The sequence below is a fragment of the Amblyomma mixtum genome, chromosome 1 (assembly GCF_055824585.1).
Source record: "Amblyomma mixtum isolate Tamu chromosome 1, ASM5582458v1, whole genome shotgun sequence".
Taxonomy (NCBI): domain Eukaryota; kingdom Metazoa; phylum Arthropoda; class Arachnida; order Ixodida; family Ixodidae; genus Amblyomma; species Amblyomma mixtum.
The window spans coordinates 195,102,917-195,247,095 of record NC_143012.1 but is presented as its reverse complement, the minus strand read 5'-3'; the positions used below and the strand labels follow the sequence as shown (position 1 = coordinate 195,247,095).

Below are 144,179 nucleotides of genomic sequence, written 5' to 3'. Positions count from 1 at the left end.
CGCAATAAAACTGGGTGTCTAGAGTCATTTTAGTGCCGATTGAGAATGCCTTCCTTTTCTTTGCGTCATTTCCCACCAATAGACGAAATATTAGCGCGAGGACCCAACAATGTTGTGATGGGGTTTTTTGAGGAAAAGAAAGGGCGCAGTCTGTCTCACTTCTTCATGGACACCTGAACCGCGCCGTAAAAGAGGGAGGAAGGTGGGAGGGAAAGAAAAAAGAGAAACAGGCGCAGTAGGGGTGGGCTCCAGAATAATTTCTACGCTCGCAGCTACCAATGGGGGTATCATAAAGAGGACGTAAAAGGCAGCAAGTTAGCCGCAGCCATAGCCGACGCAGCACTAACCACCCTCACGGACCCGCTGTACCCGACTAGAATAGGAAACAGCGTCTGTCGAGACACGTGTCCAGACCTCTCGCTAGTCCGGAACGCTAAAAATTACGAATGGCGCAATACAGAAGAAACTCTCGGCAGTGACCACTGCATCCTACAAATCGCATTAGAATCAAATAAATTACGGAAAAGGAGGGGAGAGGCTTGCCTGACAGATTGGACGAAGTTCAGGGAAGTGGAAACTTCGGCACTGGGTGTCGCCGCGGCAACCTATGAGGATTGGGCCAAAACGCTAATTGAATAAAAAAATCGCTTCACGCGCAAATTGCAGACCACCGACGGCACCCCGGCAGTAGACAACCACCTCTTGCACTTATGGGAAGCCAGGAGATCTCTAACTAGGAGATGGAAAAAACAAAAACATAACCGTAAGCTTAAAATTAGAATTGCCCAGCTAACAAAACAAGCGGAAGAGTACGCATGGTCTCTAGCCAAAACCAACTGGATATCTAAATGCGATTCCCTACAAGGCACCCTCAGCACGAAAAGTACATGGAGCTTCCTCAGGTGTCTCATTGAGCCTAATAAAACCAAAGGCGAACAGAGCAGAAATTTAAGGAGGGCACTCCACGACTTTCAAGGAACAGACGAACAATTCGCCGACAAACTGAGAGCAAGGTACTTATGTACAACTGTAGACTATGATGAGGAGATCAGGACATACTCCTACCAGCTGGGGTTCCTTAAAGGGCAACTGCATATGTTTTAGAAATCGACGAGCCTAAAAAGGTCGAATGTGTGAAACTTCCTGGTAAAGTATGCGAAGTCCTTTTGGCCTAGCATTTGAAACGGTGTCGTAATCACCAATTAAAATTTCAACGGTCTTCAAGCTTCTCCGCAGCGCACAACGCTAAGTGGGGGACGCATGATGACGTCAGCGAAAGTATCCGTACATTTCCAACGCATAAACGCCTGCTTTGAAGGAAAAAAAAAAAAACCAACGGCACCGAAGTCAAAGCCCGCCAAACGTTGTTTGGAATCGTCCAACGAGGCACGGCACGGCGTGGCTGACGGCAGCAGTAATTTGAAATCATACCTTCCGCGACAACACACTGAACTTCCCCGCACTCCTTTGTTGCTTTGAGGAGAAGTGCAAAATTGAATCGTCGATTACGTCACTATTTTAAATGGCAGTGCAAAAAACGTAGCATGCTTTACTGCTTTACCTACAGCCTATATAGATTTGAATCCTTGAGTATCGCGAAATTCTCAAAAAGTGGCGCAGTTGCCCTTTAACGTGCACTGACATCGCGCAGCACACGGTGCCTTTTGCGTTTCGCCTCCATCGAAACCTGGCCGCCGGGGCCGAGTTATGTATAGGTAGTTATGTATAGGTAGAGGAAGTAATGACCGATCGCAACATTTGTCATCTGCCATGTGGAGAGGCCGTACAGGTAAGTAAAAGCCAAGAGTGAGAAAACCGAAGGAATCAGCACTCGCGAGCATGTCCAGAAAAAAGGCAAGCACTTACTCATCTATTAAGCATAGCTGCCAGAAGGGGGTTGTTTGTGGCTTTGGAAATAAATACCTGAAACAAGTTGGTGGACAAATGGTGCATGCCAGATTAACCCCTCCTTATCACCCTATCAGGGGCGCAAAAAATTCTGTGGACGCAAAGGTTGCATTTGATAGCGCCCCAGGAAAGGTCCCAAACATTATATCACAAACAAATTTCTTACTTTACTATAGCGAGAAGCCACGATTAGCTGAGTTTTGAAGATACTGAGCTATAGGGGCTCAGGATATATAACGTGAGTCGCAAAGGCGATGTCGAATAGGTGATGTAAATAAAATATGTTTGATAAGTTCTGGATGTTAGGGAGAGCCAGTGCTCCCACGAGGCTCTCGTTGGGTGGGGGATGGGCTGTGGAGGGATTTTCGAACATTTTCTTACCATGTAGTAAAGGAGGGGGGACTGGCAAGTCAGTTTCAGTGTGACGGAAAGGTGTCTGTCTATGTATACGGGCCGATACATGACAGTTTCGTTTCTCAGTAGTACGCGGGAACGTAGAGGGCGCGTGCGGCGGCAATTTTGGGGCCCCGTAAGTACAGTGCGTACGAGAAAGTCCCAACTGACTAAAGTCTCAAGGGAGACCTATTACTCGCGCTACGGGGTCTCCAAACTGCTCAAGCAGGAGGGTCTTGTAGTTGCAAAATGTATCGGCTTTTCATCCTACACCTCATAAGGTGGATTATAGCGTATATACATAGCCGATTTTCATTAATTTCGAGTTCATATCATTTTGCGGCTCTTACCGTAAATTCGTCTTTTTGCTGCGGACCATACATAAAATGGGTAAAGTAGGAACATCTCGCATTAAACAATTTTTGCATGCTCAAGTAACGCAGTAAACTCGACAAAAGGAAGACAGAAGACGACACGAGCGCTGACTAACAACTGGTTATTTTATTCTAGGAAAAGGCGCAGGACACAGGAATCAACCCCAGAAAAACAGAAAAAAGGTTAGAACTTAAAAATCATACTGCGCATGCTCATCACAGTCGTGTCGTGACGTCTTTTTCAACGAAATTCGAAGAGTATCTTCGATAGTAGACGGCACTCACCTATCTCCTGGACCTCACACAATGCCAAGAAAGTCTGACTCCTTATCTACCAAACTGATAGATGGTGAAGCAACACACTCATCTGCTTCCCCACTTAGAAAGAGAAGTCTCCTGTTTAATCACCCTGATCGAATTTGTACGGAGATTATGGAGGCCTGTATGATCAGGAAGGATGCAGATGAGCGTGTTGCTTCACCATACATCAATTTTGCAGATAAGGAGCCAGGCTTTCTTGGCATAGTGTGAGGTCCAGGAGATAGGGGAGTGCCGTCTACTATGGAATATAGCCTTCGAATTTCATTGAAAAAGATGTCATGACTAGACTACGATGCGCATGCGTAGTATGGTTTTTTAGTTTTAATCTTCGCTCTTCTGTTTTTTGGATTGTTCAATGTGTCCTGCAACTTCATATACTTTTCCAAGAATGTAATAACCAGTTGTTAGTCAGCGTGTGTGTCGTCTCCAGACTTCCGTTTGTCCTGTTTACTGCGCTGCTTAAGCAACCGTTACCAACTAGCCCAGTTTTATGTTCTCGTAAACAAATCTTTGCATTTTTTATTTTGTATAGCAATGTGCAAGAAAAAAGAAAACGCATATCACTGAAACCCATCTACGTTCTAATTTTTTTTGTCCTGAACCCGTTTGAACCCGTTTGAACCGGTTCGAGACGGTCCGAACCGGTTCGAACCGGAACGGAATGGCCCTCTGGAGCCGAACCCGGAACTGAACCCGAAAGGCGTGAACCCGAACCCGAACCGAACCCGAAAAAATACCGGTTCGACACCCTGAGCCTAATTGACGCTTCTGTAATGTATTGCCGCGAATTATAAACACTTGTACTTCAGGTTTATGTGAAATCTTGAGTTATTACTCCTCCCTTTTACATATTTGCGTAAATCTTTAATTAAAATGTTAGGACTGCTCTAATTCAGTAAAGTACTATAGACATCAAACTTTTGCTTGCGTGCTTTCTTCTTTCAAACGATGCGTTTGACGTTGGTGTACATGGAGCACCGCGTGGTATTCACCAACACATAATAAATAATTTATGTTTGAATTTCTTCTTGACCCTGTTTCGGTTTCACCAACATAACGATGGCTGTGACGTATAGTGGAAATTAGGCCGCGTTAGGTGCTATAAAAAGGCAAAATAACTGCTGAAACGTCGTTCGTTGTAATTATAGGTCTTGAAGTCGGCTGATATAAGTGCTACAGTGAGTCAAAAGAACGTATCAGCGTTTGTATTAGTTTTACCATGCCTCACGTGACCTAATGTTGAACTGACGTAAAAGCCATCATTCGGTTGATGAAACCGAAACAGCATGGGAGAAAAAACTATTTTCTAAATTATTTAGTGGCAGTAGCCGTATACCACACGGTGATCCATGTATTCTAATATCTATGGCGTCATTTGAAAGGAGAAAACACGCAATAAAACTGGGTGTCTAGAGTCATTTTAGTGCCGATTGAGAATGCCTTCCTTTTCTTTGCGTCATTTCCCACCAATAGACGAAATATTAGCGCGAGGACCCAACAATGTTGTGATGGGGTTTTTTGAGGAAAAGAAAGGGCGCAGTCTGTCTCACTTCTTCATGGACACCTGAACCGCGCCGTAAAAGAGGGAGGAAGGTGGGAGGGAAAGAAAAAAGAGAAACAGGCGCAGTAGGGGTGGGCTCCAGAATAATTTCTACGCTCGCAGCTACCAATGGGGGTATCATAAAGAGGACGTAAAAGGCAGCAAGTTAGCCGCAGCCATAGCCGACGCAGCACTAACCACCCTCACGGACCCGCTGTACCCGACTAGAATAGGAAACAGCGTCTGTCGAGACACGTGTCCAGACCTCTCGCTAGTCCGGAACGCTAAAAATTACGAATGGCGCAATACAGAAGAAACTCTCGGCAGTGACCACTGCATCCTACAAATCGCATTAGAATCAAATAAATTACGGAAAAGGAGGGGAGAGGCTTGCCTGACAGATTGGACGAAGTTCAGGGAAGTGGAAACTTCGGCACTGGGTGTCGCCGCGGCAACCTATGAGGATTGGGCCAAAACGCTAAATGAATAAAAAAATCGCTTCACGCGCAAATTGCAGACCACCGACGGCACCCCGGCAGTAGACAACCACCTCTTGCACTTATGGGAAGCCAGGAGATCTCTAACTAGGAGATGGAAAAAACAAAAACATAACCGTAAGCTTAAAATTAGAATTGCCCAGCTAACAAAACAAGCGGAAGAGTACGCATGGTCTCTAGCCAAAACCAACTGGATATCTAAATGCGATTCCCTACAAGGCACCCTCAGCACGAAAAGTACATGGAGCTTCCTCAGGTGTCTCATTGAGCCTAATAAAACCAAAGGCGAACAGAGCAGAAATTTAAGGAGGGCACTCCACGACTTTCAAGGAACAGACGAACAATTCGCCGACAAACTGAGAGCAAGGTACTTATGTACAACTGTAGACTATGATGAGGAGATCAGGACATACTCCTACCAGCTGGGGTTCCTTAAAGGGCAACTGCATATGTTTTAGAAATCGACGAGCCTAAAAAGGTCGAATGTGTGAAACTTCCTGGTAAAGTATGCGAAGTCCTTTTGGCCTAGCATTTGAAACGGTGTCGTAATCACCAATTAAAATTTCAACGGTCTTCAAGCTTCTCCGCAGCGCACAACGCTAAGTGGGGGACGCATGATGACGTCAGCGAAAGTATCCGTACATTTCCAACGCATAAACGCCTGCTTTGAAGGAAAAAAAAAAAAACCAACGGCACCGAAGTCAAAGCCCGCCAAACGTTGTTTGGAATCGTCCAACGAGGCACGGCACGGCGTGGCTGACGGCAGCAGTAATTTGAAATCATACCTTCCGCGACAACACACTGAACTTCCCCGCACTCCTTTGTTGCTTTGAGGAGAAGTGCAAAATTGAATCGTCGATTACGTCATTATTTTAAATGGCAGTGCAAAAAACGTAGCATGCTTTACTGCTTTACCTACAGCCTATATAGATTTGAATCCTTGAGTATCGCGAAATTCTCAAAAAGTGGCGCAGTTGCCCTTTAACGTGCACTGACATCGCGCAGCACACGGTGCCTTTTGCGTTTCGCCTCCATCGAAACCTGGCCGCCGGGGCCGAGTTATGTATAGGTAGTTATGTATAGGTAGAGGAAGTAATGACCGATCGCAACATTTGTCATCTGCCATGTGGAGAGGCCGTACAGGTAAGTAAAAGCCAAGAGTGAGAAAACCGAAGGAATCAGCACTCGCGAGCATGTCCAGAAAAAAGGCAAGCACTTACTCATCTATTAAGCATAGCTGCCAGAAGGGGGTTGTTTGTGGCTTTGGAAATAAATACCTGAAACAAGTTGGTGGACAAATGGTGCATGCCAGATTAACCCCTCCTTATCACCCTATCAGGGGCGCAAAAAATTCTGTGGACGCAAAGGTTGCATTTGATAGCGCCCCAGGAAAGGTCCCAAACATTATATCACAAACAAATTTCTTACTTTACTATAGCGAGAAGCCACGATTAGCTGAGTTTTGAAGATACTGAGCTATAGGGGCTCAGGATATATAACGTGAGTCGCAAAGGCGATGTCGAATAGGTGATGTAAATAAAATATGTTTGATAAGTTCTGGATGTTAGGGAGAGCCAGTGCTCCCACGAGGCTCTCGTTGGGTGGGGGATGGGCTGTGGAGGGATTTTCGAACATTTTCTTACCATGTAGTAAAGGAGGGGGGACTGGCAAGTCAGTTTCAGTGTGACGGAAAGGTGTCTGTCTATGTATACGGGCCGATACATGACAGTTTCGTTTCTCAGTAGTACGCGGGAACGTAGAGGGCGCGTGCGGCGGCAATTTTGGGGCCCCGTAAGTACAGTGCGTACGAGAAAGTCCCAACTGACTAAAGTCTCAAGGGAGACCTATTACTCGCGCTACGGGGTCTCCAAACTGCTCAAGCAGGAGGGTCTTGTAGTTGCAAAATGTATCGGCTTTTCATCCTACACCTCATAAGGTGGATTATAGCGTATATACATAGCCGATTTTCATTAATTTCGAGTTCATATCATTTTGCGGCTCTTACCGTAAATTCGTCTTTTTGCTGCGGACCATACATAAAATGGGTAAAGTAGGAACATCTCGCATTAAACAATTTTTGCATGCTCAAGTAACGCAGTAAACTCGACAAAAGGAAGACAGAAGACGACACGAGCGCTGACTAACAACTGGTTATTTTATTCTAGGAAAAGGCGCAGGACACAGGAATCAACCCCAGAAAAACAGAAAAAAGGTTAGAACTTAAAAATCATACTGCGCATGCTCATCACAGTCGTGTCGTGACGTCTTTTTCAACGAAATTCGAAGAGTATCTTCGATAGTAGACGGCACTCACCTATCTCCTGGACCTCACACAATGCCAAGAAAGTCTGACTCCTTATCTACCAAACTGATAGATGGTGAAGCAACACACTCATCTGCTTCCCCACTTAGAAAGAGAAGTCTCCTGTTTAATCACCCTGATCGAATTTGTACGGAGATTATGGAGGCCTGTATGATCAGGAAGGATGCAGATGAGCGTGTTGCTTCACCATACATCAATTTTGCAGATAAGGAGCCAGGCTTTCTTGGCATAGTGTGAGGTCCAGGAGATAGGGGAGTGCCGTCTACTATGGAATATAGCCTTCGAATTTCATTGAAAAAGATGTCATGACTAGACTACGATGCGCATGCGTAGTATGGTTTTTTAGTTTTAATCTTCGCTCTTCTGTTTTTTGGATTGTTCAATGTGTCCTGCAACTTCATATACTTTTCCAAGAATGTAATAACCAGTTGTTAGTCAGCGTGTGTGTCGTCTCCAGACTTCCGTTTGTCCTGTTTACTGCGCTGCTTAAGCAACCGTTACCAACTAGCCCAGTTTTATGTTCTCGTAAACAAATCTTTGCATTTTTTATTTTGTATAGCAATGTGCAAGAAAAAAGAAAACGCATATCACTGAAACCCATCTACGTTCTAATTTTTTTTGTCCTGAACCCGTTTGAACCCGTTTGAACCGGTTCGAGACGGTCCGAACCGGTTCGAACCGGAACGGAATGGCCCTCTGGAGCCGAACCCGGAACTGAACCCGAAAGGCGTGAACCCGAACCCGAACCGAACCCGAAAAAATACCGGTTCGACACCCTGTCGGCCACGTACCAAGTTGGGCGGAAGTCGCCCAGCACCCTCGGCCCAAGCATGTGTCCCGAAATGAATGCCGACCACATTCGTAAGGCGTCGCAGGAAAGCGGGAGGGGTGACGTTGGCCCGGTCGTAGAGGACAAATGGGTTTAACTAAATCGAAATGGAAATTAATTAACCGTTATAATGCGCTGTTAAGTCCATCTAGTTGGACACAGGTTTACTTTGAAGGAGCAGACTACTGACGGTTAGATTAATCTGTACTACTCAAAATGTTCCACTTTGTTTCACCAAGAGGTCCCTTAGCAATAAAAAGGATGTGCTAAAGATGCATTTCGAACATATTGTATTCATTTCATATTTATTTGGCTTTTTTTGTCTCTCTGCTTAAATTGCAATACAAATGCTTTCTAAGTATATTAGGAATATTATTTTGAACGTTCTTACAAATACGAGAAAAATACATTTTTGCTCGCTTAGTATATTTATAATGTAATAAACATATACTAAAAATATACATTAAATACATTAGATCACATTAAAAATAGACTTAAATATACATTTAATACATTGAAAAATTATTCACTTTGGCTCAAAAAAGGTTTAGTAGTCGGCTTCACAGGCTAATAGTGTCGAATGCACAGCAAATTAATGACTACGCTATAAGCAATGAGTATAATGAACCCACCCCCAAGAAGACACGTATTTACCGAAGGGGAACAGTAAAGATGGGGTCAAAAGTGGACGAAAGTGACCAAAAACAGGAAATGCTCCGAAAAGCCCAATTCTTGGCTTGCCTCACATTGCCCATGCTTGGCTTGCCCCAGATTGTCGCAGAAGTGCCGTACTGGTCTCGTTCGAATCTGGGGGAGGTCTAAAACAGAACTGCTAGTCGTAACTTGCGTCAGGCACAGATCAGGAGTCGAACTGTCAACCAACAAATTCCCGGGCGTCTAAGGCAGCCGGTCGGCCTTGCTAGTGGGGTCCCTTTCGCTGGCATATTCGGGCCCGGAAGTACCCAAGCAGCCTATGCCGGTATAATGCTATCACGTTCCCCGCAAGTAATGTAAATAAGTGCATGGTGATCGGCTATCTGCTAGAAATTATCATAAACGAAAGGACGACAGGAGAGGGAAAGTTTTCACTGTTCCCCGAAACGTCATTTCGAGCCTTTGCTTGTTCTACGGTAGCTTCAAGTGTGATACAAATGTGTTTATGCGGGCTGCCCTTTTGTTAGAATTCAAGTACACTTTGGACGGATCAATTCCGTATTTATAAAAGTACACTTCAAATACATTGCCAACACGCAAATGCCCTTTCCCTAAACGCGATATCGAGCAATAGACTTTTCTACATCAGCTAGACGTGTGCTGCAAATACGTTTAAAAAGACTACCCGTTTTTGAGAAGTGAAGTATAGTGCTCATGAATTAATTTCGTATTTACGAAAGTACACTTTTAATGTATTTACATGATGCTAAAACTGCATGCATATTTTCTAATGTATTTGAAACGTGCTCGAAGTATGCATTAAGTGAAGTATTTTTGTCAAATATCAAGAATAATTTCTAATACCAAGCATGAAATTTCAGGAACCTATTTCCTACATATTTTTAGTGCATTCATGAATGAAAATTATGTTTTGAATGGAATTTAAATATCCCACCTTTTTTTTGAAACATATTAGTTTTCGCTAAGGGGTCATAAATGTCTACCATCTTTCTAGCCTTTCACTTAATGACCAGAAACAGACAATTGTGCGAAGTAGCCAAGGTGTCCTGAATAAAAGCTGACAGAAATAATGAGATTTTTTTCATTTCTTGGTCAGAGCAAACAAGCACTATCAGCATAGTTCGGGTGGCTCAAAGAGAGCTCTGTCGCGGTTACACTGAGCGTGAACTCGAAGCGAAAATCTATCGAAGCCATGGATGTAAAAAGAGTCAACGTGCGTCGAGCACACCCCGTAGTAGACCGTTCCTAAAACTGGCCCGCAAAATAATAGTGCTAGTGGTTGAGAGGTGTCAACAAGCGCTAGAAAGGTGATGATCGCTCCATCGCTGTTTTGGCTTCAAGCGCACTCACATTGAAATTACAGCAGCAAAACATACACACCAGTGACGCACACACAAACGACACGAACAACGAAGAAAATTTGAATCGCGTTCATGCACAGTGCATGGAGTGAAAAAAAAAAACAACCCTTGACAAGCAGCTCAGCACAATACAGCTAAAATCGTGCCAAAACGAAAATCACGCAAGGCGAGGAAAGCCGGTGGCAGTCCATTGCAATATGGCGAGTTACTGGCAGCCTTGCTGGAGAATCTCGTCCTTGGAAGCCTTTTGAAGCTCTTGCAATGTGCAAGGAAAAACCTATTGCGTGCTTAGCAGAACTTGCAGACGCACTTGTACGTGCAAATTCTGGAATGAATATATATATATATATATATATACCACCTGCTTCCTCCATGTTTATCATGGACGTCCCGTTCACGCTTAGGGAGCTTCAGACTGCGCTCAGTGGCCCGCGGCGCCGGTGTGCACCAGGTCCCGACGGTATCACCAACCAAATGCTACATAATCTGTTACAGACTTCAGGAAGGAGTTCCTAAACTTCATCAATCGAGTTTGGGAGACTGGCGATGTTTCTGCGTCGTGGAAAGTGGCATATGTAGTTACCGTTCTGAAGCCTAGCAAAGACATGACGCACCTAGCCTCGTATCGCCTTGTGTCATAGACATCCTGTGTAGCTAAGTTGATTGAGAAGCTGGCAAATCACCGCTTATTGTGGTGGCTGAGGACAGCAAAGCACTGCCATCATGTATGACAGGATTGCGCCGAGGTCTTAGTGCCCAAGATAGCGTCTTAGACTTGGCGAGTTACATTGAACACCAGAGAGCTTATGGGCTTTCCACCTTAGCCATATTTCTTGACGTTGCAAAAGCTTATGACAACGTGCTTCAGAGCTCAAATTCTGAACAGCTTGCGAGTCATGGGCATACAGGGCGATATGTTAAGATTCATTTCCTCGTTTATCAGCGATCGTGCGGCTCGTGTAGGGTTAGAGAGTTCCATAAGCACCGAAAGGGTTCTATCACGAGGTGTGCCTCAAGGAAATGCTCTTTTCCTCACGATCTTTAACGTCATAGTAGCTGGCCTTCCCGATTTGTTGAAAAACAAATTGCTGGCAAGTGCGTATGTCAATATATGCTGACGACATTTGTACTTGGATTACTGGCTACCAACACAGGCGATTAGGCCTGATAGCTCGACAGGCTCTACTTTCGGGTGCAAGCTTACCTTGAAGGTCTGGGATTGTCTCTATGAGTGGAAAAATTCGGCTTTATTCTGTTTCCTGGTGTAGGAAGACGTCAAGCGCGGTTGCAGATAGACCTTGGTCACTTTTGAATCCGTCAATTAAATCACACGCGTTTTCTGGGCGTCATTATTGACTCCCGTCTACAGTGGCGAAAAACTGTCGATGCGATTGTCTCTTCTCTATCTTCGCGTCTCAATGTGATCCGTAGAATTGCTAGCGAGCAATGAGAAAACCATCCTTCCTCAATGGTCAAACTTCATGAAGCGCTGGTGGTCAGTCGCGTAATGCATCAATTACCTTTAATTTCTCGCTCGGCCTCACAGCTCGAACGTCTCAAAGTCTTCTATAGAAAGGGCCTAAGAAGAGCTATTGGAGTTCCTCAGGCGGCTTCGAGCAAGGCAGTACTTCGTGAGTCACTATCGAAATGTCTTAACCTTGTCGCTTCACAAAGTCTGCTACAGCATCTTACACACCTAGGAGAGACGGTAGCTGGGCAATCCCTTTCCAGCAGCTCTGCAAGAGATATGAGTCGAAGGCCTACTTGGCACTTAGAGTCGAAGGCCTACTTGGCACTTAACACTCTCAGTTCTTTAGGCCTTATGTTCCAAAGAAAAGGAAACAGTTGAAACCACCGTGGTCTTTACCGACCCTCTACTGTAAGGTCACAATTCCCGATATGAGCGGAGAGCGCAGCTCTTCTTTACTTGAATAATTAGAAAAAGAATATGTCGGCCATCTTCAAATTTTCACCGATGGCTCTGTCGATAAGGTAAACAAGTTAGCGCAGCGGGTTTTCACATTCCTTATTTGGACGGTAAGTGGTCTGTACGCATTTCTGCTGTCGTATCTTCCACAAAGGCCGAAACTGTTGCTATTGAGGTGCTTTACAGAAGTTAGGGTCTTGTCCGGCTCAACGTGTTGTCATCCTAACTGATTCAAAATCTGCCATTCAGAGGTTAGAGCGCGGGTTCCCTACTGACACCTTGTCTATAAGCTGACTACGCTTGGTAGAAAATCTGCAAAACGGATGCTTTACTCTATATTTCCAATGGATGCCCTCTCACGTAGCAGTCAGAGGCAGTGAGGTGGCAGACAGCCTCGCCCATAAAGCACTGTCACGAAGTTCACCAAAACAAGTCCCTCCAGATGCAAAATGTTTCTTCAGAAAAAAGGTGCCCGATTATTTCAGTACCCTGTGGAATGCGCCCCACAAGCCATGTGTTACCAAGGGTCTGAGGAGATCTCAGGCCACTCTACTACATCGAATTTGAGCGGGCTCTGCTCGTACTCCTTCCTGGATGCATAAGACGAGCATGGCATCGTCTCCGCTGCGTTCTATATGTGGTGTGTGCGGAGATAGAGAACAATATATTATTTACTGCCGAGAGTACAACGCGGAAAGGTATGTGATGTTCGCTTTCTTCAAGAGGATAGGAGCCCTTCACAGTACAGTTCAGGGCATTGTCTACCCGCGTGGAGAAGAGAGGCTTCACGCCTTCTTTTAACCTTCCTGCAGGACAGTGATCTTGACTCTAAATGGTAACAGCAGGGACGATATATATTTTTCTGTGATTTAATCTGGGCGTAGATGGTGCCTTCTGGAGTCCTCTATGTTATTCTGTGAGTGAGTGTGTGCATGGATGGTGGCGCTGCAATGGGCCATGTTCTACTGTGTCTGAATATGTGTATGGATGGTGACTACTGGAGTGGATAGGGTTGTGCTGGAGTGTATGTGTGCATAGATGGTGACTGCGGGAGTGGCCTATGTTCTATTATAAGCGACTTTGTGCATAGCGGGGAGATATGACTGGTTTTAGGACATTATCAACATATAAGTGACGCTATGGTGGAGCAATTGCCGGCAAACTAAAGAAGGCTAATTCCACCTGTAGCATACAACTGAACTTAACTCCCTTGCAAGCCACCGAGCGCTTATGTTTACTGATCAGGTCCGCCTCCGAACGACTGTATAGAAACAAGATCCGGCTTTTTTACTCCGGTCTGCGATCAAGAGGGTGTGGGCTTTGCTACGGCTACTCAATGTCACTCGAAGGAGTCACGTTTGTGTCACGAGGTAGGCCATGTCACCAGACCATCGGTGATTCGGTTCGCTGGTATGAACCGCCCTTACAGCCACTGAAATGACGATGGCCCAGAAGTTTCAAGAAACATGTTAATGACGCAATAAATGAATTGAACACGCCTAGATATGTAACTGAACAAACCAACGCATGTACTCAATAATGCTTCAAAGCTCATGGGAACAGTAAGCGAAAACCATGTCCGTGTCGGGTGGCTGCACGCAAAGCGGCTCGCATAAGAGGTATTCGTGCAAATGCAGCTGAGCGGGATGCTTGCAGATAGGTTGCGGTCAGTCTAGCTTTGACAATCACTCTGTGTGTAATACATGATCATAGTCCGACACCGAAAAGGTTAAAAAATGCAGCTGTCGGTTGGCTAAGCAGCCTAATATGACCGGCGCGGCTGAAGCACATGCCATTATCTTGAATTAAAATGCAATTGATCATTCATATATTGCATATCTTTAAAACCATCGCTTCTGTCAAACATAATAGGAGGGGGATTTGCACAACTTTCATGAACGAATGTACGAAAACTAACAATGCCAGCTGTCAATAACGCAGTGGTTATGTTTTGGGAGGATACGACCGCAAGCCAAAGTCGGGGGAGCGAGAATCCCAGTTGGCTTCGCTTGGGAACAGTGAGCGCACGGTAACCAGTAGCGAGGCGTGATGTAAAACGTAAAAACCGTAGCGTAAAAACTGTGGCAGTCCCGTGTGCACCCAACCACCAGTGTCTCCCTACAAAAGCTGCAACGAGCGGCCCCCTTCGTCATACAGTCGAGCAGCGGCCGTGGCGATTGCGGGGGCCCATGTCCTCCGCCACAGAAAGAACGACAACACACGGCGCTAACTACTTCCAACAATGGTTTATTTCAGAAAGAAAAGTGGTTTTATATCGACATCACGACCAACACGCCATCAAACCATGTGCTAGTAAAGCGTATCAGCCAGATATGCGAGCTCTTTTGCCAGCAGTGATACAGAGGGGGTACTAACACAATCATCTTTCAAAAGTGACATCCATTCCGCTTCTATGATTTCTCGTGTTACCCGGTTATTGTCCACTTTTAAAACCATGCATTGTTCAAGAAGCGGTATGCAGTGACACGAACGGCAGTGGGCTGACAACCCTTTTCCACGCATATCATCTACGTCACGCCCATGCTCTCGAAGCCTATCATTCAGGCATCTGCCGGTTTGCCCTACATACTGCTTGCCACAGGAAAGAGGAATCTGATAAATGACATTTTCAATACAATTGACAAACTTTTTCCTATGTTTTTTCGTACAACCAACACCCTTTTTAGTTTTTTTGAAATGTTTCGTACACACATGACTCAACTTCTTAGGTGCCGAAAAAACCACTCTGGCTCCCTAACGTTGCGCTATTTTTTTTGAGATTATGAGAAAGCTTATGATAATAAGGCATGACGGCAACTTTTCCTTTCTTACTCATGGCTTCCTGTTTATCCTGGCCTTTTTTATTGCAGACTTTCTTCAAAACACCTTCCGCCGCAGACACTAGGACATGGGAAGGGTATCCAGCATTCTCAAGCCTCTTACACTGCTGAGAAAAACCTTCATGCATGAGTTGCGGGCAAGACTTTTTCAAGCAATTAAAGAATGAAAGGCTAGCAATAGATCTTTTTACAAGCTTAGAATGGGCTGAATGAAAATGTAACAATGGTTTTTTCGCCGCGAGGTTTGAACATCCAGCACGTCCGGTCACGATGCATTGTGATGCTGATGTCAAGGAATTGGATAACCCTGTTTTCAGGTAGTTCAAACGTTAGTTCAAGAGGACTAAAATGGTTACGAAAAAGAGTGTGAACATTAAGAAGGTCATCCATAAAGGAACTGTCATTACTCTTAAGAACAATAAGAAAATCGTGAACGTACCTAAAAATCTTGACTACATTGGTATCTTTTACAATATCAGCAAAAGACCTGTCTAAACAAGCTAAAAACAAATCGCTGAGGATGTGTGCAATGCATGAACCTATACAGATGCCATCTTTCTGAAGATAAGGTTTTTCATCCCATACTATGAACGTTGACTTGAGATGTAATTTCAAAAGTTCTAAAAATCCATTCACTGAGATGCCAGAAGCATTTTGAAAAGCAATCGGCCCTTGCTGGTCTATACATTCTTCAATACAGGATAAGAAAGCATCATGCGGAATGGAATAATACAGGTCTTTTATGTCCACACAGAAAGCGCATAGGCCTTGTCCCTCATGTGACTTGAAAAAATCCAGAACCTGCTCAGAATTACGGAGAAGAGATCCTGGATGGAAAGCAGTTTTAGTTTTTCTTGTAGGCACATGGCAACCGATTTTTGCCACGTACCATTCTCCGATACAATAACTCGGAAACGAACATCAGTTTTATGTGTTTTTGCATTGAAGAAAACATGAAGAAAGTCCTTTTTACAATCCGTAATTCTTTTCAAAACACAACCAAGGTCTAACTTTTTTCAAAGTTTCTTCGCTTCAGCTTTTTTCTTTAAAATGTTTACAGTTGGATGGCAGTTTAAAAGCGGAGGACAGAGCTTCACACGCTTTTTCATTAAACATACCGGACGGAAACACAGCCAACCCTCCTTCTTTATCCGCCGGAAGGAGGCACAATGAATGCTGCTCGAGATACGACTTAACCCGATTTACACGAAGTCTGGAAGGCTCCCACTTACATCTCAGCAAGGTATCGACGCCCGCCGAAACACACCGGTCAGCCTCTTGTTCAGGGACGATTCGGAAAATCTGGTGAACGAACGTGAGCCGCTCCGCCGAAGACGTACTTGGCTCCAGAGCAAACTTAGGACCCAACGTAGAACAGATTTCACATGGTCAGGATGATCCAGTCCTTTCGGGGTATGGATGACATACCGGGGTGAAGATGGCTTGTTGCCAAGCTGACTTCTGAGATAGCTCAGTTGTCGCTGCCAAACCAAGTCCGTAGTCTGACTGACAAGCCGCTGGCACTCTCGAAGCTTGTTCCTTGCTGTGGATTGGCTCGACGTTTGTTGAACAAGAAGATGCAGAAATTGCTTGTATAGACGAGCTTGTCAAAACGACTCAGCCTTCAGAATCTTGCACACTCTGACGCCATGTCCTCGTGAAGGGATAAACCCAGCGAAGAGGCGCTTCACCTCATCTGGAAGCAGATTGTTCCGGCAGCAAAACGAGAATGTCCTAGCGCGACTGGTTGCGACAGCAATGATAGCTATGACAGTCGAAGGATCCATAGAACACATAAAAGGGCCCGTTGTACTAGAAATATATTTCAGAAGGGTATATGCTTGGGCTTGTTGGTTCATATTTGAAAGGTAAAAACCGTAGCGCAAAGAGACGAGGACGCAGAAAGAGCGAGAACACACGGCGCTAACTACTTCCAACAATGGTTTATTTCAGAAAGAAAAGTGGTTTTATATCGACATCACGACCAACACGCCATCAAACCATGTGCTAGTATAGCGTATCAGCCAGATATGCGAGCTCTTTTGCCAGCAGTGATATAGAGGGGGTACTAACACAATCATCTTTCAAAAGTGATATCCATTCCGCTTCTATGATTTCTCATGTCAACCGGTTATTGTGCACTTTTCAAACCATGCATTGTTCAAGAAGCGGTATGCAGTGACACGAACGGCAGTGGGCTGACAACCCTTTTCCACGCTATCATCTACGTCACGCCCATGCTCTCGAAGCCTATCATTCAGGCATCTGCCGGTTAGCCCTACATACTGCTTGCCACAGGAAAGAGGAATCTGATAAATGACAGTACACAGCAAGGAACAAGCTTGGAGAGTGCCAGCGGCTTGTCAGTCAGACTACGGACTTGGTTTGGCAGAGACAACTGAGCTATCTCAGAAGTCAGCTTGGCAACAAGCCATCTTCACCCCGGTATGTCATCCATACCCCGAAAGGACTGGATCTTCCTGACCATGTGAAATCTGTTCTATCGTTGGGTCCTAAGTTTGCTCTGGAGCCAAGTACGTCTTCGGCGAAGCGGCTCACGTTCGTTCACCAGATTTCCCGAATCGTCCCTGAACAAGAGGCTGACCGGTGTGTTTCGGCGGGCGTCGATACCTTGCTGAGATGTAAGTGGGAGCCTTCCAGACTTCCTGTAATTCGGGTTAAGTCGTATCTCGAGCAGCATTCATTGTGCTTCCTTCCTGCGGATAAAGAAGGAGGGTTTGGCGTGTTTCCGTCCGGTATGTTTAATGAAAAAGCGTGTGAAGCTCTGTCCTCCGCTTTTAACTGCCATCCAACTGTAAACATTTTAAAGAAAAAAGCTGAAGCGAAGAAACTTTGCAAAAAGTTAGACCTTGGTTGTGTTTTGAAAAGAATTACGGATTGTAAAAAGGACTTTCTTCATGTTTTCTTCAATGCAAAAACACATAAAACTGATGTTCCTTTCTGAGTTATTGTATCGGAGAACGGTACGTGGCAAAAATCGGTTGCCATGTGCCTACAAGAAAAACTAAAACTGCTTTCCATTCAGGATCCCTTTCTTGACCGTAATTCTGAGCAGGTTCTGGATTTTTTCAAGTCACAGGAGGGACATGGCCAATGCGCTTTCTCTGTGGACATAAACGATCTGTATTATTCCATTCCGCATGGTGCTTTGTTATCCTGTATTGAAGAATGTATAGACCAGCAAGGGCCGATTGCTTTTTAAAATGCTTCTGGCATCTCAGTGAATTGATATTTAGAACTTTTGAAATCATATCTCAAGTCAACGTTCATAGTATGGGATGAAAAACCTTATCTCCAGAAAGATGGCATCTTTACATGTTCATGCATTGCACCCATCCTCAGCGATTTGTTTTTAGCCCGTTTGGACAGGTCTTTTGCTGATATTGTAAAAGATACCAATGTAGTCAAGATTTTTAGCTACGTTGACGATTTTCTGATTGTTCTTAAGAGTAATGACAGTTCCTTTATGGATGACGTTCTTAATGTTCTCACTTTTTTTCGTAACTATTTTAGTACTCTTGAACTAACGTTTGAACTACCTGAAAACAGGGTTATCCAATTCCTTGACATCAGCATCACAATGCATCATGACCGGACGTGCTGGATGTTCAAACCTCGCGGCGAAAAACCATTGTTACATTTTCATTCAGCCCATTCTAAGCTTGTAAAAAGATCTATTGCTAGCCTTTCATTCTTTAATTGCTTGAAAAAGTCTTGCCCGCACCTCATGCATGAAGGTTTTTCTCGGCAGTGTAAGAGGCTTGAGAATGCTGGATACCCTTCCCATGTCCTAGTGTCTGCGGCGGAAGGTGTTTTGAAGAAAGTCTGCAATAAAAAAGGCCAGGATAAACAGGAAGCCATGAGTAAGAAAGGACAAGTTGCCGTCATGCCTTATTTTCATAAGCTTTCTCATAATCTCAAAAAAAAAAATAGCGCAACGTTCGGGAGCCAGAGTGGGTTTTTCGGCACCTAAGAAGTTGAGTCATCTGTGTACGAAACATTTCAAAAAATCTAAAAAGGGTGTTGGTTGTACGAAAAAACATAGGAAAAAGTTTGGTAATTGTATTGGAAAATGTCATTTATCAGATTCCTCTTTCCTGTGGCGAGCAGTATGTAGGGCAAACCGGCAGATGCCTGAATGATAGGCTTCGAGAGCATGGGCGTGACGTAGATGATATGCGTGGAAAAGGGTTGTCAGCCCACTGCCGTTCGTGTCACTGCATACCGCTTCTTGAACAATGCATGGTGCTAAAAGTGGACAATAACCAGTAACACGAGGAATCATAGAAGCGGAATGGATGTTACTTTTGAAAGATGATTGTGTTAGTACCCCCTCTGTATCACTGCTGGCAAAAGAGCTCGCATATCTGGCTGATACGCTTTACTAGCACATGGTTTGATGGCGTGTTTGTCGTGATGTCGATATAAAACCACTTTTCTTTCTGAAATAAACCATTGTTGGAAGTAGTTAGCGCCGTGTGTTGTCGTTCTCTCTGTGTCCTCATCTCTTTACGCTACGGTTTTTACGTTTCAAATATGAACCAACAAGCCCAAGCATATACCCTTCCGTGATTTAAAGTACACACACAATCGGAGAGGCGCCGCTGTGGCGTGCAGACTTTGGACGGGTATCGCGCTTCACTCCCTGCAGCAGCGAGCGGGCGCAGTTAATGCTTTTTTGCTGCCGCCAAAGTTCCCATTTCTAATCGGGCGAAATCCGCGAGCTGCAGCATGGTAACATGAAAACGTTCATTACTTACTCAAGTAGTTGCTGTTTTACAAACATTAAATTATGATAATTTTTGCTAAGTTAGAAATCTGTGCCGATCTAGAGACTGTATGTGTCATCGTTTGTCGCTTTTGGTACTGCTTTCACTTAATATAATAATTACAGTGCGAGGCAGTGCACAAAAGAATAAAGCGTATTAGGTACGGGTTGGAGCTTAATGGAAACCCGTGATATGTGTAAAACGCGCAGTGATAGACAGTGCGAAATCTGAATCTGCAGTTTGTCTTTGCTTTCTGTTTGCCCCACCCTGTAACGATAGTGATTAGTATTGTCACCGTCACTTTTACCTGTGGCACACGGCAAACAACGGTGGTGCCATACCTGATTTATATAGCTTCATTTAGATCTGGTCGTGGGTCAGAATTCGATAACATCGCGTCGAGTCGGCTGATCAATAAACAAATATCCGCGTTAGGCTTACGAATAGCTAAGCTGCACGGATGAGTCAGCCCGACTCGACTTGGGTTGACTTGAGCCAATCGGCGGGCTGAGCAATATCGCCCCAAATGGATGGCTCAGCGGGAACATAAAGTCGAGGCATGCCAGCGTCGGCGTGCCCTTGGGGACAATTAAAGGCGCTAAAAGAGAACCGGTTTCTTCTCTCCCCAGCGCTTTATGATATTCCCGAGTCATTCCACGCCAAAAGTAGAAAAAGTTTTGCACGACCCTTGCAATTTTTTCCAGAAAATTTTCTCCTCTGATTCTTAATATCGAAAAGAATTTCCCTCAATGTTTATGGGAAAAAAGTTTTCGCTCATGTGACACCAGTTTGATTTTGGCAGGTGAATAAAAAACTCGTCTGATTCAAACTTTTAGGTTTCTTTTCGGCTTTTGGGGGCTTTTACGTCCCAGAGCGAATCAGGCTATGAGAGACACCGTAGTGAAGGGCTCCGGAAATTTCTACCACCTGGGGTTCTTTACCATGCACTGACATCGCACAGCACACGGGCCTCTAGCGTTTCGCCTCCATCGAAATGATACCGCCGGAGCCAGGATTGAACGAGCATCGTTCGGGTTAGCAGCCGAGCGTAATACCCACTGAGTCACTGAGGTGGCAAAAAAATTTAGGAAAAAGTAGTTATTTTTCAGTTCAGAAACTTTGCCTTTAGCAATGTTGAAGCACTGTGCTCTAGTATAATCCACACACACTGCTGGTATCACTGCTAGCAGAATGATATGATGCATCGTGATGGCGTGAACAAAACGTAGAAGGTGCGGTGCGAGGTAACTTCCTGTGTTATATGACTGTCAGATGATGTATTAACCTTGGCGTAGTGTGCAAACCCCGTACTGCGTTGAATAAAAATAAGTTTAAAGATAGCACATGAGGTGCCCCCTTCGTTTTCTCCTGCGCGATATAGCACTACTATTCGTCCTATTTACAATAGATTTAGTCATTGATTTTAGTCCTGAAAGCACTATTTTTCCCATTTTCCAGACAAGGGAAGCAACAGTCTTTCACAACATAAAACGCTTCATTGATGTCTGGAACATGTGTATCGCAGCAAGGAGCTTGAGTCTAATTTCATGGCAAATTTGCTTACTGTTTTCCTTAGCATTGGTTCAGGATCTGCGGAGCTTTATAGTTCTGTCGTCGCATGCCGTGTCTTTGGTTCGCTAGTGCCACTGCTCTTGTAAGCACAGCACGCGAGAAGCGCTGGCGCCGGCAACGTTCAGTGCGTGGGAGCATGAACACATAAACGTGCGAATGCAACGAAGATTGCGATTTTGAGCAGTGCCCCTGCAGTGGTGCGCAGTGCAGTGGCGTTATGGGAAAATCATCTGAGATGGCGTTGAACTTCGATTTTCTTCCCGCCTAAACCAAAAAATGTGCCCATGGAAAATATTCAGCGTAATCGCGACCTTAGTAGATATTATTCAGCCACATTTTGTGTATTTTCTTTGAAAAATTAGTAAGGAGCTCAAGGATGAATACTTGTTGGCAGATCGCACTTTTTTGCATCTTTGGGGGGTTTATTTCTTTAGCTCATTCAGTTGTCTTCCAGTTCAAATAATTCTATTCAGTAGTACGTGTCTCACACAGGTTATGAAAGAAAACAAGGGAAGGGGAATTAGGGGCTCGTTATAAATATGAAAGAAGCCAACAGCCACAGAAACCAAGGGGCACAGGTGATTTTTTTTTTCAATTTATTTATTTATTTTGTGGTGTTGATACAATTAGAATATTACTGAATATGTTATCACTTAAAGCTAATTGGTTAGAAAAGCAGAAGAAAAAACAACCACATGCCGCCGGTGGGATCCGAACCCACGGCCTCCGAATTACGCGTCCGGTGCTCTACCTCTGAGCTACGGCGAGGGCTCTCGAATCTTCTGTTTTCGGGGGTATTTATGTTTACAAGTAGCCTAACCTTGAGAGCGTTCATCAGCGCCACCCACGTTCATAAGCGGAGGACGTAGAACGTCCTGAGTTACCGCAGGTGTGACGTAGAACGTCATCGAACGGAGAGGGTGGAAGCTGCGTGAGAACCCTCTTATGCTTCCTATGGCATCAAGGCTGCCAGAACCGAGGCCCTCGCTAAGCAATTAAGCAAACAAGGGAAGGGGAATTAGGGGCTCGTTATAAATATGAAAGAAGCCAACAGCCACAGAAACCAAGGGGCACAGCTCAGAGGTCGCCGTAGCTCAGAGGTAGAGCACCGGACGCGTAATTCGGAGGCCGTGGGTTCGGATCCCACCGGCGGCATGTGGTTGTTTTTTCTTCTGCTTTTCTAACCAATTAGCTTTAAGTGATAACATATTGAGTAATATTCTAAATGGATCAACACCACAAAATAAATAAATAAATTAAAAAAAAATGGCTAAGGCTTAGCTTAGGTTAAGCCTAGTCAGATGCGAAGCATATTGTCGCCGAGTTGCATATCGAGCACGCCGCTTGGCTAGACGTTCTTCACGCTCTTCATCAGTCTCTGTAGCACGCCGCAACTTTTGCTTCTCATTCCAACGAGCAGCCCTGTCTCCAGGAGGCATCTCTATCCCGTGTACGCCTAGCAGAGGCAGGCGCACCCCCTTGTATACCGCCGCTCCAGCATCACGTGTTCACTACAGCGCACCTAGCGGCAGAAGCAGGAAACACATTGGTCGCGACGCCTCGCGCGACGGCGCGAGCTGGGGCCCCGTTTCTCCTATGTCGTTACGTCACGCATCACGTGGTCCTCCTTGGTCGCGACGCCTCGCGCGACGGTGCGAGCTGGGCCCCCGTTTCTCATCTGTTGTGACGTCACGCACCACGTGGTCATCCTTGGTCACGACGCCTCGCGCGACGGCGCGAGTTGAGCCCCCGTTTTTCATCTGCTGTGACGTCACGCATCACGTGGTATGACATGAAGGTCACGAAAGGTCAATGGTAACGACACCGCCACGCTCGAGGAGCTGGGTTGGGCTATTTTAGTATGCTTCGCATAAAAAAAATCCCCTGTGCCCCTTGGTTTCTGTGGCTGTTGGCTTCTTTCACAGGTTATGAAAGGTTTTCTATTCCTTACAAATATCGCGTGCGTTTTACGAAAAATGGTGAAATAGGTGCTTTTCCTGTCAAAATAAAGAAGTGAACCAATGCAGATGTTTCTGACGGCAGCTTATTTTCTTGAATGCTAAATTAGAATATTGCAACTTTTTTTCCATTGTTCAGTGAACTTTCGAGCGTAGAAAAAAAAGCTGAAAATATTTTTGTTAACCTTTTTTATGAGAACAAGATTTGCACTTGTCTGGGAAGTTCAACTAGGACCAGGACAAAGTTTTCTTTAACTACGAAATTTCTGAGAAAGCTGTATAGCTTTCCTTTCTAGCCGTAAGGCTGCACTTAGGTGGATGCCAATGAGAAATCACTCCATTATTTTGAATTCAAAGGGCTCTCACTTGACTCAGATATTTATTTTGCTCTCAATACTGCCGGAAATCACTTCGACAGTGCGGAAAAATGTATAACTGGAAGAAATCGGTGAGGCCAAGTGCCAATTGTGCTTAGTTTGGCATGAAATGACCCGTTTTTGAGGCGCGAAGGCCAATAGGGGTCCTTTTCTAGGATACGTGGCGAGCGACCCCCTGCTCCTGAGCAGCTAATGATGCGTCATGACCTGCTTGCATTAGCGAGTCGAAGGAATTACTGCGCTCGATGATAAAGCGCGCACTTCTGAGCTATTTCCCATTACATAAATTGCGCGTATACGTTTAACGCTATTTTTACATAACATGCGTTTTTTTTGTTTTTCAAGCCATCGGTGGCTCCGCTGTGCTTGAAACTGTGGTCGCGTCATAATCAAAATGTATATATTTTTTTCATTTTCTTATATCCTCAACTACGTCATCGATCTCTGTTTGTGTATGCGTTACACTGTGCGTGGTTTTTTCTTAACCTTCAGAGAATGTAATTTAAAAAACTGGGATAGGTACGCGGGTGCGGTCTGTTGAGCTGAATTATATAGCAAGGTGGACGTAATATTACGTACCTCATCTGGATCAATAAAAATTGAATAACCAAATCAACCTAATAAGCTATTTGATTTTCATTTTAAGGGAGAAGGCTGTATTGCGACATGGATGGTTATGAATGCAAAAGTGATCTGTGTTTCTAAATGTTTTAAATTCGTGATGTGGTCCGAAATAACAAACATTTAAAGATCATTGACTTGGCTTTTCCGCATGGTATTAATGTGGCGTCTTTCGCACTTTTTATACATTAGGTACATGGCCTGTTATGCCTGATTTCTTTGCCTGAATAGGGTATTCGGGACAGACAACTCACTAAGCTCTTAAATGCGTATTTTTGACGTTAGTTATTTAGAACCAGCTCGCCGATTGGCAATATAAGCTTGCGTCCTGAAGTCAAATATAAAAAAATTGTTAGGTGATTTGAGTTATTTAATATTCTACTCATTGACCTGCATAAGTTACATAATGTACGCCATGCTGTACAATCCAGCTCAGTAGAATGCACCGACGTATCTCCCGCCATTTTGAAAACAACAATCTAAACTTACAATTATCAACTTGTATGAGCGTAAATACTTCATATATGATATGCCAATGAAATTGAAATATTATTCAATGACTACAACCTGGCACCTACGCACTGGCCACACTGACAACCACTGCGCGAATTGCCTGAGTGAAAGCGTCTTACTGGACCACATTTAACAAGCTGGAAAAGCTCATTTGCCATGGGTAAAAATTGATAGCTGTGTTTTTTAAGGTCCATGATCGTGGCGAGTGGTCAGATTATGCCCCGCAGGAGGGCGAAATCGGGATGGCTGGCGCAAAGAGCGGAGAAGAGTGACATACATAGCTAAGCCTAAAGCTGGAAGCCGGCACGAATTGTTAGGCAGCCACAAAAGCTTAATAATTTGGAAGCTAACTGTGGCTCTTTCAATTACACAGATTTTCGTCCTTGAACAGTTATTTAAGGGAAAGACAAGTAAAACGCGCATTTCATTCTGTCTGTGTCAAAGTTTTATTGAAGCCTAGGTTTCATGTACATTGATGTCACCGTATATGAGAACACGTTGGCATGCCAAGAGGGCGCCTGTAGTGCAGCTTTTTATTTGATTCAAGTTCTGCATGGATTCATTTTTACGTTTCCGAAGAAATTTGCCATTTCTACGTGTGCCATGCAACAAATTTGAATTATGCCTTCATTTTAATCAAAAGCTGCTTGCCAACTTCGTCAAAATCATCGCGGAAGAATGGTTTCGTACTGGCGCTCTTTCATACGCTCTCGGCCTTGGAATTTCCAACCCACTCTTGACAGCGATGCTACGGAACATGGCGCCTGCAGAAAAGACTTCCAGACGGCTCTGCAAGTAAAAGCAAGGAACAGCGCGAAGAAACACGTACACACGAAGAAACGATACGTGCACGAGCGCTGGTTCTTCGAGCAGAAAGCTGGAGGAAAATACGGCTCTTCAGGATGCACTTCAACGTGATATGCACTGCTTTCCTGGACGAAACAGCATCGCGACAGATGACAAGGTACTTCATTCAACACGCCGAAGCAATGCGGCGAAAAGCTTTGGAAGGTTAACTTTGCCAGTCTTAAAAAAAAAGGGGTCGAAGAAATTTCGGTGTAACGATCACGCAGGAATCAAGCTTTCAGGACGCACGCTATCTAAGCAAGTTAGCAACATCCTAGACAAGGGACCAAAATTTGCACTTTAACCGAAGCCCGGGCCGGCTGAGTACCTTGCAAGCATTCAGGGAATAGCAGACAGATATACTGTTAAGGAAATAGCCGCATACATTATTAAAGCAGTGCTAGCCATGAGAAAGGTTAACCAGCTGAAGGCACGCGACATTACGACGAATGATACCGTCACTTTTTAGAGGAACAACCGCCTCTGCCTGATGACTTGCGGCAAGATAGGTAGGTTCCCGGTCACTCACAAAAACGTGTTTTACAGTAAGGCTTTGGAAGGACTAAGAAAGAAGGATTTTTTCCAGACTTCAGAACAGTGTTGCTTTGAAATGGGGCTCTACTGGCAATCAAAAGCTGCAGAAACGAAGCACAGACGGCAAGGCGGCCTGTCTAAATCCTGTCTTCAGAATCAAGACGCACCAAGAATGCATGCCCTTCAGGGTCATCGTTGAAGACCGAGTGACCTGGCAGCGCGGCTTATCTTAATTTCTGCGAGCAAATCTTTCGATCCCGCCGATTCTGGACTCATTCATGGTTACAAGATCGGAGGATATCACTGAATGTTTGAGATCATGCCCTCCAGTGGGGGGCCTTTCAGTTGATGTGGTATACATGTATTATAGCGTTCCACGGAGCAGCGCCTTGAAACTGTGGAAGAAAGTATTGAACACTTCTCGAAGTGTTCGATTTCGAAGCCAAAGTGAAATGAATGTGAACTGCTTTCTCGAACTGATTGAATGCTACCCGTCTTCCTTGTACGTGTAATTTGAAGGTGAATTGTTTTTCCGAAAAGGAGGCATAAGCATTGGATATTGGTTGGCGTCTGTGTTGTATGATATTTTTTTTGGCAGAGGGTAATAAAGGCACAATAAAGGATAAAGGCAGAATACTGGCTATCGAAATGTGAAAAAAATTGCCAACCATTAGCTTACTTCCTAATGCGAAATTTGAGCACAGCCCATCAGCTGTTTCAGCTTTTCGATAGATTCAGGCAAAGAAATCGACCAAGACATTGTAAAATTAAACACAACTTATTTTTCAAACATTTTCCTTCTTCAAGAAACACTGCTGGCAGCTCTTGATTGTCATGAAAGAACACTTGTGGTAGGAGAAATAGATGGATATATGCTCGACTTGCTGCACCAATGCCTCGTTCTCAAAGACGAGGTCTATGCAATTATTTCGCGAGGTTTTCACAGCCGTGGGAGGCGTTACGAGCGAGGGGAACGGGATGTTCTCCCGCATCAGTGGTAAGAAATTCCTGTTTGTCTTTATATGTATATTGAAGTCCACACCCACCCTGCCCAGATCTCTCACTCTCTCATCACCTCACGCACCTATAAGCACGATTCAGGCGTCCACGGACCCAGGGAGTCAGTTATGGGCCCTTCCTTTCCTTAAAATGTTCGGTGTGTAAAACGTTGTCAACGCCATCGCCAATAACACAATGATCGCCGACTGCTTATGGCTTGACAGCCTCGTTACGGGCACAATGTTGTCAATGCCCGCAGCCCACATCTCTCTCTCTCATCGCCCTACGTACCTAAATTGGTTGGTAAATTGGTTTTTGAGGAAAGGAAATGGCGCAGTATCTGTCTCATATATCTCGGCAGACACCTGAACCGCGCCCTAAGGGAAGGAGGGAAGGTGGGAGTGAAAGAAAAAAGAGAGAAAGAGGTGCCGTAGTGGTAGTGGAGGTCTCCGGAATAATTTCGACCACCTGAGGATCTTTAACGTGCACTGGCATCGCGCATCACACGGGCGCCTCCAACGTTTCGCCTCCATCGAAACGCGGCCGCCGCGGTCGGGTTCCAACCCGGGTACTCTGGCTCGGTAGACGAGCGCCTTACCACTGAGCCACCGCGGCGTTATAAGCACGGTTCAGGCGTCTACTGGCCCAAGGAGCCAGTTATGCGCAGTTCCTTTCCTTAAAATGGAACAACGTTGTCAGTGCCAAGACATGCAGCACACATCGGTCACTACCGCCACATAGCTTAAAGCATGATTGAGGTGCCCACTGTTACAAGAAGGAAGTTATGTGACTTTCCTTTGCTTTCCAAGCTCCCGTTCCAATGGTTTCGCAGCTTGAAGCGTGACTAAGGTGTGCACTGCTGGCTACAACGGACAACGGCGACGGCGACGCAGCGAAGCGTAGAAGCGGGCGCCAAAGAGCTGCGCTCTAAAACAGGCAGTCAAATGCAGTAATTTTGATGATGACTCATCGACAAGAATTGTTTTTCGCGGTTTCATGAACACCAAAAGTGCAGCTTTACCTATGTGCAAGAATTATCTGAACTGTTTCATTGTATACAGCTCTGAACCGCATGTCGTGGAGTGACTCCAGACGCAGGAAATAACTACATCAAAGTAAAGGTACGAAAATCTGTTTTTTGTTCACAAGAATAATGTTGCCTAACTACTCAATCCTGACTGCCTAAGTTTTTCGTAGATGGAAAGGTAAATCCGCGGGTTGGTGAGGAAACTTAGCGTCATTTTGAAGCGCAACAAGGACACAGAACGCCGCCGAAGCTACAATGCAGCTCTAAAATTAAGTTATTCTCAATAAAGACGAATAATTTTAAAAGATAAAACCAAAAGGTAAGATATTCTTCGTAGTACATGAGTGAATATTACCACAATAAAAATGCGTCCTAAGCCTTTTCTGAAGCTAACGATCTTCTAAAAGGAAAAATAGCTGAAACTGTGCGGGCATGTTTGGAACGCTCTCTGCCACAAAATTAACAAGCACGGCTAAAAACTTTTCGAATTCATTGCTCGCTCAAGGAATTGCAGCCCGTTTCTTGAAAACAATACACATTAATGCCCAATTAATTGCTTTTTATCATCCGAAGCTGATTTGCAATGAAAATTAAGGAGTAGTGGTGGCTAAGTGGTTATGGTGCTCGACTGCTGACCCGAAAGACGCGGGTTCGATCCCGGCCGCGGCGGCTGAATTTCTTTGGAGGAGAAATTCTAGAGGCCCGTGTACTGTGCGATGTCAGTGCACGTTAAAGAACCCCAGGTGGTCGAAATTTCCGGAGCCCTCCACTACGGCGTCTCTCATAGCCTTAGTCGCTTTGGGACGTTAAACCCCATAAACCAAACCATCATATAGTAAACCGATCCACCGCATGAGAGAGGAAAAAATTATGGCCCGTCTTGTCGGACAGAGGAACTTTGCGACGCTAATCTTTATATCCTATTTTTGTAAGGCGTCAGGCGATCTTTTTTTCTAGGCACGAAATGACCTCACCATTCTGTCAAGCATGCAAATGGATATACCATAATAAGACCCTCCTCCACCAGTATTTACTCGCCCGCACCTCCTTGCCCCATTTTCTCCTTCGCCAGGAGACTCGGACGGCCCGCACTGTCCCAGGCTACCGCGCCTACCATGCCACTACGGCCACACCACTTGCGTCTATTTCTCTACGCAGCGACGTGCTTGTGGAGCCACTTGACATTCCTTCCACCCTCCTTAAATATTTAGTTGATGTGGCCTATTATCACCCTTCTTCCCACATCTCTCTTTCCCTTTTGACTTTCTACAACCCCCCTGTCACCTCCTCTTTATCCTCCGCCCTGGGCAAGTTCCTTCACTCTCTTCCTTCTAACTCCCATCTCCTTTTTGGTGTTAACTTTAATGCCCCTCATACACTCTGGGGCTAACCTGAAACCCGGCCGCCTCCTCCACTGTCTGGCGCAGGAACGCCACCTCACCCTTCTTAACACTCTCGGCTCCCCTACTCGAGCGGGCACTGCCTCACAGCGCCCCATGACACCCGACCTCACTTTCTCTCGGGGTTCACTTTCCTTTCACTGGAAGGTGACCGCCGTAACTCTTCTCAGTGACCCCTTTCTCGTCCATATTACCACCTCTCTTACCCACATCCCTCGATGTCTTCTGCTCACTCACACTGACTGGCATGCCTTCCGCGCCAATCTCGCCTTCTACTCCTTTCAATCCTACGACGACTGGACGTCGGGCATCACTGCAGCGCTCATGTCCAGTAGCCGTCGCGTTCGCTCTCGTCACCCAGTCATAGACCCAGATTGTCACTTTCTCCGTTTATGACGTCGCCGTAAACTTCTTCAACGCTCCTTTCGCCTCCAACCCCACAATGCCCATCTTTCCTCCCGGATCACTGCTCTGCGGACTGAGATCGTCGCCCACTGCGCCTCGCTCGTGCACTCTCGTTGGAGTGCTCTTTGTGACCGCCTTGACTCTGCATTGCACTCGCGATCTACGTGGTCTCTCTTTAAATCTCTCCTTGGCACTAAGCCTGCTCATGCTCCCAATCTAGCTAAAGCCCTCACTCAAGGAACTCCCTCCGATGTTTTTGATCAGCTCGCCTCTCTCTATCTCCCGCCCCCTCTGGCACCCTCCTACCCGGTGTACTGCGGTGGACCTAACCCCGATCTGGACCAACTCGCCTCCCTAGACTGTGTCTCCCGCATGTACTCTTATATCCACTCAATTCTCTCTAAACGTGTGGCTCGCTTTCGAGTAGACACCCATCTGCCCGACCCCCACCACCTCACCCGTGGCACTCCTCAAGGTACTGTTCTCTCTCCTACCCTTTCCAATCTTGCTATGGCCCCTCTCGCCTCATAGCTAGCCGAAATTCCCGACCTGCATCATATATTTTACGCCGATGACATCAATCTCTGGTGTTCGTCTGGCTCTCCCGGTCACGTACAGGACACCCTACAACGTGGCCTAGATCTCATCGACTCCTTTCTCACCACCGCTGGTCTCTCTCCTGCTCCTGAAAAATGCGAACTTCTCCTTCTCAACCATTCCTCATACCAGCGCTCACACAACCATTTCGTCTCTCTCTACCTTTCTGGCTCTGCCACTCCAGTCGTCACGCAGTGCAAAGTACTGGGCTTTCCTTTGGATGCAGCCAAGAACGTGCAAGCCCTCCACTACGCTGTCACCACCTGCCACTCGGTAACTCGCCTCCTGCGGCGCGTGGTCACAAGATGATCAGGTCTCCACGATACTCATGCGTGCCGAGTTGCCCACGCGCTGGCCCTCAACAAGGTCTTGTACTTCGCACCCTACGTTTCCTTCACTCAGAGTCAACTTAATGCTCTGGAGACTGCCATTGTAGGCCTCTACAAGGCAGCTCTAAACCTCCCTATCACTACCTCTACCGCCAAGATCTTTGCCACAGGCCTATTTAATCCTCTCTGTTCTCTTCTCTCTCTCCATCGTGGCTCGCAGCTGACCCGGCTTTCTCTCACCCGCCAGGGTCAGCGGTTACTGACTCAAGCGCGGATCACGCCCATTCCTATCGCCCCGTTTACCTCTCCCATTCCCACCCCGGCTCCGAATTTTCGTATCCTCCTTCTGCCTACAAACATGTCCCCAGTCCTGCACGCCAACCGTACTCATGCGGCCGCGCAGCACCATTCCCCTCTATTTGATACCCAGGGTGTAGCCTACACGGATGCCTCCTTTGTGGCTCCTCGAGGTTCCTGCGGCTACGCCCTGTACCATCCCCACCTCCCCGCTTCTGAAACCCACACCAGCGGGTCGTATCTAGGCCCTCTGGATGCATTGTCCCTCGAGGTTCTCGCCATTGCGCATGCCCTCCAGTCATTTGTCCTCCTTTCCTCTCTTCAAGAGTACACAGTCTATTCAGACTCACAATTCGCTATACGCCACATACAGAAACGCATCCTAACCCCTTCTTTCCAACAGGAGTTCAAACAAGTGGTCACCGCATTGCAGCCTTCCATCGTTTTCCTCCGCTGGGTCCCTGGGCATTGAGAGATTGACGGCAATGAGCTGGCCCTTCAGCTCGCCCGCGATGCACTTTTCCGGGCACCGTTGATCCCCTGGCCCAAGACCTCGGAGGACGATGGGAGACTCACCCTTCGCCGCACCATAAAAGACGTCTACCTCAAGCTCCGCCTCGATAACGCCTTTATCCTCCCCCTCATTCATAACTCACGGTGCTGGAGGCTCGCCTTTTTCGACGCATCCAAATCAATGCAGTCATCACCCCGTCTCGCCCCTTTCTCTATCGCTATCGATCGGCCTCTTGTTGTCCCAACTGCCCCTGTATCTATGCAGACCTGGCCCATTGCCTCTTTTATTGCCCGGCTTCTTAGCAGTCAGGTTCTTACCCCCCGCCTTCTTTATCCATTACCACCTAGCTCGACTGGCTTCGCGTTGAAGGGGAGGAAGAACCGTGACTTCTGGTTACTCAGGCGATCGACATGCTCGGCCTGTAAATTATTGCCGAATAAAGGCCTTCTACTACTACTACTACCAGCAAGCCATTTCGGCGCAGTGGCAGTTGCTGCCAAAGCAATATGCTTCCAAGTGTTTCCAGTATATCTTAGTGAAAGACACATACTTGGTTTTCCAAGAATACCAACTCTTGCACCGACATTCGCCCATGGAACTTACATGCATTTGTAATTCTTTTAAATACACTAATAAAACTTAAAGAGGTTGCGGAATCCATCATAGCTTCTTCAACTATTCGCTCGCGCTCTGATAATTTATTGCGACAAGCAATTTACCCATCATGTGCGAGTCAATGATATATCGCTAGTGACGGCACATGGTGAGGCTATCTTTAAGCAACTCTGCTCGCCTGTGATCCGTGAGGCCGCATTATGCTCTTTTCTCATCGTAATGAGAAGAATGACAAATATATATAAATGTTTCGACTAATTCCAGGTCACCAAATTTGAAACGCCACAAAAATTTCGCAGCGTCGTCATCAAGTTTTAGAAGTGATAATTTTGTGATGTGAAGGGTATGACTGGAAAAACACAAAAACACCTCAGATTACAAGCCACTGAAGGGAATTTTCGTCCACCATATAAAACCGTGTTCAGGAAAAACGCAGATACAAGCGTCGTTTATTCTTCAGAACTAGCAAAAAAAAATATGACCTCAAAGTCATCTTGCTCATAGCGCTCAAGATATCATATTGATCGAGCAGCAGATCCATATTGATTAGTAATATATTTTGTAGGATAATACGGCTTATTCCCTCAGAACATTCGTTCACGAAATGATTTCCTTAAAAGACTGGTTAGGTTCTTTTATTTTCGTATGTACGTGTTTTCACAGCGTCGGCCGCCTGGTTTCGGAAATGCTGGCGTTATAAAAGGAAACCCGGGTCATGAACGACAAATCTCTACCATGCATCAATGTGTGTAGTCAGCGATGGTCCTCGTATTGTCTTAGCTCCATGTAGTCATGCTATGAGTGCGCCAAAATGGCAGAGAATACCAGTTGTTTCAGGGAAGCAAACGACTGATTTAAAAAACTGAGTGTTTAAGGTAAAGAAACGCTCTGTGAGGTAGTATACTACCAGTGTTTGCGGCCGGCAGAAAACACGTGAATCACATCAACTGGTGAAAAGATGAACTAAATTCTAATAAATAACATTTAACTATTTCGATAAGCACTTGATTGGAATTAGCAACTTCTGTATACTAGTAATACCCAACAGAATTTTAAATTTAAACTTTAAGTTATCCTCGCCACTGCGGCTGAAGAAACTTTGGTGACATCTCGGAATATTCGTAAATCCTGCGCCTGCCGGGAGTGCAGTGCGACGTCCATGAAGTCGCAACAATCCGTATCGCTCGTGGGACTTGGCGTAACGTGCCTCACCCGCGCTGGAGCAGCGAAGCCCCTCGAAGACGCGGGATGTTCGAACAGCGTGAGAAAAAAGCCAAAAGCGAAATTTCTTTAGCCACAGAGGGTAGGGCACTCGTGTTTTCGAAAATTTGAAAGCTGATGCGACTGTCTTGTAAGCGACTGTAACTCTTTAATCAGCGTCTTGTCGGTAACAGTTACAAAGTTGAGTAATGAGGCTAATCTTACTAATCTCGAGTCCAGACGTTGCATCTTTCGGCTCTGCCTCTTTCATAAATTTTATCACAGCCAACTTGATGTTTCAGCTATCCTGCCAGCTCATCGCTTATCAAGCCGTACCAACCATCCCAAAACAGTCTACCCTCCCCCAGCACAGACTACAGCTCATCTTCGCTCATTCTTCGTGCAAACTGCTCGAGACTGGAACGGCCTGCCATTCGACTCCGTGCACCACTCCGATCCACTGCACTTCAAGGCTGCCATCCAATCTTCCATTAGTGACACATTCAGCCCATCCCTCATGTAATACCCCATTCCTGGGGCATTTGAGGTATTGATAATAAATAAATAAATAAATAAATATTAGAATGTAGTTATTTACTTTACTAGCCAACATTATTCGCTTGATTTGTGACGTGCGCCAGCACTGTGTTATATGCTGCAGAAAGGTTCTCTACTTGAGAAGCTGTGTTGTTAAGAATTGGTGGCGGGCTACCTTGAAAATCAAGGTATAAGCTATAACGCAGTCTGATACGTAGGCTTTGAATCTAGGGTTTGAAGGCTTGCCATCTGGTAAAGTAGGGCGTAGTAGAATAAATCTTGGGTCACTAATCAAGTAAAAATATCAGGTGCCATTTTGGAAAGCGTACGGGCTCCTCGTTCACAATGAAGAACCACCGAGTAAGATGGAGCTTAAATAAATTTTCCAAGTTAAAATAATGAATTTGCATAACCAGGATGAATATTCTCCTTTGTTCTGTTGATGGTGTTCGGCATCGCATGTAATATCGGGGATTCTTTCCGTGCCAACTATTTTCACTCCATGCCGTTGTCCATGTGAGAATACGCGCAGAAAGAAAGTGGGAAATCGCTTGGGATCACGTGGAAATCAATTTTATTGAAAGAAATCTCGCAGATACCCGCACCTCCAATCGCTGATAACACAGACGCCCTTGAACACTGTTAACAAAGCAAAGAGAAATATTCACGCGGCATATGCAAGATCATCACTTTGAATAGTCATATTTACTTACGCTGCACCCTGCTGGGCCCGTGCTTCATTTTGAGCAAGGAACCCTGTGGGATCTACAGTGCGGTCTGAGACAGGACCCCTCCGCTAGCTCGGACCACAGCTGAGCCCATGAAGGACAACACACCGAAGTGTAGCCAGCAGGCAAAGGTGTTTATTGGGGAACTCCGCAAATTCGGACAGCTTCCCGCGATCGCACGTAAGGAGCAGCGCCGCAGTAGGCAGGCAGCGGCAGGCAGCAGACACAGGAAACAGTTCTGGTCACCTGGGCCGCGGAGTTGTGGCGGCCTGTGTCCGCCCCAGTCCAACGTCTCGCTCTCAACTCTCCTGCCGATCAATTCGCGCTGAGTATGAAGTATGAAGCGCCAACTAGCCCCCGCTCTTGGAGTGTTAACTCTCCTGCCGCCTGCTGCGTGCGCGGCCCGCGTGGCCGCCGAAAACCGAGAGCCCCGCCCGCACATGTGATGATGAGGAGGCTCCCTCCCCCCTGTCCGCTGCGGTCATCGCTCCGGGTTAAGCAGAGAAGGGAAGGCCAGCAGGCCTTGAAAGAGAGAAAGGGAGCGCTAGGCACCTCCGGCGGGCGAGAGGAAAGTGGTTTCTCATAACCCGCACGGGTTCCGAAACGTCAACTAACGTTTTTAATATGGTCAGTCACTCAAGGTTCAATCTAGTGTGATACGCTTGCTAGGTCTCAATAACATTAGATTTTGCACCCGAATCTAACCGCCAGCTAATTGAGTTACCCTTGTTTATACCTCTCACCATGTTCCCTTCTGTTTCCAGTGGTGAATCTACGCCTTGGCACTCGTCAGAGCTCACACAGTCTCGTTCTCCCTCAACGCGTTGCTCTCCTCCTCCTCCGTCCTCCTGACCCTTCTAAGCTGTTCTCCTGGCATTCTTAAGGCTATATCGCCCGATGACAATTCTCCTTAAAACGAGCACTTAAGAGCTGCGTCGTTAAATTATTACGAATTTAGAATATGCTAGAAAGTGCTACAGTGGGGGAGATCATGTGCTCTCTTAAAAGGATTATTGCGCCTTCCAGTCTGTTGTACAGGATGTTTCATCTAGCACTTTACACAATATTTAAAAAATCGCTTTTGGATTTAGAAGAACGATTTTTTCGGCAGAGCATTGTCAGCAATGTAGTACATTACAATACAGCAAAGGCGTGCTAGCTAGCAGGCTGGTTAACCAGTATTGAATAGCTAACTTTTCAGCTGCTAGTTTCAGGCCTCTTAATTATACTGAGAGACGTGGAGAAGGTCGTAAGTAACATCCAATCAGCCTCTTAATTACTGAGAGGCGTGTGGAAGGTCGTAAGTAATATCTACATCAGTCTTTAGTTTTTCGAATTTTCGAAAAGACAGTTACACTCAGTGGTGTGGCGCAACAAATTTTGGCTATTTCGTTGTCGTACGTACACTGGAGAGGCTGCTTTGCCTGCAAGCTTCTCGCAAAAGTTTGCATTGTGGCGCGATGTAGCCAAAATTTGTGACATCACAGCGCCGAAGGTAAACACGTTTTATATATTCTAAAAGCACATACAGGTATTGCTCGCTGTGAGCTGTGAGCGGCACGTCTCTCAATAATTAAGATGCCTAACAGTCATAGTAAAAGTTAACTATTCAATATTAGTTAACCAGCCTACTAATTAGCATGTATTAGCTGTACTCGGATGTTCTATGCAACTGACACTACTAGGCTGAAAAAAGCTCCGTTCTAAATCAAAAGCCTATTTTTTTTAATTGTGTAATGTTTAGGTGAAACGCCGAGTATACTAGACGCAACCAGGAATTCTGCTTGTTCTGGCCCATCAGGGACGTACGTCTGGCGAATCAACGTCAAGGTCCGCTACCACAAGCTTCGTTTGTTTTTGTTGATTGACTTCTATGCACAATGCCGAAGTATTTTCAAGGGCTAAGAAGGCAACGATTACCTTTGAGCAGCTTGTGATGTTCGTATTGTCATGAGAGACTTCATAAATGTATACGATCACCGCCAGCATGTATAAATAAATAAATAACTTAAGGACGCACCTAGCAACTGCAAAATATTAGCCTACAGTACTCTTATAAGACCAAAACTCGAATATGCCGCCATCGTTTGAGACCCACATGCAAAAAAAAGACATAAGAGAATTAGAAAAAATACAGAGACGCGGAGTACGTTTTATATTTAATAAGTACAACAGAACTGAATCCCCATCTTCGTTAATGGCAGCAAATGATATTAAACCTCTCCACGTCAGACGCAAGATAGCCCGCCTATCCTTCCTCCCATTTAATACATGGAAAACTAGGCATCTCTCCAGCCCCCTATGTGCAGTTTTCTGAATCGCGTAGAACTCGTCGTCGTCATAATCACACTTTAGCACCATACTTCCCGCATACCAACGCTTTTAAATTTTCTTTTTTCCCGAGAACTATTGATAAATAGAACGACCTCCCTCTACAAGTGATATCGGCTGTTGATTTTGACAACGCACTTTGTGAGCTATTTTAGATTGTATATGTGCTACACTGTTGTGTGAATGTGTTTTTCTGCCCTCCCTGCCTGGACACAAATGAGGGCCTGCAGTATTGGGAAAATAAATAAATAAAGAAATCACTCGGTCATCATCCTCATTTCATGATTCTATGGCATGGATATCTGCTTGAGAATGGCTGCTGTAACGCTACAGCTTAACAGACGAGTTGGTTATATATTTTAGGGGCTACAGCGCGAGAGATGACGAAAAAGAGGTGTAAACACAGCTCGAGTGCTCCCCAGCCGTAACGCTATCATGTAAACTACTGGCGTAGCCCGGGTACTATAAAGCTGAAGGTGGCTTGAACGATGTGGTCCTACGACTTGCAACAAAAAGAACGGGAGCAACCTGTATCTCGACCACGGAGCGTGCTATCAGGGTGCGCGAAGCGTACACAAGACAGGCCAAAATATTATATTTTGAAGAATTAGTTCCATAGTCAGCTGTGACGGTACAAGTTAGGAGCGGAAAACGTGAAAAATGTTAGGTATTGACACTCCATGTGTTAATTCATTTTTGTACTGTTCTATTCTAAGGCTTTCTTCACGATATGGAACACAAAGAGAAAGACATGCCAAAAAAATAAACTTTGTTTTATACAATATACTGAGAAAAAGGAGTCTTGTTTTACTGGAAATTGAAAACAATCAAACAAGCTGGCGTCGACGCAATACATGAATAAAAAGATTGAAAGGCACACTTACATAAAATTCATAATACAGCGACTGGCTTAGGATCAGCATGCAGACGTACTTGTTAGCGCTAATTGAGAGTTAATTCATCCATTGAGAAAAGCGATCACTGCACGTTGTCCGATATCGTCTCTAATCGATTTTGTCATTGTCTTCACGGCATCGAGCCAAATTATGAATGCCTATTGGTCTAAATGGTCTTCAGCTCTGTTTTAAGAATCCTATGTATGTCTGGCCTGGGGTGTAAAATAAAAAAAGGCGTACCATTTTACAGCAAATATTAGGTCTGATAAGTTTGCCATGCAGACAATAATAATCAGTGCCTCATTAGCTACGCCAGCATTTCTAACTGCAAGAAGCGGTTCATTAGTAAGAAGAACTCGAAAGGTGGAATCGGTAGTTCAACGTGAACTCTCGCCCAAGCAACCGTCATTGTTCTGTTAAGAATTCTGACTGCTTTCTTTCAAAAGTGGCCTGGAATATTTTCAGGTACGAGCGCAGCGGACTGTTACCAATGCTAAAGCAGTATTCAACCATGACAGAACCCTTGACGAGCTGCAGGGTTTTCGGAATCTTATACTCGGCATCGTATTAGGCTTTGTCAGATGGCCATGCTTAACAGCAGTCACTACAAAAGTTGGGAGGTTTCCTGCCCTGTACCGAAAGTCATTTACAGTGTGCGTATGTGCTCGTCGAAAGAAAAACTAACAACGATGTAAGAGGCACAGCGAGGCGTTTCAAACTCAGCCTTAGTGCATTCGAACACAGACCAAGACATCTGTGTATCTGCGAAATATTCAAGTCTTAAGATTTTTGCTTCACAGCAAGAAGAAATGAGAGTAAGTTTTGAGGTTACAGGGCCTGCTTTACGTGAACAGTACTATTGTTTTGTCCCTGACATAAATTATATTTAACAATCGTTCCAAATATGTTAGAATAGGGCGCAGTTATATCGGTCCTCTTCCGAATGCGTAATTCAAAAGCTGGAGAATGTGTAGCGCAGAGCAGCCATATACGTGTTATCAATACTTATGCGCAATAATTTTGTCAATGGAATACTAAATTCGCTACATTGAACTTCTTCAGCAGAAATTCGGCAAATGGCAAGGCTGAAATTTCATTTCGTTTCTATTCGCGAAATTCTTAATACTAACACGGGAGATCAAGAAGTTTCATATTATTTAAACAATTAGAAGGCAAGATTACATTTACGTTACCTGTGATTCCTTAAGTTGCAGAGGTATTTTTTCCTAGTACTATAACAAATCCTATTTCCTCAATAGCTGCTGTTTCAGAATCCGCATAAGCATCATTTGAAAACAAATGCATAACTAAAATCAGAAGAACAATTTGTGATTAGAAATTTTTTATTTTCCTCTCAGAATGTGTGAGCATGTTACAGTGAATCCAAAGAACGAAACATGGGTGCTAATGAAGGCTGTAAGGCACGACCCGTGTGCCCTCTTGTGTTGTTCTTTCTTGTGCTGCTTCTGCTACACAGAAGTAATACTTGGTTCTTTCGAGCCGTCATCGCCATCTGTACTCACAACCAGGCTTCAGGGTGGCTCGGGAAACAATCAATTTGCGAAAGGTTTAGGCTCTAAAAATGTTTCCAATGTACATGCAAGAAATTCCGGAGGAGGAATTTGCTGCTGCCTATGTGCTTACTCGACCGTGGCGTATCCGCACCTAAACCTACAAGTTCTCCTCAATCATGGTGCAATAACATCAGTACACCATGCCATTCGCACCACTCTCCTAACATAAATTAAAAATATATGAACAGCAACCGCAGCATAAAATGACTGGGACGTTTTTTATATATTCTAGTCGTCAACAGGGATCCCATTTTTTTACGTCCTACCTCATGCAAATTGCCTCGAGTTTGCGTAATTCCCTGCATAGTGCGAACCAAAGACGAGCTGCAAAACGAACATAATACTTCTCCAAGGAGCTGGTTTCACGATGCCCGCCTGGAAGCATCTGACTCCTTTGATTCATACACTATTGCGCTTGGTTGCGTCCCCTCTTGACAATTTTTTTCCGGGTTATGAAAATCAACAAAAAGAAATAGCGCAAATCGATGCACAGCAAGAACGAACGGTCTCGGTCATTGCTCAACTTGTGTTTAATAATAGAATAACACATCCCGGGCTAGTTGCTTTATCACAAGGCAGAACTGATCAAGCTGCACACGGACAACAAAGTAGACGAGACACACACAGCGCTGCCTTGTGATGAACTAACTAGCCCGCGATATGTTATTCAAATTCATTTATAGTAGAACAGCGCTGTGCGTGTCTCGTCTACTTTCTTGTTCGTGTGTAGCTTGCGCTGTTCTGCTTTGCTTAATAAAAGGCAAATAAAAACTCAAGCGTGCCGAAACAAACCAGATTTCTAAAAAAGTAAAAATAGTTTCTGACCTCTACCTTCTAATGCCTTTTTTACCAGCGAAAAGTATTCGAAAGAAAACGCAGCAGTGCACTCTACGCTTTCAAGTTGAGGCGAAATACTTCGTGATGAAAAAATTCACGGAGACACTTATGCTCCGCCTATACTGTGTAACGCGATAGCGTAAATGGGTTAATGCCCAGACATGCGGAATCAGTTATTCTCGACTTTGCATTCATAGGTAACAGGCGGTCCTCAGACCACTCCTGGCGCAGTGGCGCAGCGGTTAAGCGATGCGCCACTGCCCTGGGATGGTAGGTGCTGCCACCGGTGGGGCTTGTGCGACCCGGGTTGCTCTTCTCGAGCAACAAATCATTGATTTAACGGCCCCCTGCCACGCTGGTTCTTTTTGCTCATAATTTGATGGGCAGGTTGGGATGACACCACATGCTCACCTGACCTATCTGGCCCACCCAGCTTGCTTGTTCGGAAAGGTACTGCTCACAATGTCGACGACATCAGTAACGACCAGAACGCCAGATTTTCTGACAAACAGGGGCCTCGACCTATCTCGTTAATAAGTAATGATGAAGATTGTGCACTCATTATAGGTGACATAAATCCAGCGAAAACCAGCTTTTCTATTACCTACTCGCAACTGACTGAAAAACAATCTTTGTTAAACGCCCACTCATGCTCTTTCCTCGAGGCATCTGTGCGGGTATGTCGGCCCACAGTTAGCACGATGGCCCAGGCGGGTGCTTATTAGGTCACCGCCGACTCCCGTAAAGCTTAGTGCTAAGCCCTTAAGCCACCAATTCCTCGACTTATGCCCATAATAGAGTGACGACTGTGCTGTTGTGGATTACTGGCCGGACCCAATGCTGAACGTGTACAAGCGGAGAGCAATAGTTCTCAAGAAAAAAATAGCGGAAGGACGCAGACAAGCACAGGGACACAGGACGACGCTGGGCTCTCTGTCTGCGTCCTTCTGCAGGCTTTTCCTTTAGAACTATGCACTAAATGGCCCTCCTCTCTACGCTACGGAGAACAGTAGGATGTTGAGTGCGTTTTCTTCCACGAAGCTGCAAATTTTCATGGCGTTCCAAAACGATGTAGGTGGTGGGTTCCGGACAATGTCACTGACGACAAACCCGTTCTTAGGGGTCATTATTGCAAAAGCTCTGTCCAAAAGACAGGGTTAGCACAGTGTTGGTAGCCAAGCGGTAGACTATAGTCTCCGCGTCCTTCAGTAGTTCCTCCGGCATCGGATGAAAAGCGCATGCCTTTTACTCTCTGCGTTTCTCTCGTTCTCCGCAGAAATGCTGGAGGGCTTTGCGGCGTCGCTTCTTCAAAATTTTTTTGAAGGCTGAGGATCCGGATTCAAAGAAAGGTATGTGCTCCAGCTAATGTGGTAAGAGTGTTCAGCGCAGACGCTATCCTGTGTGCTGCTGCTTGCATCTCACTGTCGGCTCACTCATTGCCTTCGATGCCTGCATGTGCAGGCACCCAGGAAATCGCCGCTGTACTGATTAGTTTGAGGTTCAGTTCATTAAATGTCGGTAATTAAAGTTGAGGGCCTCCGTAACCCCATTCATGACGAAGAAAATGCGAGAGCACTTTGGTTGTCTGCTAAGGTGTTTACAATAAGTCTGTGTTCTTTTGTGTTTTCACTACAACTCAGCTACGATCCCCGGCAATTCCTTGACCACACGCTACAACAACAGGCCTCGGACGTGGTAGCATGACACTTCTGAGAATTGGTGGGATGAGTACCCACCACATGCACAATGTTCTTGTCCATGACAAATTCTTTACTTGTTTAACGAAGAATTCGGAGAAACATCCAGTGGTACTTGTCAGATGCGCTATCTACCGCTGCCGCTTCAACTCATTCTTTCTTGTGACGACTCATCGTTCACGGCGCATTGTGCACGCTAGGCATCCGCTATGGCCTGTCAGTGGCCCTCAGCCTGTCTGTTGCTTTTTGCTCAGTTAATGCGTCCGCTGCCACAACGCGGGCCTTCTCCGCAGTGGACATGGCTGCACGTCGGGCACGCTGCCGCCCCGTAGCGATGGGGACTTCATCGTGGCTTCATGAGCACTGCCCTGAACGTTTCATTCTGCTCGTGTCTGGCACCTCGTCTTCTTTTCAAGCGCCAGCCCATGTCATGGGCCACAATTCCGGCCAGAACTTCGGTTGGAACCGTTCCATTGCTCTTACATTGTATGCACAAGTCGCGTCCTTTTACAATGTTCGAGGAACTTCCACTGATTTATGATATGGGATTATACTAATACGATCCACTAATACACATCAATCTACCCAGTAATCCCCACTAATTCACCCTTATTTATTTTCAGCTACTTCTGTTTGGGTTTTGGGCCGATTTTCACACTTCTGGTCTCAAATTTTCATATTTTGCGGTGCCATTAATGGTCCCGTGGTGTTAATAACATCGCGATCGTGTTAATAGCATTCATAGTTCGCAGGGAGTCCTTATACCACTACTGGCGCAGTTGTCCAGCGGTTAAGCGAAGCGCCACTGCCCGTCAGCAAGCTGTTTCAGAAACAGCCAACGGTGAGGATTCTGACACCAAGGTTGCCCTTCCCAAGCTCCCTAAGACTCATGTGCAGTGCAACAGGGGGTAGGCCACTCACAATCCGGTGGGCAGGTTTTAAACTGCCAAGGTAGTGATGACGTCACAAGGTTACGTGGTCTCTCTCAACCACTCAAGGATTTACGTGAGAGATAAGCCAGAAATATTTGTATGAGGGCAACCTAAACAATATTGCATCAAAATCACTAACAAATTCATTTACACGCAATACAACATTAAAATATGAATAGAAACGCACTGATTCCGGTAAATAGCGCACTTAATCTATCCACATTAGTCTATTTATCACGGTTGCGTGCTAATTATTCCCACCTCCAAGACGCTAACGTGTTGGACTAAGACGGTCGCGTGACTTCTGCCACTAGCCAGCGTGAACGTGTCTCATGAGCGGGGAATTCAGTGCACGCCTGAGGTGCACGTGTGCCATACTCTCCTACGCCGTACCCCATACTCCCTGCATACGTGCGGAAGAGCTAAACAAAAGGACCACGTTAAAACTAGCACTTATGTCCGAATTAATGCTACGGTTGGGTGTACCGTAGAGCTGGCTTGCCCGCGCTGCTAACTAATCTGCTTTTAGTGCGAGAGCGTTACTTCACGAGGTCCAACCGACTCATCTAGCTTGTGTGAAGCTTGACCCTTCTCGCGCTGCGCTTTGCAGCACACTGTCGTTATCGTCTTCCATCCGCGGCGTGAACAGCTGCAAAAAAAGCAAAGCTCGTCATAACGGAAAGCGAGCCGGGTATGTCTAGCTCATCGGAGGAGGAGTTGCGCTGACTACTCGGCATTGATGCGCAGCCAGAAAGAAGGCGGTTGCAGCGTGAGTCTACATATCGCGAGGACGTGGCTAAACGCAATAAGAGCTTGCAAATGATAGACAGAAGGGTCAGGTCACGCTAGCGGCCGTTATACAGGAACAGCAAGCCGTTCGCCTCTAGGCACAGCGAAATCGAAAACAGGGAATACAACACTTACTGAGTGATGAGTACCTCCAACGTTTTAGCGCGGAACTGAACGAACGGCAGGTAAACTTTAAAATGTGGTTGACCGTTGCCTTGTCTATTACCACCAAGTTTCAGGTAGAGTTTGTGCAAAATGAGTTCGGTTATCTCCGCCACGTATGTGATCGACTGTGACATCAGAAAGATTAGGCAAGGTATGCGAGCCCATGCATCCGACATTGCTGCTCACTTTCCACGAGATAGATATAGCCAGTATGAAGGTGCGAAGCGTCGTGTAAACGTGTAAAGCCTCGCTACGTAAACAGAAGACACCGCTGTGTAGCGTGAGTTACGGCTACAAGTATCCGCCGACACCCACCGATTTGCCTCTACTAAATGACACGGCGGAACGTATGCTTTCCCCACGTATACACTTTACGAAGATACGTCGATTGGCGTACTCTAGCCGTGGGCAGATCAGAACAAAGAGACCAATCGTCAACGTGCTGATGGACACTACCCTCCTACTACTGCTACGACTGTGCTGTCAAGCAATCGTTCGTGCCTAGCAATGCTAAACTGCCCACCGAATTTTTATTTTCGCAGTCATTTAGCATTTTTCTGCGCAACCACCGCAGGAACACACCCCCTTGACAGCAATGTCACCAGTAGGGACTGAGTAACCCATGTTGATCTTCTCGAGCAACCTCTCACACAGCTGCAGCAATGTACCTCCGAACTCGTGTGAGCTCGTGCAGCAACTCAGATTACTAGGCAGCGGCACAAGGCCAAAAGAACGTACGTAAGTACGTTGATAAGATTTTTGACCGATATTGGTAAGCTGATGTGTGCTTTCGCAGTAAAAGGTGAAATGGATTGGACTCGTCCCTGGCCCCAGAGCCGCGCTGCGCCAAAGTGACCCAAGCTGCCGCCCTCCAAACCTCACCCACCGGCATCTGCAAAATAAATCCGCGCAAACCTAGAGAAAGCGCATTCGCACCTGAGGTGAGGTGTATATGCGGTAAAGGTTTTTTAATTGTCATTTAAATGCAATGGCTTAAGTCACTGATAGTGACATTGCAAACTTTGAAAAGAGCATGACCTAATCTTCGTAACAAAGGCTCCGTGAACGCTATGAAATAATTGCGAAAGAGCGTGCTGGTTCTTAAAAAATCTAAATAGCAACAGCCGCTTCGCTTCCACATGGGTGGCGTTGAAATGAGTTCCCAAATGTATATTGTCACCTACGGGACAACTTCGGCCATTTAAGGTTTTATAGCCATTGAAGCAGTTGAACACTGACAATGAAGAAACGAGCGGAACGAAGAAGCAGTACAAGACATACAGGGATTATTTTTTGTGTTCTGTGAACTTTTTTCTTAGGGTGTCTCGACTGTGCTTATCACTTCATTGTCTGCTATGAACTAAATCACCCAGTACCTCACATTGCTCGTACGCTAGGCCCGCCGTAGAAAGCGCCACGACGCCGTCTTCCCAGGCAGAAAAGGCCGCCATGCCTGGATGGGTGGTTTCCTTGGAACTTCCCGTAGTGAATGTACTCTTGTGCGCGACACCGCCTTACTCATAAAATGATGCAATAACTCCTTCAAAAAGGTCGTTGAGTTTAGCTTGTGTAAGACTGCATGGCCAGACGTATTCTCCTACAGTCGCTGTAGCAGAGGCATCGGCATTGAAGACCTCTTCACTTCAATACACTTTACGTGAATACCGCTTATACGCTACTGAAAAAATGCCCAGTGACACTGGGAAATGCGAACAGCATGGAGAAGCAGTGCGCCGCTTCGGGCTCGGTGCCGACCGTTATAAAGTCGTTTCTGCACCATCGATCTGGAGAGTCCAATAGGAGCGCTTAATGCTATCAACAAACATTATCTTACAAGTAATATCTAGTCATAACTTTTTTCTTTGGAACGACGGTAGTAACCAGAGGCAGTCATTACTACCTTCTTTTATTCAGTGTAAAACTGAAACCAGCACTACTGGTCTTTTCTTCTGCCATGTGTTCTGTATGCCTGTCACTCGATGCACCGTTTCCTGAAAGCAGAGCAGACAATCGTCAGCGATTCAACGAAACGTTAATCTATTAGATAAAAAGAGGGGGAAGTTGGAAGCAGTATCTGTTAGATCAAAAGCGAGTGAAATTGGAAGCAGTCTCTGGCAGGAAAGGTGCCAAGACAGACCTCCTCTTATAAGAGAGACAGGCATCACAGGGTGTATTGTTTTTCGTGTGTCTGCCGTAGAAACTGGTCGGCAGTCTTCTTAGGTGTGTATGCTCTATTATGAATCTCCCTATTCATTCCATGGCAAGTAACGCTGGCTATGCGCAATGTTCGCCTTCGCCACACACACTTTATGGACCACTAGTTTTACCTTCTAGAGCTGAAGCAACCACTAGTTATATCCTGTGCCTGCGGTTCTTCACCAGACTTAACAGTGGTTTTTAGATCGTGCGCACTCCTAAGAACTAAGTGCTAGTAGAGAATAGGCATCATCAAAAGTAAGTTAGCCAAAGTAGGTAGCCGCGCAGGCTTACGCTTACAAGACGCTATGCTGCTACGGGTTCCTGAAAACTTGTCTGTGCTGTGTTCAGTTTAGCTATTAGCAAAGCTAAATTTAGCGGACTTTGACCGCACCAAGAGCGCGAGCTTCAGCACTTCCTAAAGTTAGCATTCCGCTAATTTAACCGAGCTTCCCAACAGTCGCAGTAGCTGTGTCGTTAGAGCTCGGGATATATCAGCAACCTGCCGTTGTCTAATCGGCATGCAAAAAGATACAAATTTTGTTGTTGAGCAGCACAGCCTTTGCTGGAAAGCTATTACTTTGTAATAAATCTCAATACAATTGAGCCCACATATAAAGAACCTGAAGGTCACGGGGATCTCTTTCTTTGTATTCGAGTTTCATAGTAAATAGACTTTCCCTATGAAAGTGAAAAATGCATTCGGGCAGAAGGGGCTTTATTTCATGCTGGTCTCTTATGCACGTCTGCTTCTTCATGCAGGCCCTTAACACCTCTTTCCAAGCTGACCACAGTGGTCTTGTGCTTCTCGCCAAAAGAATTTCCGCCAAATCGCAGCTTTAGGGACGTGATAATACATACCACAAGATCGTTCACGGCTCTTAGTATTGGATCAGCCTGCACTTCACCGACTATCGTCAAAGCTATACGCGTACAGCGACGAAGCTAAGCAACGCACTTGGGCTCGGAACATATCAATTGCACTCTCTGCTGCATGCATGCTGCTTCCGCTCCGCAGCAGCCAAGTTGGAGAACCGATTGGAGAATGTACATTACGGGACCGGTTGGGCCAGCAAGGTATACCATGTGAGTGGAAGTCACAATTCTCAAACAGCTGAAATAGGTTAATCACCGATAACGTCCTATTTTCAGCGCTCTCCCTCTGTCGCGCGCACCACGCTTCCGACTTTACTTCCATTTTAGACCAACTGGCACACGGGCATGCAGCGACTACACGCCAACCCACCAGTGCGCTCTTGGCCGGTGGTTTCAATGCCACCGCGAAACGATCAGAGCCGCGAAACGAGCCGCGAAACGATTGCGCACTGATTCTGCGCATGCTGAGCACAGACTGTGTGAAGCATCATACTGCCATGCCATCCGGAAGGCCAAACATAAATTTTTATCACAGGACTTTCAATCGCTCACAAAAATAACCCCGCAAAATTTTGGAAAACAATTTCCCCGTCACGCACGTCGGACACCATTTCATTGCTTGAAGAAAACAAATGTCCAATACCCCAAGAGAACTGTCCAGGCACGTTTAATGACTACTTCACATCAGTATTCACTACCGAAGACTATTCCAACCTACCTCAACCCCAAGAACTCAATTACCCATTCATGACTACAATAGATATAACAGCAGAAGGCGTAGCATCTCTAATTAACAGTCTTAAGGTATCAACTTCCTCAGGGGTAGACGAAATAAATACAAAAATTCTCAAACACACCATACATCCCTCTAGTATCATTCTGTGTCATATTTTCAGGCAATCTTTAGCAACCGGCGAAATTCCTTATGACTGGAAGATAGGCAAAAAAATCCCTGTTTACAAATCTAGCGACAAAAACACAGTTAGTAACTACCGCCCCATATCGCTAACGAGTATTCCATGTAAGTTACTTGAACACATCGTTGCATCTAACATCGCGCGCCATCTCGAGAACAATGATTTCTTTTTTCCCACGCCAGCACGGATTCAGAAAAGGGTTTTCATGTGATACACAACTAATTGAACTTACCAGTTATTTATTCAAGAACATGGATGAAAACTACCAGACTGACTGCATATTCATTGACTTTTCCAGAGCGTTTGACCGTGTTGTCCATTGCCGCCTTATAGCTAAAATATCGTCGCTTAATTTAGACTCGCTAACTGTCTCCTGGATCCGGAACTTCATATCTTTTCGTAAGCAGTTCACGGTAACAAACAACTTTTCATCACCCCTTAGTGACGTCACTTCTGGCGTCCCTCAGGGAAGTGTTCTCGGTCCCTTATTATTTTCAATTTTCATAAATGACCTGCCATCGCACCTTACATCATCAGTCCGACTGTTCGCCGATGACTGCATAATTTATCGCCAAATCCGCTCAACCACTGACCATGCAATTCTTCAGCAGGACCTTGAATGTGTAACTAACTGGTGCACATCATGACAAATGACACTTAATACTGACAAATGTAAAATCATGACAGTTAGCCGGAAGCATTCAAACTCGCTATTCACTTATTCCCTTAACAGTGTCACACTATCCCGCACGTCTTCCTATAAATACCTTGGCGTTTATCTGACTTCTAATCTTTCTTGGGCGGAACATATTCAATGCATAACTGCCAAAGCATCGCGCGCGCTTGGCTACCTGAAAAGAAATCTTCATAGCGCACCTGTTTCTACCCGCAAGCTAGCATACTTAACATTTGTCCGTCCCCAACTAGAATATGCATCAGCCATCTGGTCACCACATCAGGCTTATTTAATTCATTCCCTCGAAACAATTCAGAACCGTGCAGCGCGTTTTATTTCTCACGACTACAACCGTCATTCAAGCGTAACAAGCATCAAGTTATCTTTATCGCTAACAAGTTTACAGACACGTAGGGATATCGCACTTCTTTGCTTACTACAGAAACTAATATACAGTCGTCATGCGTCCACACTGCCACTTACACGCCCAATGCGCACTTCACGTCGCCTACAAATAATCTTAGCTTCCAACGTCTATTCGGCCGAACACTCGCGTTTAATTCTTCTGCTTTGCCACGTGCTATCAAGTGTTGGAATGGCCTTCCGGATTGCATTGCTACCATACGTGACCCATTAATCTTCAAAAACGAATTGACCACCTTCATGCATCCATGATATTGTACATAAATTGTGTTCGTATGTGTTGTCAAATCCATGCAGTGCAGCTATTTGTTTGCTGTTTTTTCCTCTGTGTCAATATATTACGTTTTTTTTTCAAGTACGGTGTAATAATTGTTTGCTGTCCAATGTATTTAATATTGTTTACTTTTGTTCTTTCCACTTTGTACCATATTTTGTCTGCTAAATATTGTAACCCCTCCCCTCACACAATGCTCCAAGTGTGGAACCTGTGAGGTATTTGTAAAAATAAATAAATAAATAAATAAATAAATAAATAAATAAATAAATAAATAAATAAATAAATAAATAAACTTTTTATTCCTTTCTTGGGGGTCACCACGTTGTTTTGGAAGTGAGCTGGGTGAGTCACACAAGCTAGGAGACGCTTTTGGTCTCCTTTTCGGTGCGCGTTTTTTGACTGCAGGGCCGTATTTACGGCGACCTCTCTTTCACTGTAACCGAGAATAGCTGTCACGGTTGTTCGTTGTATCCGAGACGAAGTGACATTGCTGTAATACGTATCTTTACGGTAACAAAACCGTCGGTCGTAGTAAGCGTGCGTTCGTTATAAGTGCGGCCGTTATAAGTGGGCTCGACCCTACTACTTATCTTCACGGTGGCTCAATGTTTATTGTGTAAATCAGTGATTGGATTATGTATTTATCTTGCCAAGTATACATGAGGCGTATGAAATATGTAATAGGCTCGCAATCGACGAATCGCGTCGCGCTTAGATGGAAGGTAGTAAAGAGGTCCAATGCACTGCAATGCATGCACTTCAATAACGCAGCCTGTTTCCCACGAGGTGTGCCTCATATAAACAAAACGGGCTCATAGAACAGGAGAACTAGAAGTTTTTCTCTATCCTAATAAAAGATCTTAAGTAGCGGTCATGCTCCGCATGCCGTTATTTTGTTGTCGAAAGTGATTGCGAGACAGAAAAGAGACCTGCTCACTATATTCTTTCTACTCACATGTTTCGTCATTAAAGGTGTCGTACTCGGCATTCGGCAGCAACCGCACAGCCCTAAAACAAAATAAAAAGTAACGGCAACTTCATGCAAGTACTGTCCACCGCAAAAAATTGAATCCTTGGCTCTTTCTGGTATGTTGAGGTTTCTTCAGTATTAAAAGGCGAGTTATTAGCTATAAAATTCAATTTAAAATAATCCTGCTAGAGGACTACAACTCTTGACATCTATACCGAAAACTACTGGTTTCCGCCCCTTCTGAGTGAATGACAATGTAGCGTAGTCTCTGGGAACTGCCTGTTGGGATCGTAGTGAACACGCGCATTTTACTTGCGAGGTCGGTCGGTGATGGGAACCACTGTACTTCATTTTATGCTGTTCATTATTTTATAATGCCTTGGTTTTCCGATTACAGTAGTCTCTTTGTTAGAACAGAGCGATACCGTATCGATACATGCCAAGTTAAGCTTGTCCTCAATGGCCCCTTAATGGGATAATTGTGCCGCCATTAACTTTTCTATAAAATGAAGGCATGGGAGAGTTGGCAAACAATTCAGTTGTCGCCATTACCTCTTCTTAGTATGTTCCTTCTGTTTTGATTGTCGACATGTTTTCATTTGTTCATTGAGCCGGTCGTATATATTGCACCGGAAATGAAAATCTTCAACTGTGAGTCAGCGCTCCTCCTAGTGTGTCTTCTTTCATCCAAGTGTCAGTTAGGGTGGTTTCTACCTACTAACCTAACTGTTTCCTTACCGCGGGGAAACAGGTGGTCTCGGTGCGGTGTGAGTAAAAAATTTACTCGCTTCCAAGTTGTGAGAAAAGGAGTGCTTCTTGCGGCACGTAAAGAAGGTGTGGAGCAGGCATTCGTGTCTGAACTTAAATCAGGTGAATGCACGCAATCTTCTCGTAAAGATTTGTCGTTTAGGCCTAAAAGGTCAAGTTTGGATGCAGCGGAAACGTGGCCACACCGCCAGTACTTAGCAGGGACGGTGCAAAGAGTGGACAGCAGCTTGTACGCCACTCTCGCCATTAAAACTCCGCACAGGCGCGTTTCGCTGCGCTCACTAACAAACAGAAGCGATCCTTAGTACCTTTAGGACCATTTTCGGCATAGTGGATTATCTTTCTTCTCCAGAACCGAGCCATATCACGCGGAATGGGAAATTTGGCGCCAGCGTTTACTCTGAAAGATTTGAATACACGTGGTGATGGAAGACTTGAAGGGGCTCTGAAACACCTTTTCAGTAAGGACATAAACTCGCTCAGTCATTACATTCTGTCGTCATTAGCAGCTGAGCCGAATTATAGGCCTCTACAGTCAGGTCAGAACCCACAATTGCGCGCGATAGTTGGCGAGCCCTTTCCAACCACTTGTTCATCACTGCACCCTCCTCTGCCGCATGCACCTGCATAATCTTGTTCAGAAATGGCTATTGGAGAGATGGCTTCAGGTGTCACGTAGCTACGGTGGCCGCGGCCGCTCAGGAGCGTCGCTCCAGCGATTCAGGTATCTCCGGCCCCAGCCACAAATAGACGCCAGCGCAAGTGGTGGGGCCGGCGGGGAAGCGCCAACCTTTTAGAATGCACAAAGTGACGAGTGGAGAGAGAGGCGTGAAGGCGCTGCAATTCAAATTTTCACTACTGATAACTCAGCCTCTACGAAATGCTATAAAATAATTCTTACTGGTTGATATTCGTAAAGCATCGTACTGCAGCATCCCAAAAGTTCCTCACATTTATAGACAGCGTATTTTAGAGAACCATTAGGCGATCAGGTTTCCAGAAGAAGCATTTTTTTGCATACTTAAGAATTTTTAAATATCTGCCTAGAATATACCTGAAAGAGAAACTTACGAACGTTGACGTCGCCTTTTGAGCTCCGTGAAAGTAACCGCTGTAGTCACCAACAGAAGGCCAAGAGTGATAAGGATACCAGCGACTACAGGAGCCGTGCTGTCAACACCTGCAAAATGGGGAAAAAAAAATTCAGTGTTGGATGAACGGGTGCAAAAGTGGGATAGTGACGTCAGGCACTTTTCCGCCTTTTGTCACGTCCCCCAATTATTGTCTTGAATAAAATTGATTGATTGAGTGATTTTACCGCCCGACCGACCGACCGACCGACCGACCGACCGACCGACCGACCGACCGACCGACCGACCGACCGACTGACTGACTGACTGATGATTAATTGATTTATTGATTGATTGATTGATTGATCTAAGAAAGAGCATGCGCTGCATGATGTAAAGATCCTCGTGGCTTTGGACGGGGCTAACAATCCGGCCACAGTCATTTAGGAGAAGTGAATTACTTTCCGTGTTCCGCAGCCGATCGGTTCATGTCGGGCTCCTTAGGAGGAATATGCTCTAACGCCAAGAAGGGAAGCCTCGTATGTGATATGGTTTAGAGTAAAAGATGCTTTCTATCATGGACAAGCTCTCGAAGGTAACGGAATTTTATCCAAGGAAACTGCACACCGTCCTCTAAACAGTAGGATTAGGGAGCCGCTACCGCTGTTAACTGAGCCATCTTTCATTGGTCAATATGTTACTCCCATTCAAGAACGGGTGCACCAGCTCAGCATGAATGCTAACATGGGGATTGCAAAACAACCCGCCGCGGGGGCTCAGTTGTCAAGGCGCTTGTCTACTGAGCCGCAGCCCCCGGGTTCAAACCTGACCACGGCGGATGCGTTTCGATGGAGGCGAAACGCAAAAGGCGCCCGTGTACTGTGCGATATCAGGGTACAATAAAGATCCCCAGGTGGCCGAAACTACTCCGGAGACCTCCCCTATACCACCTCTTCCTTCTTTTCTTCTTTCACTCTTTTTATTTTTTAAAACGAGATTTACTGGCTAAGGGCATCAATGGGCGAAAATGGGGTGAATGATGGAGTAGTGATTAACGTAATGAGACTAAGTTAGGTGACTTCATGAGGTCTAGTAATGAGCAGTGGTATACTCCCTGTGTCGAGACAATATATGAAGCAGGTTTGCGCAGTGAAAGAGGCGCTGCCTTCACGTGCCTGGTCCCCATAGGCTTGAAAGCAGTGCAGTTCCACAGTACGAAGTGAGGGGTCTGTGTCGGCTTCAATGTCCTCGAGTTTACATATCGTACACCCAGGCCGAGGATAGAAATCTTGATACTGAGGCCGCTCCCGGGTGACGGCAAGTGAGAGGCCAGCCCCTACCTGGATCCTCCGGAGCGCAGCCTCTTCAGCAGGGCTACGACCACGGGGAATGATAATACCGTACACGGAGGGATGAGAGCACGTGTGCGGCGCTGGAGGTGTTCCTTTCTTGATAAAAGGAGGGTAAAGTTGTTCAGGGCAGGGCATGTAATGCGAAGGCAAGATAACCGCTGGTCCTTAAGGGTAACGGACTGTATTCCAAGAGAAAGCAAACGTAGCAGGGGACGGCAGAACATTAGGTGGGCGGATGAGATTAAGAAGTTTACGGGGATACAGTGGCGACAACTGTCAAAGGACAGGGTTAATTGGAGAGACATGGGAGAGGCCTTTGCCCTGCAGTGGGTGTAGACAGGCTGATGATAATGATGATGATGAAAGTTGTTCAAATGAAGGGGCCGAGGCAACGATGAGCCTCGAGTCCCGAGGCGGGTCCCTGAATCTCTAGCTTTGAGAGGTCAGCACAACCCGTGTGACCCACTCAATACGTTCTGGCTGCGCGATGTGTGTAGCGAGGCTGCGCATGTCGTGACATATTAGTGGACAGCGCCTAACACATTGCCGCAACTTAAATGGTTGAATGGCGTTGATGTGGATGAGAATGGGGGGAGCAGGGAGCAAAGTTGTGGCGGCCACGACGCAGAGTGCCTATTGAACTAAAACGAGCTCAGCACAAAAGGACGTAGGGGGTTCCGTAAGTTGAAATCTGGAGATTTGATTTAGGGCACGTCTGCACGAGCAGTAAATTGCTGTTGTTGCTTCACAAGCTTGGATGCTTGAGTCTACATATAGGACAATGGACTCTTCGGACCCGCGTCCTTTAACAGAGTCTAACGTTCTGGGGCCTTGGACACAACCTTCCAGACAACGGAAAGCGGTGAAAGCGCTCCTGAATTTGCTAAGGGACTCGGGGTTGCATTCCCGCCTATAATCTAAGTTTTCTGTGTGCGCCCTCTGTCCCTGTGACATAGTGGTCGATGGACACTTAACAGACTCATTTCTTTGCCGCTCTTTTTCCTTTTTTCCCCTTTGTTCCCCTCCCCAAGTGTAGGGTAGCCAACTGGGCATCGCCTGGTTAACCTCCCTGCCTTTCCGTCCTTTTCTCTCTCTCTCTCTCTCTCGCAGGCAGGGAAGCATCTTGTTCCTCAAATTAATGGCGAAGAAACGATGCCGACTTAGCAGATGGTGGTCGGCGATTATCTGCTGGCTTGTCGCTGAGCTGTACAAACTTCCATGGGGGAAGAACTGACGTTGGCGGCTGAAGAATAGATTTTGACGCTGTAGAAGTCTTCAGTGCGTGCGTGGAGTGAGGTAGACTGGCCTTAAGGCTGCGAGCATAACGGCGCTGCTGCACCAGCTCATCAATGATGGGCTTGATCAACAAGACGTAGCTGCAGAAGTGCCGAATCTCATTGCCGTGCAACGAACGAGCCAGCGCCACCCGTCTTAAGACCAATTCTTCTAATCAAACCAAAAGTCTAAATAGCTTGTCTTTTTACTTGAGAAAGCCCAGCAGTTGCTGATCCTGATTGTTGAGTAGTTAAGCGCAGCATTTTTACACTCGGACTTTCGTATAATAAGGATCCCGATTGACAAAGACGGATTGGATTTGCACAAAATTTTGCGGCGTCCCCAACGGTTGGCGACCGCCGTGTGTGTAGTTTTATGCACGGGAAGTTGAAGGCCGATGGATGATGCGTGATTAGAGGTAACACCCAAGGCTGGTTGAACTGCAGCCTCCTGGGTAAGCACATCGTGGTGAGTACTCCATGCCGTGATGTCATCAGCATATTGCAGAAGTTTTATGTCACTCATGTCATGTAAGCGCCATGCCAGCGGGACAAAAGCAATATAAAATAACATGTGATAATACTGAAACCTAGGGCACTCCGCAGTGCGAAACAAACGATCCGACTGCTTGACCGCTGAGACGCATTGTCAATTTTCTGCCTTCCGAAAATTATAAAAAAAAACTACACACTCTCAGGGGAGATGCAGCACGTCAATGATGTTCAAAATGGCAGCATGATTGATGTTGTCGTTGGCATTTTCAACGTACATTACGAAAACGATGCGCAAATTAGACTAAATACTCTAAATAGTCATTTTCGCCATCTCTTCATCGCGTAAATCAATTTTTTTTGAAGTTTAAGTAATATCAAATATAGCCCATTATTTTTTAATTGACCTCATATCAAGAGGTCAGGGCTTAGTGGATGGTCTGTCTGGAGAGAGAGTAAAGATATAAAAACGCCTTTTAAAACACTGTTTAGCGTTCTTTCTTGAAACAGAAAAAATGCACGTAACAACCTTTCCTTTCTGAGAACACGTCCTGGTGGGAACTTGGAAGAGTAGAAGTTACACATATTGCAGAATTAGTACAAGAAATAGCCTTACAGAAAGAGGCAGGTGTACAGGAAAACAAGCATTCACTGGTAAAAGTAGTATAAGCAGGACATCTCGAAAACTGGGCCTCCTCGCATTCACTGCCAGTGCAAGGGACGTATTTGCGACGAATTTCCAATTCCTGCCAGAACAGAAACAATGAAAACGACAATGTTCCCCGCTGCACCCGCAGGAAAGACCAAGCCTTTCTGTGCGGTCGTAGCAGGAGGATGTTTTGACCGAGCAAATCGGCTGATGGCTATTGGCGACCATGACGAAACGTTACAAGCTGGAAGGGCTCAGTAAAGCACTCCGGAATAATTGGAATAAAATGCTTACAGATGCGTACTTGAGCAAGTAGAAAACAGTGCTTCAAACTAACTCATGCTAACCGATTGCTACCGTGATCTTGAATCCTCATTCCGTTCAGCAAGGCTTCGCTTGCATGCTATAAAAATATTTCTCCGCTGAGAGGTATGTGGCGAGCATATATCTGATGTAACCACATTGCCATGCCAACTCAGTATATGAGGATTCGCACCCAATATTTAGCCCCCACAGATGCGCGAAAACTCCTGATATTTCTTTTGGTTGCACCAGTGGTAACGAATCTAAATAAGCCAGCAAAAAGATTGCACGGTTGTAGAAAAAATTCAGGGTTGAAAGGGTTATTACTTCAGTGGATCCTTAATTCTTCATGTATAGAGTTGATTCCACAGTGCACCCTAGGAAAATTGATTCTCTTGATACTCGCCTTAATTAGGCGGAAAAGCTACGACTTCATGGTGCACCACTCGGTCACATGAGTGTGCAAGCAGGTCAGTGAGACATTTTTTGAAAGCCTTTAATTTATATTAATCGAATAACCAATTCGTTAGATACAATTATTGTGCAGTTGCGAAACTGTCTAGTCATGGCGCAAGTTCCCGCAAGTTACGTGATGTCGTCAGATCATCGAACAAAACGGTTCGCCATAACGATGTCCCAATTACGCATAGAACCTGCATGGCTTGATACCCATTAGTAGAAGGGTGGAAAAGGTTTACGAGTGTTTACTATCCCAAAGCGACTCAGGCTATGGGAGACGCCGTAGTGAAGGGCTACGGAAATTTCGGCCACCTGGGGTTCTTAAATATGAACTGGCTTCGCCTCTATCATTTCGCCTCCATCGAAATGCGACCGGGTCAGCAGCCGAGTGCCACAACCACTGAGCCACAGCGGCGGCATAAGGGCGGAAAAGTGCCTAGTCATGATGCTAGTTTCTTGAATTCACGTCACACCAGATGACTCAGCTAAATCGTTTTGTGGAGACGATAGCCCAGTTAAACAACTCTCGACAAAAAGCTCCCGTCATAACCGTCTTGGCAGACGTGAAGGGATTCTTCTTCATGGTAGAAGCGGCACGAGGTCACATCATCCCACAGTGCACAGCGAATATTTTTTTCGTGATAGCGGTCGTCTCACTGCGTTCTAAGGATTTGTTGGTTGGGTACTAATTATTATAGGGATGTGATAATATTCTTTAATTGTACACGCCACTTAAAGTCACATGACATTATGCGTTTGCTCAACGAAAGCGTTCTGTCAAGGTGACACCCTTCTTTCGCCTAACACCGGTTCGTTGTATATTCACCTCGATAGGGCTTAAATATGTCAAGCTGGGTTTGAGAGGAAGCCCTGTCAGAGCGCCATTGACTCACCGAAATATATTGGTCCTATAATCGGATAAAACTCCAGAATTAAAGCAGCTAATGCCACTTATTGGTGGCCCTCAAGCCAATCGCACGAACTCGAGGTTAATGTTTTTGCACTGGATAGCGTGACATCACAATAGGGTGGGCACTGCAAGGTTTTCAGCAATGGATTACCTGGTTAAACCGGGGCGGCATAACAATCTGTGGACGGTAGTGGCTGGCCGTGTGCTTATATAACCGCTTCGTTCGTGTGTTGTATTCAATAGCAACTCCTCTAAATATCTCTGGCAAGTTTTTTAACGGCTATACCTTGGTGGCGCTGTGGCGCGAGCTCCGCAGTACTGTCTGTGAAAAAGTGACGCCAGTGCGTAGCGCTTAACTTTAGGACGCGTTTAACAGGCGCTAATGTCAGGAATATATTTTCACCAGGACTCGAGCGGGGGGCACTACTACTGCAACGTGCAAAGGGTGGTCCTTTGGCTTCTTTATGTGTATTTCGCAGTCCGTGTTTATTTTCAACAATGAAGAAGGGCATGCTGCTAATGGTAAAAAGAAAAAAAATTGAAAAATTCGGTGTTTACGTTCCCCAACCAAGAGTTTCTTGTTGAATGTAATAATCCACTTAACTCGCCGCAGGACTCTGACTGCGTCAAGTATTCTCCAAAGGTTTCTTCAAATGACCGCCAGTTACACTGTCCTGCACAACGTCCTGCCACCATAACTCTGGTATCATTCCAGAACAGTTTCTTTGCACCTGAATATCTGGCGCCCATAAAACGTTTCCCTTTTCTTGAAATCCTTTGCCTTACCCATGAATTACAGTTATACGATCTCCGTGCAATGTGCCGTTCCCATGTCGATTTTATACCTTCCCTTCAGTCATGATGCGATTAATTGCCCTTCATTCTCTACCAAATGTGTTCATATTCTTTTCTATTGATGTTAACTTAGCGCCTTGCTTTGTATAGCTCACTTCGCTTCTTCCAATTGAACTATAATGTTTTCTGTTAGGTGCATGATATTTGGTCCTTTGGTAAGTACTGGTAATGTGCAGCTATTAAGAAATTTCTTCTTCGGGCATACTGCTAAGCTGCTTTTCTTGACGTGAGGGTACCCATCTTCTGAATAACAGTATCAGCGATTGAGCTAATTTCGATTTACTGTCGTTTATGTCTTGTTCTTGTAGCTCCCAGTTTGCCTCACTAGCAAAATGCTTATTTCCGACAACTCACAGTCGCTATGATCCCTGAGGTCTTGGTTTTCTCCATTTAAAGTGCATTGTCTTCTACTCTGTCTTGCTGTTAGCTCGCATTAACAAAGCATTTAGCAATTTTTCTTCTCTCAGATGTATCAGAATTACTCAGATGCCGTAGTGACGTAGCCTTTAAGCACCTGATGTGGTCTATGCATTATTAAAACGACGGATCTGGCAGTCTTCTTTATTATTGTTCGGCGTGTTTGTTATTTAATTAATCCCCACTGTCTTTATATAGTCACTTTCTTTTTTTCCTGCTGAAAGTACATTTTGATTTGGAATTTTTTTCTCCCGCCTACAGATGATAAATAGAAATACTTTTAACCGTTTCGTATACGCATCAAGAGTGCGGCTAACATATAACCTATGTGTTTTTTTGTGAATGGCGTCTGTATGCATTCAAGAAATAAAGACTAAGGAATATTAAACATAAGCGCTCGACATTACTCGTATTTTTCTAGCTCTTTCCTTATTTGTTCGAGTTTTCGACAACTATTAAACTACATAGAGGTATTTTTACTTCTTCCTACATTTCATTGCTTATCGCGAAGAATTCTCATACCGTAAATTTGAGCAGACTAGCTTTCTTTACATTTATTTTAGTACCAGCGTTCTGCTGAGATTATTGAGGTCGCAAATAATGCGTTGCACTTCTTCCCTAGAGATCTGGGCTCATAAGTGAACAGCGGAGAAAAAAAAATTCTCGAATTTTTATATCACGGTCATGACGCTATGCTCGGCCCTGCACGTGCCTCTGCAATACCGCTAAGGATTTAAGCCTTAAGTGAAGTTAGAAGTGACCATTAGCGCAATTATGCGTGTTTATTATAAGAACTCCTGATAGGAAGATTGCGTGTCCCACCCGACCAGAAAAGATTCTCGGCAGCAAAAAGGGAGGAAATCGCAATAGTTATGGAATGCAAAGCAAGCGCAGAAAAAAAAAGCATTCAAGAACAAGGCCTCTAACAAAGCTTCGTTTGAAATACGCGAAGCATATACCAGTTAACGAGGTTGTCATCGGTGGCTGGCCAGTTGTGCCCCCTTGCGTCTCTTTGCATTTTCCAGGGAGCACTTCGATGTCGTCAATAGCAATGTCACCTTGTCCACTTTCGAACCTTCCTGCAATGCTAATCTGCATGGCGAAAAGGAATGCATGAAATGAGTGAGTGCTCTTTGAAGGCGTCTTTTGAAGACCCAACATTTTTCAGTGTGAGCAAAAAAATATTGGAAAGCGCATTTATTGCTGCCTTCCCATATAGAGACCATAAGCAATCTGCCTTTTGTGTGCTTGAACATATTTTTGCGATATTGTGTCGTTGCCAAATGGAGTAGATGCTTTGTTTCAATATTTTCTTTTCCTCTTTTTGCATTGAAAGAGGTTGATCTCAGCGTTTGTTTAGTAGGAACCTAGTGAAGGTGTTCACATATTCTACAAAAAAAAAATGAAGTATAACAAGAGATCCTCGCACATTTACCGCAGCAGTTAAGTGGAGTGAATGACGTTATGCCGCCGAGGAGTTTTCGTTTTCTACCTAATAACATTAGTCATACCGTTAGCCACAATGAAAAAAAAAATCTAATATTTATGTCGCCGTGATTCTCATTACCTGAAAAGTTGGTGGTCCACAAGCTTTCGCCTATCTGTCGCCTACGACGGAAAGGGTTACTGCACGAAATGCAGGCTTAAAGCGCATTTAGCCACCTAATAGACAGGATCGGGTTGTAAGCGCCCCCCCCCCCCCTCCACTTTCACTGTGAAAAATGTGCAATTGTCTTCCTTCCATTATTAAATTCATCCCATTTTTGGTGCGTATTCTGCTGCTCATTCCAAGCGAATTCTGGTCCCTTCAGGAGTAACGACGACGTCTGCTGCATGGAGAAGACGATTTATCCGCGAAAAAGCTTTCTGCCGTACGAAGGAGCCCCTCTGGAGATGTTAAGGCCTAAATGTTCATGCTCCGTTTTGATTTGGACAACCGAAGGGCTGAACGTCATGTTTAGTCCGCGTTATTCAGCTAATCACCACTTCCTTCTTTCCGCTATTACTCCCAATCTTTCATGCCACGTTTGATGCTAATTGAACTTAAATTCTACTACAGTACGAAACAAGTGAAAAAAAAACAAACAAAACAAAATGGGCGACCCTGCTCATGAAGCGAGCATTGTCGATCTTCATGCGGACATCAAACACACTGATACAAGAAATGATTAATGGCGCCGGCGCGATTGGCAGTATGATATGCGGAGATATGTATTGTTTCCAGTAATTCAGAGAAGCGCTTTTATTTCTCTTGGCTGACAAGCAAATGGCGCATGGCTTTGAGAATTGAAGGAGAGCTCTTCGACGTCATCCGTGACGTAAGAAAGAAAATGACAGGGCTACCTCCTGTTCAATCTCTACAGGGCGCCAGGCTTAGTGGCACTATCTGGTAGCTGTCCCTAATTTCTGATAATGGCGATGGTTTTGGAAAGGTGTTGGCGTTGAATAGCTTGAGCACGCGGTATGAATTTGCTCGATTTCTTTTCGTTGCTGTATGTCTCCCATTTTTGCTGCGTATAAGCGAAGCGGTGTCAAACAGCCTATATCAGTCGATTTTTGCCTGAAAAATTGAAAAAAAAAACAGGTGAAACAAAGGTTTAATTATTTCTTTTAACGAGGTTTGGTTAATGGTTTATCGGGGTTTAAGGTGCCAAAGCGACCCAGGCTGTAAGAGACACCGCAGTGAAGGCCTCCAGAAATTTCGACCACCTTGGTTTCTTTAACGTGCACTGACATTGCACAGCACACGGGCCTCCAGAATTTCGCCTCCATCGAAAATCGACGGCCGCGGCTGTGATCCAACCCGCATCTTTCGAGTCAGCAGCCGAGCGCAATAACCCCTTAGCCACCGCGGCGGCTATTTACAAATTATTAGGTTCTGCGCTCGGTTGCTGACAACGCGCAATGTGAGTGACAACAGGTCCATGGCTGCACAGTAGCGAAGTGCTTGGAGTAAGTGCAAGCACTGTTTGATCACTGTCGAATGTCCTCATAAGTGCTCGGTCTTACTTTATGTCTGCTTTATAATGCTTTTCAATTGAGGAAGCCTGTGGAAAGAAAATAGGCACACTGTGCGTGAAAAGAGCAACACGTGCAATAAAACACACAAAGTCTAAGCAAATACTCAGACGGCTTGCATATACTCACGTATTCGGCGCTGTATATTACTTGTGGCGGCTAGTTCTGTGGGAGTGTTACCGGACGCTTTCGCGAAGTGCTTTTTTCTTTCCGGACCCTGTGAGCATCTTTCACCCCGATTAATTTATTTTTCAGTTGCGAAAAACAAAGCTGTATCTCAGTTAGCTCGCATTGTACTACCCAGCCCAGTGTGCTGGCCTTTTAACAGTGGTCGGCTAGGAAACCCAGTACCAAAATAGGGAAAAGGATGCCTGTAAGATCCTGCGTGAAAATACTTTTTCTTTAGCCTTCAAATTAACGCCATCCGTGTTTTAAAGCACGCCTTCAGCATAATGGTCTATTGGTTTTGTCGACAAATGATTGTTTACAGTTCAAATATACTGCCAACCACCGAGGAAACTCTTTTTTTTTGTTTGAAGGTATCGGATCTTTCGCACGGGATATTCTACAGCGGTCCCTCAGGGAAGAACTCCCCTCAAAACATGACGCTAAAAGGCAGCTGAAAGCAAAAAGTTTAACAAGCGTACAGATTGGGATGCTTATGCTACCGTCTAAACACGAATTAGCCCTCACTGGAGTAAACATTAGGTGCGGTTCAACTACTCTTGAACCTGGTTAGAGAGTGAAAGCTATGTCGCACCGGGCAACTATACGCGGCTTCGCGTCTGTAACGTTGAGAGCGTTCCGAACACTGGATAGGTAGCGCGCCCACCCTGCCACCCTGGCAGGTCGAAGTTAACGGTTGATCGCTAGATGCTTGCCCAAAGAACGCTGAGCCGTACTGCTGCAGTGCGGCGTGTCTGCCACAACGTTGACAGCGCTAACGCATGCAGCTCACACCTCTCTCTGTCTCTTATCATCCCACGTGCCTCAAAGCGCTATTCAGGCGTCCACTGACCAGGGAGGCAGTTATGCGCCTAAAATTGTGTCGACGCCAACGCCAATGAAAACAATGAACGCCGACGGCCTATGGCTTCAATGCCACGTTTCTGCCACACCGTTGTCAATGCCAACGCATGCAGCGCACATCTGTCACTACCGCCACGTAGCTTAATGCACGTCTAAGTTGTCCACTGTCCCAAGGGGCCAGTTATGCGCCTTTGCTTGCGAAGCTGCCGCTCTCCATTGTTTTCGTAGCTTAAAGCGCAACTAAGCTGTACAATGTCCTCCCCAGGGGCCCAGTCGACGAAGCCTGGCTTCTTTGTCTCTTCGACTCACTTTCCATATCTGCCGACGAATCCAACCGAGACGCCCCTTCTATATATACGAGGTGTCCACTGTCCCAGGGGCGCAGTCGACGAAGCCTGGCTTCTTTCAGTCTCTCGACTCCCTTTCCATATCTGCCGACGAATCCAACCGAGCCGTCCCTTTTATGTATACGATGCAACGCCGGCTCCTCCTCTGCCGTCATGCCAGATGGTGTGTCGAGCGGCGCTGCCAGCTGCGGCGGTGGCTAGGCAACGGCTCAGCTCGCGGTGTGGCCACCGGCCACCGCGAAACGGCGAGAGTACGGCCAATGTAGCTCTCGCCACAAAATAAAATAGGTTGCCTTCGAATGTACCCCCTTTTCTTGGTCAGGTATTCTGCTCGAGCCCTGGGTTAGATTTCCACCCGAAAAATTACTGAATATTTACAGTTGGCAACGGAAAGACATGTTCACCTGAAAACTTGCAAACTTCTAGCCTTTACGAGGATTTTAACCGAAGTTTCAGTCTCCTCTATTTGCTAACCCGAATAACTCTGCTGCCGCGTTTAAAAGCATCCTCCTCTTGCTACCTGCATCAAGTTCATTTGCTTCGTTATATGAACACGGCTCCCTTGCCAATAGTAAGCATTCCTTATATTTAGTGACCAAAATGAAACCCGGAGTACGGGCAGTACACCTTATCCCTTAAAGTAGTGCGCTAGAGGACAGCTTACTTCATTTTAACTCTCATGTAGACTATTTGTACGTCATTCTTCTATGAATGTACGCAAAGGTGAAACAAACTTCACTGAAAGTATTATATTCTTTAGTGGAACGTATTTTTCCTTGTGCTCTTGTCATCCGTGTATTTTTTCGCGCATTCCCGTTGCTTAACTATGTACGACCCACTCACGCAACAAAGTGCACTCGTAAAAAAGTGAAGCGTATCTGGCAAAGTGTCAACTACCTAAGTGGCTCAGCACTATTGATGACTTAGTGAATCGTGAGTTTATACGTCGTCGGTTAGAATTCCTCTTGCATTCTAGCCTCGAACGTGACTGACTAGCAGATGGATGCTATGTAAAGCAAGAAATTATATGACATAGCCTGTAAAGCTGTGGGAAAAATGGTTGCGTGACAACTTCGATACGAATATCGGGGATCTGGCAGCCCATGGAGCTAAGTAAGTTATGCCGTACGAGTAAATGGCACGTCGCAGGAAATGGCGGGGGGAGGTGGCAGCTCCTAGTATATGTTGTGCATGCGTTCGTCGCACTCGCCACATCGGTGGCGAGACGACGGCTGTTGCGACGCCATTTTTTTCGGGACAGTCTTTACGACTGACCAGCGACAGTCGCCAAAGAAAATACGGCGCCCGCCCCAGGAGATTCGTTCCCGTCATCCCCGCCATCGCTGTCCTTCGCGCGCACGTCAAGCTTAGAGCCAAAGCCGTCCGCCTCTCTGCTCTATGGTTACGTGCGTATGCCCGTTGGGCTCTGCAGCTCGGCTCAAACCTTCCAGCGGTTCATCACTGAGGTCACGCGTGGTTCTCTGCTGCGTTCGCATACATCAGTGATGTATGCACGGTTACGTGGGCACGTGAACATTCATGTGTCTCCCGTGCCAGGCAACAAAGGTCTTCCGTCGTACAAAGACACCTCTCCAGAACTCCCTTCCACCCGACCGTCCTTTTGATTAGGTTCATCTCGACATCGTTGGTTCTCTACCCGTGTCCGAAGGTTATCATTACTTACTCACCACGGTCGACCGTTTCACACGCTGGCCAAAGGTCCTTCCCATTAGCGACGTGACCACTGAGACAATTTCCAGCGTCTTAATTTCTGCGTCAGTGTCTGGCCTTGCTTGTCCTGGAACCGTGACAACAGACCTTGGGCGCCAACTTGAGTACGCCCTGTTTGCTTCCCTTAACAGCATTATCGGCCCCAAGCACTGCCGTACTACTGCGTACCACCCATGCTCCAACGGAATGGTTGGATGCCTTCACCACCAACTCAAGGACGCCGTAGATACCCGTCTCAATTGCACCAACTGGGTTGACGCCTTGCCCGTTGTGATCCTTGGTTCAAGGGTCATCCTCCGAGCAGACCCTCTACCCGGAGACTCCTTCAAATCACAGCAACTGCCAGCCCAGGCCCAAGAGTGCCTGCAGCATCTCGTTGTCTGTGTCAAAGACCTCCGGCTTATTCCGCCTCGCCGTTCCTGCCGCAACACCACCTTCATTCACCCGTATTTCGCCGCTTCCACACGTTTTGTTCGCTGCGACGCTGTCCGGGCACCGCCAACCCCGGACAACGACGGACCATTCCGCTTCGTTCGCCGCACCCTAAAAACAACTCTTATCCAGAATGGCCGCGAAGAGGCAGTCAGTTTGGACCGCCTTAAGCCGGCCTGCCTGGAGACTGCCACTGAGTGCCTTGGAGTGCCGCCTGACGTACAACTCAGCGCCCTGGAGTGCCGTCCCCCCCCCCCCCCCCCCCCCGCTTGCCGTCTCCGAATCCCTGTTTCTCATCCAGTGCTGCCGGCCTTTAGTTCGGTTTCGATTACAAATCTAGGCTCGGGGCCCTGTAGCGCCCTCCTCTGGCTGCGCCTGCAGCACGAAGAACGCGTTCCCGCACGAGCAAAAAATTAAAGATGGTGCCTGGCTGTGGCACGTGAAGCCACGGCTCGCAGTTCTGTTCTAATCTTGATCCGAGTCAGCTGACTCGTTCCTTCGCTCGTGACCAAAAAGCCTATATGCTGATCACTGATGTTTCCCTGCTCACTCCCGTTACTTCGCCTCGATTCATATATGATACATCAATTTTTCATTTGAATTATCTTAACCACTCTGTAATCGAGGCTCCCCACAGGCTTGTTGCTATGCCCTATGTCTGGCTAGGCTGGAAGGTCCACGTGCGATCATGGCCGCGCTCTTATCTCGCTTGTACAAGAGCCATTGTTCATCGGCACACCTGAAGCCCTATAGAATCATTCACCCCATCGATCGAACGTTTGCAGAAAGATCAGGCTGACATCATCTGGCCTCTTCTCCATCCATGCAATATCAGTACGCCAATCCATGCCGGACTATTTTACTAGATGGCCTGAATGGCCTGAGGTGGGCTCAGTAGCTGTGTGAAAGCACAGCCGACTAATCCGCTACTCTTCGGAATGCAGGCGCTCTCCGTCACCGGCCAACTGTTCATTGCCGCTTTGCTGGCTGCTTCCCCTGGATCTTCATCACACGTCTTCACCACCTACGATGAACACTGCACCTATCTTGGAATAAAGTCGTTACCGATACGGGATTTGCCTGCGTCGCCGCCGGAATATCGCCTCCCAGGCATAGAATGGCTACCATCATCGACATCATCAACGACTTTGTCGGCTATAAAAGGGCCGCATCTGTCGCCGCCGCTCTGTGGGCTCGGTAGCTGTGTGAAAGCAAAGTCTGCTAACCCATTCCTCTTCGCAATACAGGCTGGTAATAAGATCTCTCTTTATGCTATGAAAATCAGCAATTACTAATGCAGCTGCCGAGCCCGCAGAGCTCCTCAAGTGTTGTTGCTGAATGCGTACGCACGATTCGTATGCTTCTACTCCTTTCAGGTGATCTGGAGACCGATCCTGGGCCGGACAACTCCAAAACCATATTTTCCGAACTGCAAAAATTAACAGCTGGCCAAGCGACCCTTATCTCTGACGTGCAGGACATTAAGACACAGGTCAGAACAACTGATTCAACTGTGACCGATTTAAACAAGCGCATGATTACTCTGGGATATCACTACCCCAAGCTTTCTGAATTTAATTCTGAAAGAGGCAGCCTTAAAGCTTTAACTACTCAACTAGACCAACAGATGTGAGATTGGAAGCACGTGTAGACGTTGCTGAAAACCGCTGTCGCCATAATAACCTAATATTGTACAATATTCCCTACACTGATCCTTCTGAAAGTTTTCCGGATTCAGTGAAAACAGTCATTAGGCACTGCTCTACGCATCTAATTTCAACATTATTCCTAATCAAATCGAGTGTGCTCACCGCCTTGGCCGTTCAAAACTCAATAAAGCACCCTTTCTAACGGAAACAAACTTAAAGGGACATACTACAGCAATGTCGAAGACTTTTCTCGTTCGTCATGTTCGCAAACAGCTATTCGCCCATGCGCAGTCAATAACAGATAAATTAACCTTGCGTTTCGAAACGCTACACATCGGTCCAAAACGTTACATCTTAGGCGAGACACCGCAAACCGTAAAAGAAATGAAGTAGCAATCATCTCGGCAACAAATTTCGTCAAAGCGTTTGAAACATTCATCGCAACCAGCTTTTTCCTTGTCAGCATCTTCACGAGTGTTCGCAGTTTTATTTCAACGCGCGATATCGTTTCTAATCTCGTATTATCGCCTTCCAGTAACTTAGTAATCTTGACTTAAGTGTGGCTCAACACCGACACATCGAACAGCGAAGTACTCGCTAGCTTGACAAATTTCCATGCTTATTCCAATGACCGCAACGATAGGAGGGGAGAAGGCGTACTTATTGCAACCAGGCAAGTAGTGTCATCCAGGACCATCAACGTTTCATCAGACATCGAAATTTTGCGGGTCCTATTCCACTCTTCACCACAGGCAGTTCTCGTTGGCGTTTCCTATAAACCCCCTAATAACAATCCAAATTTTTCCGAAAAATTTAGTAATGCAATAAATAAAAACAAAACTAAGCGTCCTAACGCCGGCATTTTCGTCTTCGGTGACTTCAATTTTCCTAGCACTGGTTGGCAGAGCCTAACCGCTACAGGTAGCAGTGAAGCCAATGAATTTCTTGATGTCTTGCCTTAATTTTAATCTGGTACAAGTAACATCCGAACCAACGCGTGTAACAGTAGACAGCGCTAATACCCTTGATTTAGTATTAACCGATGATACAGAATGCGTTCATTCCATCCCGTATCATCCAGGTGTTAGCGATCACAAAACAATACATGCATGCCTCACCATTAAACCGTTGCACCGCGCAACCAAGAGACAAACTATTCGATTATATGATCAGGGAAACTATGCTTGGTATTAATAACGAACTTCTCACCTCCCTAGCCCTTGCTGAACCCAACTTTCAAAGAGAACCATTCATGAAATATGGTTGTTATTCAAAAGGAAAATGGAAGAATTGGTAAACAAATTTATTCCAAAAGTAATCATACGAAACAGCCCACGAAACCCATGATTCAACAGTTGTCTAAAACGTCTGGAAAACAAAATAAGACACGCCTCTTCCGCTCAGCGGAATTGCATCCCAGTGAGAACGCTGGTAATAAGCACTATATGGGAGAAAAAGCGTATCTAAAATAATCGGGAAACCAAGCGCGCTTTTTTTCAGTCTAATTCGCCTGAAATGCTGATAACTAACCACCGTAAATTGTGCCAAGTCACTAACCCACAGCACACGCTTAACATTTCTCTAGCCGATGCATCAGGTGAACCCATCTCAGATACAGACTGCCCAAATCTATTTAATGAGGCCTTTTCATCTGAGTTTACGGAAAATCTAGCATGTCACTGCCTTCAAAACCGACATCTATTATTGAAATTATGCCTCCGCTAATATTCTCTCCAACAGGAATCTCATTATTAATAGAAAAAATGAGGCTGTGATCCTCCGCCGGCGTCGACATCGACATTAAAATTCTAAAACGCCACAAAAAGTACATGTGCGTCTTTCTTGTAGTTGTTAATCACGCAGTCCCTCCTCGCTCGCCAACTGTCCAAGAATTGGAAACATGGGAAGGTCGTTCCAGTCTAAAAATCAGATGACAAAAATTCGCCATTAAAGGGACACTGAAGCAGAATCTTAAAATTGAAGAAAAACGCTTATAAAAGATTCTCGGCATGTGATTACTCCGAAATCAAGTCGTGACTTCGCATATTTTTAAGCGGATAGTTTTATTTTAAATGTTTTATGAGTGCGCGCCAAGCCCCCCCCCCCCCTCCCCCCCCCCATCAACATCATCAACATCATAATAACTGGTGACGAGTCTTGGGTCTACAGGTACGACCCGGAAACCAGATCCCAGTCGTCACAGTGGAAGCATTCCACGTCACCAAGACTTCAGAAGGCCCGCCAATTGCGCAGCAATGTGAAAGTGATGCTGACTGCTTTCTTTGACACCCTCTGTGTGGCAGACCACGAGTACGCACTCCACAGGGTCAAACAATGACCAAAGAGTGCTACAGGGATGTCCTTTGTTGCCTACGTGATGCTGTGCGGCGCAAGAACCCGGAGCCGAGGTTAACAGGAAAGTGGCGCATCCATCACGACAATGCTCCTGCACATGCCCCGCACTTGATTCAGACTTTTTTGGCGAAAAAACCAGACTCCTGTAGTTCAACAGACTCCTTACTCTCCTGATATGGCCCCTGCTATTTCTGGCTGGTTTCCAAAATCAAAAGGCCATTGAAAGCAGCGCGATTTCAGACAAGGAAGAACATTATGGCTGCAACGACAGCTGAGCTAAACTCCATTTTGAAAGGGGCCTTTTCAGAATACTTCAAATAATGGCAGCACCGCTGGGAGAAGTGTGTGGAGTCCCAAGTAGACTACTTTGAAGGTGACTAGGTTTGGAACGCTCCAGTTATGCAAGTTTTTTTTCTACGGCCAAAGGTCGGATACTTTTCTAACAGACCTCGTAATCTCCACGACAACGGATCTGTTCTGCTTCCTCAAAAAAGGCTTGAGGCCGCGCTCGAAGCCCACGGTGACTCGGCCCACTGGACTGATTTCTACTCGCACGCCCCTTTGGGCCTCCGTTGTTGTGCTTTTGCGCACATTCCGCTGGCCTCTCTGGAAACGAGCGCCGTGCGCCCGCCGTCGCGCAAAGCGAGTCCACACTCTCATCGGACATGTCGCGGCTTGCAGCGCGAATAATCCCGCCTCGCCGGCGCGGACCCTTCCTCTTCCTCCTTCTCCTCACCGTCAGTTCGAACTCCTACGACGCTTCGCCGGCCGCCCTTTTCAGTGTGCATGCCTTCAACGGCCGAGCCCTTCTCGACCATTCGTCTAATTTGAACGGTGGCGAGTGCCGTGATCTGATTGGAGGATTTGAACAGCTGGCTTCCGCAACGAACACCGGCGGCTATAAAAACGGAGTCGCGCTGAGCCCGAGCAGCAGACGGGCAGCAGAAGAGCCATCACGCCGCACCTACGCTCGCCGCCGGGCGCCGCCCTTCATCTTTGTGCTAGCCCGTGGTGCTCTTGGCCCTTGTATCTATCATGTAAAAGCCGTTGCACATATTGTACATAAACGTGCTTTGACTCACCGTCGCCTCGACCGTTCTTGGCTCGGAGGCCAAGTCCCAACACCGTGCTGCTTTGAAGGAAGACCAGCAGTGCACCTCAGCCAAACTCGTTCATAGAATCATGAGGAGTCTTCTGGCCTAGCTCATCCAGCTCCCTCCTTTTGTACACCATTCCACGTGCCCTCATTTATCCACCAACTAGAACACTCGTTGGCAGCGCTGTTACCAGTCCGGACTCGAAATAACTGCGCAGAAGCACTCTTTATGATCACCGAGCTGTATGCCGCTATTTTTACGTTTCTGCGAAACCGCGCCAACCGTCGGTTGCTGGAGCGGCCATATACGAGACCGTATCTGGTTTTAGACTTACGACCACCAAGGCGGTCATTATTCATTTTAGCGCAGACAAAGACGACACAGTAAAGTGTGCGCTTAAAAGAACTGTGAGAATGGTACAGCCGGCCGCACAATGCATATTACTGGAAAAACTCAACATTGCCTACATTGACAACCACGGCATCCAGTTTTTGCCCATTTTTATGCGCTTGTGATGTTTTCACCGCCACTAGATTAAGCCCTTCAGCATTCTAGGCACATTCACTGGCGCGACTCCGCCTCTGCGGGTGAGGGCCCCTGTGACACCAGCTGGTTGCATTGCGCGCGTTCGCCGGGAAGTAGAGATGGAGACACCAGCGCCAGCTGAGTGCCGGAAAATAAACCAGTTCGGAAAGCTCAGCCGTACGTAGAGGTCGCATGCTATGTACATCTAAGCCGATCCTAAGCCGTTCCTGTTTTTTGAGGAACAGTTGCACCTGCATGCTGCTTGCGTCGGGCAAATGATGGCACCCGACAGGATGATCGGCTAAGGAGTGACAGTTATCCGTCACGATTTGGTCCCGACAAGCAAAAACTGTTATGAGAAATCTGTCAGTCCCAGAGAGGATGAATCCCTTACTCCCATTGAATCAGTTTTCTCTTCAGTACTGATAATAGCGAATGTCAGCCGTGAATGTTTTTTGAAAGCCGAGGAACGCTACATGGCGGTTCAAGCAAGCGGACGCGCGTCGCATCGGTTCCGCACATTTTGACCAAATTCGACCGGACCGAATCATTCTCGCCACCGGATTTTCTTCGGAACGGAAAGATATCAAGTGCTGGATCCCCAGGATAGAAATTTCAAGCGGTAGGACCAGTTTTCGGCTTTCTACCGGACTTGAAAGTTATACAGCGGGCGCCGGCCCGCTAACCCTAACGGGCCACCCAGCTCGACATCGTGAGAGCATGGGCCGCTAACCTTGTCGACGACGCCGACGCCTAGCATCGACGCCGTTTCAACGACAGACCAAATGGCGGGGCCATGCCAAGACAACGATGTGCCACTACAATCACCAAACGTCCTTCTCAACGAATTCAAAGAGATGGATGAAGACGACTTCGGAGACGCCGACTTCGGAAGTGAGGACGAGATCCCGTCCGACTCCTCGTCGAAGCCAGCCGGGTACAACAACGATGCCAGCTGGGAGCTTGCACAATCAAAGCGCCAGAGAAAACTTCAAAGGCGAAAAGAACGCAAAGGCACGGGAACGGGCCCGGCCGCCCAACCTCACGATGGAAAATTACCGGGTGATGCGACCGGCTGCAACAACAATGGATCAAGGGAGCAGAGCAGGCCTAGGCGAAGAATGCCGCCACTCCCCACCCTTATAAAAATGGTCTATAGACTTTCTATAGTCTTTTTATGGACTCTGTAGCCATCCTATAGACTTTTCCTTTTGTCCATAGACAGTCTATAGAAATTCTATGCACTAAAGTCTATAGCTGCTTCAATTTCCTTTTGTCTATAGACGGTCTATAGACTCTCTAGAGACTAAGGTCTATAGCCGCCTCAATTTCCTTTCGTCTATAGACTGTCTATAGACCATCTATAGACTAAGGTCTATAGCTGCCTCAATTTCCTTTCGTCTATAGACTGTCTATAGACTCTCTATAGACTAAGGTCTATAGCTGCGTCAATTTCCTTTTGTCTATAGACTGTCTATAGACAGTTTATAGACTAAAGTCTATAGCTGGCTCAAATTTCCTTTTGTCTATAGACTGTCTATAGACACTTTATAGACTAAGGTCTATAGCTGGTTCAATTTCCTTTTGTCTATAGACGGTCTATAGACTCGCTATAGACTGAAGTCTATAACTACCTCCATTTCCTTTCGTCTATAGACGGTCTATAGACTCGCTATAGCCTAAGGTCTATAGCCGCCTCAATTTCCTTTTGTCTATAGACTGTCTATAGACTAAAGTCTATAATTGCTTCAATTTCCTTTCGTCTATAGACGGTCTATAGACTCGCTAAAGACTAAGGTCTATAGCCGCCTCAATTTCCTTTTGTCTATAGACTGTCTATAGACTAAAGTCTATAATTGCTTCAATTTCCTTTCGTCTATAGACGGTCTATAGACTCGCTATAGACTAAGGTCTATAGCTGCCTCAATTTCCTTTTGTCTATAGACTGTCTATAGACTAAAGTCTATAACTGCTTCAGTTTCCTTTCGTCTATAGACGGTCTATAGACTCGCTATAGACTAAGGTCTATAGCTGCCTCAATTTTCTTTTTTCTATAGACTCTTTATAGTCTAAAGTCTATAACTGCTTCAATTTCCTTTCGTCTATAGACGGTCTATAGACTCTCTATAGACCAAGGTCTATAGCTGCTTCAATTTCCTTTTGTCTATAGACGGTCTATAGACTCTCTATAGACTACAGTCTTCAACTACCTCAATTTCCTTTCGTCTATAGACTGTACACTATAGATAGTCTACTGCCTATAGACCAGTCTATAACAATCGTAATTTTATCTAACAATGTTCGATACACTGACTTTCGACTAAGTCCAGAACAATGTCAATTCATTTTTGCACTGCATGTTGAGGGGACCTGCATCTAGTGTACCGCAACTATGTCGGGAGTCCCCCACCTCCTTCGCTATTACGGAAATTAAAAAGTATTGCGTAAAGCCATTACAACACCCTCCTGTATATTGTTTTCAGGAGCATTGACAAGCTCCTTTTCGTTATACCGTGACGTATATTGTCAATACAATTAGATATTAATGCTAACAAGTAAGCCGAGGAAAGGCAGCCGTTCTTGAAGTAAGGGCGCCCGCAAACTGTACTACATCGCACGAATACGCTGTCCCTTAAAGGAATCGCTCTACACAATTCCATTGCATCTTTCGATCGTTACTGTCGAACGCGATGAAATCAGACACATTTCATCAAAGGTTCTACATTTCTCTTTAAAACGTCCTGAAAATAAAGGGGAAAATACGGGTGTGAGAATTCAAGGAAGCGCCCATCCCTTAGAAACACTTTAGATTAATCTCAAAGAGCCTGGTCCTCTGTACGATTAACATCTGCCATTTCTACCTTTGCAGTTTGTATTCACGTGAATAAGTGCTGGGACGCAACAATCACAAAGCCAGTATTTTTTCGTTCCTGTCCTTGCACCTGTTGCTTCGGAGCCGATGACACGCTGATGTGGCGCATATCAGTTTTCTAAACACGAACACACGCAAAAAAGACGTTATGCTATGCAACCTTATAATTATTATTTGAGAATTGTACCACATGCTATTCGGTGGGAGATGCGGCGCGTATACCGACAAGAAGTTAGATTTCGGTTCTGTTTTCACAAAAACAAAAAGATTTTTAGAGGGTAGCGAAGAATTTAAGCTTATAAACCAATTGCCTTCTGTGGTCTTGGATATCAGATCAAGCTGCACACGGCAAGAGTGCGAGCGATAAAGATACGACCATGAAATGGGTTTCTGTTTCACGTTTTACTCATTTTACCGCGAGACGGCGGAAAATCATTCGGGCTGCAAACAACCCTGTGCGTGGTTGCATCAATGGCGCTGGCGTGTTTTTCGCGGATTACGTTTTCTTCAAAATCCAGCTTCATCGTCCGCTTACGGTAAGTCTACACGTTTATATTTTATTCATTTGGTCTCCTAAACCAGAGCTGTGTGTGCAGAAAAGATTATGTGCGCAGTTACAAACGTCCTATCTTCGTTTCTAAGGCGGAAGCCATCGGGTTCTCGACTAATGCCGCTTATCTCTGTCCCGCTGGCTTTACTAACGCGCGGAAAGGCAGTCTGTGCGATGCCCTTGATGATAAGCCGCTCCTCGCGAGCTGTCTACTAGATTTTTCGTGTTTCAAGGTAGATGCGCGGCAAGAAATGTCGTTTAGCCTGTGAATGACGGCCGAAATGGAACTGTGTGTTATTTAGCGCCCTGTGAGCTCAATTTACTTTGCACCTCCGAAAACGTACTTACATACAGTCTCGTTCAGTGGTGGATTACATTTATTTTCTTATCTTTGTGCTATCGCCTGTCTGGACCATGGAGTGCTGTTCTTTTTGAGGTGTGCAGTGCTTGCTACGTATGGACGCTCGCTCGGTGCGCGTCGTGGACGCCGACGTTTCAACAAAGTTGTCTTGTAACGCTATAGACTGGAGCGCGAGACGTTTGTCAAAGTTGTAGTCAAGCGGCGCTGGAGGAATGCTTGTAGTGTGATGGGTGAATAAAATTCGTTGCCGGCGCGTATGGCCGGCGTGCTCAAACACCGCGAAAAACCCACGAGGTCCATCCCATCTCCCCTCCGTTGCACACGTATGGATTCGTCCGTGTCTGTCATCAGAGCCGTTGGCCGCCGCCGCTGGCTTGCGGGCACTTCATTTTGAAAGCTGGGTAAAGGTCGGCTCGACAAGAGGTGGCTTACATTTCGTTCCGAGTGGTTCGTTCATGAATCCCGCTCACGCGTGCACAGATTTGTAGAATACCATTTGCGCGAGAGGCAAAGTATGTGTTTCTGATTTCAGACTGCTACGTTACGAAAGCGCCGATGTGACTCGCCGCTTATTTGCGCCTAAAATTAAATTAAGCTCTCGTGTTATTATAGCTGCGCCTGTTGAAGGCGTTAATTGTTTCATTGAAATACTTCCTACTTTGAGCACATTAAATGCTTTCGCTGATTTTTCTAGCAGCGTTGGGTTAGGCTGCCTCCATGCAAGAAACACACCACTTTACTGCGCTGTTGGAGCTGCACTTGAAGGGAAAACTAAGTGAATTTCAGACGGTATTTTATCGTGACAGTAATTTGCTGTCTCAACCTCGCGACTGCTTTTGAAACGGCGCAGCTGCAGCCTCTGTGTGCTGTATTAGTTTTCTGAATAATGAGCGCGGCATGGAAGCGCTGCAACCCGCTTGTTTCTAAGAGCGCGCGCAGATGTACGAGTGTGCTGTTCCGTCTTTGTGCTTCAAGTTATAGTCGCAAATCTGTGGTGAACTGGTTGCTTCTGCCTGCTGGTTTTGTATAGCTTGTGCTCGTTTGAGTATCGGCTTACGTACACTCGGCCAAATCATTAACTGGCTTAGGTGTTGCATCGCTAAATGCACCTTGTAAAAATGTGCCTTTTGGCTACACTGCTGGCATATTCATGTTGTAATTTGACGCGTGAGATGGCATTTCATAGTTTATTTTTGTTAATATAATGTTTGAGTGAAGTACTTGCATGTTTAGACCAAAGTTATCAGAAATATTCATCGTCTGCCGCTACGAAGAGCCGAAACAAGCAGAATACGCAGCAATGGTTATGGTGGCGCATTTGCACTAATCTGGGTAAACGACTTGTCCGCCATGAAAGAAGTGATACTTTACCCAGAGGATGAGGCCATATGGACAAGATCCATTGCTGCGTATGCCGCTTGTTTCAGCTGTTTGTAGTGGCAGACGAATGTTTCTGATAACGTTGATCTAAACACGCAAGTACTGCACTCAAACATTATATGAACAAAAAGGAACCACGAAATGACATTTCGCTCGTTAAATTACAGCATGAATATGCCAGCAGTGTAGCCGAAAGGCACCTTTTTTACAAGGTGCATTTAGCGATGCAACACCCGAGCCAGTTACAAATTTGGCCGGGTGTACCAGGCTTAATTCACGCAGGGTATTCTGAAGCGCTTCTCCTATAGCGGTTATAAGAATAAATGCTGCAATATTCTCCTTTTTGGATCCCTCTGTAAGGTGCACTGAATCTGTGTTTTATGGAGGTGGCATTCTTAACAGCCCCTTGCGAGTCAATGCAGATATGTGGCACAATTGTTCGAAGTCTTCTGTTACAAATAGTGTAAAAGGATTGCCATGAAGAGATCAGTATTGGCTGTAGCAGTATTGCCATACAGAAATCAATATCAGTACTGGATTCAGAGTAGAGTGCTCCAGGGATTAGGGGTCTTTGTTACAATGTTTTATGACGACACTTATAATCTGTCGTGTATTTACTGAAATGATTGAGCCGGCGTGGTAGCTCAGTGGCTATCATGGTCGTATGGCGACCTGAAAGATGCAGGTTCGATTCCGGCCTAGGCGGTCGCATTTTAATAGAGGCAAAATGCTAAAGGCCTGTGTACTCTGCACAGGTGACCGAAATTATTCCCCAGCCTTTCACTTTAGCGTCTCGTAGCCTGTGTCGGCTTGGGTCTTTGAACCCCATAAAACCAAACCAAAAGATCAAGGTTGCCTTTCTAGAATGGCATAGCCAGGATATGCCTTGCATTGTAAAGCACATGTGTAGAGATGGAATGGGATTTTTTTTTCAGTTCCTCTTATATTATTTTTTTTCTTTGTGCTGTGCAGGTGAACATGCCCGGATGATTTACTGCAGACAACAGGCCACAAGAATGCTTCTGAGGAAACTAGCCTGACTGTTACTTTCAACTTTTATGTTACTGTGGTGCATTCTTATGGTGCATGTATTGCATATTCCCAGCCTGGATAGCTTGGAAATAAACTAAATTTGTAAGTATATTGATTGTTTCATGTGGGAACTCTGTCTGGTGACCTTTTTCAATGATTGTGGACAGTCTATAGGCAGTCTATAGATAATGGTCTACTAATAGTTTAGTAGACAGAGGTCTATAGCACTGCCAGGCCACACACCTATGGAATGTCTATAGACAGTCTATAGACATATGTCTACTGGACCAGTGGACTTTTGTCTGTAGACTGTCTATAGACAGTAATCTACAGGAAGTCTATGGCCATAAGTCTATAGGTCGTCTATAGTCCGTCTATAGACAAGTGTCTATAGACGGTCTATAGACAGCTCTATAGGAAATGCATGACCATAAGTCTATAGATCGTCTATAGACTGTCTGTAGACCTGTGTCTATAGACTTCCTATAGACCTATAGACTTTCAGTAGACATTTGTCTATAGACTGTCTATAGACAAAAGTCTACTAAAAGTGTATGGCCATAAATCTATAGACTGTCTATAGACCAGTCTAAAGGACTTGTCTATAGACAGTCTATAGACTTCATAAACTAAAGTCTATAGACAGTCTATGGACTGTCTATAGAAATTTTTATAAGTGCAGAAGCGACTACAAGATCATTATTCGACCTAACAAAGGACTCATGGAGAAGTCCCTCACCACCCACCAAGTAGCGCGCGCCATTGTCATGGCGTGCGGCCAGCAATGCAAGGACGAGGACCTACTTGTAAGGCTTCGCACCGGATCCAATATCATTATCGTTAGCACCCCGCACGAGCAAACGGCCCAGCTAGTGCGGCACATTACTCGTCTCAAATTCGACGGAAAGACTTATGATGTAAACGCTTACGTGGCAGCACCGGACCCTTATAAAAATCTCTATAGATAGTCCATAGACTGTCTATAGACTTGTCTATTAAGTCTATAGACTGTCTATAGACAAATCCTTTAGACTGGTCTATAGACAGTCTATAGATTTATGGCCATACACTTTTAGTAGACTTTTGTCTATAGACAGTCTATAGACAAATGTCTAATTAAAGTCTATAGGTCTATAGGGTGTCTATAGACACAGGTCTATAGACAGTCTATAGACGATCTATAGACTTATGGTCATACATTTCCTATAGAGCTGTCTATAGACCGTCTATAGACACTTGTCTATAGACGGACTATAGACGACCTATAGACTTATGGCCATAGTCTTCCTGTAGACTACTGTCTATAGACAGTCTACAGACAAAAGTCTACTGGTCCAGTAGACATATGTCTATAGACTGTCTATAGACATTCCATAGGTGTGTGGCCTGGCAGTGCTATAGACCTTTGTCTATAGACAGTCTATAGACCTCTGTCTACTAAACTATTAGTAGACCATTATCTATAGACTGCCTATAGACTGTCCACAATCATTGAAAAAGGTCACCAGACAGAGTTCACACATGAAACAATCAATATACTTACAAATATAGTTTATTTCCAAGCTATCCAGGCTGGGAATATGCAATACATGCACCATAAGAATGCACCACAGTAACATAAAAGTTGAAAGTAACAGTCCGGCTAGTTTCCTCAGAAGCATTCTTGTGGCCTCTTGTCTGCAGTAAATCATCCGGGCATGTTCACCTGTACAGCACAAAGGAAAAAAATAATATAAGAGGACCTGAAAAAATACCCATTCCATCTCTACACATGTGCTAATGCAAGGCATATCCTGGCTATGCCATTCTAGAAAGGCAATCGATCTTTTGGTTTGGTTTTATGGGGTTCAAAGACCCAAGGCGACACAGGCTACGAAACGCTGAAGTGAAAGGCTGGGGAATAATTTCGGTCACCTGTGCAGAGTACACAGGCCTTTAGCATTTTGCCTCTATTAACATGCGACCGTCTAGGCCGGAATCTAACCTGCATCTTTCAGGTCGCCATACGAACATGATAGCCACTGAGCTATCACGCCGGCTGAATCATTTCAGTAAATACACGACAGATTATAAGTGTCGTCATAAAACATTTTAACAAGCACTCCCAATCCCTGGAGCACTCTACTCTGAATCCAGTACTGATATTGATTTCTGTATGGCAATACTGTTACAGCCAATACTGATCTCTTTATGGCAATCCTTTTACACTATTTGTAACAGAAGACTTCGAACAATTGTGCCACATATCTGCATTGACTCGCAAGTAGCTGTTAAGAATGCCACCTCCATAAAATACAGATTCAGTGCACCTTACAGAGGGATCCAAAAAGGAGAATATTGCACCATTTATTCTTATAACCGCTATAGAAGAAGCGCTTCAGAATACCCTGCGTAAATTAAGCCTGGTATACCCGGCCAAATTTTTAACTGGCTCGGGTGTTGCATCGCTAAATGCACCTTGTAAAGAAGGTGCCTTTCGGCTACACTGCTGGCATATTCATGCTGTAATTTAACGAGTGAAATGTCATTTCGTGGTTCCTTTTTGTTCATATAATGTTTGAGTGCAGTACTTGCGTGTTTAGATCAACGTTATCAGAAACATTCGTCTGCCACTACGAACAGCTGAAACAAGCGGCATACGCAGCAATGTAACTGGTCCATATGGCCTCATCCTCTGGGTAAACTACCATTCCTTTCATGGCGGTCAAGTTGTTTACCCAGATTAGTGCAAATGCACCACCAGAACCATTGCTGCGTATTCCGCTTGTTTCGGCTCTTCGTAGCGGCAGACGATGAATATTTCTGATAACTTTGATCTAAACATGCAAGTACTTCACTCAAACATTATATTAACAAAAATAAACTATGAAATGCCATCTCACGCGTCAAATTACAACATGAATATCCCAGCAGTGTAGCCAAAAGGCACATTTTTACAAGGTGCATTTAGCGATGCAACACCTAAGCCAGTTAATGATTTGGCCGAGTGTACGTAAGCCGATACTCAAACGAGCACAAGCTATACAAAACCAGCAGGCAGAAGCAACCAGTTCACCACAGATTTGCGACTATAACTTGAAGCACAAAGACGGAACAGCACACTCGTACATCTGCGCGCGCTCTTAGAAACAAGCGGGTTGCAGCGCTTCCATGCCGCGCTCATTATTCAGAAAACTAATACAGCACACAGAGGCTGCAGCTGCGCCGTTTCAAAAGCAGTCGCGAGGTTGAGACAGCAAATTACTGTCACGATAAAATACCGTCTGAAATTCACTTAGTTTTCCCTTCAAGTGCAGCTCCAACAGCGCAGTAAAGAGGTGTGTTTCTTGCATGGAGGCAGCCTAACCCAACGCTGCTAGAAAAATCAGCGAAAGCATTGAACGTGCTCAAAGTAGGAAGTATTTCAATGAAACAATTAACGCCTTCAACAGGCGCAGCTATAATAACACGAGAGCTTAATTTAATTTTAGGCGCAAATAAGCGGCGAGTCACATCGGCGCTTTCGTAACGTAGCAGTCTGAAATCAGAAACACATACTTTGCCTCTCGCGCAAATGGTATTCTAGAAATCTCTCACGCGTGAGCGGGATTCATGAACGAACCACTCGGAACGAAATGTAAGCCACCTCTTGTCGAGCCGACCTTTACCCAGCTTTCAAAGTGAAGTGCCCGCAAGCCAGCGGCGGCGGCCAACGGCTCTGATGACAGACACGGACGAATCCATACGTGTGCAACGGAGGGGAGATGGGATGGAGCTCGTGGGTTCTTCGCGGTGTTTGAGCACGCCGGACATTCGCGCCGGCAACGAATTTTATTCACCCATCACACTACAAGCATTCCTCCAGCGCTGCTTGAATACACCTTTGACAAACGTCTCGCGCTCCAGTCTATAGCGTTACAAGACACCTTTGCTGAAACGTCGGCGTCCACGACGCGCACCGAGCGAGCGTCCATACGTAGCAAGCACTGCACACCTCAAAAAGAACAGCACTCCATGGTCCAGACAGGCGATAACACAAAGATGAGAAAATAAATGTAATCCACCACTGAACGAGACTGTATGTAAGTACGTTTTAGGAGGTGCGAAGTAAATTGAGCTCACACAGCGCTAACACACAGTTCCATTTCGGCCGTCATTCACAGGCTAAACGACATTTCTGGCCGCGCATCTACCTTGAAACACGAAAAATCTAGTAGACAGCTCGCGAGGAGCGGCTTATCAAGGGCATCGCACAGACTGCCTTTCCGCGCGTTAGTAAAGACAGCGGGACAGAGATAAGCGGCATTAGTCGAGAAACCGATGGCTTCCGCCTTAGAAACGAAGACAGGACGTTTGTAACTGCGCACATAATCTGTTCTGCACACACAGCTCTGCTTAGAGTGGTTTAGGAGACCAAATGAATAAAATATAAACGTGTAGACTTACCGTAAGCGGACGATGAAGCTGGATTTTGAAGAAAACGTAATCCGAGAAAAATACGCCAACGCCATTGATGCAGCCACGCACAGGGTTGTTTGCAGCCCGAATGATTTTCCGCCGTCTCGCGGTAAAATGGGTAAAACTTGAAACAGAAACCCATTTCACGGTCGTATCTTTATCGCTCGCACTCTTGCCGTATGCAGCTTGATCTGATATCCAAGACCACAGAAGGCAATTGGTTTATAAGCTTAAATTCTTCGCTTACCCTCTAAAAATATTATTGTTTTCGTGAAAACAGAACCGAAATCTAACTTCTTGTCGGTATACGCGCCGCATCTCCCACCGAATAGTGTGTGGTACAATTCTCAATAATTATAAGTGTGCATAGCATAACGTCTTTTTTGCGCGTGTTCGTGTTTAGAAAACTTATATGCGCCACATCAGCGTGTCATCGGCTCCGAAGCAACAGGTGCAAGGGTAGGAACGAAAAAATACTGGCTTTGTGATTGTTGCGTCGCAGCACTTATTCACGTGAATACAAACTGCAAAGGTAGAAATGGCAGATGTTAATCGCACAGACGACCAGGCTCTTTGAGATTAATCTAAGATGTTTCTAAGGGATGGGCGCTTCCTTGAATTCTCACATCCGTATTTCCCCCTTTATTTTAACGACGTTTTAAAGGGAAATATAGAACTGTTGATGAAATGTTTCTGATTTCAGCGCGTTGGACAGTAACGATCGAAAGATGGAATGGAATTGTGTAGAGCGATTCCTTTAAGGGACAGCGTATTCGTTCGATGTAGTACAGTTTGCGGGCGCCCTTACTTCAAGAACGGCTGCCTTTCCTCGGCTTACTTGTTAGTATTAAATATCTAATTGTATTGACAATATACATCACGGTATAACGAAATGGAGCTTGTCAATGCTCCTGAAAACAATGTACAGGAGGGTGTTGTAATGGCCTTACGCAATACTTTTTAATTTCCGTAATAGCGAAGGAGGTGCGGCACTCCCGACATATTGGCGGCCACTAGATGCAGGTCCCCTCAACATGCAGTGCAAAAAGAAATTGGCATTGTTCTGGACTGAGTCGAAAGTCAGTGTATCGAACATTGTTAGATAAAATTACGATTGTTATAGACTGGCCTATAGGCAGTAGACTATCTATAGTGTACAGTCTATAGACGAAAGGAAATTGAGGTAGTTGTAGACTGTAGTCTATAGAGAGTCTATAGACCGTTTATAGACGAAAGGAAATTGAAGCAGCTATAGACCGTAGTCTATAGAGAGTCTATAGACCGTCTATAGACGAAAAGAAATTGTGGCAGCTATAGACCTTAGTCTATAGACCGTCTATAGACGAAAGGAAACTGAAGTAGTTATAGACTTTAGTCTATAGACAGTCTATAGAGAAAAGGAAATTGAGGCAGCTATAGACCTTAGTCTATAGCGAGTCTATAGACCATCTATAGACGAAAGGAAATTGAAGCAATTATAGACTTTAGTCTATAGACAGTCTATAGACAAAAGAAAATTGAGGCGGCTATAGACCTTAGCCTATAGCGAGTCTATAGACCGTCTATAGACGAAAGGCAATTGAAGCAATTATAGACTTTATTCTATAGACAGTCTATAGACAAAAGGAAATTGAGGCGCCTATAGACCTTAGTCTATAGCGAGTCTATAGACCGTCTATAGGCGAAAGGAAATGGTGGTAGTTATAGATTTCAGTCTATAGAGAGTCTATAGACCGTCTATAGACAAAAGGAAATTGAGCCAGCTGTAGACATTAGTCTATAAAGTGTCTATAGACAGTCTATAGACAAAAGGAAATTTGAGCTAGCTATAGACTTTTGTCTATAAAGTGTCTATAGACAGTCTATAGACAAAAGGATATTGAGGCAGCTATAGACCTTAGTCTATAGAGAGTCTATAGACAGTCTATAGACGAAAGGAAATTGAGGCAGCTATAGACCTTAGTCTATAGAGGGTCTATAGACAGTCTATAGACGAAGGGAAATTGAGGCGGCTATAGACCTTAGTCTATAGAGAGTCTATAGACCGTCTATAGACAAAAGGAATTGAAGCAGCTATAGACTTTAGTCCATAAATTTTCTATAGACTGTCTATAGACAAAAGGAAAAGTCTATAGGATGGCTATAGAGTCTATAGAAAGTCTATAGACCATTTTTATAAGGGGAAGACGTCCTGCGCGGCGTGATTCACGTTGTAGACCCAGGTATCCCTCCTGAAGAACTCAAAGCACGCTTACGAGTCAGAACTCAAGGAGTGACCATACTTCAGGCAAGGATGCTCGGAAAATCCAAGACGGCAGTGCTCACGTTCGACGGCCCGGTCTTGCCGAAATTCGTCATATATTACGGAGGAGAAGTACCAGGCTACGAGTACCGCCCCACTAGGCAAGTGTGTTACGTCTGCTTCCAGCAAGGACACCGCTCCGACGTGTGCGCCACACCGAATATTATTGTGTGCGGACTGTGCGGAGTTTCAAACCCGCCCGACGACCACGAGTGCGCGCCCAAGTGCATAATCTGTGGCGAGGCACACCAGACCGGATCCAAGGAGTGCCGAGAGAGATTGAAAAAAGCAAGGCCAAAACCCATAGGAGGAAGAGGACGGTGCGACCAACGCGGGCGACCACCCAAGCGATGACTCAGCTCAGAGGGAGAGACATCGAGGAGCCGATAGAGGTCCAACTCCTTCCCGCCTCTACCACCAGCTGGCCCACAGGACGGGGAGAAGCAAGAGAAAAAGAAAAAGAAGAAGCTTTCCCAAACAAGCGGCGGCAAGGTGAGCTGGGCTTCTACCACTGCTTCGCACTCAGTAGGAAAGGGTAGTGACATAAACAACACAAACAACAAAGTCGCGTCACAGAACCGAAGGACGCGAACAGCGATGCGCTGAGACGCGAGCTAGAACTCGCTCGAATCAAACAAAACGAGCTCGAACGCAAAGTTGAGGAACTCACAAAAACACTAAAGGAACAACAGCGGGAACTCGACACGACTAGAGCCCTTCCAAAACGACAACCACAGGCATCGAATGAAGGAGACCTTGAAACACGAATGCAACGGATGATGCAGCAGATGATGCAGGATATGATGCAGCAAATCCAATCGCAAATGCAACAGATGCAAGTACAATTCCAAGGGCAAATCTCAGAGATCAGAAGCGCTTTTCGAAAACAAAAACATACCGAAAACATTAGGGAAAGGACGTACAACCGTCCAGCGCTGACAGCTTTCGCAAGCGAACAAGGCAACAGCAGTAACGCGTAAACATGATCAATACGTATCGGCAAGAACAAGAATACTTCGATATTTGGCAATGGAACTGCAGAGGCTACCGCAAAAAGCAGGCCCTCTTAAAACAATATATAAACACACAACTCACACATCCTGATGTAATTGCGCTCCAAGAGACCGGAATCAAGCCGACCTTACAAGGTTACGAGGTTTACGAGAGTCAAAACGAAGGTAAAGCGGCCGTCCTAGTCAGCAAAACCATTACCGCCATCAGGCACGATACCATCGCCGACACCGACGTTGAACACGCGCTTGTTGAACTTATTCCGAAAAAGCGAAAGGGACGCAGCACGTTCTTACTGAACGTGTACAGCCCGCCGAGACAAAGAAAAGTCAAACTCTTCGAACTGTTTTATGGAGCGCACAAGCTGGCCAAAGAAAATGCACTCATCATCGTAAGAGGTTTCAACGCCATGGACAGGAGTTGGGGATACCAGAAACAAGACATCAAGGGAAGAACATTAGTGGATGGTTTGGTTTGGTTTATGGGGTTTAACGTCCCAAAGCGACTAAGGCTATGAGAGACGCCGTAGTGAAGGGCTCCGGAAATTTCGACCACCTGGGGTTCTTTAACGTGCACTGACATCGCACAGTACACGGGCCTCTAGAATTTCTCCTCCAAAGAAATTCTAGCCGCCGCGGCCGGGATCGAACCCGCGTCTTTCGGGTCAGCAGCCGAGCACCATAACCGCTGAGCCACCGCGGCGGCGAACATTAGTGGAAGTAGCGGAATACTTTGGCTGCAGTCTAATCACAGATCCTGTGACCCCCACGAGAATCGGGAATAGCGTGAGCACGGACACATGCCCGGACCTCACCTTCGTAAGGAACAGCAGGGGGGAGTCACAGTGGGAAAACATGATGGAAAATCTAGGCAGCGATCACTTTATCCTCCGGACACGAATAGCATCCGACACCATAAGACGCCAGTTGGACAGGCGAAAATTACTGACTGGAACGCGTTTAGCGGGGCTTGCAACAAATCTGAAGGCGGTATCCAATCACTGGAGGAATGGAGCGGCATGCTGAGAGAAACGCGACAACGATGCACAAAAAGTCTAAGGAGAACGACAGCAACGCCTGAAGTAGACGCCCACCTCCTCAGACTATGGGAAGCGAGACGCAGTCTCACCAAAAGATGGCGGAAGCAAAAACACAACAGGAAACTAAAACTAAAGATAGCAGAAATTACGGCAAAGGCGGAAGAATACGCGATGCACCTCGCGAAACAAAATTGGGAACAACTCAGCGACTCACTTAGGGGAACTCTAGGCACGGCAAGAACCTGGACTCTCTTAAGAGCACTAATCGATCCGAGGAAAATAAAATCAGAAAACAATAAAGCCATCCACCGGTTCATCCACTCCTTCGAGGGATCAGACATCGCCCTACTGGAGAAGGCACGAGAAAAATGTTTCGGCGATCACAACCCCCCGCGATACCAAGGAACGTATCGAGGAGCCGAACACGAGAAACTCGACCGCCCCATAACTGTGGAAGACGTTTACGCGGCCATAAGAAACACCACCAGAAACACGGCAGCCGGAGCGGACAGAATCGACAACGCCCTAATCCGCAACCTGAGCGACGACCTCATACAAGAGCTCGTCACCTTTCTTAACAAACATTGGGAGGCGGATACGGTTCCCGAAGATTGGAAACACGCCGAAGTAATAATGATACCTAAACCTGGTAAAAAGCTACAAATTGAAAACCTCAGGCTTATATCACTCACGTCGTGCCTTGGCAAGCTTTACGAACTGGTTGTAACTTTCAGACTGCAAAATTACATTGAAGACAACGACTATGTACCACATACCATGTTCGGCTTCAGAGCGAAGCTCTCGACGCAGGACGTTCTCCTCTAAATACAAGAAGATGTCCTGCGAAACGCACCTCGGACGGGAGAAAATGTCATAATGGCCCTGGACATCAAGGGGGCATTCGATAACGTCAGCCACGAAGCGATCCTTACGGGCCTAGACAACCTGGATTGCGGACGCAGAATCCACGGCTTCGTCAAAGCCTTCCTGTCCGATAGAACTGCCACCATCGGCATAGGAGACCTTCGATCGGAAAAAATTCGCACTCCAAACAAAGGAACACCTCAAGGGTCAGTTATCTCACCCCTACTCTTCAACATAGCTATGATAGGCCTAGCTCGAAAACTAGAGAACATCGAAGGTATCAGGCATGCAATGTATGCTGACGATATAACAGCCTGGACAAACACGGGCTGTCTCGGAGAGAAGGAAGAAAGGCTACAGCAAGCGGCCTCTTGTGTAGAGCAATACCTCGCAGAAAGAGGATTCGCATGTTCGACCGAGAAATCGGAACTGCTGAGAGTCTGGAGAGGCAAGCAAAACCGGACCGTCCCAATCAACGAGGACCTAAAACTCAACGTCTACCTAGAAGGGACGCCCATACCCGAAAAGACAACAATAAGAATTTTGGGCATGTGGGTTCAATCCAACCAGCGCAGTACTCACACTTTTACCCTACTGAAAGCAACAACGCTACAAGTCGCACGCATGATCACCCGCATCACCAACAGGCGACATGGCAGGCGTGAAGAAGACACACTACAATTAGTCAGAAGCCTAGTAGTTAGTCGAATCACGTACAGCCTACCCTACCAGTGCCTCAACAAAAATGAAATACAACAAGCGGATGCCCTGCTACGCAAAGCGTATAAGACAGCGCTCCGACTACCAAGCAACACGTCTACAGAAAAACTCATGGCCCTGGGATTACACAACACCTTTGAGGAGCTACGTGAGGCGCAGATTGAGTCGCAAAAACTCAGGCTGTTGCAAACAACGACAGGAAGAGCGCTCCTGCAGAGGCTCGGATACCGCGAGCAGATGCGAGAAATGTCGAGGACGGCAACGATCCCCGACGAGCTTCGCAAGACCCTCAAGGTAGCGCCAATACCACAAAACATGGATTCCAACCTCCATCGAGGCAGAAGAGAAGCGAGGGCCGAATTCATCGAGAAAACATACGCTCCTCAAGCCACGACCGTGTATACAGACGCGTCTTGGAGAGGAGGAGATACCAAAATCGCTGTAGCGGCGGTGGTCGATTCGTCTTTACGCAAAATGACCAGCGCGTCTCTCCAAGGCTGCACAGCTGCAGAGTCCGAGGAAGTAGCCGTTGTTCTAGCGGTGGCGGAGGGCTATAGAACCGGGCGGTCACTAACAATACTTACGGACTCTCAAACAGCCTGCCGAAATTACATGAATGGCAGGATAGGTCGTCACGTGCTCCGTATACTCCTCGCAGCGAGTGACAGAATTAAAAACCGGGAAGAACAAAACGACAAGATCCGACACAAAATTGTGTGGGTACCGGGGCACACGGGGGTGGCAGGGAACCGAGAGGCCGACAGGATAGCTCGAGGATACATTACTTTCCGAGCTTCCGACGAGGCCGCAGAACTCGCGCCAGCACCTAGGGAATACTCGGTCATACTACAAAACTATGGAGGCAGAAGAATGCAATATCCCCCACCGCACAAATCTCTCAGCAGAGAGGAAGCTGTCACTTGGAGACAATTACAAACAGGCTCTTTCCCAAACCTACATATACTAAACAAAATGCACCCTACGATATACACGAAGAAATGTCCCTGGTGCGACGAAAAACCTACACTATACCACATCACATGGGCCTGCAAAAACATAGACGTGGTCCCCAAAATACAAAACCCGAGTGCGGAGCAGTGGGAGACTCTGCTGTCCAGCGACCGCTGCGAAGACCAACAAGGTCTGGTACAGCGAGCTCAACGGGCGGCAGTGGCCAGCGGAGCCCTGGACTGAGGGCAACCGACCACTTATTAGAGGCGGACGACTTCCACAGAGAAGGCTCCTGGGGATAGAACCAAGACGTCTCTGAAGATGCCCCCAACCCGCAGGAAAACCCATTAGTGTAAACAAAGTTTTCCCTTCCTTGAAAGCCGAAGAACTTCGAATTTCAGCAAGGCCTCTTTCACACAACCATAAGGAATTCGGAAATTTGAATAATTAGCTTTATGTCGTGGCGCCTACCTACTCCCATCCAAGTTATAACGGCGGAAGTTCATTACTTCGGATGCCGCTGGTTTCACACGGCATTATTTGGACCGGCTTCTGACTGTAAGCCGTGTTGGAGGTATGACGGGCGCAGGAAACGATCTTCAAATAGCCTTGTCGAAGGGCCGATTTCGCGGTGTCGCACTGTCCTTGCACTCCTTATGTGCGCGCAAGAAAGATGTCATTGACATTGCCCCGCTAACAGAAAAAAGTGGCGCTGGCTGACTTCAGTTTTAGTTTTGTCATCTTCGCGCCAGCCTGCGATGAGAGCAGCTATCAGCCACGCATCAGCTTCTAGGCGTGCACAGCCCATCGCCGTTTCGGAGGCTGATTCACGGTAAGCTGGTCTTCTTAAGGCGAAGGGGTCAAGACCTTACCAGCGCCATAAGACGATACTCCGTGGACGACCGTGCTTGCTGAGGCTAATAGATGGTCCCAAAAATACGGCATCGCAACAGCCGTAGTCTAGCCACTGAAGCGGCGATTGCAGATATCAGCAGCAGCAACATCCCTCCCGCCCCCGCCTCACTGCCTCTGACTCACCACTTGCTAGTACGGCATAACTGGCGGACCTCCATAAGGCGCCAGTTTTGCTGACTTTGGTGTCAAAATCGTGACACAACTGTTAGTCGTACAACGCTCCGGATGATGCCATGCGATTGCTTGTGCGCATGCTGCTAATTTTTGAGACAAGCTTGCTACAGGGATTCCAACATATTATACATAAACTCATGTACAGGGTTGGTCAAAAGTTCCCAGGCCACAGGTTGTGCTTTTAGGCAATATGGTCCGGATGCTACGACACAAGTAAGCAGCCCTCCAACACTTACAAGCTGCTCTTTGTTGTGTGTCTTATGAAGACATCGTGGGGGGTACAGCGCGAACAAGATGAAGGACGGAGCAACAAGACTACACAGACGAGCGCTGAAACACGGAAAAGGGCCCAGTGCAACAGAAATACATTCAAGAAAGACGGATAGCTGGGCGAGTTCGTAATAATTCATCGTGCGGGGTACAGCGCCAACAAGACGAAGGACGAAGCAAGACTACACAGACGAGTCTTCTTGCTTCGTCCTTCGTCTTGTTCAAGTTGGCTATTCTGGCGGCCAGGGCTGGAAGAGCGATAACGGAGAGGCGAAGGGGAACGGGACTCGCGCCTTCCAGAGTAGGCAGGGTTCTGGCGTGCCCATAGATGCTGCGCAATCTCATGCGGTCGTTCGCCGTTCTGAGGGCAGGGTGCGTCGGGATGGAAACCGCGAAGGCCCACTTAGCGGTACGGACATGCTAGGTAGAGGTGACCGGGCTCCCCACAGTGGTAGGAGAGAGACCTGCGGTCCGGTTTACGCCACAAATCCGACTTGCGAGGGCGGGGCCCAGCTGTAGCAGATGCGGTTGCGGAATATGCAGCGATGTTACTCACGGGGGTCGTCGGGGTCATACCGTAGCCAGGCACGTTTGCGTGACATGTGCCGATGATGCTCACGCCAGGTGTTGCGGTAATGGGACCGTAGCCAGTCGTGCGACGTACAACGGATGCCTACGTGGGTCTGTCATCGAACCGGGGCGGCGCTTCGGGGACAGGAGGTGCCTGCGCAACCTGTCGCACCTCGTCCCTGACGACTTCGGTCAGCGTTGCCAGCGGCGCAGGCGCAACCTGGGGCAGATCGATCCGTTTTAGTTCCTCCCGGACAACTGAGCGAATTAGTTCGCGCAAGGTGTCTGCACTGCCTCCGAGACACGACGAAAAGCCTTCGGGCACCATGCTGTTGATGTCCCGGTTGTACTGGCAGGCCCGTTGTTGCAGCGTCGTCTCCATCGTGGTCGCTTATGCAACGACCACGAGTGTATGCAACGGGAAGGCTTTGAAAACTTGCGTGGAATGTCACGCTTGTCTTGTAGAATGACGGACAGTTTTCGAGGCCTGCAGCCTGAACTGAAGCTCCGTCTTGCACCCGAATTACTAGGAAGTGGAAGAACTTGCCTGCGTGGCCTATGGCTTGATGCCGCATTAGCGGCATAGTACTCGTTTGCTGTCGGTATGGCTGCTAACCCTGCATGTGCTATCTGCAGGCACGACTTGACCATGGGGCGCATTGTTAATGTCGCGCGTACAGTGCCGAAAGAGTATTTGCTGTCCGCTGGAGCATCTTGACGCACTCGCGCTGACGAAAGCAAAGACTCTCGGACGGCGGTCATGGCGATCGGCGGCGGTGAGGGCATGCAGACGCTGCTCGATTTTTTAAGATCATCGGCCTTGCACAATAGGCTACGACTTTCCCATTTGCTTTAAGCCGGCTGACAAATTTTAACACGTTGCCTTTGAGTGAAATATCCGCGAAAAACTCCCAGAGGATCGATCTATCAGCCAGTTGGACAACCTATGTGAGGTGACCTAGTCCTTACTACTTGCCCACCAGATTGTGAGGAAACTGCCTACCGTGGCAGGTGGGAATTAAATTATCCATTGGTCGCGGAGGTCACCCCGGATAAGCAACAAACCCCACCGGTGGCAGCACCTGCAATGGGAATGGCGCGTAGTTTGACCGTTTAGCGATGAATGAAGGGAGGACTCCCAGCGATCTACGAATGCACAGCGCAGAGTGATCACTAACGCTTATATGGGCACTAATTCATTAACGCTACGTAGTAATACCATTAATTTGGAACTTATGTGTCCCATCCAGTTTTGTCCCTTTTATCTCCCTTTTTATCCCCTAGTCTCTTCCCGTCAGTTAAAGGGTGCAAAGCGATTTCTTCTCCCAAGTAATCTCCCCTCTTATATTTCTTTCCTCATCAACGTCCTTACAGACACGAACGTGATTCAAACACGCGGCAGCACAAACATCAATTTCAGTGACCGCTGCATTAGGCCATAAAGCCATACCCGCACGCTAATATGCCGCGTGCTTAACTGCCAACCTCTTGTTGTTGTTGGCCTTATAAAACGGCACATATCCACAAGATGGCCATAACCAGGCAGTGACGATCTGTATTACAATTTTCATGCGGCAAACATCAACATCTATCCCTGCGTGAGTCAGTCTAAAATCAAGGGAAGTTGGGCACTTGGGCATGCGAACCCAATTCCGAACGCTCGGCTGGTTTTGTGGCTAAAAGTACTCATGGAATCGCTATCTGACATAACATGAAAGTGCGGAAGTTTACAACTGACGGCTTCAATTAATGATGTTGATTGTGATTTTTTATGGAGCAACGGCATCTGGGGCCAAACAGCGCTATGGCGCAAGGTATTTTTCTACTTCTCAATCTGGAGTCAAGGTCCCAATCTCCAACCATTTCACTCTAAAGGAGACGAGCACGAGTCGACGGAAAGCTTGTACCCATTGTTTCACCGGTGGGTACCCGACGCACTGGGACCGAACCCCGTACCTCCCGGATGCGAAACCACTAGACTAAAGCTGCGGTGTACGAGCTTCAATAATCTCCGGTGTGAATGTGCGCAGCAATTAAGCTAATACTATAACATTGTTAGTGGGTAACGTAAAATATTTGCTGGTTGTAGACTGTTTCGAAATAATTTTTTTCCAGGTTCTTAACATTGTACATATTGTCACCGACAAACGCAGCATGAAGCGGCAAGCACAGCCATTTTCTAGGGCGAGGCTTGCCGCACCGTCGACCTCGTTTAAGACAAAGAAGTTGCTCGGCCACGCGCTGGGAGACAAGGTTCGACAACCAGATGGCGCTGGCCGAAGTGGCACAGATTGGAGACGGCACAAGTTCTGTGAAGGCTTTTTTCTGGTCCTACCCACAAAAGAAAGGTTCAGCGTCTTACGTCGGGCGGGTCAGAGGCTCAGCTAGCGTGGAGAAATTATGAACAAACCGGCGATTGTACGCGTAGAGGCCCAAAAACCGACGCAGGCTCCGTTTGTCGGTGGGCTTGGGGAAGGCAGCTACGGCGGCCGTCTTTTCGGGGTCTGGACTAACGCCTCGAGCCCTGACAGTGTCGCCAAGAAACATCAGCTCATGAAACGAAAAGTGACCTTTTTCTGGTTTGAGAGAAAGACCAGCGGAACGTATGGCCTCAAAAACAGCGCGAAAACGTTTCAGGTGTTCATCGAACGTGTCGGAGAAGATCACGATATCTTGGAGATATACGAGGCACGACTGCCACTTCAGGCCAGACAGCACGGTGTCCATCATTCGTTGGAATGTGGCAGGTGCCGAGAACAAGCCAAGAGGGGGCACCTTAAACGCGTATAAGCCGTCAGTCGTAATAAAGGCGGTCTTCTCTCGGTCGTGTTTGTCTACCTCTATTTGCCAATATCCACTGCGGAGGTCAAGGGAGGAAAGCGCGTGGCATGGCGCAGGCTGTCTAGGGAGTCATCAATGCGTGACAGAGGGTACATATCCTTTTTCGTGACGTTATTGAGGGGCCTGCAATCCACCCAGAATCTGAGGGTGCCATCTTTCTTCGTGACGAGGACAACAGGCGATGCCCAGGGTCTCGTGGACGGTTCTATGACGCCATCCTGGAGCATTTGTGTTCTGTTGAAGGCACCAGATAAGGGCGCTGACATAGTGGTCTTTGGTCGTCAGCAACGATAATTCGGTGTTTGGTAAGTAGCGTCTGTCGCACCTTGGAAGTTCATGCAAAACAGTCGCGGAACGAAGAGATGAGGTTTTCTACGTAACGTTTCTGACTGGCCGAGACGTGCGGGTTTACGTCGGTCGGAATGGCTGTAGCCGTCCCCTCTTCGAGGTCTGACGTCGTGGACAAAGAGCATTGCCTGGTACACTCTCCAAGCTCCTAAAAAAAAAGCGACGGCCTCTGTATTCGTTAAATGTTGCGGTTCACGGGTAAAGTTGATTTCGGTGCGACCGTTGGCAAGTTCTACTAGGCCTCCAGCTACACAAAGTTGCCATGTGGGTAGCAGCGACATGTTCGCTTCAGCGATGCCAAGAATGCTGGTGCTGTCATTACACTCGACTCTGACGAACTTGCTGGCTAGCGGAGGGATCGTTATGTGGTCGTCACATCGGCGCATCATTACTCTGCTGGGTTAGGTGTTGGTGTCAACGGCTCGCTGGGCGGAAAAATGCACCATGAGCTCCGGAAGATCGATAACCGCACCATACTCTTGAAGCAAATCCATGCCCAGAATCAGGTCTTGGTAACAGTCACGTAATACGGCAAAAGAGCCAATGAAAGTAAGACCGCGGATTTCGATGCGGCAGGTGCAGACGCGGATCGGCGTCACTCCACGGCCACCGGCAATGCGGATCACGGGTCCACACCAAGGCGTCAGAACCTTACGGAGAGTCATGGCGAGCTGACTGCTCAATACAGAAAAATCAGCACCGGTATCGACGAGTGCGGTAACTTCATAACTGTCGGCGGTTACCAAAATTTTCCCCAGAAACTAATCGTTCGCAGCATGACGGTGAGGTCGCCGGATCGGGTCGTCACCACCCGGGCCGTAGCTTCGAATCGTCGCGTGGAGGCTGTTGACTCTGTGCAGTGGCGGCCCCCCTGCTCCCGGAGGACGCCGTCTTCGGTTTTCCCGGTGAGGGGACGTGCGTCTGAACTGACCAGAGATTGAGGGTCGCCTGGGCGATGCAAAGCGCCCCGGGTATGGCGATCGCGACTGGCGCCGCTTCGAGGTCGGGGGCAGCACGTGAGCTGCGAGGTACTCCTCTGTCCTGCGCTCTTTCACCATTACGTCGTGCGTATGGCAATAAACAGCATGCAATGTGTTTTCAAGTGACTTATGCCAAAAAATGATGCTTCTTTACTTGCAAATAAAGTAAAACCATTCCCATTCGTATTGCAACACATTCTAGAAGTCGTAAGAGACACTGAAGACTACTCCATTCATTTTTTGATTTGTGGTAAAAATTGTTTCTCGATGCTTTTTCTGGTATGTTGATGTTTTGCGGGCAGCTACACATGTACACAATTATTGCTAAAAAAATAACCGACAACTTTTCCCGCCAAAAGATTCTAAATCGCAACGTCTACATTAAAATGACTGCTGGATCATTTTTTAATACCAATGGCGGTGTAGCCTACCGTCTGGAATCCATGCAGAAAAACTGTATCGACGCACCACCCTTCGTTTCTAAATTCGACCAGTGACGGCAACACCTGTACCTAATTTCCTGGACTTTTGTAACTTAAAAACTCTCCGTTCTCAGGGAATGGGGCGGCCTTGTTCTTATGATGCGGTAAAGTATCGATGCCGGCCAAGCTCAACACGTCTTAAAGAACAGCTTAAAGATGGAATTTTATTTTCCTCTTAGAACCAAGCTGAAGTTTATTAGCATGTTCGAGGCGCGTACTACAACTCACCATGAAGGGGGCGGGAAGGCGCTGATGCTCCATTGTAAAGAGTGTCCAGTCACTTGGAGCGGTGGGATCGGAGAATATATTTGTCGAGTGTATCACCCGTGTTCGAAGATCGAGGAACAAGACGCGGATCTCGCAACCTGATAGAAGACGAAAACAAACAAAAGGAATATATGTAGCTGTACGGGGAAATAGTTCACCTGCGGGCAGAAGAAAGGAAAATGGAAGGCGCATATGCTCAACAGCACTGATGTGCATCGCCTGAAATGGCTATACAGTTCCATGAACCAAGCCTTTTTCATTAAGCTTGGACCGAGATTCCGTATCACGGAAGCTTCGCCGATCTCAGGCGATACCTCAATGTGTTGCTACAATTGAGTTCCTACGAACTCGAGCCAGATTGCCGACATAGTGCGCTGGATGTACCCTTATAAGAAGGCGTTCAATTAAATAGAATATGCGCGTTCCTGCTCAGTTGGTGCATCTACTCCAGACTGTTTGCTTCGGCGCGAGATATAACATCATGCGGCTGCACCAGCGGCTGCACTTAAAGCCAAGTTGATTTGCAAAGGTAGCTTGATTTTTAATGCCGGTAAATGTATGCTAATAAAAAAATACAGAATGAAATAAATTGGCAATAAATAATATCTCAAAAGCAAGCATTTTCCAATTTACCTGATTTTATTTTTCAATTTCGTAATTATGCCATATGCAATCCCATTTTCTTTTCTTGTATACGATTTCTAAATAAATTTGAAGACCCCCCTCTCCCCCTCCCCCAGGCATAACAGAGCATGAAAGAAGCGCCTGATTCAAAGAAGCAGGGCACTATTCGCGTGTATGTTTCCTTTCTCAACTGTCTAGCTTGCTCAGTGTTTTTACAAATGGAAAGTTTCGCTGTTACCTCGGCACCTAGTATTGCCAGGTGCTTTACACCATCTTTCGAAACGTTCCTCTCCTGACGAACTACTGGTTGAGCATTTCTATGCTCATGTCATACTTTCCTCCTTCCACGCTAACCACTCTCCGAGTGGTTCACATGGCAACACACCCATCATTTACGCCGACACCTACGACAGGCTACGACATACTACAACGACGCGAATCCTGGGTACAGGCGCATAACAGGTGTTACTGTAAAAGGGCCTCATCATAAAATGTAAGCTAAAGCATCGTGAAAACGTGAGTTAGCCCTTTGTTGAATTCAGTACGTGGCTAGTCACATTCTTATGCGGTGGGTAGTGTGAATGACTCAGCTACAGAGTCTGCGGTTGGTTATGCAGTGGCTTTTTTCCGCAAATGGTTGACGAGGAGCATAAGTGTTATGGTAAATAATGAGATGATGGCGGAGTCTATGGGGATGCTAACGTTTGTGAAAAACACTTAGAAGGAACTTTTTTTCTGCTCAATTATAGTGACGAAATATTGAATCTGATTTTAATGACACTGACGAAAGCTATTCTGAGATACTCAAACACAATGGTGACCGGTGAAGTACTTGTACAGAAGGAACGTAAGTTTGGGTGCAGTTTTCTGCTAGTGTTCTTTCCAATCACTGAGACCGCTGAACTCTAGGCGATTCGTCCGGAACATATCTTCGTGGATATGTTTGACAATGATGATTACGATAGCGTCCCTAGTGATGTATCGACTCTCCGTGTTTAACGACACAAGTTACTGAGTTGGGCAGAGTAAACCCAATTCCTGTGCCTAAGGAACCATTTAGAACATTTATCGACTCTCCTGCCGCATTATAAGACTGGTACCGTTAATAGAGGCGCAAATGCCCTTTGCTTATCCAAAGGACACGGTGAAGCAAGGTTTTAGGATAAGTTACTGCGGGACAATATATTATGCACAGTAGAGTATGGCCTGGTGGTGGTAGTTACATACAACACATTGTATAAAGAACAGCACGGAATAAGAAGGACCAAGAATCGGTTTTTTAGTAAAGGGTTCTTGGTGTATTCCGTAATTTTTTGCGTACACCATATACTATTTCATTTCAGCAATATGTTATGTGCCATGAGAGAGTTAGGAGTAAATGAGCTGGAAAGATGGTAACCGTTTAAATCTGCGACATACATTCTGTACATCAGCAACAGTACCATACATGAGAATTACTGATAGGCATATTAACTCGATGATTTAGATAAGGTACTACTTACGCCGGACGCAGTGGCCACATCAAAGCTTTAAAACTCCCTCATCCCCCCGTTTCCAAGACGACACTGCTGAAAACAAGTTAGCCGAGTTACTATGAATTTAGCTATATGAGTTCCTTGCACAGATAATTTCCGTTCTCTGATTTGTCCAGGGCCCTTTTCCCAAGCATTTCACCCCAGGAAACTTGAGCACCATGCCGGGAGAACTCATGTACAGATTAGAATAATCACCAAGTCGACTTACCTTCCGTTAGGTAATAGTACATTCTGAAACAGCCAACGGGGCCAATGTTGAGTACTTCGCTGAGGACACCACCGACTCCGCTGCTTGATAGGTCCTCGCCGTCAAGGAGAAGGTAATGCCCTTAGAAAACAAGAAAGTACGTGTAAGGTGCATGGGCTAAACGCCTTTTTCATAAGATACACTGTCGTTCACGATTTGACGGAAGAAAACAACTACGGCAGATGCGCGTGAGTGACATAATTTTCTGTCAATAGGATCAGATTAAACAGGCTCTCGCAACACGGTTCTAAATTTTGATATGCCAAAAATTTTTTTTGCTAGCTACTATCGTCTTGTAAGTGCGAACTCTGATTACTCCTCCACCTTAACATACCGGCTGGCAACACTTGACGCTAGAGCCCTTTCGCAATGATTAAGAAGCCTAGATATGTTTCTTGGATGTAGTTCGCTCCGCAGAGCCACGGGAAGTCATGGCTGTCATATATACTCAGCCTGGGAAACTAAAACGCTGACCTCTTGCCGCTTGCTTGTAGGCACTTGGTCAAGTAGGTGTCATGGCAACACAACCGCGGAGCCACGTTGTCTTATACATTGTAGTTAGCACTTTTGCGTTCTGAACTTCACAGAGCCGAAATTAAATTAACATGTGAGTTACCCGAAGCAGCAACGGCGGATAGAAACGATAAGATAAACTACAAGGCTTAATTGGGCAACATGCTACGTAGCAGAATGGCCTAGTAGTAGATATAGGATCAATAAAAAATGCTTACATGTTTGAGTTTTAAACCTGAGAAGGCTGCTCATGTTTTAATTTGAAGTTTTTAAGTAAACATCGCCCAATATGAAATCGAATTGAAGCAGATCACGAAACCGGCAACTTTAGTCAAATGAAAGTTGAGAATCCGGCACAGGCGCCAGCTTGGAGTAATGTGTGTGCCATAACGTTATCACCGACGAGAATTAGACGATGCCCACATGTACTGAGAAACAAAGTTCCTGCCAGGAAGCTTCGACACTCTGCGGTACCGTATGCTCGGACAAATGTGACTTCAGTGAATTTACTCCCAACAGAGTGCACACGTAATCCCCAGCGCGGGTTGTTCACAGACAAGGTCAACGAAAACATGCCTGTTTTTTTTTTTTAATGAATGGCTCTTCCGAGATGCCGACAAGACGGGTCATAAGAACTCAGTGTCATAAATTTGGGCTTTGCTGGTAAGTAGCACCTTCAGGTATTGCGTCATTGCCTCATTTTCACGTTCTATGGTAAGCACGCCACAATGTAGTCAGGACTGCTGTTAAGATTTCAGAGAACAGCCACTGCCGAGAATCAAGAATTAAAGTACGGCCGAAACCGCCGAGTGCTTTTGGCCGTCAGTTTCGATCTTTGGGTCAAAGAAACATCAGACGAGTAGCTTTGAAATTTATAAAAACGCGTTGCGCTTACTAGCCGGAAACGATACAGGCATAGATATCACGCCACATGTGACAACCAGCGATCTGCAGCTCCAAAATTTTTGCGATTAATTTTGCATAAGTGAGTAGCTGTGTGCGTGTACGCTTGTGAATATGTACAGTCTTTGTCAAAAGTAACCAGGCTCCATGGTTTGCTTCTCATTCGTATAACAGAGCAATTACGGCCTCCCTAAAGATAAAAAAGTTCTTTGAAGGAGAGAACAGGGGTCCTTCTTACCATACAGATATTTAGAGCTTGAGGGCTGGCATAATAGCTTTAATATACGACTGAGAAGAAAAACGTGCAGCCTGGTTACTTTTGACAAAGGCAGTACGTGTATATACGCGGCCCCACGCTGATGTGCGCGAATAAAATGAAGGGCCACGCACCCAAACAAACACGATCTACGCATTTTTCGTTGTGCAAGGTAATTCATGGGTCGTTCTGAGAATATATTCATTGTGTCAACCATGATGTATTTGAGCGAAATACGAATTGCTGACACCTTTCACCATTTTCGTGTTTACCAAAGAAAGTTACACTCTCTTATATTTGACTGCACGTGTTAATGAACGTCGTGTTCGAGCTCCAAAAAAAACAGCGAATAATGCTCACCTTCAGCCGTTCCCAATGTGTGATCATTTTCGAGCTGCGAGAAACGAGATGCGGTGCGCCCTTTGTGGCGGTACCATATTGCCCAGGTGTCGTTCTGAACGGAGTGCCAATTGCACATGTCCACTTCAAAGGAGCAGCTGCCCGGAGGAGGGCACGGCGTCTCGCTTAAACTAATATCGTCCACAGCAACTGCGTCCACCGGAGCTCCGCTTGTTGATCCGGTGAACAAAATCTGCGCGGGCCGAAAAGTAATCACCCTGAACATAGAAATGCAAACAGCCTGCCGTAAAAATTGCTCCAATTAACGAATTTTACTCGTGCTTTGAAAAGGCTGCTCTTGTTAGTACCCACCATTGTGCAGCAATAACTGAAGGGATTATTTATTTTTCATATACTTGATAAGTTTGTCAATAAACGGCGGCTTACATGCATTTTTCGCTTAAACACGCCCTGAATGTCGCCGGTCGACCAGCTGTCGCCCCTTGACAAGGTTGAGCGACGAGTGATTGCCAGCATGACATGAGGACATTGCACAGCAAAAATACATGATTTAAATCACTCCCACACAGAACAAAGACGCTGAATATCGGTTTGGTATAGTCTGTCAGATTACTGTTAATAACTAATAAGGAGAAAGGATCATCTCCTGAGGAATAAATAATAAGTGTAGTGCTACAGATCAAGCTCTTCACTTTCTGGCACTATGTATTTGTGACCTTACGGGCTGCACGCTACTGCCGAAGATTCCAGCAGCCTCATTACGATATTGACAGACCTCAATATTGCGATATTTGCAGAAAAAAACAAAACTCTTCAAACACTACAAAGCTAAGAAAAAGGAAACACATAACTTCAGAGATGTAACCTAAATGTTTTTTGCACCTTTTCACAACACCGGGCTCTGATGAACGCCTCGCTGATTAACAGCTGACTCATTCTCGCATTCGCGAAACAGAACTAAAAACCTAGGGCCTCCACTTGCTGCGAGTGACGGAAGATAGCAAGAGCACTGTTCGCAACAGGTCATTTTTCAAGGAAGAAAGCATTGAAATTGCGGATGTGGTCGCCGACTGTGGCAGTGCACGCACAGTTGGGCACAAAAGTTTCCAGGACGCGTCATCGAGGGGCCCAAAGTGATAGCACCGTGATTAGCCGCTGCGAGGAGACTACACTTGTCGAGGTGAAAGTCGGACGCACGTGCTTTGCATTGTGCTAGTGATATCAGGTTGTCGCTAAGAAACATGGCAGCATTTATCAAAAACCGCTTGTCGCGCGTCCTGTAGAATTTCGTGCCCCCATAGTACGCTCACTTGCAGCCCAAGAAGCAAGGTTATTCAGTACAGCTGACGCACGCGCCGTAATTATGAGGCGGTCCCTGTCTCTTAGTACGCGTGAACAGTCTCTGATAGTTTCGTTGTTGCTAGGTACCATGCACAGCACCCGCCATTTATCGCTTTTGAAAACGGTGCTGACCAGCCCCAATTTGTGTCTTATAGATATCTTATCGAAAAGGGTCTTATCTTATCGAAATCTTATCGATGTCTTATCGGAAAGGCGTGAATTTAAATTGAGAACAGCCCAGCCAACTAATAAATAAAAATGATAGGTGTAAAGTCAACAGAAAGGAAGAGTGCAGAGTGGGTCGGAGAGAAAACGCGAGTTAATGACATTCTTGTCAAATAAGGAAGAAATGGGCAGAAAGCGTTGCGCGAAGGGAAGATAACCGATGCTAGTCAAGGCATACCTAACAATTCTGGACAAATGCAGTTTTGAACAAGAAGGAGTTTATGAACGCATTTTTTTCACATATTGTACAATTTAACTATCACAGTCAATATATCTGAAGATCTCCCTTCGGCAAGCTTGCATTTGATTCCTCGTAATGATTTTTGCTATCATCAAAAGCGTTTCCCTTTGGTTTTCTATGGCAATCTTAACTGCCCGATGCGGGCGATGGCAACTCGATAAAATAAAGACCTTGCTACATATCGGAAGAATGAACCCTTACCTTCAATATTTCTGTGTTCTGTTGGGTTTAATGGCAGATAGGCAGCCAAGGCCATCATGCCCCAACACCAGTTCAATATTTTTTCATTAACTTACACTTTTTCCTATGTCAAACGTTTTCTCCAAGAATGTTGTACATGGCAGACTCTCCAGCGTGTGAGCAGTGCGGTTGTGATTAAACGATCGGACACCTCTGTGACTGCCCTCGTTTTGAGCGAGAGCGTGTTTTTCTGTTTGCTACTCTGTGCCACTTGGACTCGCGTCCTCTAACAGAGTCCAACGTTCCGGGGCCTTGGACACAACATTCCTCACTAAGGAAAGCGGTGAAAGCACTCCTGAGATTCTTAGGCGACTCGGGGTTGTATTCCAGTCTATAATCTTTAAGTTTCTGTGCTCGCCCTCTGTCCCCGTGACGTAGTGGTCGCTGGACACTTAGAAAACTAATTTATTGCCGTTCTTTTTCCTTTTTCCCCTTTGTTCCTCTTCCCAAGTGTAGGGTAGCCAACTGGGCATCGCCTGGTTAACCTCCCTGCCTTTCCCTCCATTTCTCTCTCTCACTCTATACATATAAAAAAGTGTATCCCATGAGAAGGTATGCAAGCGAGATGGGGGGGGGAGCAGAAATTCAGGTGGGAGGTTGAGATATGGAACTCTGTGGGTAATATGGTTGCCGCAGCTGGCGAAAGAAACTGGTTAACTGGAGAGATATCGGAGAGACATCCTTTCCGCAGAGGACATGATATTGTCATGCTGCTAATGATGGTCTATCATTCCTGTATGTCAACATGCCGGCAAAGAATTAATTTTTATTCATTAGAATATTGAAAAACATTTGACACGGCGCACTCACAGCAGTAGCAGTACTCGGTCGGCTTAGCGGGAAGGAACCAGAGATCCATTCGGAGAAATGGCTGCCTTCGCGGCTCAGAAACCAAGCCTTGCCCTCAACTCCGTCGTTGTCGGTTGGAATTATGCTCAGAGTACTGCCATAAGTACCCGCCATGAAGTACCAGAATCGGAGGCACTGGTGGATCGAAGCGTTGTACCACCCTATGGGGCTGAGCATGCGACTGCCTGCCGACTTCATCAGGGCATACCCTCCTGCGCATAACGTAAAGTGGTAATTTATCCACCATTGGCATAAAAACTGAATTCGAGGTTACAGTTCTTATAAGAAATAAGCGAAATTACACGTAGAGAACATGCTTTATTGTTTGCTACATTCACCAAGTCTTCGGCTGGAAGAATCACTATTATACGCTGCAGCAGTTGGCATTCCAAATGACAAAAAGTCAACTTATCTGTGGAGCCTAGAAAGGACACGGGACATTTCCGAGGAGAAACTGCTAAGCGTAGGCGCAAAAGGCTTTAAAGGAACAGTAAGGATGACCGCATTCAGTGATTGGTTAGTATTTCTGGGTTTTAATTCGCCAAAGCGACTAAGACAACGGGGACACCATAGTGAAGGGCTCCCGATAATTTCGGCCACCTGGGGTTCTTCAATACGCGCTGGCATGGCACAGTACACGGGCCTTTTGCACTGAGCCTTCGTAATACGACCGCTGCGGCCGGGATCGAACCTGCGTCGCTGGTTCAGCAGGCGAGCACCATAACGACTGAGCCACCACAGCGAGTTCCAGCAGCTAAAGGGACTTACTTGGTGGTTAGAGTTTTGAAATGACGGGTGGTGGAGCATAGCCACCGTGGTCTGTCCATGAAGTTTTAGGTGTTGACGCACCGCAATTTACTTGCAAAATTTAGCTATAGTGGAAATACTTGTTTTTTTGTTTCTCTTCCTTAGAAACTTGCAAGTTTCGTTTGGGCCGGTCAACCTAATTTATACTGGTGTGGCACCACAGGGACAGGGACAGAGACAGAGTGACAACAACACAAGTGCTCACTAACAACTGACAAAATTTATTAAAACCACAAAAAAATATATAGCCAACCTAATTTTTTTCGTAACTGTCCCCTTGAAACATAGATATGTCTGTTTGTACAGTAGTGAACAAAAATCCGTGATACTTTTATTTCCTCGTATAAATTAAAAATATATCAGATGTAGAAACATCTTTGCTATTTCTGAGCATATTTTGAAGCAAAAATTCAGGGGGGCACTTTGTTGACCTAAAGTGCGGTGAGGCGAAAGCCTTAAGCGTGTTGTTGCTGCTTGTGTCACTGATGTGTTGGTAAGATGTCAAGCTTCGAAACGCGACAGCGTCTTGCAACGCTACCAGGGAGTCCACAGAACGCCATCGCCCGTTCGGCTCTACGCCTTGTTCGTCGGTAAATTGGTTTTTGAGGAAAGGAAATTTATCTGTCTCGCATGCCTCGGTGGACACCTGAACCTCGCCGTAACGGGAAGGGAGGAAGATGGGAATGAACGAAGACACCTTATTCACTAGACGCGCCTCTGTTCATTCCAAACTATCGAGCTGGCATGGCGCAGTGGTTAGCACGCTCGTCTGGCACTCCGGAGACCGGGGATCTATTCCCGAACACGACCAATTTCCTACGTGGATTTATTTATTTATACGGCCTGGTCAGAAAGGTTAAATAGGCTAATTGGGTGATTAGGTAATTAACTAAACTAGGTCCCACTTGGAGCATCACTATACGATCCCTTTAATCGGCTCCATGGTTACTAACCTAAGTGCAATTGGCCCCGTTTGAAATTCGCGCACTGTGATGTCACGACCGTTTCGAGCAACTGAAAAGCGTGACATTTCTGTCGACAACTCCTGCTTACAACGATGAGGCATTAAAGGGTTCCGCCTTAATAATGCCATTTTCTTCGGTCAGAAGGTGTTGGCAGCCTAACTGTTCACCCTCAGCTCGTTTTTATTTCAGTCCTTTCACGGGCGCTCCTCATTGCGTTCATTTGCCGTCTATTCTGAAGTATCGTTAACTTGCTTTCGTTTTGAGAGGACACAGTGTAAGGTGAAGTGTAGTAATGCATATTCTTATAAGCAATCGGCGCAGTGCCAAGTTAATATAACGTCATGAGGAGTGCTCAAACGGTAATTATCCGCTGCCAGAACTGTGGGAGGAAACGCCATAAACAATCATTAGATTTCAGAGCAGCGCAGTCTACCCTTTCACAAATTTTGAAAAGATAGAGAGTTATACGTCGTTTGGTTTCGATCTTCGCAGTGGACACACCAGAACGACCAACGAAATTTTCGTGAAAGACATTGTTAGCGGGAGCCTAAAAACTGCACATACACTGTTACTAACATTTCCGACGGATTGGCCCTGTTATCAGGTTGTGCAACAACTACATGGATTACAAGACGACACGTGCAATGCTCTAAACTAGACGACAGGAGCCCAGCTCAAACTATGCCCATGTGTGAAAAGAACTGGGTTTCTAGGATGGTGTAGGTTAAGGAAGACCTGGTGTGGATAGGTAACAAAGAGAATAGAGTGATTTCATTGGACTAATTGATGTTATTTTCTTTGCGGGAATGATAAGAATAGTCGTATTCGTTGCAGAAAACAATATTTATACGGACGTCATTATCAACTTCCCACATTAAACCACAGAGAGGGGAAGGTAATGGCACGTGGCCGATCCGCCTCTCGTGCAGTTTGCCTCCTAGATGAATTCAAAGCACCATGGGCTAAGAGGTTCACAAGGGCATCCCATGCTTCAATAGGCACGAAAGAATCCGGAATTTCGATGTGTTTTTTGTGCAGAATTACGAACCGATGCACTCTTCTACGCTTGTGAAAATTTGGGTGAAGAGGACGGTAGATTTTATGAGGTGGCGAAATTTTTCTACTAAGATTATTTTATTGGAATATATTTAGAAAAGCATCTCGCATTGTCCAAGGGGCAAAAAGGCTTGCAGCGCCCAACAGAAAGTAGAGAACATGCTGCAGAACTGAATAAACATAGAATAAACGTTCAGTGGCAGCTTCCTGGACATCATGGTCCTCAGGAGCGGGGCAGTGATCATCGGAAAAGACTTTCGTGCGATGTAATGACGCATTGTGTTATTGTGGAAGGCATTCTTGAAGTCGTTGCCTCATTTTAAAATCTAAAAATATATAATCACTGAGACCTTCGCGGAGCGCAGAACGCAGTTCTTTAACAAATTTGCTGTGGGAAAACATTGTCGATTAATATGACTGCAAACATAGGTTGCTATTTTGTAGAAACTCTGAAGTTGCCGTTCAAGCCAGCTCGTGAGCAAATGTTAGTGATGTGAAAAAGTCACTGTCGAAAAACTGAAATATCATATATTTTTGTTCACTACTGTATGGACAGCGTTTGTTAGAATGTAGTATCGGCATCAAATGAAACAGAAACAGCAGAAAGCGTGGCGATAGGCCCAATTGAGACCGCCTGCCTGTCGTTTTCAGAGAGAGGTGCCAATTTCCGGTTCGCGTTTGCGTCTATTTTCTTTGGCGTTCGTTTTCTTGCTTTGCCACTGGAGCGCCACGTTCCCGTTCCCGACCGTTCCCGATCGGCCTCCTGCGCTGTTCGCAACGCAACCAGATGCTGATAACATGGCATCGGTGGAAGCAAAACCAAAGCACTAGGTGTAATCGGTGGTAAGTATGAATGTGGCTCTCCAGTGGCCAAGAAAGAAAACGAACGCAAAGAAAATAGAAGTAAACTATCACGAATCGGAAATTTGCGTTTCTCTCTGATAACGAGGGCAGACGGCCTCAAATGGGCCAGTCGTCACTCGTTCCGCTGTTCGCATTTGCCTTGACGCCGATACTACATCCCAAGGGACTATTTTATAAGCCATGCTGAGCAGCTGCTAAACACTCTTGAAATTTTTACACTGGGCGCTGGCTAAGAGTGGTGCTCTTCGTAGTGAGAAACAGAAAGGTTGCAAAACGGCCTGCGCACACTTTGGTAGAAGCGTGTTGCGAAACGAAAGACACAGCTGGCTTTTCGAAGAGCCTGACTTCTAGAATGAAAAACAGGCATCGTGCCAATCTTTAAACTGACATTTAAAAAAGAGAAATGAGAAGGTAAACTTTTTATAAGGTATGCGCATCATATCAGTGTCTCATTTAAATTAATGGTGTTTTGCTTGCATACTAAATAATTTTGCACGAAAAATACCTTCTCTTTCTCATTTTCGGGCAACCCAAGAAGCAGGAAACTGTGCCAAATGTTGAAAAATATTTCGATCCTCGCTAGCAGAGGACCGCTATTTCGCATACATATTGCTTCCTATATTCCAAGAAATATTAGCCTGAAATTTGATGTCATTTGCAGTTATACGTGTGCTTTACCTGTGGGTGCTTGCATGGTATGGTCCATCTTAGGTTTCGTGGCTTTGATTCCCGTGGTTACTTCCCATTTGTCTAGTTTCCAGCCGCAGTCTCCTGACTCAAACGTACACACTGTTTGCAGAATAAACAATGAAGGCATTAGATTTAAGTAAAACATAATATTGGGCTAGTCGGTTCATAGTAATCGCCAAAAAGACTGCACGAGGACGACCGGACAAGAAGAGGCACAAAGATTGTCTTGAAGAGACATTTTGCCTTTTCTTGTCCCGTCGTCTTCACACAGTTTCTTTGGCAAGCATTAGATTTATTCATTGTTGACGCACGGCAGTACATGAATTAGTTCCCCTGGCTAAACGAATAAAAGTATAATAGGACCCCAGATGTCTGTGAGGAGCACTATAGGCTCTAATGATATGGAAAACCCCAGTAAAATCAGCGACGTTCGAACGAAAGTTCCTGCGAAGGAATTATGTTTTTCTGGTGGGCTACTAAGCGCATTGTCCGTATCAGAAAAGAATGGACGAACTTACACCTCTATTACATTTGCTTTTTTGACCCGCAGAATGGGCACAGTCGTCTTACAGGCACGTCAGTACAAATGGAACTTTGGAATATGCATGAATTATGTTTATAGATAATCAGTTTAGATTTAAAGGTGCACTGGAGAGGAACCTGAACTCGTCTTTTTGCCGCGGGAACTCGATCTACACGTTCCGAGCATTCTTAGAAACTTCGACTTATTGCCCTATGTGGCCGATTTCCCTAATTAAATCGAATTAACGTCCGGCTCGCGCCTTTATTTTTTGAATTCTCCCCGTACGGTGAGCGGAGTCGACCAACGCATGGAGTGCCTTTCAGCCAGATCCGTGGAGGCTTTGCTTTCGCTTTATTTTGTTTTTTAGGTTTCCGTGAAAAATAGTTTCATTCGCTGATAATATAGCCGCAAAATATGTCCGCAGAAATAAAAATACGCGCGAACTATTTGCTTCTACAGATTACTACGTATTACTCCGCCGATGGCAGAGAGGCAAGCCGCCACGGGACTGGGTGAAAGGCACTCCCCGCGTTGGTCGACTCCGCCAACCGTACGGAGAGAATTCAAATAAAAAAGGCGGGAGCCGGACGTCAATTCGATTTAATTAAGGAAATCAGCCATACAGGGCAATAAATCGAAGTTTCTGAGAATGCTCGGAATTTGTAGATTGAGTTCCCGCGGCAAAAAGACGAGTTCGAATTCCTCTTCACTGCACCTTTAAGTACAGGGACAGCTCCTGGTAATGATCGGTTTTAATGTGTTTCACCAGGTGCCATGAAATAGCCTTGTTAATCATTCCGACTAGAATTCTTGCGATCAGACACATCATTTAGGCATGCTTTATTTTTTATGCCGTTAAGCTCGATTGTTTCTAACTGCATTTCGCCCTGTCCTCTTGAGACTGGGCAGTGAAAAATTTGTCCGGTCTACAGACTGCGCAATATAATATGTGTCAGCCGTGACAAGAAGTTTTATGTCAGAAAAAGGTTTTTTCTCATCCTAGTTTCGGATCTGCGCAACTACCTATCGAGTATTCGAAAAGAACTAATGCTTCCCTCTCATTCAGCAGCTCTCAGAGTGGTGACTAAAAGTGCGAGAACGGCTTTCTGTAGGGATCATAAAAATGAAGTGCAATCCCATGCACTGAAACAGTTTGAGCTAGCTTTTAAGAACCCGAGAGCACTTGTAACGTTGTGAGCACTAACAAAGGTACATATTCCACACTCAAATACGCTTGCATATTCAGACTCATTTATTCCTCGGACAAGCAATGACTGGTATAACCTATCATCATCATCACTAACAAGCATAACTGAAATTGAGAGCTTTAAATCCGCATTACAAAGTTTCTTTTCACAGCTGGTGCTCATGTTATCATCATGGCTTTCATACATGGCGTTCAAATTCCCATTATGGCTGTTTGTTTATTAGGAACTATATTCCTTGTTTTATATTTGCTTTCTGTGTCATATTTTTCTGTAATTATTAACACCGTTCCAGATTTCGAAATTTACCGTTTGTACCTTTGTTCTTTTTCATTCTTTTTGGGTGCTTACTTTTGTTTTTGTACTGGTTTTACAGGGATTGGGTATATTTTTTACTAATAACTTTTTTGTGCACAATGTGTATGCCTGTGCATCCGCCCCTCCCCTCTATAGTGCTCGTTTGTACCGTTAGGGTATAATAAATAAATAAATAAAGTGCTTACTGGAGCGAAGAAGGGACTTTTATTCTCCCTTTGCCTGTGTAATCTAACAATTTTCACTACACTGGGCACTCAAGAGCACGCCAGAAAATATTCGAAACGCTGCACATGATGCTGCAATCATATTCCAGGACTTAATTTATTATGCAAAGGAAACTGCGAACGCAGTTCAAGCTCGAGGTCTGAGGGGTTTACCTACTCTTTCACAATTACAGCTCATCGGACACGCATCCCATCAGCCATTTGCATTCAATATGCAGCATCTCACGGCCATTTGCTCTGCAGAACCCGAGAACTAGCCTTTTGCTCATCGGAAGCTCGCGACTCAGCATCTCTCAGCCTCAATACCAAGATTCTCATCACAACCATTCATTGGCAAGCTACATAGCGGCAAGGCGTGCTTGACATATTACTGAGTCTGTGTGGTACCTTTAATGACCGATAATATACAGCAATGTGTTTTTAGCAGGAAACAAAACATTTTTCTCTTCAGTGCATTTTTAAAAGGTGTTATGTGTTTATGTGGTTTAACATCCAAGAGCGATACTGAAAAAATTGCAGTGAAAGACGAGGACAAAGCAGGGACAAGACAAGGATGAGCGCTACTCAAAACTGAAGATTTATTCCAAAACACATTCATATAAAACACATGCACATGAACATATATTTATATGTGCATGTGTTTTGGAATAAATCTTCAGTTGTGAGTAGAACTCGTCCTTGTGTTGTCCCTGATTTGTCCTCGTGTTTCGGCGCAATTTTTTCAGTATGCATATCAACCAACAAACCCAAATTTCTTCTATCTAAAAGCGACTCAAGCTATGACAGAAGCTGAAGTAGATGACTCCGATTAATTTCGACCATCTAGGATTCATTAACGAGCACTGACATCGCACTGTACATGGGCCTCCGCAATTTCGGCTTCATTGAAATGTGAGCGCAGTGGCCGAGATTGAAACTGGTGTTTTTTTGGTTCGTAACCAAGTCCCATAACCACTCAGCCACAGCGGCACACTTTTCTGAAGCGGAAATAGTGGAAAGTGATCAACATTCGACGTAGCTCGTCATCCCAACTTATGCTCTTACCAAAAACAGGACTGCTTTATTTATAAGAAATGTCAAAATAAGCTCAGTGAGCAGGCTCTGTTCTGATTGAAATGTTCTGGTGGAAGTACCGCGGTGTCCTTATTTGAGCATAAGAATTCGGATAATCTTCAGAGACTCGCACTTTCCCGCACTTCTATAAGAATACTCGCAGCAATTTTTGCTCCACCGATAAAAAGGCCTTGTACAAGACACTAATGAAAGCTTTTGCTTACTCGTATTCACGATTCCTGTTTCCTACACATGGGCTGAAAAACGTGAATTGCTCTAAAACGACGCTTTCCTTTCTTCACCGGGAAAGATAGATTGTAGACAGGACAAGGACCGGTAAGAGAGTGGCTCTTACGAGCCGCATATGGAGTAGACCAACATTCAATGAAAGCGAAGCCAGTAAAACAAAGAGGGCTTTTTTTTGCTTCTGATATTCATATATCTGTAATTAGCGGAGAACCATTTTTACATCGATGCAAATAGATTACAAATCTGAAGAACGGCAACTACATGCCATGGGTGGGATTCGGACGCACGACCTCCGCGTGAAGCATGCGGTGCGCTACCTACTGAGCTACGACGGCGGCTGTCCACTATCGTAAGTTTGAGGGTAGTCATGGTGTATGTAAGCAAGCCATGAGAGTGTTCACCATCGTCACCTTGAACTATAGAGATTTTTTAGCAGCTGGGACATCGTTATTCTGATTCATACTTTTGGCTGTGTCGCATCTGCCATCTTTCAAAGTCGGTTGGTCGATAGCGATCACTCCAGGAACTATTGGCCTCAGGACCGCCTGCAAGAGAAGCTGTGAAAAAGGCAAATTGAGGTTATATTTAGACGTTCGTAAGGCTTAATAAATAGCTTAAGCAGAATGTATTGAACAAACAACAAAAATACACTCTGTTATGAGTCATATACAGCTGAAAATTGGCACAAGGAAGGAAAGAGGCGCACGGCTCAATTTGCGGTAGGGACGCTAGAGCGTATTGGTTTGCTTCCCACTTCAATGAGGTCCTCTATCGGCATAATCGTATATTTATGCAGAAATTATTAGTCCAAAGAAAAGGAAGGTGGCACCGCTACACTTCAGAGTTATATACAAATTGCTGATGGTTTTATCAATGTCTTAATAGCTTGTATAATTATATGTGAAGTTGTATGCTTTCTTAGAAGGTACACTTACTGGGTAGCCAGTTTGAAATATATCATTTCATCTGAATAGAAATGTCTTTGAACCGATGTTAAATAGGTAAGAATTTGTTCTAGCATGTTTTAGTTGAAACATTACTCAGCTGTTTATGAATAAAAATGTATGTGACAGCTTTGTTGCAATGCTGAAACAAGGCTGTCCCGGTTGCCTAGACAAATACTAAGATTCCTTAAAACAGCGCAAAAGACAAGGACACAGATGGAAAAGACACACACAGCGCTGTGTGGGCCTTTTATATCTGTGTCTTTTCTAGCTATGTCCTTGTCTTTTGCGCTGTTTTAAGGAATCATGGTTCACCAACTAGCCTGCACGTCCACCCTTGAAATACTAAGAGTTGTGAGAAAATAAGGACTGCAGAGTTTTAGATCAGGGACGCTGGCTAAGAGCAAAAAAAAAAGAGGCATTGGTAGCCAGGAGCTCCCGTTAGGGCTAAACGCTTCAGATAGAGCGGTGGCTCGTCGGCTGCGCTTCCCATCAAATCATTCCGGGTGTTAGCGGTAGCACTTCATTTTTTCGCGTCACTATAAATATCTCAGCGAAACCATGCTCTCACCTGATGCGTGTGTTGCGAGTGCACTGTAACTTGCCCCTGTTGCCATTCTTTGCCTTGCGGTCCAATGCGTGCCCAGAGCACGCTGGTCACAGCCTCCTTTTCACTTAGGGAAACATTCAGCCAGCCGCTATTCGGGTGCCACATGTTGTACCTGCAATGAATGTCGAACTCGAGGACTAATATTTGTAATAGCGAGTGTCCTGCTAATATTAATTCAGTCGGTGTGTGGCGAACCTTACGACACGCTGTATGAGCGAAATAAATTTCTAGAACTTTCGTGCAGACATTGGGTGCAGACCAAGGAGCCAAAAGCACATTAGATTAAGCGCGTCTCGTATAGAAAAATGCTTTTTAGTGAAATAGGTTTCACGTATTGAAAGCTATTCACCATTCATCAGGATACCACAAATGTTCCATAACTTCACACGCAGGACAACGTAACCTATATTAAAGTCGTAGAGAAGGCCTTGCATAGCATTGAAAAATCGTTTGGATACTTTAAAGGCAACCTTGGTGTCTTTGCTATCAACTTTCTGCATCGTTCGTGCTTATATCGATTCAGCGCCTACTGAAATTTTATATACGGGAACATTCCCAGGAACATGAGAGTGAAACTGTGCCATGTAAAGGAAGAGGCTTGGATATTTCGATTTTTTGTCCTTCTAAAGAGTATAAAATTTTTTTATGAGCACCGCCGGACATTTTCAAAAATTTAAGAACTCCCAACAATCTCTAACACTTGACATCATACTTACCAAAAAGTAAAGCAACGGCCATCCTTCGGCGTAGGATTGTGCCTTACCGAGACAAGGCGAGCAACCTTTTCAGATTTGAACGTGTTCTTTGCATACAGGTAAGCGCCTGAAAGTAGTCAAGAATATCACTTCAGGCGCACTAAAATGCTTCCTTGATATCATGAATACACACAGTGCACGTTTCAGCACTGAGAAACCAGGCGGGGAAAGCTATAGATATATCTGTTTTGGGGAAATATTTGCAAGAATTGTAGCGTGCCATTTTTTGGTAATGTAAATCTCAAGGCTTAAGGATTCTTCACATTTGTTGCTCTAAACCGCAATGTAAACAAATTTCGAGCATTACAGTGATAGACTAAAACCCACCAGTGGATACTCCGCAAGGCACTCCTTGACAGACGTAATTTTTGGCGCAGTGACATTTTGTTGTGAGACTTCAGTATATCCATGCACTTCGTCGCAATATGAGTGTCTTGATAACTGCGGCATGTAATTTAATGCCCAGGCGCTACTCTAAGAGTCACTGCTGTGATCCTTTTACCTGTGTTTCTGAGCACAAAAGAAACCATTGCTTCTTCTTCCCAGCCGTAATTGGAAGCTGCTGCTTTACTGGAGCTTTTTGCACCGCTGCCTAGTTTCTGCAGATGACGTCAGGCTCACTGTAACGCTCGGCGAATGGCACGCTATACCAAATTCATTCTTGTAATTTCCTTTGAGATAAGTGGGCTGATTCTACCTTTCTTTACTCCGTTCTTTCTTTTTGCTGTTTCTGAACTTGAAAAGAGGGTGGGGGGGGGGGGGGGGGGGGGGTCGTGTGTTGCAGGCCTACTTTCTACTGCGACTGTTATTTCAAGCTTTTTCTAGCATTCGCAATTCCATTCCATTCGTTATTTTAGCCCCGCATAACCTCAGTTCACATGGAGTGGTCCAAAACTTTTCCCCAGCGGCTCAACATAGAGCGGCTACGAATGCACTTCAGTTGCGCATCGTTGCTCTTGCTTTTGTCATATCTTCTGTTAATATTAATTCTATCTTTTTAATGCTAAAATGAATCCAACGCGACGGTTTATGGTAATAACCAATCATATTAAAATTGCTTGAGAACCGTCGATAGATTCTCAGAATATTTGTAAAAATTCACATTGTTTGAAAAAAAAATCCTCAGCTCGTAGGCACTTTCCAAAAACAATGAGGAACGAAACAGTAAAACATTAACCAGAAAATGTGATATCTAATTTTAAACGAAAAGCCGGACGCGCTGCTGAAGAGGCGACGAAGCTCGTGTAAATTCGGCTTTTGCCTAAAGGTGCTACAAACTGAAACCGTCACTTCATAGGTACTGTGCGGGCTTCACACATGATGCTCGAAATTGGTGGCTTGACTAACGACATCACCACGCTCGAACCTGCCACTTAATTGCAAGTTAAAGGAAAGTTGAGGCAAAAATGAAATTGCATGTATAGATACGAGATCCGAATGACAATGAGACCACTGTAATCGCAAAGAGTGCATTGATAGCTAGAATGGCACCCGAAAACTCAGGATAGTAACGAGTGGTTAACGCGAATATTTACGCATTCTATCTGGTCAGAGAGCAATGATTTTTTAGCACACTTGTTCCGTTTTGACATTTCATTTCAATGTATGAATGACGGTCTGATGATCGCCACAGTTAGTTGTTTTATACTGAATATCTTCGATGAAATCATATTTTCCGCCTCCTTCACCTTCAACACCTTATAATCAAGGGTCCTGTTTAGCTGCCTGAAACGAATGATCATGCCCGGCGAAATCAAGGTCATGTTCGACACTCTTCTCCACCTTGGGGCCATGCACAAATAACCAAAGAGATATTCAAGCCCTAATTCTGACGTCAAGTTCGTTGCCTAGAAGACTGGGGGAGAGCTTACTCACTAGCACGTACAGCCGTTCTATCAGGACGACGCCGCTTCTAGAGTACAAGTAGCCGTCGCCCAAACCACTGAGTTTATGCGATAGTGCATTCTAAGGAACGGTCTGGCGGAAAGTGTTCTTTATAGCCATGCGCACCCTTGTCCGTTCTTTTCTATTCCTCCTATGCCGACCGCGTCTCGTCGCTGTCTCTTCGTCTATCCTGGGTACCGCCTCACTAAGCGGGCCAGTCGCCTTTCCCTGGGATGCTTATTTAGTCAAAGGAAGCTATGGACCCACAAGCTCCTGAAAATGCTCGTCTTTTGCTTTGAGTTCTTTAGATTCTGAAGAGCGCGCGCCTGGCTTGTAGACCGCAGCGAGATCAAACATCCTTCATATGGCCGCGCGCTTCGTAGCTGCCGGCGTCTCTGTCTCACCAGTTTGAACGGCTGTGAGAAAGGTTGTATGCGCTGCTACTTGGGCCGCTCGTGCGCTCCGGCGCGCATGCATATGCAGACAGCACTCGTTTAACTTTCGCTTAGGGGCGGCGCAACCAAGCGCAGAATGAGTAAGATTAGTGCTCCGGACGGCTCTGCCACTGGCCAAAGTAGAGCTCGCATTGCGAAAAAACTGACAGGGCAGCTAACACTGAGTATCGAGAGATTCAGCGACAGCTATTTTCATATCACGATATATGAAGGTTAAAAAATTTAAGAAAGGTACTACATATACGCGTACTTATGAACATCCGTTTCAGTTTTTCGCTCATAATCCTTTATCGACTAGTGCTTCTCCTGTGGCGCATTTATCGCTCTCGCCATATGCTCCTTCTTCCACTTTACATCCTCCGGATACGCATTCTTGCGCTCTCGCCGCACCGTCCTGCTCCCACGGTAGCCAGCCGACGCAGCCGTGGCAGCCGCTTTCCGGATGTGCATTCCGTGTACTCATGATTCACTCCTCTTTCGATAACAACCAGCTTTAGGTAACGCAATATTCGCTCTCGTTATACCCTCCTCAATCCTACCCCAGTACACACCCTCCGGATGGTTCTGGTGGCAACCACTTTACGGGCACGGATTTCTCCGCTCTCGTCATACTCATCTTCTTCTACTGCGACCAACCTTCGAATGGTTCCCTTGCCAACCAGCTACCCGTTACTAACTACAATTAAGACGCGAAAAACGGGGAACGGGCGCTTACTAGCTGTTGGTAACAAAGAAAAATTCAGGGGGCACTTTGACTGTTCGGCGCGATGCCTTGCCCATTGAACGCAACGCTTTTTGAGGAAAGGAAATGGCGCAGTAATGGCGCAGGAAGTGCGTAGAGGCGAAAGCGTTTTCCGCACCACTTTGACTTCCTCTGTCGCACTAATGGCGTCACATATCATTGAGTACTAATTACTAAGTTATGACAAATCACTAATTAATGCTTAATTACTGATTAATGACTAAATACAAATGAACTGCTTTAAGCTTCGCCTTTCGGAGTGGAACGCGATAGCGTGTTGTAGCACAGCCAGGGAGTCCACGGAACGCCACCACCCGTTCGGCGCGATGCCTTGCCCATTGAACGCAACGCTTTTTGAGGAAAGGAAATGGCGCAGTAATTCTCTGTCATCTCGGTGGACACCTGAACCGCACCGTAGAGGAAGGGAGGAAGTGGGAGTGAAAGCAGAAAGACAAAGATGGCCCGTAATGAAGAAAGTGGAAATTGTATTTGAGGAAAGTAAATTACGCAGTAACTGCCTCACATACCTCGGTGGACATCCGTCAAAGTTCAGGGATGGGGGGTGCACTTTTTTGACCTAAAGTGCGGTCACAGATGTGTGGTTAAGATGTTAAGCTTCGCCTCTAAGAGCGAAACGCGACAGCGTCTTGCAACGCTGCCAAGGAGTGCATAGAACACCATCGCCCAATCGGTTCTACGCCTCGCTCGTCGGTAAATTGGTTTTTGAGGAAAGGAAATGTATCTGTCTCTCATATCTCGGTGGACACATAAACCTCGCCGGAAGGGAAGGGAGGAGCATGGGAGTGAGCGAAGACACCGTATTCACTAGACGCGCCATTGTTCATTCCAAACCATCGAGCTGGCATGGCGGAGTAGATAGCATGCTCGTCTCGCACGCCGAAGACCGGGGTTCGATTCCCGAGCTCGACGGATTTCCTACTCGGTTTTATTTATTTATATGGCCTGATTAGGAAAGTTAATTAAGCTAATTGGGTAAGTAAGCAATTAACTAAGCTCAGTCCCACTTACTTGGAGCATCACTATACGATCCCTTCAATTGGTTGCATGGTTACTAGCCAAAGTACAATTGGCCCCGTTTGAAATTCGCGCACTGTGACCTCACGACCGTTTCGACAAATTGAAAAGCGTGACATTTCTGTCGACAACTGCTGCTTACAACGATGAGACATTAAAGGCTTCCGCCTTAATACAGGGTTGGCCACCACCAGTCGATTGCGCAACTAAGTGGCAACGTCTATACTCAGTTGTCGCGAAACTCGCAGGCGCCATGGTATGTAGGCATGCACTAAGAAACGGCGTTAACAACCAACCTTTCTCAGTGTTAGGCCGCGATAATAATCGGAATGATGAGAAAATTTAAAAATTATATTTTCTCTGCCCTAAATACGTCTTTCGCTCCCGGACAAACTTTGGCATATCCAGAAGCTGCGACATAATCATTTTTTCAATGATAATAGCAACTCCAGAGATTTCCCCAGTGCCTATTTAGCGCTCGGAAGTAAATAATTTAGACGCGCACATCTCAGGTTGAGTACATTTCGGCGCCATTTACAGCTCGCCGCTGAAGAAAATATAAATGATTTTCACATTTTAAATTTCTTTTGGCGTGTCATGATCATCATCTGCTAAAGTCCACTGCAGTACAAAAGCCTCTCTCATATCTTCGCAATTAACTCTGTCTTCTGCCAGTTGCGATCTTCTACTTCAATTCACTTTCTTGCTTGCATTCTTACTGCAGGTCAAATTGATTATACTATGTCCCGGCCGCGGCGGCTGAATTTCTTTGGAGGAGAAATTCGAGGCCCGTGTACTGTGCGATGTCAGTGCACGTTAAAGAACCCCAGGTGGTCGAAATTTCCGGAGCCCTCCACTACGGCGTCTCTCATAGCCTTAGTCGCTTTGGGACGTTAAAACCCATAAAGCAAACCAACCAAACCAATCATAATACTATGATTAGTCAGTGTCCAGTAGGAGTTCTCTGCAACGTGCCCATTTACTATGTGCCTAGGAGGCTCACTTAACAATCCAGTCATTTTTTCTGGTCAGTCGTGAGACGAACGTTGTGCACAACAAAGCGTTCTTGCTAAAAGAAATCAATAAACAAACAACACTGTTAGACGTGGCCAACAAAAATAAAGCTTATAGTTAGTTAGTTATATGGGGTTTTATGGCGCATAAGCAAACAAAAATAAAGCACCCGAACACCCTGTGCCCGAACATGAAGCCTGTTATCAACATCAATTAAGTATTACTCAGGTGTTCCCATTATCTTTTAACATGTCGCTAATACCTGCTACCGGCATGACTCGTTAGCTGAGGAAGCAAATACTTCTCGTAATCCTGAAAATCGCATTGAACTATGGAAATAAAAAAAAATGCTACAGGGTTTGCAACGGTAATAGAATATAATGAAATTTGGCGCACGTTCTGCTGTCAGTGTTCTCAGATTGAAGCTTGTTTTGCATTAGTGCCTACCTTTCTGTGCAAATCAATTTGTGGAATTTCTCTACGATCCTTAATTGTTCACTTTGTTTTTAATTTTTTTGTAGGATTGGAATAATTTTAGTTCAGAATTGCAAAGCCGCTTTTCAAAGTGGCGAGTGATCATCGCGCACAATGTCTCTTTTCATGCATACCCGAAAGACGCGGGTTCGATCCCGGCCGCGGCGGCTGAATTTCTTGAGGGAGAAATTTCAGAGGCCCGTGTGCTGTGCGATGTCAGTGCACGTTAAAGAACCCCAGGTGGTCGAAATTTCCGGAGCCCTCCACTACGGCGTCTCTCGTAGCCTCAGTCGCTTTTGGACGTTAAACCCCAATAAAGCAAAGCAAAGCTTTTCATGCATACGTCAATTCCAGTAGTGATCGTGATCTTTAACAAATAAAACAATGCAACGGCAGCCAGAGAAGGTGACCTCAGGACGACATGATCTACTTTCAGTTCCATTATAGATTTCTCCAGAAGCCTGGTGGTTCTTTTTCATCCGCATTTTATACGCTGAAATGCAGGCCGTGAAATACTTCAGAAATGATCACTGATTGCTTTTAGCCAGCGTAAAACATGAACGAACAAGTGGTAGGAGCTTAACGTTAACTGAGTAGCTGTGTGAAAGCAGGTGCTTATTCTTCAGTTGGGGGGGGCACCCTTAATCTCCGCGTCAAAGGTATGACGCGATAGCTTTAGTTGGTTAATGCCGTATATGCAGAATTTCTCGTTCGTCATTTAACATTAATAGATTGCGGCGAGTCCTCATGCCAATACCAGCGCAGTGTCCCAGCGGCGAAACGATGCGCTACTGCACTGGCAAGTAGCTTCTTTTATCACGGCCGCCGGTAGGGATTGGGCGACCCATGTACCGAGCAACATCTCGCGCATAAGACAAGACAAAATGACAAGATTCTTGCTCGAGGTTGGTACGCCTGGAGCAGTGCTTTCGCACGAATATAACACCAACACAGGTGTGCATTACCGCCTCGAACCCTCGAATCGGGCTGCCATGGGTCGTCTCCACGGTTTCCCATATGCAGGGTCCAGCCGATGTCGGACCGCCAGCCTTCTGGAAACCAACCACATTTGAGTGGCTCCAAGAAGTCGCAAGCAGTTCCCCAAGCCAGGTTCACTGGAAATCAATGAAGCAATGTTTCTTATACATGCTGCATCAATTCCTTAAAAGTGAGAACTGAAGCGTCATAAACTATTAGAAACTAAAAGCCAGGACCCATACTATCAACGCTGAAGATAGTTGGGCACAAAAAAGCTGTGCTCATGCACGCAGAAAACTGAATGGAATGAAAATTTCGAGGAATATCACAAGCAGCAAAGCAACCTGCAGGAACTAATTGTTTACCAGGAAACGGCTGCAAGAGGGCCGTGCCTGTTCTGCAGGCGAATGTTCTTTCCAACTGGCATTTCATCGAAACACAGTTCGGTTGCCACACAATAATTAAAGGCTTCATTAATAAAAGGCGGTTGGAGCGGTTGCACTCCGATCTCACAGCCCTTTTGCTCTTTAACGGAGCGATGAGCAACCCCTTCGGCATCCAGCATTGCATTCGGCTGGGCTGTCCTCTATCGTCGCTGTTGTTTGTCCATGTTTCTTCTTGTTAAATCATTGTAGTAAGGTGTAAACTTTGTTAAAAGATTGCAATAATAATATTGCAGATGTTTACGCAACATGTTCCGAAGCCAAGTTTTATTAAACGTTAATGGGCACTTTCTATGTGAAACCGGAAAGCCATTTGAATTCAACTAAATATGTGGTATGGTATTGTAGTGAAGAAATCATGAACTGAAATTTATTCGCTTTAAAGTTGAGAATAGGAATAAAATTTATTAAGTAATTCTCGGATAAGTACAAGGTCAAGCGACACTTACGGGACCCCCGGTAGTTCAATACTAAATTAATGCTTGCCATCCGGCCCCCACAAATGGTTTTCCTTTTCCTCTCAGTTTATTCGCTTCCCGACAAGTATAATATGTATGCTGTCTTTAGAAAAATTTACATCATTAATCCACTAATCACCATGACTTGACCATGAAAATTAACTGTTCTACTTTCGTCTTCATAAATAATCGCTGAAAATGTTTGGAAATGTGGCACTGGATTTCACGACAAACAAAAAACTGCTCGATAACTGTCACTTTAACCGGTTTCTCTGGAAATGAACTGCTACCGCCTAGATGATCCCTTTAAAACTAGAGTGGGTGGACCGTCCTCCCTCTGCCATCGCAGCTCACGTTTTACACGCATTCACTACACAAATTCCCGCAACTAACATCTTGTAATTCCAGGAAATAAAAGATGTACTCACAATCTGAAATTTCGGTGCCTGGGTCACAGTTGTGATACTCGGGATTATCGATACTTATGCCAACGGCGTTTGCCTGGTAGAAGAACTGCGACAGAAAAAAAACAACAGGGCTGTGCAAATACTTTTCGAAAATGCGTATGTATCACAATTTTCTCATGCTTGAAGTGCACGCAGACTACTTAAGCATGCAGTATGGATGCATTACTTTCTCGCATACTCAGCTGATGCAGTGGCATTATGCGGCAAAATCTCTACCTAAAAGATATCGCCTTATGATGGACTTTTGACGTAACCGGTCATTACGCACCGTAAGTTCAAAGATCGGTCAGTTTATTACGCGTTTAAATAAGCCTTTAGGTTAAGTTCGTTGCTTCTAAGTTGAAAAAGTTGTGATGAGAAAAGAACAATAAGGAAGATGATGTACAGAGTGAGTCCTTGATGGTTTTAGATGCACTGCGTTGCCGTTGTATTGGAATGACGCATCCTCTTCCACGGTGGTCTCTATGTTATGAATGCGAACCAGCATCATGATGACGATTTTAGTTGTCATTTACCTGTGCTATTGTTTCCTTGATTGATATGCGTAGCTGGGAAAAATCGTGGCGCCTCCAGTCGGCAAAAAAAAAACGATACTTTTAATTTTCCCGCTTATATATTTTCAAACTGCGTTGCCTCAAACAATAATGCTTTTTGATGAACAAAGGAAAATAAAACCACACGGAAGAAGAGGCACAAAAGAAACTGGGAAGAAGACAGGACAAGAAAAATATCCCTGGGATAAAATTAAAATATATGTGTAATTCCGTCAAGGGAGGGCATGGACACTACTTTCTCAATTTTATCTATTCTAGAGTGGTATTTATATTTGGTGCCGGTTATTTTGACACATGGTATTATATTGATAGCTTCAGGAGATTGAATGTAGCGTATTCGAGGAGAGCGGCCAAATAATAGGCATTCAACTGGCGTCTGCGAGTCGCTGAATGCAGGAATTCGTAGCTAGCGCCCTCATTAGATAATAAAAGTCATCAACCTCAAAAATATCAAATTCCGCAAGCAGGTAATGAGTGGCCATGTACCAGTTTTTTTCGCATAGCAAAACAACAAAGCTTATCATAATTCCTGGTACAATAAATCGTAAAAAACCAGTCCCAAAAATTCATTTAGAAACTAAATTTCTGTTCAACGTTGAGTTAAAAATCAATTGCAAATTCTTCGCCAAAATTATAAACACATTGTAAAACTAGGAATTCTCCCCCCCTCCCCCCCCCCCCCCTTTTTGTTTCTACCATGAAAGGGCGAGTAGTGGGGAGCAGCCGCTACACCGAGCCTGGCTGGAGCTATCACAGCAGGCTCTCAGTGCTAATGCTCAGCTCTCAAGAGCGCAACTTTAGCCTGATTAAAATAGAATGGCTGTTCTGAAAACAACTGATAAAGCACATATTGCTGAAGCATTGTCAAATGGGAGCTCGAGCACCAGGGCGCAATCAGAGAGTGGAGCGACAACCGCTTTCCTTTATTCGCATGAAGCGAAAAAATATCCAGGAAGCAATCTTTCTTAGTATAGCATTGGCATGCCTTACAGTGAATGAAGACGCTAAGTCGGAGTAAGGTTAGCTTTCATCTTCACTAAGAAAGCAGCCTTAACAAAATATAATCAGAATTACTGAATATCGCGGAGCTATAGCGTTTTCCGCCATCAAACCTTAAGATAAACTTCTAAGACGCTTGTTTATGCCCGTTACATACTATGGTTTGCATTAGCACATGGTAGCTTTTACTGCACGTGAAAAGCGCCCAAGTATACGTATGCTAGTGTTTGGGTCAGGTCAACAGGGTTGCGAGGTTGGCAAGTCAACTGTTTAATGTTAATTTATTAGCAGTGTCAACTTATTTATCCGTTTTTTTCATTCAGTAAATCATTGTTCTAGAGAATGTTGAGTTGTGGTGACCTTATCTTCCATTCAGGTTTAGAATAGCATGACAATTGACATGCAACTTTGTAAATAAAACCGCTATGTTGCTCCCATCGTGGAAGATGTTTCGAGCGCCGGCGCAACGAAGGATGCAGTGTTCTGAATATTCTGTGCTCACTCTTGCTCCTTTCATCCCTTTTCCAGTCTTCACAGAGACCTTGGTCCACCTGGTATTTGTTCGGCTTCTCACCACTGCTAACGGAACCACGTTTGTTGGCTCGTTGGCGCCCACAGCGTGTCTGAGTATTCCAAAGGTGAGCCAGGAGAATGCTGAAAAAGAAATGTCTTCTGGTGTGTCTCACAATGCGCTGCAGAAGACGTATGAAAAGATCGAATAATATTGTGTTGCAAATCGTTGACACGATTGGTACTCTAAGTTCTGCCACATAACCTTAGACAAGCGTTGGCGATGTTCTATATGTAACAAAACGAAATTCACCTCTGTAATAGCGATGACAGCTACATTATATGCCTAGTTTCTGCATGGGGTTAAATGACCACAATACCGACAAACGGACCAGCATACATTGAATCGGCATCAGCCGAGGCGTCCGTCTCTCCTTTTTCAGCCTTAGAGAAGTTCAGCGCCCTTCTGGCGATCGCTTCCTAATGCAAAGTGCTGCCTAGCAGTTCAGCGTTTGTCTCTGGGAGTCAAATTTATCTCGCACCTAAGATTCTTAAAGCGCATGCTTGCCTTCGAATCATCCAATACTACCCGTCGCTTTCAGCACTACTGCTACCTAGCAGGGCGACACACATCTCGTCTGCAAGCAGCGCTTAAACACACCATCAGCAGCCTCGCAGTGAAAACGGGGAGCGCTAAAGCCTTACTTATTGGTTTCATTTTCGAGTATGATGAATTGCACTGGTAACGCAGTGTACAAAAGCATTACCCCATCCTTTCATTTTTGTTCACAATAAGTGTCCGCACCAAGAGCCTCGCTAGTTGCTGCGAATTCTCGATGCCATACACGAAGTCCGTATTTTAGCAGTTCCGGTTACCATTCCTACTTATATACATGTTCCGAGCCCCAACCACCGGGTTAATTAGATACGGACATCCTGTGCTGTGCGAATGATTTGAGGGGAATTTTCGAATTTACTATCTTAGCTCTGTCACCACTGTAAGGCGTTGTGGTTTTGCGTTCAGACGGCAAGCACCCGTGCTCAGGATTCCATACCAGTCAGCAATCGCTGTAATATCTCCTGATGGGAATGAAATGCGTAAGGTATACTGTAGGCAGAATGCTCAAGAGCGGGGTGCACTTTTAATTACTCAATCCGATTCTAACGGCAAGGCGACAGCATTATAAGCAGATCGGTAGGCCATTCTTCGTTTCATTTGTTCCTCTGTTCAAACCAAAATTTGATAGTGCAGGCGTCAGATGATACTTGTCACATATCATTGCCCAAACAACAGCGATAGTGGTGAATAATCGAGAAGACGCAATAGGATATAAAAAGAAATTGTTGTATAAATGCGGTTTGTTGAACTTTACACTTTAAACATTTCCCCTTGTTCTCTTTGCCTTTGGTCAGTATTACTTTTAATTGTAGTACCGTTATAAGCAACACTTTCGATCTTTTACGCGCTATGAAGTGGCGGATAGCTAGGAAACAAAGTGAGAAAGGTGTCCCTACAAAGTGTGGCCCGTACACTCTTATGTGCTGTTTTATATTTAAGAAAATAAAACACACAATCAAATCGCGATAGCTTCACACCCTCGAGGAAATAGTTTAACCTGCAGCCTATTTCTAACATAAGCTTGAACTCAAAGTATTTCCAATATAATATTTTCTCTCCAATAATTTTGGCTTCTATACCCCCGCTGTTTCGTGTGGAATCCACCACCATATGCTCGGAAATTATATTTTGCGAACCGTTTGCGAGAAATATCGTTTATATAGAAGCTGGAATGCAAATTATAGAGCGTATAGTTTTGTCCACTCTTAACAGGATGCAACTACTGCATATGTAATTCGTAGCATATAGATTGTGTAAATTTAATGCGTTATTTGCATGTAAACGAGTGTAGTGACCTAAATTGTGTCCCATCTAAATACGATAGCATTGACGTCGTTACAGAAAAACAAATTTTAAGGTAATATTTGTTTAACTCGAAAGTGTCACTAAGAGAACACAAGGCTTTATAAAAAGTACCCGCACCCCGTATACCAAGACTGCTCACCAAACAGCAGCCGCCTAGGCCTCACTAATGAAATTGCACAAAAAGCTGTTGCCTTGCTATGGTGTCCGACATTTTTCAGCTACTTGGAAAAGTGAGTTTATGGGCTCGAGAACAACTGCGGGAAAAAGTAAAATGCTAATCTGGGCACGTGACATTGTCCAGAAGGCGTTTCTTCCACTTTCCTCTGTTTGAAGGAAAAAAACAAAACTATTCACTTCACTAACTTCCTCTATGCACCTTAGATCTTCACATAAAATTACCACCACTATATACTTACAAACAAGTTTTTTAAGCAACGAATTGAATGGGCGAAAATTACTGATTACTTCCGTTGGCGTGGTTACATGGTTTTCATTCACTGGCGCATACGAATACTTTAAGTTACTGCCATGTTTCTGCGCGCAGACATGCGAAGAGCCAACAGTGTGGTGGAATCAGACGCAGTACTTTCTATACTGGCTTCAAGCCTCTCTACCCATGGTATGCAAGAACATTACGGTGTGAGACCACTGACATATCATGTTATGAATAATTTAGGACGTCTTGTTTCTTAGCAACATTTGCTCCACCTAGGTACTGCGCTTATCAAACTGTCATATGGTAGCTAAATTTTGCCATCTACTGTTGTACAGCTTGTTTTTACTATAGTTATTAGACTAAGTATCTGAACGGTATTTTTACTTGACGTCAGATGTTCTCACAATTCCTAGCACCTTGTTAAACACAAAATGTAGAGCAGTATGCATCGTGTAACACTATACAGCCCACTCGAGTCTTACATTTTAACGCTTCCAGAACAATCGGCATAATGCACATTTTTCAATCCTGCTAAAAAGTGGTTACCTGAAGCTATTGTCAGCAATCATGCTCAGTCCTCTAGAACAAGATTTGTAACAGGCTCAGAGGCGCCTATGTAGATCGCCGAAAAATTTACTTACGCTTGTGGGGAACGTAAGCATCGAAAGAGACGACGCAAGCTTCACCAATCTCGCCAAGTGGAGGCGTCACCATAGCTTTGGGGAAGGTCGCTGGCATGCCTGCATTTTCCATATGATTTCACAACGCGCTCTTGAAGCCGGCATTACACACAGAAAAGACGTATATTTATATGCGTTACGGATGTTGAAAGGCAAGCTTAAACATCATAGCGCTTTCGAAAAAAACCGAGAAAGCATTCATACCGTACCCCTGGTTTTAATCAAATCCAAAACTGCTTTTCAAGCACTAGCTATCCTGATCGTGGCTTTAAAAGAAAGTTGTGAACATGAAAAAAAAAAAAGAAAACGCCTACAGCAACGTCAGCTGCTCTAGACGGCCGTTGTGGCCATTAGAAGAACGCTATGCAACTGCATCGCAGCATTCCAAATAGGGCCTAGGAGACGGCCGACCACGAGATTCTAAAGCTTTTCGGGCTGCCAAAGCCGCCAGCGAGCTACACCAGGCGGAAAGAGGACATATTTAGGCAGCTTCAGTCACTGAAAGTTTTATGCGGACTCAGTAATCGTTCTCGGTGGAGAACGCAGGTTCATTAGCGCGAGTTACTTGCAATTTCAGCAGTGGCCTACCTCTGGCAAGTAACTTCAAGCGCTGATGTTGCGACAACCGATAAGTTCGATATTTTCGTTTCTTTCTTACGTATAGTTCGACAGAAGCTTGTGGTGTAAAGGCCACGTCTTGTCAGACCGAAAATGAGGAATTTAAGCTCTAATGCAAAGTCATTCATCATCATTTTTAGTCCAGATGTAGGTGCATAAAATTTCAAGAGTTACCCAAATATAATGCACCTTTCTTTTCCTAAGAAATTAAGGTTTCCTTTGGGAAGGTTTGCTTCACGTGTTGTGCGTGAGCACGTGGTAATGGGCTTATTTGCGTAGAGACTCGACGTTTCCGTTATGCAAATTTTTCTAAACATGAGTTCACTAGTTGCACTCAGCTGTACATATCCGGTCAGTGGAATCAAGAGCATCGATAGAATTTCAAACTTTCCGCACGACGTTGTGTCAGGGGTGGGCAATATGGTCTTTCGAGAGACGAAAAATGGCGCGTGGGCAATATGGTCTTTCGAGAGACGAAAAATGGCGCGCATGAAAAAGGTAAAACTATGTGAGCAGTTTCGTTGCAAGGAGTGCGAACAGCGGGGCAAGTTAGCGGAGACAATATTCGAAACCGAGAAGGCGTAAACAGGAGACCTCCACTGTGTGGTGTGTGTAATCCCCTCAGAAGTGACTAGAATGGAAGCAGATGGAAGACGCTGGGGTCCCATGTAGAGGCACTAGAAAAGCACCACTGGGAAGAGGATGTGGAAAGGAGAAGCGTAATGGAAGATGCGTCGTGAGTGGCAAAAAGTCTTCAGGCCAGTGTCGCCAATTAAACACAGCGTGCTGAACAGGCCGTTGCGAATTACAAAGGAGTCACATATCAGCGAGAAGGAAAAAGTGGATGATAAGAAAAAAGCACGCTACGCGGAGGGATTAGCAAAAACAAAGGATATGCAAGAAAGCAGAGATGCAGCAACAAAAGTAGCTAAGATTAACGAGGCTGAGGTAATAATCACCGCATAATCAAATATGGGCACCCGCAGAGAAGCGTTTAGAAGGTAAAGCATGACAGATGAGCTTTGAACGTTTCTGAGTCGCACATTGAAGGACGCAATAGAGAAGGCGGAACTGAAGCCGTGGGCATCGAAGAAGGACAACAGCCTAATGATGGCGGCCGGAGCGCTGAATGATGTATTGAGAGAGGAAGCTAAGACTATTCGAAAACAAGTCACGAAAGGAGTGAATGCCCTGAGGACGTCGTCTCAGGGAGTTTAGATTGCGAACTTGCACATTTCCAGAGGTAGATCTCGGTAAAAGAGTGGAAATGCATGTGAATACAAAGAATAAAGGGATTGTATCTGGGATGGGTAGGACAGCAACGCAGGATCAAAACGGACAGGAATCGGCGTACATGTTCGACAAGGCGCAAATGACGGCGCGGAAAAGAAACATCAGAAGAGGGCAAATACGGGCTGGTTGGTACATGTTTTACAAATTGGAAAAACAGCGCAATCAAAGACGAGACACAAGAGAACGACAAAACACCAGCGCTGGTGTTTTGTCATTCTCTTGTGTCTCGTCTTTGATTGCGCTGTTTTTCCAATTCGTAAAAGGAACATGTTGAGAACATTTATCAATCCACTGCACAATTGCAGTAATGAGAAAGTCAACAGCAGGAGTTTCATTGTAGTGGACAGCTAACAGGTGTAAGCGCAACAATTGTGCGTTAAATGCCGATGGCGTTCGTTGCTGAATATGCCGCTCAAAACACGGACGCATTGTTCAAAGCCAGAGACCAAGTCTATCAGAGTAAGCACGTAGAAAAGAGATTCGATGCTTCAAAGAAGAAGTCTATTATAGAAATGTAAAGAAGGCACAGCCAGTCGCGGTAGTCAGTAAAAACAGAGCCACAACATCGATAGCGAAAAATGAAATTCTAGTAGAACGGAAAAGTGGTTTTAGTCTGGGTACAATTTTGGAGGACAATCTGTTTGTAGTAATTCAGTGTACTGAAATAGCTATGACGCAAAGCTGAGCACTACTATTAGCTTTTCGTTAGATGAGAGGCACATATTACAATGTATTTTAAAAATGGCTCTTCAACTTTCCTACGGAAGGAGAGCTTGATTGCGACATGATAAAGCAAATAAGGGAAGTATGCAAGTATACTACAGTGAAAGAATTAGCAAGGAATAAATAGTACGTAGCAATTGAACACACAGAAAATTTTACGATGGAGGGCTCTCTTCTCGCCAGTGCTGTTTGTAATCTGTATACCATAGATTGATCGTATGTTAGAGCAGAGTAGAGCTGGATTTATAGACTATAGTCGACAAGCACTAATAATAGCCCAATGTCCTGCGCAATATTTTTTTCGAATTTAGTGCACGTAGATGATGTAACAGGTTCGCAGGTTGCCAGAGCGAGCTACAACTCCACTCTGATATCTGTAGCAAAGAAGCAGTCTACATTCTATTCGAATTCATCGAAAAAAAAAATATGGCGTTTTTTCATTTCATGACAGCTGGACTTATGAAGCATTAATGCAGGAACGTCAGATAGCACAGTTATTGAAACATAAATACCTGAGGGGGTGGATTGATGACGAAAGATAATATTTAAAAATCCGTGAAGGGCGCCACAAGAAAAAAGGACAGAGGATCACTGTTACAATGAATCATAGAGCCCTAGGAGGATATATATATATATATATATATATATATGAAAGAAGCCAACAGCCACAGAAACCAAGGGGCACAGGGGATTTTTTTTTTTTTTATTAATTTATTTATTTTGTGGTGTTGATCAATTTAGAATATTACTGAACATGTCATAGCTTAAAGCTAATTGATTAGAAAAGCAGAAGAAAAAACAACCACTGCCGCCGGTGGGATCCGAACCCACGACCTCCGAATTACGCGTCCGGTGCTCTACCTCTGAGCTACGGCGACGGCTGTCAAATCTTCTGCTTTCGGGGGTATTTATGTTTACAAGTAACCTAACCTTGAGAGTGTTCATCAGCGCCACCCACGTTCATAAGCGGCGGACGTAGAACGTCCTGAGTAACCGCAGTAACCGCTGCGGTTACTCAGGACGTTCTACGTCCGCCGCTTATGAACGTGGGTGGCGCTGATGAACACTCTCAAGGTTAGGTTACTTGTAAACATAAATACCCCCGAAAGCAGAAGATTTGACAGCCGTCGCCGTAGCTCAGAGGTAGAGCACCGGACGCGTAATTCGGAGGTCGTGGGTTCGGATCCCACCGGCGGCAGTGGTTGTTTTTTCTTCTGCTTTTCTAATCAATTAGCTTTAAGCTATGACATGTTCAGTAATATTCTAAATTGATCAACACCACAAAATAAATAAATTAATGAAAAAAAAAAAAAATCCCCTGTGCCCCTTGGTTTCTGTGGCTGTTGGCTTCTTTCATATTTATAACGAGCCCCTCATTCCCCTTCCCTTGTTTATATATATATATATATATATATATATATATATATATATATATATATATATATATATATATATATATATATATATATATATATATAAACGTAATTCGGTTGACACACGGTAGAAAAACAACAACTTTATTCTAACGTTTCGACCAGGGTCTGGCCTTCGTCCACTCTGACGAAGGCCAGACCCTGGTCGAAACGTTAGAATAAAGTTGTTGTTTTTCTACCGTGTGTCAACCGAATTACGTTTATGTTCTACCGGATCCATCCGATCTTCACCCCCTTCTTATATATATATATATATATATATATATATATATATATATATATATATATATATATATATACATATATTTGCAGGTCTCATCGTTCAATGGGCCAGGAAGACTTGTACAGTGAAAGGGTCGCAACTTTCCGATTATCTTTGTTTAATACCGACAGTTTCGAATGGAGGACCGTCATATATATATAAACACTCGGAGTATGGAACAGCGAGTCCTGGGGCTTAGTTTCGTGAACATGTTACTCTGTATCAAATCCGGTGTGCTACAATGACTGGAGATTAACCAAACAACAGAGGACTGATCATTTCGAGGGTCTCATGAAAGAACGAGCGTAGCTTTGCAAGGAGACATGGTTTGACAATCCTTTGCAGCACAAGAAATGCAGAACACAATATTGTCGCAGAAGAGAGGAAGAAAAATAGATTAGACGAAGGAGGCAGCCATAACCTTAAGATGCATGTTAAGCTATGGGCAAAAGTTTTCGGAATGCGAATTCGCGGAACAACACTGATTTCTCTGTTGCCTCGTCAGCCACTAAACTGGCATTTGTTCCAGCGGATGTAATACCTACCTGTCCGCATGTACCTATTCTTTTCATGAACATACTTTGCTAAAGCGTGCAAAAGTATTTTTTTCTCCTAATGCACTTCTCGCCAGCTTTTCCCCATCACTATGAAATAAAAATAAACACAGACACGCGATGGAGGCAAAAGGCTGGCAAGCTTACGACAGGATACACCGTCAACAGCAGCGAAAACGAAATGTTCACAAACGTCATAAAGGTTGTCAGCGAAAGTGGGACTGCTATCTCGAGGCCAAATAGTGACAACACAAGGAGAAGGATACGAACGCAAAGCCCGTAAAAGCGAATTCCACAAAGATTTACATGTAGTCAAGAAGACTTGATCAAAAGGTAATACAATACGCATGAGGGTTCGGTCAAACGAAGACGTTGTGCTTGCGAGAGAAAAACTATCGTGCGCCACTACATCGCCTACACTCTGTGATTTCGTTATGTGCAGTTTTTCGCAGACACCTTGTAATCACCAAATCGACATAATTATTCCACAAAATTTATGGACTTATAGGAATGCACATACGTTGCATCACGCATCATTAAAAAAAACTACAGCTTCTTTGATAGCCGCTTAACTTATCGACAATTCCGATACTCTCAGTAGTTTCATTTCACGCATTTACAGTTTCGTCGTAGCAATGAAGACGACATTTAATCTGTAATTACTGCCACTTCTATGTGAAACCTAGTTTAACTAAAATATTAAGTGTCCTATATCGTAAATATGTTTTGTTCTGCTTGAGCTGAAGTTGTTATTATAAAGTAGAATTCCGGCGCCCATGCGAATAATTTCAAGTACCAGTTCGAAGGCGTTTGGTAACTAAAATATTAAGTGTCCTATATCGTAAATATGTTTTGTTCTGCTTGAGCTGAAGTTGTTATTATAAAGTAAAATTCCGGCGCCCATGCGAATAATTTCAAGTACCAGTTCGAAGGCGTTTGGTTCATACTTTATAATCGTTTAAGGACGAGTGATGTGCGGCCAATTTAGCAGTTAACAGCATGCTTTTTATGTGGAGAAAATGTAAATTATTCATGGTGGAACCGAAGGCGAGGCTAACTACCCATTCATTTGACAATTTATGAAGACTTAACTGGCTGTATATAGAAAACGCACTTTTTCCCCAAACTATTAAAATTGAACCTGTTGTTACCGGGACCTTGCAACACAGAAACTACTAGTAAGTTCATCCAAATGATCGATTTATTTTGTGTAAGTAATGCCTGTCAAATTATTACGAGAATGAACCTTTGTAACATTTTACTTCACTGCAGAAGACATATATTCATAGCACTTACCTGGATGGAGCAAAGTGTAAGTTGCATAGGCTTCAGAATCTTCAGAACGACTGTCAGTAGGAGAAGTTAAATTTTCGAAACGAGCCCGAGCAGTGGTCCATTTCCACCCGAAGCGAGCGTTGGGGTCTTCGTTTTGGAGCCCGCATAATTCAGTGAAAAAGCGACACGCACCTAGAATTGGTGACACAAGAAAAACACGATGCTAATATGATGCGTGCGTGTTTTTATGTGTGCAATGACAAAAAGAAAACCGTAGCAATTGTTTGAATGGACTCCCCAACTGCGGTTTAAAGAAGACATGAAGGAACCATAGCAGCCACTCTCAGAAGCCGCTTAACGCTTCTGTACTAGACCTACTGTGAATGTTTTTGATAATCTAAATAGGACTGCCGTAGTACCCCAGAACAAATCTGGAGAAATGAGGCTGTCGCCGGAATCTTGACGCCGCCTGCAAAAACTGAAGCATTGCCTCCATGAGATTCTCACTGTCCTTTGAGCCTGCTCCTCCTGATGGACTACAGGCAGTTTCAGTGGCGCATTTTAATCGTTAAAATTATGCGCTATACACTAGAGCAGACGGATCACTGCGTGGGATTAGACTGCGACCAATCAGAAATGTCTAATTAAATTTCTCATAAAAAAGATAAAGAAGATATCCCATTATAAATTATTTAGCTGTCGTAGGCGAATTTCTCGAGGTGATGCATGTATACACTCTTAGAAAAAAGGGGCGAATAGGGGGCGAGAGGTTAGTCTTTTTGGGGACTAACTGACCTGCCACTGGCAATCGTCCTTTTCGGGACTAACTGCAAAGGGTGTAACTGTTGGTCCCCTTCCAAAGGGTGCAACCGTTGGTCCCCGGGAGCAGACATTTAATGAAAAAATGCAAACGACGCGTGATTTCCAGCGTAATTTATAGCGGGATAGTTTCCGACAGAACTTCACACATATAACAACGATAAAGGAAAGAGAAATAAACATACATGAAAACACCAGGATTCGAACCGACAACCTTTGGATTATGAGCCGAGCGCGGATATGACTACGCCACCACAGAGGACAGTCCACGGTAGAAAATAAAAGCCTTGTATGCGAAACACACACACGGTCTGTCTGTACCGCTCAAATTGTTATCACAGTGTGGTGGTTTTGGTGTCATATGCTTTTGAAAAAACCTGCGGTAAGCTTTAATGCGCACGCACAACGGTCTAAATCACGTTTTGGCCAAAAAAGAAGTGCTGAACTGTGTATACATTACGGCCGGTACTTCACAACCACAACAGTGGTTTTCTTTTTGTTTCTTTTTTTGCGTATAAGGTGGTCTTCTTCCTTGCAATTGGCAGCTGCACATTACAGCCTGTTGAAAACAAAGGTAGAAGGCGATGGTTCACTTCGTTTTTTGTTACCGGCGGAGAGCGGTGACAGGGAATTGACTGCTAAGTGTCGCCGATACTTACACAGCATCACATAAGCTCGTAAACAACGGCAACGGTATGAAACTACGTGTACTTGCTCAACCGTAACTTTTACAACTCACATTTGACACGTATTGAAGTTCGTAGTAATTGTTTGTGCACTTGCACAGCTGCCAGCCGTTTCGGTGGCACGAAGCCTATTTCTCACGGAAAAGGGTATCCGCCTCGTCACAGGCAGCGGCAGTGCCCTCACTGGCCTTAGACGACATCCATGCGCTTCAAAAATCGAGTACTATTGCAGTCAGGGTCTTCTCGCGCAATTTTCGCGTGCTGCTGTGCTGCGATTCGCCTCCCGTTAGTCTCTTTCTCGGCAGTTAGTCCGTTGAGTTTGCGCACGGCGCGCATTTTTGGCAAGGAGTGTGTCGTGTGCAAATTTAGGGACTAAAGAGCCCTTTTTAGGACTAAAGTTGTCTTTACTCCCCCCTGGGCCGGTTTTTTTCTGAGAGTGTACCAGTAGTTTCACCTACCATAATCTACAAATTTAAAAATAGGCTTTTTAAGTTAGAAGAACGCCTTTTTTCTTCATAGCATTTTAAGTACAGTAGCGCATGAGAATACAGCTAAGACGTGCTAACTACTGGGCTGGTTGCCAGTGTTGAACGATGTGTAACGTTTTTGACTATTACTGCTAGTTTCTTTTATCAGTGAAAGCCGGGCAGCCTACTGCAATTGATATCCATATCAGTGTTTAAAAATTCAAAGACGCAGTAACCCTGTACCCTGTGATCCTACAAATTTTAGCTATTTTGACGAGTTATGTGCACTGGAATGGTGGCTTTGCCTGCAAACGTACCGAAAGCACACCTGGTTTAACACGTCACAAAAATCGTTGGGCCACAGCGCTGACGATTACTCCATGTCCGAAATTCTAAACACTGATATGGACATCACTTATAGTGGGCTAAACGTCTCTCATAAATAAGGAGCCTAAGAATAATAATTAAAAAGCAATACATCAAAAGCTGTACAAAAACCTAGATTCTAAAAAGATAAATCCCAGAACTTCTCTTAATTAGCAACGTTAATTCCGTCGCTCGTGTAAAAGCTAACCAGACGAGTTTTGCTGAAATGATTTCGTGTCAAGGCGCAACCTACAACTAACAATGGGAGAAGCAAAATAATGGCCCGAAATTCTTCATGACCACGTCTGATGATGCAACTTTGGTGTCACAATAAAACAGCTCCCAATTGCTTAACGTTTATGACCGGTACAACTAATCATCAACTTTGCTGCAAGCGTTGAGCTATCTTTTCTGCATAAACTTCGCATGTTTGTCGTGCGCGGGAGGTATCTATTTGTGTAACAATTTCTTGGTACATTGAAAATCTAGATTTTAAAATCTCTGACAATCTCTGACAGAGCGGAGATAAAAAGACACTGGAGTTCACAAACAGATCTATACGTAGGCAAATCGGAGGAACCTTAAAGTATTTTGTTGCCTTTACTAGTAACAAAAAGCGTGTAACAAAGCTTTGCGCAATTGTCTAACGTCTATCACTGACTCACTTATATGGTTAGTGCCTTACAGGAGAATTTAAATCGGTCCTGGTGTCCTTTGGGAATGAAAATTTAGGAAGTGATGTTTCCTTGGCGCCGATGGCATAATGACTGCTTGCCATGTTTGAGACGTGCTGGTTGGTAATGACCTAAAGCGTTTGCTTTGAATAAAACTCTTTTAATAATTTTAACTATATTATATCGACTGTATCTTTCCTATACACGGCCATACTGACATTTCGGGGGTTACAACTTGTTGGAAATTATTAATATGCATATCTGGAACACGCAACATAGTCCAGACTTGCCACCTGGCAGAACATTGCCATTGATTTTGCTCCACTACCTCAACTGATGCCGCTGTCGCCTTTCCTATAGGATGTCAAAATCCATTGGAAGAAGACTTCACTTACCGCAGCGTGCTTCGTCAGCTCCGTAGGGACAATCCTTCTTAAAGTCGCAGATTTGAGCTGCTGGAATGCAGTTATCGCTTTCAGCGCAGTGAAATTCATTTTCCTTGCAGGGGGTCGATTTTGTTGTTACTTGTCCCGGTGCCAATTCTGTGCCAGACAAGGTTCCCAGAAAACAGATATAAATGATTAGCAAGTCGGCTTCTTGCCGAAGTGTGAGATTACAGATGTCCACGCAAGCGAAAAATCTCTTTAGGTCCGTTATTGAAGCGAAATTTGTAACTATATTGTCTGTGCTCGTTTTTATTATTTTAACGACAATAACTTGCCGAACAGAAGCACTCCGGATCGGCAAAAACTGATCCTCTTTCGGCAAACCAAAATTAGCGCGAGGACACGCTCAAGAGAGCTACTGACCCCAGCACTGACCACTGCTCAAACACTGCACTCTAACCACGAAAACATTAATGTGGGAGTAAAAAGAATGTAAGCTGTCGTCTAGCGTACTCCCTTTTATAAAAGGAAGTTCGCTAAAGGGCAACTCACTGCCTTATTACACGTTTATGTTTAGAGTGTATTGCAAACGATGCACAATTCATGGATAAACAAGAGAAACAAAGAAACCGAAGCACTCAAATCTGGCCATTTGATTTGTCTAGACAATTTGTACTGGATGGCGAAGGCCAACTTTGAATTCTTCACTGAATGAGGCAGGCTTTTGAGATCACATTTGCGTTTACTTGAGCGCTGTAGAGTTGTATCTGATTGTCATTAAGGAATAGTGCATGACCGCAAGAACAACAGAGTATAGCGAAGGGAACTCTCGCTTCGGGATTTGCATCACAAAGCTATTTTTCGGTCTGCATGTTCACCAGCATCCTGTCCAGCCCACTGGAAGGACAAAGTGAGACGAGACATACTACTGTTCAGGTGCAACGAGTGAATACGAACATGGATTTTTATATTTCTTTTCCAGTTTTTGACTAACCTGTATTTATGATTTCGTAATCTAATGGCATGGGTTTTTTTTGCTACTGCAGTATGCTGTCTCTATCCAGGTTAACTTCTTTGAAAAACGCTGTTTGTAAACATATCTCTACAAAAGCTACCTTTACAAATATAGGAGAACGCAGTATACAATGCAGCTGCAACCGACTGAAGCAGCCTTTTGTCATTGCCATGAACGCATTCAACCAAAGAAGCATGATTGCGTTTGTCCAACCTGCCATAATAGAATTGCTTTGTACACAATATTAAAGCATTATAGAGATGCTACGCTTCAGAAAAAAGGGCAAGGTAGCACTTAAACCGCGTAAAGTATTTATTAGGTTCTAAAACAGCCGTTGAAAGCTTTGACGTTAGTTTTACAACACCTGCTGTACCGAATTCTTGTTCCGTGTTTGATGATTCGGAATGGAACAAAAGATGTTGCCATACATGAATGACGAAGTCGCTTCCGCCTGATCAAAATTTATTGACCGCATTTCTTTTGCCGACTTAGTTTTCTAAAGAAAGAAGTCAAAGGTAGCTGTTCTTCTGTACGTGAGGATTCGAAATGTTCCGGTCAGGCCCAGCTAATCGGAACTGCGATAAAATCGCTACATAGTCCTTTCATCAGTTCAACTCGTACGTCAGTCAACCTTTTGCACGGGTAAAAATGGCAACATATTGCATCGGGCACACGACGACGAAAATGAGCGATTGAACGAGCTGAAGGCAGACGAAGACGACAACGAAGTTCTCGCTGTGTTCTTTGCGCCGCTCGCAACTGTTCTCTTGAATTGTGTAAATAACTGTAAGTATATTACTTCTTGCAACAATATCGTGAAGCACTTGTTACAGTAATGTTCTTGCGTGCCTCACTTGATGTTAAGCTTTCCGTAGCTCCTTCAAGATGCAATTATCGCAATTCTACCACTGTGATAGAAGCTCCATAAAGAAAAAATAAATTGCACATTTCCAGGCCCAGGAAAATTTCACGTCGTGAATGGCATCTTATCGTGAATGGCATCTTGCGGTTCGTGAAAATGAAATCCTTCCTAAAGCAACCTGCGACGATGTGTAAAACGATGGTTGTGATGGTGTGAATCATAATAAGGCCGAACTTTTCGTTTTAGCTTACTTCTTTTTATGCCCAACGACAACGACGCCAAACTACAACCCTTCTAACGGCATATAAACTGCGCGAAATTTTCAGCCTGCTGACTGTTTTCGTCATGCATTGTCTGATGTGCACCATCAGGCTGCACCAGTGACGAATGAAGATTATATTCTGTATTTTTGTGCCACATATCTTCCTGCTGCCACACAGGCAATTAAAAACACACTATAACACGAAAATGATTACAAACCTTCCTTATGCACCTTGCAGGTTGCTGAAAATGATACGTCGTCAAGACAGATGTAGCCTTGTCTGTTTTCTTTCCTGTGCTCTCCAATGAAGGCAAGCTAAGAGACAACGGGAACGAAAAATTTAATTATTTGCGATTTGCTCAAGTGGTGATTGGAACGAGATGAGTTTGGACACCACTAGGAGCGGAAGATTACAACACTTTCAACTAAGCTATAGAGTCCACTGGCGAAAAGGCTGCAAATCGTTTTGAATATAAGGCAAATATTTACTGCAAATAATTTATGAGCAAACCTACACAAACTTGTACACACACTGAGGACACTGTGTGTTTCTACATTCGCCTACGATGGCTAACAACCCACGGCACAATGAAGTCTTTGTGTGCAGCCTCTATACCAACACTGGCTCCACTCCTTCGTCGATAGGATAGTATAGGATAACTTTATTTGGCTCTAGCACAAGTGTTTTTAATGCGGTCAGATGAGTCCATCTGCAACGGTCGGTTACCCCTATTCCAGGACTCCGCTGGATGCTGCCGTGAGCTGAGCTCGCCGCATCAAACCGATCTGGTCATTGCGGCAGTCGCTGGAGAGCAGATCCTCCCATTGCTCCGCATTTGGGTTTTGTATAAATGGGACGACGTCGACTTTTTGACATGCCCACGTTATGTGATACAGTGTAGGTTTTTCATGGCACCACGGACAATTGTGTGCGTAAAGTATGGGGTGAATCTTACTTAGTGTGTTTAGATTTGGATATGACCCCGTTTGAAGCTGTCTCCATGTGACAGCCTCTTCTTTGTTTAAAGATTTGTGCGGTGGTGGGTACCGCATCCTGCTGCCTTTGTACTTGTTGAGTATGGCCGAGTATTCCTGAGGTACTGGCAGGGATTCCTCAAGGTCGTTGACGTTGGATGCTCGGTAGTTAGAATATCCTCGATCTATCCCGTCCGCCTATTGGTTTCCTGCCACCCCCGTGTGCCCCGGTACCCAGATGATCTTATGTTTGATCGGCTTGTGTGGTGAAGAAACATTTTGTGTCAAGAAAGTGGTTGTATTAAAAGTGCGCTAGAGTCTTCTCACACGTTGCGGGAACAATTAAGGGGAAGAAATTTTTGGAACAGTTTCCCAAGTTTTAAAAGATGAGTGACTTGCCGAGAAACAGAGTAGCCGTTGAAGAAAGGATCTCGTTGCAGCACACTGTTTTAAATCTACCTGCACTAATATTCCGTACCGCGAATAGTAGCTATGCTGTGCTGCATTAATTAGAGAACCGGCTATAGGGAAGCGTCAGTGCTCTGGCCAAGGTCTCGACAAGCGTGCTTGTAATCGTGTAACGTGGTGTAGCCATCATTGCGAAAGACTATTTAGACTCTTTCAAATGGCGGTTATGGCGACCGTGGAGAATAAAGTGGGCGGGTGGGGGGGGGGGGGGGGGGCTGGAGGGGGGCATGGTAGAATTAAGATATGAGGTGGTAAGGTGGCGACGTTAGACATTGCGGAGGCTCTTTTCTGAGCGGGGCGATTACAACTGCTGAAATGCATGTCAGGAGACGCGGTCAATGCCCGTTTGCCCGTTTAACCTGAAACGGATGCAAGCGGGAAAGACGATGTCACAGCCAGACTCGCAAGATAGGAGCAAAGACAAATAATTATGACAGAAGAGCGAGAAGCGGGAAAATGGCAAAAAAGGGTTTTCTTTGTGAAGAGGATCTCAGAGAAAAATTTCAGATTAAAGCATAATGGAGAAACGAAGAACGATAAGAACATATCAGAGGGCAGATATCAGATAGCTAAATAGAGAAAAAGAGACAAAAAACGAAACGATGCGGAGGAAGCATATTGAAGCAAGTATGAGATTTTTTCTTGTTTTGATCTTGAAATGTCTCACTCTGAGAATTTGCAAAATAATGTTTAAAACTGGCAAATGTAGAAAAATTTTAGAAATTCGCCCAACTTCTTTAGCAGTTCGCCCCACCTCAACCTCTCTAATAATGACTGCGAACGATGCATCCTAATTCCCCCCAAACGTTAACAAGGCGATGAGCTACTCGTATCATATAAGAAAACATGGACTTTCGAAAATACATTCTTTCGACTGAGTTTAAATTCCTTTGAATTTAAATTGAATGAAATTCATTCTTTTAATTTCTTTAAATTCTGAAATTATTTGCAGTAGATTCATGAGAACGCTTTTCAAGAACGCTCGAGCGGTGCTCTGAAGGAGGAAGAAGCAAAACTTTCGACCTCGGAGTGGGTGTCTCAAAAAATGCTTTCACTCGAGCGCTGTCGCATGAATAAAAGACTGGCACAGGCACAAGCAACGTGCACATGACAGAGCAGCCGCGGTATGGTTCAGCTTTATTTGACGTACTTCTACGTGTTCCAGCTCACTAGACAAGCCTGATGACTATTGTAGATGATCACCTTTTATTTGACGTAGTAAGGCTCGAGCTTCTTCTGCTCGATTCGAGCGGTATTTCTTTTCTACGAGATTTCAGGCTAACATGACCATAACAACCACTTACAAACCTGAATGTCACCAGTTGGAGCATTCCTGACCCAGTAAGAGTTATTTAGAGACACATTTCACCACTTTACCATTCCTCGCTCACGACATGGCGTATATACCTTAGCTGCCACCTCTGTATCAATTTCTCGCAGTAAAAGGGCCAACTGAGCTCTTGGAATGCTAAGCATACTTGCCTAAGCGAGGAGAAGTACCTTTGTCAAAGCGTTTTTATGAGTAAAAAGGCCGCTCTCTCACCTTTCTTATTTTTTGCTGAAATATTCCATTGAATGCGCCGTGTATGTCCTGTGGCAGTATTATGTCAATTTGTGACGTTTGGTAAAAACTTACAAGAAACGATGCGCGTTCTCGCTGGTTAATATTTTTTTTTATTGTAAGTAATGGACGGGAAATATGACACACAAATGAAAAACCTGTCTTTTGAACAATGGAACCAGTGTTAACAAAATTAAAACAAACGAGTACACCTGCTTTGCCACCCAGAGACTGGATTAATCGAGATTAATTCTCTCGACAAAATGAACCCAGTATATCAGAAATGTCACGAAACTGCACATTGTAATACCACATCAATCTCCCCAACAACATAGCACTCGTCTGTGGCGTCACAAAGAATGTTATTGCTCCAAAGCTTTAGCAAGTGAGTATTACTATCGCTAATTTGATTACACAAGTAAAATACAAACACCAATATAAAGGTAACGTTTCACTTACTACTTCCAATCATTTCATGCACACTTTGAGAACATTTAATTGGTTGGTTGGTGGGTTGATTTATGGCGTTTAACGTCCGAAAGCGACTACGGCTATGAGAGACGCCGTAGTGGAGGGCTCCGGAAATTTCGACCACCTGGGGTTCTTTAACGTGCGCTGACATCGCACAGTACACGGGCCTCTAGAATTTCGCCTCCAAAGAAATTCAACTGCCACGGCCGGGATCGAACCCGCGTCTTTCGGGTCAGCAACCGAGCACCATAACCACTGAGCCACCGCGGCGGCGGGAACATTTCATTGGACGCACTTTAAACTCACCTGGAACGGAGCCGTTTCGGCGAACGTAACAGTGCCTCGAACGAAGTCGAAGGTTTCTGTAGGCGAAGACTGCTTCCAAACGGCCTTCCAGGCAACCTCTTTCTCAGTGCGGACGTTCAGCGTTAGTTGGGGCCCGCTGCTTCCTTGGAGTGTGTAGTAGAATGATAGCTGGCATGCGTGATATGGAAATAAGTTCGGGTTGTGTCCTTAGGTTATTTCTTAATTTCTTAACTAGGTACTAGCTGCCACTGTAAATCTACCCCCCCCCCCCCCCCCCCCTGCGCCGGAGGTCTTGAAGCGAGATCATTAGGGCGCTGAATCGGTGCTGCCTGAAGATTCCGGAATGATTGTATATTTTTCTTTTCATAAAAATGCAATGATGATCTCCTGACAGATTTGATTTTCAGTAAGATTTCTTTTTTGTTGACGACATAGAATTTCAGGTTAAAACCACGAACGGTCGTATAGGGGGTTTTTAAACTAACAATGTTAGTTATCTTTAAAAATAGCTTCTTGAGTTAAATGTCCGTTTCATCTAATATTATATTCTCCCCGGTTTTAGACATTATATTACAGGAAAGGCAAGCTAACAAGTCTATTGGTCATTTACTACAAATGGGTAAGTTTTGCTGCTTAATTGAAAGATATGTAATTCCCCATTAGTAATACAAGTATGACTAACGGATCAATTACTACATATTGAATTAATTAAAGATTCAATTTAATTAAGTGATTCCATTTTATAAAATGCGGCTCTCGTCGCTACTTCAGCCCGCATCAGGGCGGTGAAAATGAAGCACGCGCCCTTTTCTTTAGACACCAGCTTGCCTGCGGCAAGAAAATACAGAAAAACTGCATAGTTTGTTTGTTTGGTTGGTTTTATGGCACATAAGCAGCTACGGCCATTATACGCCTTTTATGGTACATAAGCGGTTAAGCCCATCATGCGCCATGCTCAGAACATTACATAGTATATTGAGTGTGGTCGCATCGAAGTGTGTTGATATGCGCAACATCGGCGCGAAGCGCCAGACCAGAGTTTATTTTAGACACACACTCTAAGAAAAAAGGGTGTAAGAAGGGTGCATTACACGACTTATGCTATCTGAAGGCGCATGGACTAAAGATGCATAGTTTAAGAGCGTACGTTGTTGGGCTAGTCGGTCAATCATGGTGACTACAAGGGGGGGTACTGCGCACAAAAAGACAAGGACAAGAAGATAACACAACAAGCGCAGACTCGCGAGTCTGCGCTTGTTGTGTTATCTTCTTGTCCTTGTCTTTTTGTGCGCAGTACCCCCCCTTGTACTAAAGATGCACTTTGCAGAGTGCATCGTTACACCCGTGTGGAGGTGGTGGAGGCTGTTAGTCTCTTTCAGAAAACTTACCCTCTTTTTTACTCTTCAAACAAGCTGTGTTCCCTCTGCGCGAAGACGCTGTACAGCAAAGTATGTAGCCCTCACCGCCTCCCCTCCCTCTCGAAGATGGCCCTCTCCCGAAAGTGGGGTGGCGGGGTTATTTTGAGGACAATAGTTAAAAGCTACGCTGGCTCACGCTCCCCCACTGCATTGATCCTTTCACCCGCGCTGGCGACACTGACCGCGCCACCTCGCTTCTTCAAGGGACCAGAAGCTATTTCTTCGAAGAACACGTACAGCGATCTTCTGCCCATCTCCGCCTGACATGGTCGGCAATAATGGCGGACGAAGCGGCTTGGCGGATGCACAGAACGTTACTGAAAAAAGGTGCATTGGCCGCGATCGGCCACGACAACCATCACGCATGCAAACATGCTCTTGGTTGCTAACGACCAAAATAATCACTAATATTCGGTGCATGTGCTTTCATACTCATGATTGGATATCATTTTAAAAAAGAAGTAAGTCAGCAAAGACAGACGGCATGATCGGTGCTGTGTTACTCCTCTGACCAATCGCAGCTCTGAACGAAATCAACAGTTTAGCGCTTCAACACACCACAGGCATGAAAATTATTGCGCTTATAATTTCGGCTTGTGGTTAAGCTTTTATTAAAGAGGTAATAAAAGCTTTAAAAGGAACAGTTTTGCTACACAGCCAGCGTAAGCTCTATTAGTCAGCGCTGTTCTTCATTTTCTAATAGCGTACGATAAGTACCAGGGCGGTTAATTCCCTCCGTACAATTTCGAATAACGTGCACTGCTTTTCGAATAACCCCTCGTTGTGGCACATGTTCCTGAGCAAATAACAGACGAATAACAGAAAGGGTTCAGGTTAACATGCATACAAGTTAATAAATCAAAATCAGACGAACGAGCGAGATTGTTGACGCTGTAATTTTATGTTAGCTGAAGATGCAATGTAACGCAAATCCCGAATAAATTGCACTCTCATATTTCTGCTCCATTTCAACAACAAAAAAGAGCCCTACTCGCTGATAAACGCGTGATCTTCACCACTAATACTGACAACGCTGAAAAACAAAAACGCAAGAAACTAGGGACGGAATAATTCTGCATCTGAACTGAGTTGTGAACGTGGCTTGACCAGTCCATATATATAGGTACATTTTTG

At 45.2% G+C, this 144,179-nt stretch overlaps 1 protein-coding gene across 1 annotated transcript; it reads right to left on the bottom strand.

The window, feature by feature from the left end:
• Window positions 1-50,321: 50,321 nt before the first annotated feature.
• Window positions 50,322-121,538, bottom strand: LOC149370472 (apical endosomal glycoprotein-like). The gene is made up of 14 exons (XM_089577815.1): window positions 121,464-121,538; window positions 121,010-121,094; window positions 119,668-119,817; window positions 113,060-113,165; window positions 112,305-112,455; window positions 111,253-111,346; window positions 107,206-107,316; window positions 102,797-103,047; window positions 99,940-100,171; window positions 97,869-97,988; window positions 95,463-95,599; window positions 59,912-60,044; window positions 52,243-52,351; window positions 50,322-50,441 (listed from the first exon to the last, which is right to left on the bottom strand). Exons 1-14 carry the CDS (start codon window positions 121,536-121,538, stop codon window positions 50,381-50,383), a joined length of 1,815 nt encoding a protein of 604 aa, XP_089433941.1. The 3' UTR covers window positions 50,322-50,380.
• Between the last annotated feature and the right edge of the window lie 22,641 nt (window positions 121,539-144,179).

Excerpts from the sequence above, each read along its gene's own strand:
- LOC149370472 (XM_089577815.1), bottom strand. The coding sequence starts at position 121,538 with ATGATGCTGGTTCGCATTCATAACATAGAGACCACCGTGGAAGAGGAT. Across the intron at positions 97,989-99,939 it reads CACATTGGGAACGGCTGAAG|GGCATTACCTTCTCCTTGAC; the intron begins GTGAGCATTATT and ends TTGTTTTCTAAG. Across the intron at positions 52,352-59,911 it reads GATGACAACCTCGTTAACTG|GTGTTGACAGCACGGCTCCT; the intron begins GTATATGCTTCG and ends CCCATTTTGCAG.